Raw genomic sequence first — 121,896 nt, forward strand, 5'->3', positions numbered from 1 at the left:
GGACATGTGTATGGTAAACTCTGCTTCAGACAACATGCATGTTAAAGCCCAGAGGAATAACTTTTGTCAACAGCTTTATTCTGAATTGGCCTGGTTCATTGCAGAAGGTGTGCTGCTGTTATCTACCTCAGCAAAGCAATCTGCTTAAAATACTAGGAAGACATGTGTTCCTGTTTACTAGGGAGATCAGTGGAAGAAAATTATTAAGAGTAAATCTTTTTGTAATCAAGGGCAACTTTTTGTTTGAAACAAAGGTTACACTGCATTCTTATAAGATTATAGTAGAAAATTATTTAATTGATGCAGAAGTACTAAAACTCACAAATTGCAAGAATATTTTAAAATATTGTCAGTTTTTTTTTTTTACCATTTCATTGCATTTCTCTGCGTAGTTATGCCCCAGCTGCCTTTCATTCTGTTGATTGTACTCACCAGATTTTTGCGTTGCCGATTTTATCCTTGCAGTATATAAGTTTCTGGCTTTTTGCTTCCTCATTGCTTACCTCTCCTGTTGCTGTCCTCCAGTGTGTCTGCTCAGTAATAGTAATAGTAACTCTTAAGTATTTTGCTAGAATGAAGAAATATCTATGCACCTCTCTGAGGTGTTTAGTGATCCCTTATGCCTGTGGTGTTAAAATTACTCTCCATCTAAACCTGTACTCAACACCTTACCCCTTTTGAGGGGCGGACTATCCTAAAACTGTCCTTGAAATCTCCCTGTGTCTTTGCCGAGGGTCATCCATGCGTCCTGGCCTGACCTCCAGACCTTCTTTGCCACACACTCGGAATCCTCCTCAGCATTTTATTATATAGTTGGCCCACACTTTGCGGCAAAAACTTTAGCTTTTCTAGAAAACTTTTTTGTTTGCATAGTCAAAGACTGATGCTGAATCAAAGATGCTCTGTCGGATTGAGATCAGGACTAATGCTACGTTCAGACCGCAAGCAGCAAGAGCAGTAAAAACGTGTGTGCTGCTTCATTTTTGATGCTTGTTTAGTTTAGTTCTGACACACCGCATGTATCTTTGCTGCTCCAGTAACACAAATTTTGCTGAAAGGTGGAAAAGTGGGTCTGATGTGTGTTGGGCGAAGCTACCCTATACTTTCTTTGCCTGTGACAATGGCAGCTATATTTGCTATTATAAGTGGGTAAAAAGTAGTTTTAATATCCAGATTACGACCCTGCCTTCAAACATTGTTTTTTGTCGGAGCAGCTCAGACCCCCTCATACTGGTAGATCTCTGTCACTAGGAACCCAGTTCAACAACAGCCTCTGGCCCGGTCGCCTCTTCGTGGTTTTCTGCTTGTATTCACAGCGGGTGGAAGGTGTTTTTCATGTACGTAATCATAACTGCAGGCACCAGAATAAAAAAAATCGGACATCGCTCGCGTCAGATGCTCAGAAGCTCTCGACGGACTGCTTCAGCTTCTCAGACACGCTGCTCCTGCTGCTCCAAATGTGCTGCGGGACCTTTTGCTGTGCCAAGATGTGCGTCAACCATTTACTTTGCATGTAAACTATCTGCTTCTGCTACCTCTGCTGCTTTAGGTGTGAACATAGCATGAGTGCAGCATAGTTGCGTTCCTCAGGGTCAGGGTTTACTGTAGCTAAGCTGCAGATTTATTCCACTGTTATTCTCATACAAAAAAAAAAAATAATAATAATAATTGACTGTGGAATTTAGAGTAGGTAGGACATTTTCCAGCTGGACTCTCTTAACAGGTGACATCCAATTGTAGTTCTCCAACTTAATCGACCAAACTGCATACATAAAGTTCCTCACTGTTTACAGTAGTCCTGCAGCCTTGCAAGCAATTTGAACTTTTCTGAATAAAGATTATTTGTGTGATCAGTCTATAGGAATGCTATAGATCAACATCTAGGGTAAAATCAACTATAAATGTTTTAGATTAATTTTTGATGAAAATTTGAAACAAAGTAGGGTTCAACTTATCTGAGGTCAGACGATAGTATTTATGATTGCTTAAGTCACCCATTTTTACAATTCCGGAAGTATGACAATGTCCCCCTTATTTGGGGGCTACGAGGATTAAAACTCTAAATAAACAACACTGGCAACATGAAAGGCTAACATGAGTTTACATTTTAGTCTTTCCCACTAGGTGGATAGGCCTGTTTCACAATGTGCTTTTACTCAAACCATATCTTGTGTTGCGTGAGAGATTTCCATATCTCACACATTCTTGTAAATCACAATTGAACAGTAGTAACTCAGAGAATGAACTTCAAACATGTCTGTTTTCAATTTGGGACCAGTGGTCCTGCCAAGGCTGGGACTGCCTCAGAGAGACCACCCCCTCAGTGTGAATTTACAGTACTCGTCACCTCTAAAGACTGCACAAGCACCAGCCTCGCGCTCATAAAACTGGGACACATGTCTGACACCTATAGCTGGGTTTGGGTTCGAAGGTTCTTGGAAGTGGCAAGGCTGAATCCCCAAAGATACTCACACACACCTGACACTTCAACACATAAAATTAGCCCAAGGATGAGGACCCTGCATTTGGGTCCTCAACCCACCTCCACCTGGACACTGAGACCCATAAGAGTTTTATTTTATCTTTTCAGCACTTTCCTAAAGCAGTTGGATACAATCACATTCTATATATTGAACACAAGGGTTCCCCATAAGAATGTGTATACAAATCTGTTTCTGAGTTCACACTGCATTTTCGGCTCTCTGGTATCTCACTTTAATTGTGCAAAGGAAGTTTATAACTAGTAACACAAATTTAAGTAGGATTTTAGATAATCTTCACAGCTGCTTAGAAAGCTTATGGGTTTTATTTACTGTCAATTTGTGTTTGTTTAAGCTGTCTGTCACTATATCCCTGATTATGTATATGAAATCTTCAATAATGATGTGTGGTGGTCTATAGCAGTTTTTCTCTCTCTTTCTCTCTCACTCTCTCTTTATCAACCCATAACCGAAGTTATCCCTCTGGGAAGAGTAGTGGGTCCTACACTGTTTGATATCTTTATTAATGACATTTCTTTTGCCACAAACGCTTTACATGTCCAACTACAAGCTGCTGACAAATCTTTCAATACCTGCCGTGTCCTAGTTTAAAAAAAAAAAAAGTTTGGTCCTGATCATTAAAAGTTTTGCATGTTTTAAAACAAGTTATTGAAGGCTCAAAGCAAATCAAGTGGCATGAGTAAAATAAGGAGAAGTGGGCTCCAATATTTGTGATTTGTGGGCCTTAGTGAATATGTAGAATATATGTTTATGACCAAACCCATCAAATAAACATATATATATATATATATATATATATATATATATATATATATATATATGGTGGGATACGTAAATTTAAATATTTACCACCAAAGTGATTTATGAAACTGAACAGGTTTAAGAGGTGCAGTTTCAGAGTCTTTACTCAACAAGGTGCACACTTTTACGCTAAAGTTTCTGTGGTTGTTGTGGCCACAAATGAGGCATCGATTTGATGACTGATAAAGGAGAGACAATCTGTGTGCATGTGAACATAATTGGACTGTCAGAAGTTAAAATAATATAATAAAATATTATTCTGGGGAAAAACTGCGGAAGGGAGCAAACCATCTTAATGTAGTTAAACCACAATATTAAACACCATGCCCAAACTTAAACAATGTGGCATGTTTATAAACATATAAAATTTAACACAGCCATCACAGAAGAAACATCTCCTCATTGGTGCGCTTGCCTGAGTGTGTCTATGGTCCTTGTTAGCGCTATATATAGCATGTTTATGTTAAATTGAATTATTATTGACCTACCTGGTTTGCAATATTTCAGGAAAAGCAGGTGTTGTAAAGGGGTTGGCTATTTAGTGTAGTAAGTCTGACTGTGGCTCCTCCTCTGCTGGAGGATAATGGCAATCAAAGAGCAGATAAAATCTTCTTTTCAATGTGTTTGCAATTTAATCCTATTTAAGTTTGGTTATTTTTACATCTTTTTCTATTTTCTTAGAAATTATATGTGAAATACAATTGAACCAATATATATTTATTATTAAATTACAAACTGAGTTCAAATATCTGAGTAAACTCTAAATTTCAACTCAAAAATATACTACCCACAGATGAAATATGGTGAATCAAACTAAATCTTCCTTCACAGATTAAGTCAAAACAAGTGCTCCTAATCCTTGATTAATGATGCTATTTCCAGTTCAGCCTCAGAAATCTGCAGTGTTGTGCCTGAACGCGTTCATTGAACGAAAGTTCATGAACTCGTTCATATTTTGGGCGAACGTGAACTGAACGTACTGCATTCTTGCCTGATGAACGTTATTGTGAACTCGTTCATTCTGGGGTCTGTGAACGGCACGCTCTCTCAGTTCAGCTCCGTTCAATAGGTTGCCAGATTTCTATAGAGTCCTCCAGGCGAAACTCCGGCTAAATCAAACCGTAAACAGGCCTTAATATGTAGCGGGAAAAACACCCAATCTGGCAACACCAGCTACCAGCGTCGTAGCCTACAGCCGCGTGCGTCATCTAAACAAAATGCCGTGTGGAAGCCACAGCAGCGTAGAGGCGACAAAGCAGCAGTATGATCACTTAAAACAGTTTTATGACCAGGTGGTCGGTGAGGATGATGGCAACAAGTTTGCCCGCCGGCTTTCAGTAACCTTAAATTCCTACCTCAGCCTGGTCCCTCAGTTTGTGTTAGTAAAATCTTCTTGAGCGGAGGTCTTCAACAGGGGATCCGCGACCCCTAGGGGGTCTACGGTGGTACTGCATGAGGGTCTGCATGGTTAGTTGATATTTTTATATTCCCCCCCTGCAATTTTCCCCCCCACTAATTGAAATGTCTTTAAATACTCATTAACATGAAATCAACACACTGTAGTAAACAGATAAATGGAGACAAAAGATGTCTTTCAGTCATCAATGCACACATTCAGCGACACACAGGAGCTCTTTCAAGCTGGACACCGTTTCCTTCACAACAACAAGGAATCAGAATCAGAAAAACTTTAATAATCCCAGGGAGAAATTAATTTCTTTACATAACTCCATCTGTAATAGAGTGACTATAGGACACAATTTCATACAATATATATAGTTAAGGGGTCCCCGCTCCATCTCGCCATCAGTTTGGGGGTTCTTGGTCTGGAAAACATAGAAGACCCCTGTTCTTGAGGGTTTTACTATCCATGTAACTTGTTTGTTAAACCTGCCTGGTATAATTTTCCAGGATTCCAGTATTCCTTTTTAGTATGTATTGAAATGGAATTTCAAATGGAAAAAAATTATTAAAATAAAAAAAAAACATTTGCACCTTAAAGACTACTTTCCTATTTTTCTTTTAATAATTAGTCATAAAAAAGACTATTCAAGCAGCACATTTTTCCTGATGTTTTTGAGAATATACTGTAGGGTGAAAGCTGCAGCTGCTACTAGTGTGAAGTGAATGGACAGCAACAAAGCGTTAAAGCAACAATGAGGAAATCTGTCCCCTCAATGCTAATGTAAACCCTGGTTGGATAAGGATTCAAAACTGGATATGAAGATGAAATCTGACGCACAGTTTCAGAGTTACAACTGATAAAATAATTGCTGTCTGTGGTTCTACAGTAGGCTATGGTGTAATCAAGCAATATATGAAAAAAAAAAAAAAGAACTATGAACTAGTTCATTTTTTGGTTTTGAATTATGAACTATGATCTGAACTAGTTCGTTTTAAAATGTGTGAACTGAACTTTGAACTAGTTCACGTAGAAAGAGAACTTTCCCAACACTGGAAATCTGAATCCAGACAAAATGTTATTTGTCTTGCTCTACACTTTGTTACTTGATTTAACCCTCAGCGCAGTCCTTCCATCCATTTTCTAACACGCTTATCCTTTGTGGGGTCACAAGGGGTGCTGGTGCCTATCTCCAGCAGTCATTGGGCGAGAGGCGGGGTACACCCTGGACAGATCGCCAGTCCATCGCAACTCAGCGCAGTGATTTCTACTATTTGTTGAATTCACATTCTTTCCATACTTGTAAGCAATGCCACTGGTATTTTGTTTTTTTGTTTTTTATGAATGAAACCCTCATCTTTAAGCCCTGGTTATATCTGCAGTCCCTTTTTCACTTTTACAACCTATGCCAAATTCCTTGTCAGGTAGCCTTGTCTACAGCAGACTGATCACAATTTTTTCCATTTTTCTGCTGCAAAGGCTCTAATACTCTGCAAATTCTTTACCTTCCCCTCCTTTAAATACTATACAATCAATAGTACAAGATCATTGTATTGTTTTTAATGTAAGTATTTTACTTATTTAGTTATTTTTATGTTCCTTTTTTTCTGAATTTGGATCCGCCTTGTCCCCTCCCTGGGCTGCCACCTAATTGTGGTGGAGGGGTTTAACCAGTGACCCCAGGAGCTATGCTGTCAGAGGCTGTATGCCCCTAGTAGGGCCACCCAAGGCAGACAGGTCCTAGTTGAGGAACCAGACAAAGAGCAGCCCATAGAACTCTTAAGAAGAATACAATAAATGGACGTAGTGTTCCCTCGCCAGAACATGATCACTGGGGCCTGACTCTGGAGCCAGGCCTGAAGGTGGAGCATGCTGCCAAGAGCCTGGTAGCCGGGTTTTTACTCATGGAGCCCGGCCGGACACAGCATGAAGAGTAAATATGGGTCTCCCTTCCAATGGGTTCACCACTTGTCAGAGGGGCCAAAGGGGTTGGGTGTATTGTGTAATGGTTGGCAAATGTGGAATGTCACCTCTCTGGTGTAGAAGGAACCTGAGCTAGTGCGCAAGGTTGAGAGGTTCCGGCTAGAGATAGTCAGACTTACCTCAGCGCTGACTATGGAACCAGTCTCCTTGAGAGGGCCTGGACATTTTTCCACTCCGGGTGAAAGGTGCCCAGCAGGAGTGGCCCTCCTGGGGACTCTCTGGTTCTTGCGGGGGACTTCAATACTCAGGTGGGCAATGAAAGTGAGATCTGTCGAGGGCATGGTTGGGAGGAATGCACACCTAATCTGAACTTGAGTTGTATTCTGTTGTTGGACTTCTGTGCATGTCATGGATTGTGCATAACTAACACCATGTTCAAGCATAAGTTTTCCATATGTTCTCTTGGCACCAGGGCACCCAAGAGCTTTGAACACATTCGGAGGAAGGTGGGGGACATTGAGTCTGAGTGTACCATGTTCTATGCCGCTATTATTGAAGCAGCTTATAAGAGCAATGGCTGCAAAGTTGTTGGTGCATGTCACAGTGGCAATCCTCAAACACGCTGATGAATACCAGCGGGAAGGGAAGCTGTCAGAAGGAGTCCTACCAGGCTTTATTGGCCTGTAAGACTCCAGAAGCAGCTGATGTGTACCAACAATCAAAGCAGCAGGCAGCTGGGCTTGTTGCTGAGGCAAAAACTTGGGAGTGGGGAGAGTTCGAAGCGGCCATGGAGAAAGACTTCCGTATGGCTTCGAAATGATTCTGGTCCACTGCCCAGCGTCTCAGGAAGGGGAAGCAGTGCATAAACGATACTGTTTAAAGTTGGGGGGATGTGCTGCTCACGTCAACTCGGTACGCCTTGTATCAGTGGATGGAATACTTGAAAAACCCGCTTAATCCCACCAACATGATTTACATTGAGGAAGCAGAGCCTGGGGACTCCAGGTCTGGTTTTCCCCTCTCTGGTACTGAGATCACAGAGATGGTTAAAAAGCTCCTCTGCAGTAAGGCCCTGGGGGTGGATGAGATTTGCCCTGAGTATCTAAAGCAGGCATCCTCAAAGTCGGTCCTTGAGGGCTGCTGTCCTGCAGGTTTTAGAGGTTTCACTGCTTTAGCACAGCTGATTCTGATGATTGCAGTTCAGCAAAAGCTTGTTAATCAGCTTTCAATTAAAATCAGCTGTGCTGAAGCAGGGAAACCTCTAAAATCTGCAGGGCAGCGGCCCTCGAGGACCGACTTTGGGGATGCCTGATCTAAAGGCTCTTGATGTTGTGTTCATGACGGTTATGGACAGAATTTCTAGGTGCAGCCAGAGTGTTGAGGGGATCCGTTTTGGTGGAGTTAGCATCTCGTCTCTGCTATTCGCGGATGACATGGTTTTATTGGCTCTATCAGGCTGTGACCTACAGCTCTCGCTGGAGCAGTTTAAAGTGGAGTGTGAAGTGGCAGTGTTGAGAATTTGTGCCTCCAAATCCAACACCATGGTCTTGAGCTGGAAAAGGGTAGAGGGCCTTCTTGGGGTTGGGGAGGATGTACTATCCCTAATGGAGGAGTTAATGTATTTTGAGGTCTTGTTCAGGGATGAGGGGAAGATCGAGCAGAAGATCGACAGGCAGATTGGTGCGGCGTTTGCTGTGAAGCAGGATCTGTATCAGTCCGTTGAGGTGAAGAGATAGCTGAGCCAAAAGTCAAAGCTCTCGATTTACCAGTCAGTCTATTTTCCTACCCTCATCTATAGTCATGAGCTTTGGGTCATGACCGAGAGAACAAGATGTTGGATACAAGCACCCGAAATGAGTTCTCTCCGTAGTGTGTCTGGGCTCTCCCTTAGTGATGGGTGAGGAGCATTCAATCCTCCGGGGAAGACTCAGAGTAGAGCCGCTGCTCCTCCATGTCGAGAGGAACCAGCTGAGGTGGCTGGGGCAGCTGGTGAGGATTCCCCCTGGATGTCCCCCTGGAGTTCTGAGGACATCCCGCTGGGAGGGGAACCAGAGGGAGACCTAGGACATAATGGAGGGACTTTGATTCTAGGCTGGCCAGGGAAGGCCTTGGGATTCCCTCGGAGGAGCTGGCCCAAGTGGCTGGGAAGTGGGACGTCTAGGCCTACCCACTGAAGCTGCTATCCCCCGTAACCGGACCCCAGATAAGAGGGGTCGGGATGGATGGATGGATGGATGGATGGATGGATGGATGGATGGATGGATGGATGGATGGATGGATGGATGGATGGATGGATGGATGGATCCATCTGCCTTTTAGGCTGCCTCTTGGCCAGGTCATCATTTTAAATGAGAAGAGTTCTAAACTTTTAAAAATGGAACTTGAGTGGCAGGTGAAACAGGAGTTGTAGACACTGTTGAGTTGAATAAGATTGTTTGTGAGTGTGAATATTCATGGAAACAGGGAAGCAGACAGGAATAAGCCATTTTATGAAAATTGTTAAATCATTTCCATTTCCATTTAAAAACATACAGCATTTCAACTACTTAAAAGTGGCAATTTCAGAATAGTCCACTTTTTTATTCTTAGCCATTCTTGTGTGTGTAATTGTGTGTTTTGGTTCACTATAATGTTGTTAGATCCATGACCTGGAACAGAGACCAAGCTATCTGACCTTGGAAAGCATATTTCTCTCTAGAATCTCTGATATCTCTGAAATTCAAGACACCTTGTTTCAGATGAAGCCAAGCAGCCCCAGAAAATAACAAAGCCTCCTCCATGCTTAATAGTAGGGACAGTGTTCTTTTCTTGACATACTTCATTTTTCCATCTGTGAACATAGAGCTGATGGGCCTTGGCAAATAGTTAAATTTTTTGTCTGATCTGTCCATAAGACATTATCCCAAAAGACTTGTGGCTTGTCAATATGTAGTTTGAGAAGAATCCAGTCTAGCTTTTTTCTAATTGTTTTTTTCAACAATGGTGCGATCCTTGGTCGACTCCCGTTAGGTCAAATTTCACTCAAACAGCGACAGATGGTGCAATCTGACACTGATGTTTCTGGGGCTTTAAGTTTACCTTTAATCTCTTTAGACGTTTTTCTGGACTCTTTTTTTTCAGCCATTCATGTTTTTCATCTCTTTGATTTGTCATAAATGTTCCTCCCGCTGCTGTATCCAGGAAGGTGGGCTATAGTTCTGAAGACCTTAAATTTCTGAATAACATGTGCAACTGTAGTCAGAGGAACATCAAGCTACTTGGAGATGGTCTTTTAGCCTTATTTATTTCTTATTTCCTTATTTATTAGCCTAAATTTATTTCTAATGTCCTGAGACAACTCTTTCCAACCCTTCCTCTGGTTCATGTTGAGTGTGGTACACACCATGTTGGGGCCAAACATCATAGTGACTACCTGTAGCCCTTTATATATGGACCATTGAGTAATTACAAGATTGTGGACACCTGTAATGCTGATTAGCAGCCACACAGAAATGTAACATGTTCCTTTAGTCACATTCTTTTTAGCCTTTATAGGGGTATAATAATTTTCCCCCACTTCTATTTAAAAAATCTTTTTTTAATAGCATGGTTGAAAAGCAATGTCTGGCTTTCATTTGTTCATTTTCATTGATTTTTGTTATTTATAGCTTTGTCAGATTTAAGTAATTTCTGTGACAATTGTGGGTTTTTCTTTGATTAAACAGGGGGTACCACCAATTTTTTCCCATGTTATCTCAAGATCTGTAAACTAAAGAGTTGACTTAAAACGAGTATGACACATTTGTCTAAAAGCCATTTGATGTCAACCAAAACTTTGGGGGAAGTTTTCTTCGATTTAGGAGGCAGTTACTTGATCACATTTTAAAATACTGGTCTGAAATCTTAACCTGACAACAGCCAGATGCATGTCTAGCTCCGCCTAGCTCCACTCACATACATCTGGGAACCCGCTCATTGAAAGTGATTTCCCCAACCGAATTTATGGTCTGTCCAATCAGGACGCAGGGCGGGTGTGTCCTGGAGTGGAGAAGCGACCATGAGATTCCAACAACAATGGCGGCTCGCATTGAGGAAGCAAGCGTTGGCATTGATGCTGCTATTTCTTCTGTGTTGTCCAATCTATCTGATATTGTTTCATTAAAAGAACATCAGAGAACGGCTTTGAAGGCTTTTGTTGGTGGAAACGATGTTTTCGCCCTTCTCCCGACCGGATTTGGCAAGAGCTTGATCTACCAAATGGCTCCTCCTCTCACAGCGTCACGGGTTAGCTTTGGTGTGAGTGGTTGAAATAGCACTTCGATAAAGATGACAGACAAGTGGCTTATCCAATCATATGCAAGGAGTTTTGATAAGGCCCAGCCTTCAGTAAAGGCAATTCCTATGGCGGGTTCCCAGATGTATGTGAGTGGAGCTAGGCAGAGCGAGACATGCATCTGGCTGTTGTCAGGTTACTGAAATCTTGCTTTTAATAATAAATAAAAAAATATTTTTTAAAACTGAATTTTGCATTTACCATTCAATAGTTTATCTTAGATCAATACAAAATGCTGTTTCATGATCTGATACATTCAAGTCAACATGTATTAGGGGGCTACTTTTAACAGCATTGTATCTCAGATACCAGCACTGTATCACAGTTACCAGGACCTCACAGGAATGATTTATCCACTTGAGTCACTGTAGTTTACACATCAAATTCTGAAGTGATAAAAGACAAGAGGCCACTATTATAATATTTAATTTCAAATTTCTATGTTCTGGTAGTACCAACAAGGAGAAATTGTGGAGTGGCCAGACAAGTCTTTGGCAGGTCAAAACCAACAATAATTGTATAGGCAGAAAGAAGGGAGGTTGGAAGAGTAAACTTGGCTTTGTAGAACCACACACTGAGATCATGTGGGAAGAACTGAGAGTTTTTAGAGCCACCCAGAATAATTCAGAAGAGAGAGTCAACACCACTGTGTGTATAACATGTATAACTATAGCAACTTCACTTTACAGAAATGGTTCACACATGGCGGTTTTACAGCCGTGCAAGCAAACAGATTTTTGGATCTGTCTAAGACTAATTACCGATCACATTATAGCTGACTGTACAACATAAGGATATTCATTTAAAAACAAACAAACAAAACCTCAGGCTCTTCTTGTAGACATTATTGGGTGGGACTCTCACATGAGAAGGCAGGACTGTGTTTCTAAGACCCTGAATAATTAGTTTACATTGGAGTTAAATAGGAACAGAGGGCGATGGGCTTATGTTTGCTTTCCATTTTCAGCTCTGGCAGCGATTCAGGCCACCTTGAAGAGTCTGAAAACCATTTGAACAGGACAGTTGTTCAAATAGCGCAGACTGTAAAGATATCAAAGTAGTGTGCCTCAAAGTGAGAGAGAGTGATGAAGAGGAAGATAGAAGAGGACGATGGAGGGAAGGGGAGTACCATGGATGATATCGTGGGAGAAGAGTAGAAACTGAGACTAACACAAGTTCAGCGTACCCTCTTCCAGAGAGGTCTCAGTTACAGCCAGCTCATCGTGTCACTCATGCAGATGTGTTTGGTTTCAGGAAAACAAAGGCGTCCTGAGCTAGTGATGTAACTCTGAGAGGCCGTACCTTCACGGCTGTCTGGCACATCACGTTTTGCATGCAACAGCAGATTAGGTAAAGCGAGGCCAGCAGAAAAGGCTTTTTCCTCCATTGTCTCCTCCACACGAACCCTCTAAACATGCATAAAGAGGGGTCACGCATATGAAGACAACATCAATGGCTCTACCGTATGGCTCAGAGTAAAGTGCTGACAGATCCCTTTGAAAACGAAGGAGTTATGAATATAGGTGTTTGTGAGTGGAAGTTTGTGAGTGGGATCTGAAGAGGATTTTTTTGCAGTTCGTTTGCCCTCAACAGCTGTTTGTTTGCCTGAGAGTGTAACTGTATTAGAGAAGCAGTGTTTTTTTAATCCCCTCTTTAAAGTGTGCCTTGAAGGTCAGATTTCTGCACATTACTTGTGCCTTAACATGCTGATTGTTCAGGTGTCTCATGCATGCATGAAGCTAAGAAACACAATGTAACTTTGTTATTAAGTTTCCCCCTTTGCTGAAAATCCTGCAATATATTTGATATATATGACATTGATAAAAGCCCAGAAGTTTTTATGCCATTATCCTATAGGGTTGAACTATTAAACCAGAATCTCAGACATTTGCCATAAATTCTTTTTACTATGTTTTCTTCAGAGCTCATTGTTGTATCCAAGTTTGTCCTGCACACCCCAGGGATTCTTAGATTTACTATGCTGTCTTTTTTATGAAAGGCTCATCTGGAATTTTAAGTCGTTCTTAATGGCAATCTTCTGTTCTCTGTCCTCCAACACTGTGTCAGGATGACCAGCCAGTAGCTACATGTTTTCCTGCAACATGGAGATATCTTATCATCTTGCATTGGTGAATTCAATCTTCTTTTTGTGACCCTTACTGGATAATCATTTATTAGGACACCATATTACTCACTTGGCTTTTCATATCTTTAATTTTGGCAAGTGAGAGAACTGGAAAACCAAATGTCAAAAAGGGATGTCCTGTGATTTAGCACAATATATAAAACATTTCTTAGCATGATGACTTGAGGTACAAGGGCAAGTCAATAAAATCAAGCATTTGTGTGTGTCTAAGTGATGCATTAGTTGATTATTATTACCATAGCCGGGGAATGACCATAGATTACCGTGGTTTAAACCAAAAAGATATATATATATATATATTGTTAAAGATAGGCTCTGTGTATGCACCCTGAGTCACACATCTTCATTGATAATTATCACAAGATAATATAATACATCAGTTAAGCATAAAGAAATCCTGACTTTTTTGCATCTAACAGAATCAAATCCAAAACAGTGTCTTCTTAGACACCAATTAAAGCTATTAAAATCTAGGTGTAATTTTCAAATTCCTCTCTGGACCTCTACTCTTATAAAATCTGTTTTGTTCCTGTTTCTTTCACTTAAAGAACATTTCTAAATGTAACACATGGTCTCCCCAACATCATTAGAAAAATTTATTAAAGCATGTGTTTTATCACGCATACATCTTTTTTCTGAGTTGGATAAATGTTTTCTCTCTCACGCCTCAAAACTGTACAAGATGCTTTATCCAGACTTTTGACTTGTTCCATAAAGCAAGATCACTTCACTCTCATTACATGTTTCTTACTCTTTTGTTGAATATTTATTTTTAGTGTGATTTAAGTACTGTTTTTCATCTTTATTTTCACAATTGCTTATTTTAATTGCTGTATTACTGGTTTTCTGTACAGCGATGTGCAATTCCTTTAACTGTGGAAGTCGCTACTTAAATATGCTTTACTCACGGACTTACAAAAGACAGGCCAATTTTCTCTCACAATGATCATCATTTCTTATGCATTACTTAAATAACAACTAATCAAGTAATGCAGTATTGCAACACATTTAACCAGAGATTAATCCAGATACATATCAAAGAACATATTCGTGTAATCAGTGCTGCAGTTTGTTACATGACACAGACAAATGCAACATCCTGCACTGCTGGACAGCACACCAAAAAACTATTCTATGACACACCACTATAATGTTGCGCCTGAATGATCAAGACACTAAAAAATGCAGTTTGGCCATGGTTTTTCCATAGGAGATATGTCATGGCTTATATTCATGGATGGCTCCAAATCCACCCATGGGTGAGGAAGCATCTCAAATGGTTCTGATGGATAGATAATACAGTATGTCTATATTTGTCTCTGATAGTCAACATATACTTAAACCTGGACAGAAGATACTATCGCTGTACTCTGTCTTTGTACCTATGGCTCCTACTTATCACAATAACTGCATACGGTATATGTATTTGCAATGATGTGCCTGTTTGAAACTTTAAATAAGGATGTAAAAAATGCAATCCCAATCAATTTCATGTTTCATGTTAAAAAATATTTTTGCAGGTGTTGAATGATTACTTTTAAATCTACTCCACCCAGTATTTTGCATGTTCTGATAGTCAGCATATGTTCTGCATATACATGAAACTCAATGAATAACTATTAGCTCATTTGGTTGACAGGTTTTTGGTGAACCAACTGGTATACAGGTAAAAGCCAGTAAATTAGAATATTTTGAAAAACTTGATTTATTTCAGTAATTGCATTCAAAAGGTGTAACTTGTACATTATATTTATTCATTACACACAGACTGATGCATTCAAATGTTTATTTCATTTAATTTTGATGATTTGAGGTGGCAACAAATGAAAATCCAAAATTCTGTGTGTCACAAAATTAGAATACTACTTAAGGCTAATACAAAAAAGGGATTTTTTAGAAATGTTGGCCAACTGAAAAGTATGAAAATTAAAAATATGAGCATGTACAATACTCAATACTTGGTTGGAGCTCCTTTTGCCTCAATTACTGCATTAATGCGGCGTGGCATGGATTCGATGAGTTTCTGGCACTGCTCAGGTGTTATGAGAGCCAAGGTTGCTCTGATAGTGGCCTTCAACTCTTCTGCGTTTTTGGGTCTGGCATTCTGCATCTTCCTTTTCACAATACCCCACAGATTTTCTATGGGGCTAAGGTCAGGGGAGTTGGCTGGCCAATTTAGAACAGAAATACCATGGTCCGTAAACCAGGCACGGGTAGATTTTGCGCTCTGTGCAGGCGCCAAGTCCTTTTGGAACCTGAAATCTCTATCTCCATAGAGCAGGTCATCAGCAGGAAGCATGAAGTACTCTAAAACTTGCTGGTAGACGGCTGCGTTGACCCTGGATCTCAGGAAACAGAGTGGACCGACACCAGCAGATGACATGGCACCCCAAACCATCACTGATGGTGGAAACTTTACACTAGACTTCAGGCAACGTGGATCCTGTGCCTCTCCTGTCTTCCTCCAGACTCTGGGACCTCGATTTCCAAAGGAAATGCAAAATTTGCTTTCGTCAGAAAACATGACTTTGGACCACTCAGCAGCAGTCCAGCTCTTTTTTTCCTTAGCCCAGGTGAGACGCTTTTCGCGCTGTTTCTTGGTCAACAGTGGCTTGACAAGAGGTATGCGGCAATTGAAACCCATGTCTTTCAAGCGATTCTTGGTGGTGGATCTTGAAGCACTGACTCCAGCAGCTGTCCACTCCTTGTGAATCTCCCCCACATTTTTGAATGTTTTTTTTTTCACAATCTTGACTAGGGCGCAGTGATCCCTATCGCTTGTACACTTTTTCTGACCACAGTTTTTCCTTCCCTTTGCCTCTCTATTAATGTGTTTGGACACAGAGCTCTGAGAACAGCCAGCCTCTTCAGCAATAACCTTTTGTGTCTTTCCCTCCTTGTGCAATGTGTCGATGGTCGCCTTTAGGACAGCTATCAAATCTGAAGTCTTCCCCATGTTTGTGTAGGCTTCAGAACTGGACTGAGAGACCATTTAAAGCCCTTTGCAGGTGTTTTGAGTTAATCAGCTGATTAGTTTGTGGCACCAGGTGTCTTCAAAATGTAACCCTTACATAATATTCTAATTTTGTGACACACGGAATTTTGGATTTTAATTTGTTGCCACTTCAAATCATCAAAATTAAATGAAATAAACATTTGAATGCATCAGTCTGTGTGCAATGAATAAATATAATGTACAAGTTACACTTTGTTGTCATGACCGAAAGAACGAGATCGCGGATACAAGCGGCCGAAATGGGTTTCCTCCGTAGGGTGGCTGGGCTCTCCCTTAGAGATAGGGTGAGAAGCTCGGTCATCCGGGAGGGACTCGGAGTAGAGCCGCTGCTCCTCCACGTCGAGAGGAGCCAGTTGAGGTGGCTTGGGCATCTGTTTAGGATGCCTCCTGGACGCCTCCCTGGTGAGGTGTTCCGGGCACGTCCCACCGGGGGGAGGCCCCGGGGAAGACCCAGGACACGCTGGAGAGACTATGTTTCTCGGCTGGCCTGGGAACGCCTTGGGGTTCCTCCTGAAGAGCTGAAAGAAGTGGCTGGGGAGAGGGAAGTCTGAGCCTCCCTTCTTAAGCTGCTGCCCCCGCGACCCGACCCCGGATAAGCGGAGGAAGATGGATGGATGGATGGATGGATGGATGGATGGATGGATGGATGGATGGATGGATGGATGGATGGATGGATGGATGGATGGGTGGGTGGATGGATGGATGGATGGATGGATGGATGGATGGATGGATGGATGGATGGATGGATGGATGGATGGATGGATGGATGGGTTACACCTTTTGAATGCAATTACTGAAATAAATCAAGTTTTTCAAAATATTCTAATTTACTGGCTTTTACCTGTATCTGCTTAGCGTACAACATCAACTTTTTATGTTGATGGTGTACGCTAAGCAGATATACCAGCAAACCTTTACTAGATCACGACCATAATGTTCTGCATGTAGGTCAAAGAAATCTATTTTGTTCTTTCCTGTCTAAAACACCTCCAAAATGTTTGCTTTTTCTTCTTCCTCGCTTTTGACAAACAACAAATTTTTATTGCCTAGCCTAGATTGCTCAGATAAAATCCAAATACAATACATTGCACTTCAAAGAAGAAATCCATAAGAAAACAGAATATATCCTGGTAATTTTCTGCCAGGACCTTGTTTCCTTTTGTTTACAGATTTTTCTGTTAAAAGAAATCTGAAAAATCAGTTAGACATAATGATGCTTTAGTGCTTTAGATGCTTTAGTTAACTCTTTTTACCATAGCCAGTCAATGACCATAGATTAACGTGGCTTAAACTAAAATATATATATATATATATATATATATATATATATATATATATATATATATATATATATATATATATATATATATATATATATATTTTTTTTTTTTTTTTTTTATTCAAGGTTTTTTTTACGGTGCTTGTACAACCTGTCTAATATAAAAATCTCAGGTCACTGCACCTTTGCCAGCTTCGTAAGTGAATTGTAGGGGTTCTACAATTGCCTTTGATTAGAGAGATTTTATCTTTTAATATTTTCTTGAAATTTTTTATCACTGAGTTAAGTTAGTGGGACTTGTCTAAATTTGTTCAGTTCTCTTGGATTGCTAGATTTTAGGACAAGAATTACAGTTGAGGCTTCCCATATTGCCAGAATCTGACCAAGCTAAATACACATCCAAAAAAAGCAGTGAAAACCTCACTGAGTTGGTAAGCACCATGAAAGTCAGACCATTCAAACCATTAGAAGATGGTAAAGTATATAAACTCCACCTAGACATTTTTCTGATATATATCAGTTTCTCTTTTATCCATGCCTCTTTTGACAGTTTATGTGCTGTATAAACCTGACACACCCTCTGTGTTCAATCTCAGGATGAGAACCCAATGAATTTGTAATCTTGGAGGAAAAGAAGAGGACCAAATTAATCATAAAAGGTACATTGCAGTCCAGCTGGACTGTTTGTAATAATTCTTGAAAAAATCGATCATTAAATTAGTTCATCTTAAAAACATCCTGCCTTGACCGCAATTAGTAAGATCCTGAACAGTGTACCTTTAACTCTCACGCTAACACACTGATCTCATATAAAGTCTATCTCACTAACAGAATATGTATGTTATACTTTATTTATATACAGTGAATCTTCAGTGTTTACATCTCTTTAAAATCCTAAGGATTTTTACCATGTTAAAAGTGAGATAATGCTAAATTATTAAAATTTTCCACCTCCAAACATTACAGTACAATGGAAAATCAAGCAAAACCATTAGATAGAAAAAGGTAAACATTTAAAAGCTATGGCAACCCGGTTGAAAAAGTAGCCTCACCTTAAGGTAAATACTGTATTTATGCACATTTTGATCAAGTTTCAATATTTATTATTCCATAAACACCAAACACAAGTATATACAGTCATTTTCCAGCGGCATAAACAGACTTTTATTTCAACATGTATTTATTGTCATCCTTGTTCCTGCTACTATTTTCAGTGAGGTTACAAAGGATTCAATTAGTTTATTGTGCAAAGGTATAAGCCCTGAAAAGAAAACATGTTCACAGCATTCTTTTTACATGCTGCTGAATTTTGAAGTTGGCCATTAATGATTGAAAGCACTATGGAAAAACAGGAACATTACATTTCTAAAAAAGCAGATGAGGACACAAGTGAAAAGCCGGTCAGGGAGACTGCTAAGAGACCTACAGAAACCCTGAAAGCACCACAATAATTTCCAACAGTTACTGGTTGGACTCTATATAGTATGTTAAAGCAATCTTTATTCTTTATATATCGGGATTGAGTAGTGCTATTAGAGACAAAATCCAACCACCCTTAATGAACATAAGAATTATCAGTCCTTTTTTTAATCGAAACTTCTGGGTGTATGCTAGAACACTGAAAATGAAGAGAGATTTAAATTCAACATCACAGGGAGTTCAAGCATACATTTAGATTGATAGAATGGCTGCAAAGGAGGAAAATACATTTAAAAATTTACTAAACAAAGTCCTGAAATAAACATTGTCCTCGCAATCTGATAATGAGTAATTTTGCAAAGAAGCATAAATAATGCCAAGTAGACATGGAAGATGATGGAGACCTCAGGAAAGCCATATTTAAATCAAATAGTTTTAAAGTATTATTTAGAGGTTCAGGCAACTTATGCAACCATGTTTGTGCAGCTTTTTTCCCCCTGTTTATTCAGAATAATTTTTAGGTGGATACTTGAGACATTAAAGTAGAAATGTCTTCATGCTGTAAATTTTCTGTGACAAGCACTGTAATCTGAACAGGGCTGTGTTTTGGTAGCCACTGTAATTACACTGATCCCTTGCAGAAAGAAGGTTCCAGATTCGATTCCCGGCCTTCTGCATGGAGTTGGCATGTTCTCCATGAGCATGCGGGGGTTCTCTCCGGGTACTCCGGCTTACTCCCACAGTCCAAAAAACATGACTGTTACGTTAATTGGTTTCTCTAAATTCTCCTTAGGCGTGAGTGTGTGTGTGAATGTTTTTTTGTCCTGTTTGTCTGTTGTGTTTCCCTTGGATGGGCTGGCAACCTGGAGTGGTGCCTATCTCCCCGCCTCCCTCCCGTAGACAGCTGGATATAGGCACCAGCACTCCTAGCGACCCCGCGAGCGGTGCTGGTTGGAGTCTGTCTGGATGTAATTACATAAAACAATGTCTGGATGTAATTACATAAAACAAAAAGATAATTTTAAAGCACAGATTCAAGTAAAATATTAAATATTTGAAAACTCATAATGTGTATGTGAATAAACTTAAAATCATTCTGAGTTATGATGATTCTCCCTCCTCTCCTGAAAAGCAAGTGCAGAGAAGTCTCCACTTTGTTTTGGTTTGACCACCTGCAACTCACTTGTGTCATACTTGTACCAGTTAAGACATAAATTAAATGAAAGCCAGACCTGAGAGCTGGGGTCTGGAGGGCTGCAAGATGGATGTGTAATGGGAAAGCAGCACACTCCCTCTGCACTGTACACAACAGTCATTAGGAAACCTATCTGTTGAACGCTTGCATGCTAAGCTGTAATTTTCAGACTGGTGTGTGTGTGTGTGTGTGAGGGGGGGTGTGCTTAAGAGACCACTGGAGGCAGACGTGAAGCAGAAAAGCTGTTTTTTTATATGTCTGTGTTGTGTGTGTGTGTTTGCTATTATCTGGATGTCATCACAACCGCAGAAATCAGGGCCTGATAGGATCTTCCCGACTCCCTCCTGCGATCCCCAGCCAGAGTCACGACAGCCAAGGGTCTCTTTTGACCACACACACACTGACACATACATAGACAGGACACCATGCCTCACTTCCACATTTTGTAGGCAAACATCTCAATGTGTGAAGACTAATGCAGTTCCCGCCTCTTTGAGAAATGTGCCCAGAACCATTTGGAACCCCCTGTTTCTGACGCCCGCTAACTCTTTACAGATTGTAGTGCTCAACCCTTCATTCTATGGGTCACAGCAAAGTTAAATAAAAAGTGCAATAGTATTATCTGTCCCACATGTTTCCTTCTTTCTAAAAAACTGGCTGAAACTAATATGGAGCCTGCACTATACTGATGTAGAATGCAGACATTGTTGACAGTTTTTATGTAGACAAGACTGAATAATACAGATTTAAAGTATTGTGCTATAAATGATAAATTAAGCCCTTTTCTTTGGGGAAAAAAAAAGATTTCTCTGTATAAGTAGTAAAGTGTACATCCACACCAAAAAATTGAACAACAGCCACATTTCTTATGGTCATTACTCAACCCAAGCCATATGCCTAATTCAAATAAGTAAACTAAAGTAATAGCAGTAATATTAATTGTCTTCTTGTACAGACAGGCTTTGACATTTTTTTTACTCTACCAGCATTTAAATATCTGCATGTATAGTGCAGTCAATTCTGTCTTAGGTTACACCTACCTTTGTCCAAGTTTCAGTTCATGCGGCTTGCTCTTTTAAAATATAACCACATAAAAGGATGTATATATATATATATATATATATATATATATATATATATATATATATATATATATATATCTATCTATCTATCTATCTATCTATCTATCTATCTATCTATCTATCTATCTATCTATCTATCTATCTATCTATCAGTGACGGCTGGTGAAAAATATTTTTGGTGGGGCTGATATAGCCTAGTGTATGTCTCCAACTAATCCAGAATAAGAAATTCAAATAAACAATTGGACAATAAATACAATTTAACAGTCATGATTTAATTTACTATATAATAACAGTAACAGTGATGGTTTTGGTCACTGTGACGGAGTTCTTTGGCCTCCAAGAATCCAGGCTCAGTCGGGTTACCGGTGTTGGTGATTTATTGTGCTCAATAACTCAAAACAGGGTGCAAAAGAAACTAAACATATACAAGATACTCTGGGCCTCAGCCTCCCTCCAGTTACCAGCAATGTAACAAAGAAACAGAAAACAAAAATGGCCGCATTTCTTCCCACAGCCCTCATTAAATAGTTTAAGCCCCTCCCCTCAGGCTCTCTTATTTCTGATTTCTTCTCATAAATCAGTTCTGTCCATATATTACCTCCACAAACAATTGATATACAAAAACAAATAATTTTTACAACTTAATTCCTTTACACAGATTCATTGACTTATTCAATTACACCAAACTTTTAAACATGAAATAAAAAAAAATAATAATCTGACAAACATTTAGCGAGTCACGTGTTGGTGACGTCACTTACGCATTCCAACAACTCTGGCGTTTTAACCGCTTACTGAGCGTTGCCTCGGGTTTGAACCCAGCAAAGACGCTGCCAGACTGAAGAGGACAAGTCCCCGTAGCATACACACGTACACCCCCCCCACACACACACACGGTTAACCCCACTGAAATATGAAATATTAAGTGTGCACCCTCAATACACCAGCAGGTAACCAGGAACAGCTTGTGTGTTTTAAGTTAATGGACCGCCACTGTAGGGCTCAGTGCGAGTGTATTGGTCCTCACAAGCACAGTATAACAGGAATGTGTGTGTGGCGCGCAAAGTTAGAGAGGCTGTTTTAAGTGACAAGGTGGATTCGTCACAGTCACAATAACCATGACATGAAATTTTCATATCCTACAACAGGGATGTTCTTCTGGCAAACGGGTAGATAAATAAGGATCTCACTGAATTTGGTGGAAGCTCTATCTCGCTCGTTATGTTCGCCATCATCCCTCTAAATGTCTGCACCTGCGCATTGGGTGCAGAAGCCTGTTAAAGGGCAGTATTTTCAGCACCCCAAGACCATAAAATTCTGAGATGCTGATTGGCCATTACATTATTAAACTGATCTAGCAATAGTGCGTGATTGGCAGATTCTCTTCACATGTGGGGCAGTCTGATCAGCGCCCCAAGACAGAGACGATAGGAGTCTGTCTGTGGAAATCCACAAATGGATGACAGTAAGTTGGGAAATGTAGTTTATATAATTTGTTTTGCTTATAGGTACACACTCTAGAGAGTAAAACTGACATTTATGGGTTAATTTGTAAAAATATATTTACGTTTCTCTCTTCTTATCAGGGAGGGCGGTGCCCCAATGCCCCCTATGGGCCGGCCGCCACTGCTATCTATCTATCTATCTATCTATCTATCTATCTATCTATCTATCTATCTATCTATCTATCTATCTATCTATCTATCTATCTATCTATCTATCTATCCATCCATCCATCCATCCATCCATCCATCCATCCATCCATCCATCCATCCATCCATCCATCCAGATTTCTCCCTTTCTCCATATATCTGTCTGTCTGTCTATCTATATCTATATCATCTATCTCTATATCTATATCATCTATCTGTATATCTATATCATCTATCTCTGTCTCTCTTTTTTTATGCTAGATATCTATTATGGTGCCTTCCAAATGTATTAATGTTTATAACATTTTCACCTCCTCCCATGTTTAAACGAGATTATGTTCAGAACTATGTGCATTGTTAGTTTTACCCATTGTGCTTTGCATATAGGAGTTTTGGTTTCACGCAAGCAAAACATATTTTTCGCATTCCTCTACATGGTTTTTGGCAAACTCTTTTTAATGATCTCTTTTAGATTTCTTGCAACAATGGATTTTTCTTTGCCATTAAGCCATGTAAAGCACACAGCTAGTTGTGGGCCTGTCGAAGGATTGTCCCACCTTAGCTGCGGATCTATCCAGCTATCTATCCGTCCCTCTTTAAGTGGACCTCTTCACTGCTTTTACTGTTAATGAAATTCTTTTTCTCTAAGTTTTGTCAGATGGCAATGTCTTGGTATGTTGGTAATTTTTGCAATTTTGCCATGCTCTTTCCATGTTCAGATGATAAATTGAACAGTGTTTCTGTTTGTTCAGTGGTTTCCAACAAATTTCAGATGGCTTTACACAATACTTGCATCTAGAGGTGATTTCTCTATTCATCATCCTGGAGAGAAATCAGCTGTCCTGCTGCCATCAACACCTTTGTTTATAGATGTTGGAGCTTGGCTTGTTTTTGCATGTAGTCCTGTGTCTCTTACTGTGACTTATTGTAGGTGCTCTCTTCATCCTCTGACATGGGAGCTGGCTCAGAGCTCTTCTGCCTGGCTGCGTGTTTCCTGGACAGGTTCTCATGTGGAGCTGGTTGACAGTTGCCGTTTGTATCTCTGCTTCTTTCTTTACATCTGCTTCTGTCTCCTTGAATGCCAGTCGGCCTCGGAAGATGTCCACTCACACTGAGCCTAGTTCTGCTGGAGGTTTCTTCCCCTAAAAGGGCATTTTCCTCTCAACTGTCACTACATGCATGCTCGGTGTGAGGGATCGCCTTCAAGTCAATCAGTCGATGCAATCAACTGGTTTTCTTTAGATGGAAAACTTTGAACCAATCTGATTGTGTGATCTGTTTGTATTGTCTCTGTAAAGTGCCTTGAGGTGACATGTGTTGTGAATTGGTGCTATATAAATAAACTGTACTGAATTGAAGTGAATTAAATTGAATAGAGAAATACCCACAAGTAGAGACCCATTTATTCATCAGGTGGCTTCTGAAAGCACCTTTTCAAGCCAAAGTTTACTGATTTGTAATTGCAAAAAATTCCGTTTCTTTCCCTTTCCAACTTGCTACTGTGCATTAGTCAAACAATTCAAATCCCAATTAAACACATCAATATGTTGTTGTATGGTTAAATTCTTTTGTTTTTTTGTTTTGTTTTTTATGTATGGTTAAATTTAACAATAACTGCAAAGACTATTGATCATTTTGCGCCTCATCGATGTCTCTACAGTGTGGTCTTAAAGTAGTGAACAACTTCTTCATCTTCGTGTATGAATCTACTACAAATGCATACAAATGTGGTGCTTATTTTACAAAGCTTTTTGTTTCATCTCTGATTATGAGAATTAGTGGGATAATTCCCGTGAATTATTTTTTCTCATACAGTAAAGGCCTGAATGTTGACATGTTTGTGTCTCACCTTTGCTAAAGCTTTTTATCTCATCTGTGCAGTGATTTCATCAAGTTTGGGAAATGGAAATTTGCAGCAGATCATCCATCTCATGGGAGGTTGTGTAACAAATAGAAAAAACTAGATCAACACATTGGCTTATTAACAGGCATTTGCGCAACAATGTTTTCCATACACCAAAGGCATTCAAAAAAAGTCACTTGCTTTTTACATATATGTAGAGCTAAATCCAATGATTGACAATTAATCCACGTTATAATCAGTATACATACCTTATATTTAATTGTCTTTCCTACAAATGCAATTTAGCTCCCTTGTAATACTCTAAGGACACAGATAAGCTAATCTCTTAGCAACTACCCAGGTCACATGCAATGGAAACTTACTAATTTTGTTGATGGTGTTTGGAAAACTTAATGTGCCTCCCCCTGACAGTAAATCAACAGTCTCTGCTCATAATACTGACAATGCAGCAGGGTATCAACAAACCAGATACTAACAGATGTGTTTTTGTTAGGTTCAGGAGATTTTCAATTGATTTCAAAAATAGAAATATCTTTTATTGACCCACAGTAGGGGAATTCAGGTATTTAAGTGGCGTAGAAAATCGGCAATTACAGCATACTGGCAGTCTAAAAAAAATGTGAAGAAAAACAAATCCTAAAACTGGCAGTTCCAAAAAAGATTAAAAAAAAATAATAATAAAAAAAACACAAGAAAGAAAACACTGTGGAGCTGTTAAATAAGGGAAATAAAAACAACATTTGGCAGAAGGATTTTCTTTGCAAGTGTTTCTGCCAACATGTCAGACACATACAGTCCTCTACACATTAGAAAATGTTTTTGTTATACCTACAAAACATGTTATCATGTCAATATAGCATTTCTTAAACGGATGAAATCTTTTCTTTTTCTTTAAAGAAAATGTTTGTCCTTTTTTTGGTACTGTTTGGAATATGTTTAGGTCAGTTATATATAAAGAAAAGCTACTTTCTGTGTAATGGAATACTAATCCAGCTTCTGTAAAAGACAGTAGTAGATGTGGTCCCACATAGTCCATTTCATTTTAGTCACATTCGGTTAGTAGAGGCTCATTTCATGAAATAAAAATGGACAAATAAAAATCACATTCTCTAATGAATAACATCTTGGTTACTAAAATCTTAACTAAGCTGTATGAATTATAGCTTTCCTATATAATTTGGATATAAATTATAATAGAAAAGGTGCGCAATGTATCTTGTTTTTGTCACAATGGGGGTGGAGGTTTGACAAGACTCAAATGCAGACAAAAGCTTGAGGTGGCACTTGAATGTTTAATTAACAAAAAGTTCAACAAAAGCAAAAATCCAAAACATAAATCCACAAAAATCCAAAAATGCTCAAAACCAAGAATACTTACAACAAGAAGGGGACAAAGTAATGATGACAAACCAGCAAAGAGTGACTGAACAGGAGGAGAATAAATGGGAGAGAGAAACAAAGACCAGGCTAATTAGCAGATTGGGAGCAGGTGTGAATATAGACAAGAAGGGAAAAGCATCCCTTCTAGGGAAAAGCATACTGACACAAGAGGGCAAACAGGAAATATCCAAGAACTTAAATACAATCAAAAATACCAAGAACACAAGAATCAAAATAACACCAATGAAAACTCAAAATAAAACTTGAACAAAACCATGACAGTTTTTCAGTAGTTGGGTCTAAAGCAGTCTGAATGGCCAATGTGCCGTGTTGTTTCTCTGTTTTGTTTCTACTTTTCTGTTAGAAATATCATATGTGGTTGTTCTTGGTTTATGATGAAATGACATTTTTTTCACTTTGAAATTATGGCTCCAGCAGTACTCAATGAAACATCCCAAGTTCAGTAATGCATTTGCAAGTATTGCCGACTAAAATGATAAACTATCTAACGGAAGGCTTTAAGTCCTGTCCTCACTAAGACTAAGAAAGTAGAGCACATCACCCCAGTTCTAAAGTCCTTACACTGGCTACCTGTATCTCAGAGAATAGACTTTAAAATACTTCTGTTAGTCTATAAATCTCTGAATGGCTTAGCACCTAAATACATCACAGACTTGCTATCAGTGTATCAACCCTCCAGACCCCTCAGGTCTTCTGGCTCCAGCCTGCTCTGCATACCTAGAACCAGAACTACAGGTGCTGGTCATAAAATTAGAATATCATGAAAAAGTAGATTGATTTCAGTAATTCCATTTAAAAAGTGAAACTTGTATATTATATTCATACATTACATACAAACTCATATATTTCAGATGTTTATTTTGTTTAATTTTGATGATTACAAATGACAACAAATGAAAATCTCAAATTCATCATATCAGAAAATTAGAATATTACTGAAGACCAATAAAAACAAAGGATTTATAGAAATGTTGGCCAACTGAAAAGTATGAACATGAAAAGTATGAGCATGTACAGCACTCAGTATTTAGTTGGGCCTCCTTTGGCCTGTATTACTGCAGCAATGCGGCGTGGCATGGAGTCGATCAGTCTGTGGCACTGCTCAGGTGTTATGATAGCCCAGGTTGCTCTAATAGTGGCTTTTAGCTCTTCTGAATTGTTGGGTCTGGTGTATTGCATCTTCTTCTTCACAATACCCCATAGATTTTCTATGGGGTTAAGGTCAGGAGAGTTTGCTGGCCAATTAAGAACAGGGATACCATGGTCCTTCAACCAGGTACTGGTAGCTTTGGCACTGTGTGCAGGTGCCAAGTCCTGTTGGAAAATGAAATCTGCATCTCCAAAAAGTTGGTCAGCTGCAGGAAGCATGAAGTGCTCTAAAACTTCCTGGTATGTGGCTGCGTTGACCCTGGACCTCAGAAAACACAATGGACCAACACCAGCAGATGACATGGCACCCCAAACCATCACTGACTGTGGAAACTTTACACTGGACTTCAAGCAACGTGGATGAAGTGCCTCTCTTCTTTTCCTCCAGACTCTGGGACCTTGATTTCCAAAGGAAATGCAAAATTTACTTTCATCAGAGAACATGACTTTGGACCACTCACCAGCAGTCCAGTCCTGTTTCTCTTTAGCCCAGGCAAGACGCTTCTGACGCTGTCTGTGGTTCAAGAGTGGCTTGACACAAGGAATGCGACAGCAGAAACCCATGTCTTTCATACGTCTGTGTGTGGTGGTTCTTGAAGCACTCACTCCAGCTGCAGTCCACTCTTTGTGAATCTCCCCCACATTTTTGAAGGGGTTTTGTTTCACAATCCTCTCCAGGGTGCGGTTATCTCTCTTGCTTGTACACTTTTTTCGACCACATCTTTTCCTTCCCTTCGCCTCTCTATTAATGTGCTTGGACACTGAGCTCTGTGAACAGCCAGCCTCTTTAGCGATGACCTTTTGTGTCTTGCCCTCCTTGTGCAAGGTGTCGATGGTCGTCTTTTGGACAACTGTCAAGTCAGCAGTCTTCCCCATGATTGTGTAGCCTATAGAACTAGACTGAAAGACCATTTAAAGGCTTTTGCAGGTGGTTTGAGTTAATTAGCTGATTAGAGTGTGGCACCAGGGGCCATCAATTTTGAACCTTTTCACAATATTCTAATTTTCTGATATGATGAATTTGAGATTTTCATTTGTTGTCATTTGTAATCATCAAAATTAAACAAAATAAACATCTGAAATATATGAGTTTGTATGTAATGTATGAATATAATATACAAGTTTCACTTTTTAAATGGAATTACTGAAATCAATCTACTTTTTCATGATATTCTAATTTTATGACCAGCACCTGTAAACATGGAGAAGCAGCATTTAGTTCCTATGATCCACTTATCTGGAACAAACTTCCAGAAAACTGTAAAAGTGCGGAAAGCCTGAGTTCCTTTAAATCAAGACTAAAAACACATTTGTTTAGGATTGCCATCGACTGTTCTGGTTAAACAGTTCAACTAAAACATATTTTCTTTAGTCCAACTGTTTTTAATATTCTTTTTTGTTTCTGCATTTTTTATTTTATTTTTCATTTTTTTCCTACTTGCTTTGATTCTGTTTTATCTTCCTGCATTTTAATCATGTAAAGCACTTTGCATTGTTTTTTGCTGAATTGTGCTATACAAATAAATTTGCCTTGCCTTGCCTTGCCTTGCCTTGCCTTGCCTTGCCTTGCCTTAAGCCAAACACTACAAAAATGATCTAGAAATAAGTAAAGAATTCTTAAATTAAGTGATTTACCCTTAATTTCAATAAGTAAATAAGATGAAATTTGAAATTTGCCAATGCAATAAGTCTCTGTCCTCTTAAAATAAGATAATTAGATATTATGGACTTGAAATAAGAAAATGCCATTTTTTTCTTATTCTTATTATTCTATGTAAATTGTCTTGCTCCACTTGCAAAGTGTCTCACTTATCTCCTCAATTAAAGAAAAATGCACCTATTTTAAGAAAAAATTAATACTTAGATTTTAATTTTTTGCAATGTATTTGCACATTGCTCTATTGTTTGTTTTTTAACTGTGGGAGTTAAGACTAAAAGAAAATGCCTGATTATCAAAAGCTTTGCCTCTACATGTAAACACACAGTCTCACGGTATAGTGCTTTTATTGTGAATTTAGAATCTATGTCATTAAGAGCTTGAACACTTTCAGAATAATAAGAATATTTAATAATTGTGTTTGTTTAATTTAAGACAGAAACTCTTTTTTCTACTTTGGTATTCTACAGTTAAAGATATTTTGCTTTAGTCACACAAAATTTAAGACCAACAGACAATTGAGCGAAATAATTTTTAATAGTTTTCAACTTTGTTTTATTGGACAAAAACTGCTCTGAAAACATTTCCATAGAAAGCTTAGACCACCAATTTTAAACTGATAAAGATACAAAATGTAAAGAGAATATCATATTCATGATTTTCTTAGATTACTAAAATAATTCTTCAGCAAAGATAATCTGCAATTTTCCAGTCAGTTTTGCCTAGCAAAACTTGCGTCATTGTTGTATCAAGCTACATGAAGAGATTTCCGTGAAGTACAAAAAAAAAAAAAAAACTGGGAGGAAAACGATAATCTAATGATAACATGTGTGCTTCCTGTGAAAATGTATGAGCTTTATATAACTGTGGTATGGATAAAGGCACGCAAGCATTTCAGAAATGAAAAGAAATGGCAAGCAGTCGACATTTCATTTTTCCACTTTGTCAAGTGCTCTCGCATGGGTGGCTCATCTTGGCTATAAATCACTACCTACTCTGTGAGGTCAGCTGCATGATAATGGTAGGTGGATTTACTGGCATGGGCTCCATCGGTTCACACCAGCAGTTGCCTTGCTTAAAGATTTCCCTGGGGGAAAGCACCAGGCCAGATCCTCAAATCTCTACAGCTGGTCCAATTATTTTCCTATGTATCACATTTCATGAGAAAAAATACCATGTATGAAACAAACAATTTTATTGCCTTGGTTTTAGGGCTGTAAAGACAGACCAGGTATTTCCCAGGGATAAACATGTTGATGCACAAAAGTTAAAGAAAAAATACATTTGTTTCTCTAGTTTGCTCTCCAAATGAGGTTTTTATTATTTATATGCATAATCCAGTAAATTTTGTTTTGGCTATAGTGTGAGTATGAAAACATTGGTTTGTAATTGGAGTCCTGAAGTTTTCTATTTTCAGCTTTGGATTTAATGCTAAATTAAAGGTATATTTAGAAAATTCTGTACTACATTGGATCCTTTTAAGAGGATAGTCTAAAATATTCAAATAAATCAAACCAGACCTGGATAATTCTACAGTCAGTGTTGTGCCAGTTCATCCTGGTTAAACTGAGTTAATGGTAAATCATGGTTGTTTTTAACTGTACTCACTTATCCTTGTAGGATAAGAAAAAGGTGGGTGCCTTTTTCAAGTAGTAATTGGACAAAAGCAGTGTTTCCCCGGGACAAGTAGCCAGTCAATTACAGGGCAACATACTTGCACACTCCTACCCAGGGTCAATATGGAGCAAGCCATTGATCTAATAGCCATGTTTTAGACAGCACAAAGGAGCCCCAAGGGAAAAAAACAACAGAGGGATAAAGAGAACTACAGCCTCCATGCAGAAAGACTAGGCTGGCATTTGAACTCAGAACCTTTTTGCTACAAAGCCACAGTGTCAGGGCTCCAGTTTGTGTGTTTGTTTTTGTGTGTGTCCTTTCCTGCATCTCTTCTGCTTAACAATAGATCTGTCTCCTTATCAGCTCTGATAAATTCTGGCTGTGAACAGAATCAAATTGACTCTGTTTTTGCTCAACAGATGAGAATAGAGCTTATTCCTCTACAGACCCCTCTTCATGTTTTTGCCTTGGATGGCAGAGATCTGCCTCAAATAACCCAACAGACTACTCTTCTACAACTAACCGTTTTTGGCAACCACATCGAAAACATCTCTTTCTTTGTTTTCCTGATAGCTAACTCAGCTTTAACTTTGGGTTTCAAATGGCTCCAGGCTCATAATCCCACTATTAATTGGATCAGCAGACATGTGGACTCATGGTCTGTTTGTCACTCACACTGTCTCAGATCAGCTGTTCCCCCAGGTTTCCAGGTTCAGGACTCTAGTGAGTCAGACGCCATTGATCTCTCTTTCGTCCCTGCTGACTACCACGACCTCTCCCAGGTATTTAATAAATCCAAAGCCTGTTCTCTGCCTCCCCACAGACCATACGGAACCATCTCGGAACGTCAATAAGGACGCCCTTTCTAGGCATTTTTCCCCAAACGAATCTGAGGAGTCGGCTGCTCCCATCCTGCCTCCTAGCTGCTCCGTTGCCGCAGTCACCTGGGAGATTGAGGATGTTGTCAAACAGGCCCAACAGACTGAACCTGATCCTGGAATTGGGCCACCTAACAAAATCTACGTACCATCCTCCATCCGAGCTTTTGTTATTAACTGGGTTCATTCTTCTAAATTGTCTGCCCATCCAGGGATCAGTCGAACGGTAGCCCACGTAAGTCGGCGTTTTTGGCAGCCCTCCTTGCTGAAGGATGTCAGGAGTTCGTTTTGCCTGCCCGACCTGCGACCTTTACCCATCCCCAAGCGACCCTGGTCTCACATTGCCATCAACTTTATCACTGGACTCCCCACCTCCAAAGGTATGACAACCATCTTCACCATCATTGATCGTTTCTCCAAGGCCTGTCATCTAGTCCCTCTGAGAAAGCTCCCTACAGCTCTGCAAACAGCCCAGCTTCTTGTCAAGCATGTCTTCCGCCTTCATGGTATTACCCTGGACATTCTGTCTGACCGCGGCCCGCAGTTCATCTACCAGGTGTGGAGAGGTTTTTGCTCTGCACTTGGGGCCAAGGTCTCTCTCACTTCCGGTTACCTCCCCCAATCTAATGGTCAAGTTGAAAGAATGAACCAGGAATTGGAAACCAGCCTCAGATGCCTCACTGAATCAGACCCAACAAACTGGAGTCAACTCCTGCCCTGGGCTGAGTATGCCCATAACTCTAGTGTCTCCGCAGCTACTGGTCTTTCTCCATTTGAGATCTCCCTAGGTTACCAGCCACCCCTTTTTCTCTCTGAAGAGACAGACATCGCCGTACCCTCCGTCCAGCAACACATCCGCCGCTGCCGGAACCTTATGGAACCGGGCCAGGATGGCCCTGGGAAGGACCTCCCAGCAGAATCAAAAATGGGCCAATCGCAGGAGGAGGGCTGCCCGTTGCTATCGCCCGGGCCAGAAGGTCTGGCTCTCCACCCGTGACATCCCCCTCAAGGCGATGTCACGCAAACTATCTCCAAAATTCATTGGACCCTACGAAGTGAAGAAAACCGTTGGAGAATCTGCAGTCCGCCTCCGTTTACCATCCTCCCTTCGTATACACACCACTTTCCATGTCTCCCAGGTCAAGCCAGTGTCATCCAGCCCTATGTGCCCACCCGCTGAGCCCCCTCCCCCTTTGAACATTGATGGCCACCCCGCCTACACGGTTCCACGCATCGTCGATGCCTGTCCCCGTGGGCGTGGGTGGCAGTATTTAGTAGATTGGGAGGGCTACAGTCCCGAGGATCGCTCCTGGGTTCCGGGATCGTACATCCTTGACCCCTCCCTCATTAGGGATTTCCGCCTCTCTCAACCGTCCTCTTGACCGCCGGGTGGCGGTCATTGATGGGGGGGTACTGTCAGGACTCCAGTTTGTGTGTTTGTTTTTGTGTGTGTCTCCCTTCCACCAGCAGGAGATGCCTGGTTCTGGTCCGCCTCCTCACACACCTGATGATGGTTACCTCATTAACGGAGTGCTCTTAAGCTGCTGATTGCCACTACCTTGATGCCAGAGTGTTTGCCAGTTTTGGGTACTCTAGCCAAGCTGAGTTTTTACTGAGTAAGACTGAGTTCTTGACTACCTGAGTTTTAACTTAGTTTTTTGTCTTTGCCTCTCGGCAGGAAGTCTTGCTGCAAACTGGATCTTTTCGGACCTTCACTCCCTAAAGGAATCAACTGAGCCTCAAACCGAGCTGGGGATTCAAACAGGAGGTTTGGATCCTTCTTTATTGAAGAGGACGTTGAGTTAACTCTCTGAGCAAGGGAATCATCTTCATCACAACCTGTTCAAGTACAGCAGGAAATCTGAGTGGCAGTCAGTTTCTCCGTTCACCAAAAACCAACCGAGTTCTGGGTAAACCCTGTTCCGCCCTCCACCGAATCAGAATACGGTGGAAACCAGCACACAGATTGGAGTCAAAGATCCTACAACTTCTCTGTAAACGTGAGTCAACCACCAGATCCTCTTCTCCATATCCTCGAATGAAATTTCCCACTGAGCCTGAACTAATCGTTTGTCTTCCCTTAACCTTCCAGTTACAGCTGAGCAGAGTTCAGAGCAACACTGCACCGTTCTTAATCTCTTCAATAAAACCTGTTAAACCTTTCCCCTGGTCTCTATGAATTGGTTTCTCTGCATGTGGGTCCGAGCTTTAGATGAAATCATGACACACAGTGCTACCAACTGGGCTACATTTATCGGGCACCCTATTTTATCCCAGCTGTATAATAGTATAATACAAACATTATTGCTGTCGTTACTTGTGATTATACATGCTTTCTGTTGAACAACAGATGAGTGTCTTAAAGTTACAGTTTGTAATTCTCAGTGACATCTAATAGACAGACTGCAGCAACATGAACCACTCCCCCCCATTGCTTCTCCTCCTCCAGCAATGGTAGAAACAAAAGTGATGAGTTTTTTTTTACATAGATAATACTATGTATTTTACCAGTCTGTGTAGGATATAGATTTTCTATATGCCAAAGATAGAGAATATACCAGTTATTTGTTCCACATCATCGTCATGTTTTAATGAGCTGCTCATCATAGTGATATAAACAGACTAACTAATTGTAGTCGCTGAGTTTGATAGCGAGATTGTGTTGGTTGGAAGCATATACATTCCCTTCCTACATAGTTCAGATCTTGACTGTGGCATAGGGGTTATCAGACAAGAAAAAGGGCAAAGAGGCAGCAATGGATGTGGCACCAGGGCGAGGTGAGGCAGAGGTGCTAGCAGGATGACTGAAGTAAAGGTGCAAGATTTGAAGCCCTTCAAAGGAGCCAAAGAGAAAAAACCGAGGTATGTATCCAGAAAATTATTTGGTTTAGATATTATGTTATATTTTGATGTATACCTGTAATCCCAGTTTATAGCCATTAATGCAAATTTTGATGAATTTCCTTATTGATAGATATTCTGTGTTATTTTGGCTAACATCAGAAAAAAAAAATACTTTTGTGCTCACAGATGCATTGTTGAATTAATGTTGAAATATAATTGACTTCAATTCTTGCTTACATACAGATTGTTGGATCAATAAACCATTTATCTCAGTCTTTCACTTTCAGGAGAGTTTTTGCTTTGCTAAAAGAAAACAAATAAAAGAAACAATTTTGTTTCCAGCCATCATAATTAATGTGCTTGCCAAGAAATTGTCCAATTTTGATATTATTTATTTTCATGACTGAACAAATTAAACTGATATAAGCTTTCACATCCAGATGACCTCAGTCCAGGTCAGTCCATGTCAAACTTTATTTAGTTATGCTCTTTTATCTCGCTGATGTTTGCACTAGATTGTCTCGGGTACATTGTTGTATCATGAACCTATTCCAAGCTACAACAAAAGTGTTCACTGGATTGTAATTCGGGACTCTGTAAATTTATATCACGGAGAATCCCCAGATATCCCTGCAAACATTGCATACCCTGTTTAATTCACATACCAAAATATGCTTGCGTGTGATGCAGCGGGAGTGTGTGTGGGCGGCCAAAGCAACTATTACAGCCCTTGGAAGTTGGACTTAATTTTCAGCCCCACATCAAGGAGGTTGTTGCATTAAATTGAGACACGCTTCAACATACCTTGTAAAAAGTAAAACAGCAACAGAAAAATAGAAAGAGAAAAAACAACCCGGCTAGTCACGCATATTGCATTAGTGGAAAAGTGAAAGCAGCCATGATGGCCTAAGGGAGGGCTGTGCAAGGTTGCCAACTTTGCAGGTTGTTTGATTGTGTGTGTATTTCTGTTCATGTATGAGTAATGACCTACAAGTGAGTTGGCAGTAGAAGGACTAAGGTTATCAAAGCGGTGTAAGAGCATGAAAGTAAGAGGAGATATTAATATTATGGAATAGACATTTGAGGGATAAAAAGTCAAAATCCCCTAAATAAATTAGTTGAACTAGTTTAAAAAATGAATATCTCTGGTTAGTTTCTTTTAAATTCGACCTAACTGATAACATCAACATCATCAAGTGGCTTGAGAAAATGCGAGGTGGTCTAATTTAAGACAAAAAATCTCAGAGAAACATAATTCAAAATCTCTATAAATATAGGAACAGGACACTTAAATAAAATCACCACTACAATATGCAATGGTTACAACAGTGGGAGTCAAAAACATAAGCTTTTCTAACAAGTTTGACAATAGTAGTTGTGCTGTAGCTTAACTAGTCAAAGCTGTCAAATGTTAACAATATATCAAGATATAAGTTCTTGTTTTTGCTCTAAAAATAAAGCACAAGATGTACATATATCAATGTACACTTTGGCTATCATTTACCAAACTAAACATTCTTTGCATATTTAATGTTTTTATTGCACTATATGTTAACATTGATTCATAAATACTATTGAAATAGACGAAGCAGTCTTTTTAATGAGGCATCAATTGTACCAATTTATTTAAACAAAATTTGAATCTGGAACTGTCATGATCTTAGCACTGATGCCTGGTCTGATCACTCATTTCACACACCTGCTTAACTCCGCCAAGTTCTCATTACTCACTCAACCGATCCACCTGCATTAGCCAATATACAACCAGCCTTCAGAGCATACATCAGTGCCAGATTATTTCAAGCAATTGGTGAGGCTTATTCAAGCGTTCTTTGTTTTGACATCCTGATCCTGACATGTCTTCCTCTCGACCTCTGAGCTTGTCTGTTCCCATCGGATTCTGATTGCTTGACTTGTCTTCCTGCTTCCACCTGACCTGACTACCTGCCTGATCTCTGCCTGTTGTGTAGCAACTGGATTGATCTTTTGACTACCGAGCCTGATCTCCTGGCTCCAACCATCAATCTCGTTCCTGACCTTTTCTTTGGCTTCGTTCTTAGGCTCATCCTCCTCACATTCATTTTCACGCTTCTGAACGAACTCCCACCATCTGGGGGCCTCTGAGTGGCAACCGCCACACGTGGTTGGCAGCCCACCAGCTGGGATCTACCTCTAATCCTGGACCAGAACTGGACATTAAGACCAGGTTAGTGACCCACACATTTGTGGGCAATCACTTTCAACTAAATAAGGTCGCTAACCTGTTGTCTCCTCCTGCAGAGGTTTCCGCTGTGGACGCTGATGGCGCACGGTCAGTTTCTGCTCTTGATAAACTGTTAAACCTAAACTGTTTGTCTGCCTCAAATACTGGGTACACCTGTTCTGAGCTCTACAAAAATAATCTGTCCAAACTTTTGAAACGTATCCTGGAAAAGAACAGAGTGTACCGTCTCCATCTGTCTTTTGACTGCTGATTAATTGTGATGCTCTATGACGACGGTTCCTGCCACCTTGGAGCACACCTCTTATGTGCCCCTAACTCTCCTATACTTCTGTACCAAGAGGAGCTAATGCGCATGTACAACTTTTAACAAGAGTCTGTTGCAAATGATTTTTGCACCATAGGGCGAAAATACATCACCAATCCGACCTAAAATGAAAACAGCTTTACTCATCATTAAAGGGGTCATAGAATGATTATATAGGGTATTTGGTGCTGGCATATTTGCTTTTCTATGGGCCCTAATTCAAGCCTGGTTAAAAGGCTAAGAATGAAACCATAGGTTTTCTTCCTTTTATGGTATGCTCATGCATATTTAGATGAGCTGTGCGCTGATTGGTTGGTTTACAACATGCAAAGCTGCAGAGCAAAGACGTATCATAGCAACAAGCACTCACTCGCTGAAACATCGAAAGTATTGATATGCTAGGGTGACCAGACGTCCTCATTTCCCAGACATGTCCTACTTTTCATACCTAAAAATATGTCTGGGGGGAATTTAAAAATCGTCCAGGATTTTGGTCGACTACAGTGCAGCACGTAGTTGAAACACACTAGTCATGCGAACCGAGCCATCAGCTCCGGGGCTGGTCCGGGGAACCACAGCAGACGGGGGCAGGAAGCCAGTGGTTGTGATGGCCTTATGGTCGGAACTAGAGTCCTGCACGGGTCGAGTTTTACCAACCCGCACCCGCCCGAACCCGTTAGGATGACTACCGAACCCGACCCGTCACCCGCGGATATCTTCAATTCAAATCCGAACCCGACGCGACCCGTTAATATTTAACCCGCAACCCGACCCGTTAACACATCAAGTAATGGGCTATAGTACGCTGCGCTGCAGAACAGCGCCATTAACACTGCAGCAGACGTGTATGCACTGACTGTGGCCTTTTTGGAGGGAAGCCCACACTGCCGGCAGGGCTTTAAACTACAACAAGGGTTACCACAGTGCCTGATTAATATAACATTTCTGATATCCATAACAGCACACACGCATAAAAAAAAAAATCACCGACTACCCGCCCGCACTAAAAAAATATCCGCCCGACCCCTGACCCGTTTATTTTTATTTATGTATTTTTCACCCGCAAAAGAGCATTTTAGCAGGTGACCCGACGGGTACCCGCGGGTTCCCGACCCGTTGCAGGACTCTAGTCGGAACAGCCCCTCATTTCAGTAAAAGAAGTTTAGCAAATCCTGCTTTTAACTTTCCAAGATTTTGAAAGTTGTCTTTGGAAAATGCTTAGAGCAAATGATCAGCTGAGCATTAAACTTTGCACAGATCTTCTGATAGGCAAAAATAATCCATGCCTGTCGAGTCTTCAGATTTTTGGGAAGACTGTGAAAAATTTCCCCTTTATCCATGCAGCCTGAAACCCTGCATTTATGTCAATGGCCCTGGCTCATTTCAATTCAGAAACCTGCCTGCTTTGCAATTCTTGTAGAAATAAACCCAACTGTAGGCTAAACAGCTAAACTAGTGTCTTACATCTTTGCAACCTCTGTTCATGTTCTTGGGTAAACCAGTGGGCTGGACTGTATATAAATTTCGGGGAGTGACAAAAGTACATGCCAGAACCAGATAAGGTACCATTCCCGAGTTGACATCAACTCGGGGCTTTGTTTGGATTTGCCTGTTTTATGGTGGAAGTTTGGAATTCTGAGATTTGCATAGAGAGGAGGTGTAGATGGGGTTTGAACATATCTGTACATCCATTTCACCCACTGAACTATCGTTATTCATCGATGACAATGTAAACTCGGTTTTGCATTCTATGAACCCCTTAAAGACAAAATATTTATCTTGCACATCAAAAAATTATATTAATAATAATATATATATTATACAGTATATATATATATATATATATATATATATATATATATATATATATATATATATATATATATATATATATATATATATATATATATATATTTCTTTTTTTATAGTAAAATTTTTATTCTTTTTTTTATGTCTTATGTCAAAGTCATTGGTTGCCACTGCCTCTGACCACTGTTGTGATTCTATAGCTGAATTCTATTCCCAGCCCGCTGGGAATTTATGTTTCTGATACTTTAAGATGTTTATTGCCCTTCCCTGTAGGGCTGGTAAAATATCTTATTTAATCAGATATTATTTCAGCTGTTATATACTGTTTATGACACACAGTCCTACTAACTGTGTGTTAGAACAATAAATGAAAGAGTGATTCGAGCACTAATCATGGTCAAACAGTTATTTCTACACATACATGGAATAAATTCACCACAACTTCTGTTCAAAATATAAGATTTTATTAACAAAAATCATTCATCTCCAAGTCAAACGTACTTCAGTTTAACACTCTCAACTAAGACTAGTAAAACTCAACTAGACTATACTAACTACTATGTACAAAGAGGAAGGGGAAAACGGTTGAAAACATATTACATTTTAAGATGGATTCTGTGTTTGAAACCAAAGTTTATCTGGAAGAATTTGGGATATGATCAAATTAGCTTTTCACTAATTTTAAAGAAATTGGAATGTTTTCAGACCAATTCAAAATGCAAACCCATGAGGTGAATAAAACATTATTTGGCCAAATAATTTTTTATTAAATGATTTGCTTAATCAGGAACCAGTAACCTTTAGTCAAATGATTTAAATGATTCTTCACCGTCTTTGAAATAGCTAGCAGCGGATTCCATTAAATGACTCTTGGTCATACTTGATCATCGAAATGTAATGAGCATCTTAGGAACACATGAACACTAATGTTATATCAGTGTTTAAACCCTTAGTGAAATAAAGCTTGTCCAAGCTGCAACAACAGCTCAAAACATATTACTGTAGCATAGTCGAGCATGTGATTCCATCCTGTTGGCTTTGTCTTTACCCATCAGTAAACACATGAAATGTTCAAAATGATCAGAAGACATATTGTTTGTTTTGTCCCTAATTGTGCCAGACCTGCAAACCTTTTGTCCATGTCTGTTTGGAAAGCTTGAGTTTTCATCCAGCAGAAGCATAGCAGGCAGGCTCACAGCAACACAGGGGATTTCTTGTCCATGTGGCTCACACCAAGGGATCTTCAGGAGAAGATCCCTTGGTGTGAGCCACATGGACAAGAAATATGAAGTTTGGCTCTGGAAGTTCTGAAGCTCTAGAGAAATGTGTTGCAAAAGGTCTGTTTTGCAGCAGTTTGGCTCTGATAAGTCAGCCATCATGACAAAACCAAGATCATGGCACATGGCACAACACGACTCAGCTGTTTCTTTCAATACAAACCATACAAGTTTTGCGAAGGGGCTTTTGTGAATATTTCTGGCAACATCCAAACCTGGTGAGTGTGCACACAGAGGGGGAGGAACAGAGATGATGGCATCTGATTGTATTTTTTCCATTCAGACCGAATGCCAGGGATTGGCCAGAGTTTTTACAGGCTTGCTGCTCCGATGTTACGTTCACACCAGACCCACTTTGGGCAGCAAAAAAGCGCCTGCTGCTTCTTTTTTGATGCTTGTGCACATTAAGGTGCATCAAGAGCATCTTTGATGCTGCTGAAGCACGTCCAGTAAAGTGTGTCGAGATGATTCTGATGCTCCTGCTGCTCCTGTGTTCAATGGCAGATAGCGGCTTTGTTATATTTGCTGTGATAAGCTGGTAAAAAGTGGTACACTATTTTGCTGTTGGAACCACACAGACTGCCACATACCAGTGGTGCGCTGTCACTGGGAATCCAGCAGCAGCTGCCTCAGGCCCGGTCGCCTCTTTGGGGTTTGCCCCTACTGTTCGTGGCGACTAGAAGAAGATGTTAGTGTTTTTCAGGTATGTGGTACAAACTGCAGGCACCAGAATAATAAAAGCGAACATATTTTGCAGCCAATTTCGACATTTTTAGTTATTTTAAGTGTTAATAAACTGTTTCAGAGGAGTGATCGTAGTGCTCTGCATCAGCAGTGCTGTGTCTGTCTTCCTGCCAGCCTCAGATCAGCTTCTCTGATTATCTGATGTGGTACATCAAGCAGCAAAAGTTCAATTTTTCCAACTCCAGCAGCCGCTGCTTGTGCCGCCCGTCACGCTCCTTGTATGCTCAGAAGCTCATGAGGTGCTGCTTCAGCTGCTCAGATGTGTTAAAATGCGCCTCTCCTGCTGCTCTAGATGCGATGCAGGGCCTTTGGATGCACCTTGATGCCTGTCAACAAGTGTGAACATAGCATTACACACATGTGATTTTTCCCGTTCCTTTTTCTGAATACACAAGGTATTGACAACTCTAAGGATCAAATTACTATTTCACTCAATATAACAAAAAAGGTTTCTGAACAGGATTACTAACTCTAACTTTATTTTATTTTTTTTTAAGTGTTTGTTAAAGTGTTTATTCCGAGTGATCTTTTCTCAGGAAAGAATCGGGCAGAGAAAGCTTAAAGATGTAAACACAGAGCTTTTCATTTCAGAACTTGAAAATGTTATGCTTGCTGAATGTGTGGGAATCATGGTATTTGAGATATAGGCTTGGGTAGATCACCCTTTTCCATAAGGGTTAAAACATTTCACTGTCTAGACATGTAAGCCTAATTATACATTTTATAGATCTGTGTTGGCATTGTGATCATAAAACGAAGTACATGAATGCCCATATGGCTTCCCTTCAGACTCAATGCTTTTGCGGCATCAGTGCTCAGTGTTCTGTGTTGACACTAAGCTGTGCAATTAATGAAACGCTGACAGACAGAGCACACGCCACCATTGTTCAACTCAAGCCTCTCACGCAGTCAGCCAATGGGTGCGAACAGACTGTATCATGTCAGTGAGGGAGCACACACCAGCTTTGCACAGGAATTCCAGTTTTCTTATCTCCATGTGAACCAGGCACATAACCATAATGTTCTGTAAAATGTGCACTAATTCTGTCTGGGGAAACACAAAGGATGATATGCCTAAAGACAGCGCTATAAGACCCATTAATAAACACAATCACACAACTCCGATTTCTCAAGACTTTGAATTTAGTGGATTTATGGATTTGAGTCTGGAGTTTGTACATTTTATGACCAAGATGACTGCATCAGATCAGAGCTTGAGTTTTTCACCAGCACTCACCATTTCTTTTTCTCCTAAAATTTATAAAACACATGTCGATTACATGAAAGAAGATTGCACAAAGTTTCTGTTGAGAAACTCCGAGTCTCTAAATAAAATAATCTTTCACACTGTTTAATGTGTAATGAACCCCGCAATGAGGTGGGGAGGTGGTCAAATGCAATGCTGCCAACGGTCTCTCTGTGTGGCAGCCAGAACAGTTGAGTAGTCACGAAATCCATTGGACAAGAAACTGATTAATGGGGCTGACTAAAATCTGACACGCACATCTGGAATTTTAAGGATATTTACAGTGACGGGAATTACAAGCCTCTACACATCTAATGCAGTATCTTTGAAGTTAATGATTAATTATGCCTAACTCATTTTCTTCTGATTTTATTCAGTAGCCCTATGGCATGCTAAAATTATTGGAGCAAAGAAACCAGACAAACAATTTCCATCTGGGCTGTTGTAGAGCACAGAAATAATCTGGCATTCGTCTGGTAAAAACTATTTCTAAATGAATAACATAACTTTGTCTCATCAAATTAATTTGAGCTAATTTACTTAATTTTCACATACACACAATACATTCACAGCTTTGAATGTTGTGCCTTTTAGTAAAAAAAAAAAGCAATAAAAAATTAATCTACAATTACTTAGTGGCAAATGTCTTTGATTGAACTGATATATAAGCCATCCAAAAAATTATTTGATTATTGGATGATTTAAATAAATCATTGGTTACATACATTAAATTCATAAATATTAATTCAAATACATGTTGATTCTAAAAATGTTGGTCCTGTGTTTTGAGCAAAATATTTGGAGGTTTAAATTTCATGGTCTGCCACTAAGCCACCTCTGGGATCACTTGTTCCCAAGGGTGATGGGCTAAAGTGCAGAATTTTATATACATAGTATTCACAATTAAAAACAAATATGACATAAAGTTCGATGGGTAAAACATTCTCTAACAGTTGAATTATTAAATTCTAAGCCATATTCGATGCTTCATTATTAATCAACTGTGAATTATAATTATTGTTAATTATATTTTAATTAAATTATATTATAAATTATATTGTGAAATTTAAAATAATATTTTCATTAACAATTATTATATAAAGTTATAAAATAATAATTTTCATAATTATATATATATATTATTGATTGTTAAAAAAAAAAAATAATGATTATTAATTACTTTGATATCATATAGCTAATGCAGTACATTGTAGTTATTTAACTTGTTACCTAAACCTATCAGAGTGAGCTGGTGACACTCACATGGAAAAAGTGATTGGTCTGCTGCCGTGATTAAACAACCAGACATCAGGGTTTAGACTTCAGACTTAGACAGACTTTATTCTCATTTTGTATACACAGAGTGTATACAAAACGAAATTTTAAAGCATTCAGCTTTTCAGCAGTGAATGAGCAGCTTGCAACAGTGAAACGAGCATTTCCATTTAATAAGTGCAGCAGTGATCAGAATGTAAACAGTGGAGAGAAGGAAAACCAGTTTAACATGGTGCAAAACGCATTGATATGGAAAGGTTCCGAGCAGTCAAATAAGTAAATAAATAAATATGGTGCAAGATGCAGTAGAACATTGAGTTGAGTTCTATTTAAAGAGATTTTGAAAATTTGCCATTTAGTGCAAGTATGATGCATATATCAGGGTTTATTTATTTAAGTTGCAGCAGTGGTTTATTTAATCATGGAGTAAAAACACAATAATTATGAAATAATTCATGTATTTTGAAAAGTAATCTGGGCATTAATTTACTGTAAAATTAACTTTTATTAATAACATATGTCATTATTTAGCCTATATTGAATAATAAAAAAAAAAACCTCACAAATACTGCTTCTCAAAGCAATTTTTTTTTTCTAATGACAAGTTTATTCCTTTTTAAAATATCACATGCATACAGATTTAGCAAATACTGAATCACATCGAATTACTTAGCGTTTAAAACCTAAAAGTATATGAATGTACTAAAGACGGTGCAATAGCACCATCTATAGGAGAAAATGTGTCACTGCTTCTTACCGCACCTATTCACCACTTCTCTGCAAAAACATACTGCAGACCCGTGCTGCTGGCTTTAATTGAAAAAGGACAAGTAACCCCATTAAAATGTCGGACATGGAGGATGATTTCATGTGCGATGATGAGGAGGATTACGACCTGGTACTTAAAATTATTATCACCTTTTCGACGCTTGAATTTTCACAGTTTCTTTCCGCTGGGAGCTAATAGTGAAGTCACGTTAGCGTGGAGCTAGTTAGCTTTAGCTTTTTGCTAACATGAATCTGTCATTGCATTAATAACGTGGCTCCCTTGTTTACGTAGCGATTATTGTTATTAAATGAGGTCAAAAGACATTGGCATTGATCGATAGAGGTGTTTAAGTAAGATTGTCGCTTTGCTATGATATCAATGATCAAGTTACAAAGTCATGTTGTCAGCTAACTGCATGCTAGCTCCTGAATCTGACATGCTTACATCTGAATTATGCAGCAAAGAATCTGAAACCCTGATGGATATTCTTTTCATATATTCCTATTTTTGAATTTAGGAATATTCAGAGGATAGTAATTCCGAGCCAAATGTGGACCTGGAGAACCAGTACTACAACTCCAAAGCCTTGAAGGAGGACGATCCCAAAGCAGCACTTAGCAGTTTCCAAAAGGTGCAGTTATATTTCTTTTAATCGCCTTATTATCTGAATGTTTACCGAAAGCAAAACTTCATATTTGTTCTAAACAGGTATTGGAACTAGAGGGAGAAAAGGGGGAATGGGGGTTCAAAGCACTGAAGCAGATGATAAAAATCAACTTCAAATTGGTAAGTCATGTAACATACACTTAAGTTTTTTTGTTTGTTTTTTCGTTTTAGTCTTATTCAAAATCAGGATTAAACTGTTTATTGAATTGTTTATCTTGTCACCATAGACCAACTTCCCAGAAATGATGAACAGGTACAAGCAGCTCCTTACATACATCCGAAGTGCTGTTACCAGGAATTATTCAGAAAAGTCCATCAACTCAATTCTGGATTACATATCTACCTCTAAACAGGTAAACTTTTAAGTACTGTTATAGTTCCTTCAAATAACTTTATTATTATTCTATTAATATTAATATCCCTCTTCCAAAAGAAAATACAAATATTTAAATCTCTGTAGGCAAAGATGCACATTTTTTATCCATCAATGGTCTCTGCAGACCTCTAACATTGCACCCTGTATATATTTACTAGTGTTGCACCGATACCGGATATGAGGATCAGTGCCTCTAAATCAGAGACCATGATCTTGAGCTGGAATAGGGTAGAGTACCTTCTCTGGGTTGGGGAGGATGTACTGTCCCTAGTGGAGGAGTTAAAGTTTCTTGGGGTCTTGTTCACGAATGAGGGAAGATGGAGGGGTAGATCGATAGGCGGATTGGTGCGGCGTCTGCTGTGAAGCGTGCACTGTACCGGTCTGTTATGGTAAAGAGAGAGCTGAGCCAAAAAGTTAAACTCGATTTACCGACCGATCTACGTTCCAACTCTCATCTATGGTCATGAGCTTTGGGTCATGACCAAAAGAATGAGATCCTGTACACAAGCGGCTGAAATTAGTTTTCTCCGTAGTGTGTCTGGGCTCTCCCTTAGAGATAGGGTGAGGAGCTCAGTCTTCCTGGGAGGACTGAGAGTAGAGCCTCTGCTCCTCCACATCGAGAGGAGCCAGTTGAGGTGGCTCGGGCATCTGGTTAGGATGCCTCCTGGACTAGGGGTGTAAATCACTCCCATCATGGCGATTCGATTCAGTATCAAATTTCCTGAGCCAACATTTTGATTATATTCGATACTCAAGTATCAGCCATGTCTGTCTTGCCAACTGTTTACGCGAGTGTGTGTGTGCAGGTGGAAAGAGGGTAGTGGCAGAAGGAAGGACTTCAAAATCGGTAAAGCGCCACTGCAGCACCGGAGTCAGTATTACATCCAGGAGCAAATTGATACTCTTGCTGACGTGTTGATGCATCGGTACAATCGATACAAAACAATTATTATTTACAACCATATCTTGGGCGTCTCCCTGGTGAGGTGTTCCTGGCAAGTTACACTGGGATGAAGCCTAGGGGGAGACCCAGGACACGCTGGAGGGACTATGTTTCTCTGCTGGCCTGGGAGCACCTTGGGATTCCCCTGAAGGAGCTGGCCCAAGTGGCTGGAGAGAGGGAAGTCTGGGCCTCCCTACTGAAGCTGCTACCCCCGCGACCCGACACCGGATAAACAGAAGAAGATGGATGGAACCGATACTGCACTAAAATAGTGGTATCGGTATCGGCGAGTACCAGCAAATAGGGCACCGATACCATTTTGAGAGCCAGAAGTTTAGGGAGGCAATAAAAAGTTCTACTGGATTCACTTTGTATTAGTCTTTTTCCTGCTTCACAAAGGTAGGCAGCAGCTTGACAAAGCCATGATGGCAATTATTTCATATCCAAGTAGTATGTGGTTCTTCGTATATACACACACATCTGTTTTAAACAGATGGTATCGGCCGATACTGCACAGACAGTGTTGTGTATTAATCTGCACTAATCATAAGATAAAATAAAGTTAATGTTTTATAAGTTTAAAGTTGTTTTCCCAAATACTGTTATAAGAGCAATTCAAGGCCAAAAAGGAAAAGGAAAAAAACAGAGCAATGAATGGAGCCATTCAAGGCCAGAGAGGAGAAAAGCAGAGCAGTGAGTATGTGTAACTATTGCACCTGGCCCCAATAGGAGTGAAGTCTGCAGGACAACGCAGGGTTGAGGCCCCTTAGTGATAAGAAAGCACACTCAATAAAAATGAAATATTTGACATCTCAAGGTTGCCCAGCTCAGCAAAATTTGGCCATACAAAAAGAGTTGTTATTTTCAAGGCACACAGAGCGGTAATGGTCCCAGAAAGGGTGATGCTTTGACTAAGATACGAGGGGGGAGCAGTAGGCCAGACTGACATGGCTTGAAGCAAGGGAAAGATGTGTTCTGACATGTTTGTGACTAAACCGTCATAAGTTTCTGATTTGAATGCACCAGATGTTTTCATGGCCTGAGAGATTGCTCTCACAAGAATGAGATGTGTCTATGAATGTCACCGTGTTTTGCAGATAAATATCAATGTGACCTTTACCAAAGACTGAAATATGTTCTGAAGGGGGTTTTCCACCGATAAGAAATGTATAAAAGGGAGCTGGCTTCACCATTTGTTCAGCTTCGGCTCACCGGTGACCAGCTCAGTGTGAATGTGTTGTGTTTAGCAATAAACACACTTGACCCGGACTCAGCTGCCTCTGCCTAAATTTTTTGATCTTTGTTTGAGACTTTTTCTGCTTTTTAAGAACTTTGAATTTTTATAAAACTTAGCTTCAATTTTAAGTCGTCAAGAAGAGAATTATAGACGACAACAGGTATCAGTATCGTGGCGAAAAAATGGCATCGGTGCAACACTAATATTTACACTGTATTTTAAGACTTGTAATCTTAGATTGCTTTCCTATTCACTCTTGTTCTTGCTGTCTGCAGTGCAGCATGTCTTAAATTGTTGTTTTTCTGGAAACAGATGGACTTGCTGCAGGAGTTTTATGAAACCACATTGGAGGCTTTGAAAGATGCAAAAAATGATAGATTGTGGTTTAAAACCAACACCAAGGTACGTTGGAATCTCTCCTTAGTCTTAGGTAAGCTTACAAAGTTGTTTACTACTTTGATGCACACCATATTTGCTTTTTGTTTTTTGGTTTTTTTAAGTTGGGAAAGCTTTACTTGGAGAGAGAAGAATATGGGAAACTTCAGAAGATACTCCGACAACTTCACCAGTCATGTCAGGTATTAAATCCAGATAGATAATTTACCATGAATTGACATTTCTGTGGGCGTTCTATGAAATGATAGCAATCAAAGATAAGTGTAATGCAATTGTGACCAATACGTGGACAGTTTTCACATTCATTCATTATTCCATCATTTTTTCATTTAACCCCAGACAGATGATGGAGAAGATGACTTGAAGAAAGGCACGCAGCTGCTGGAGATCTACGCTTTGGAAATCCAGATGTACACTGCACAGAAAAACAACAAGAAACTAAAAGCTTTGTATGAGCAGTCGCTTCACATTAAATCCGCCATCCCTCACCCCCTCATAATGGGAGTCATTAGAGGTTTGTTAACTTACCATTCATCAGAGCCACCGATGCTGTCACATGTCGTGATCCTAAAGCTGTTGGCTGAATGCATCATCTTATATTCCTCCCTGACAGAGTGTGGTGGCAAGATGCATCTGAGAGAGGGCGAGTTTGAGAAAGCACACACAGATTTCTTTGAAGCCTTTAAAAACTATGATGAGTCTGGCAGCCCAAGGAGGACAACATGCCTGAAGTACCTGGTCTTGGCAAACATGCTGATGAAGTCAGGAATTAACCCTTTCGATTCTCAAGAGGTAGGTAAACAGCTGTTTTTGGTGTATTTAACTCCACTTAATTTATATTGTGCTGTAGGAAAAATGGAAACTAAGTTAAATGATTCCAGCTAATTTGTAGATTTAATAAAACAGCAGAGAAAAATTGGAGAAATAATGTTTGAATAAAATTTTTTCTATACTTTAACCTATGTTTTTCACCCCAAAGGCCAAACCATACAAAAATGACCCAGAAATCCTAGCTATGACAAACTTAGTAAGGTAAGTGTCAATCTACAAATGTTGTTCACACTATAGAGTAATTTTAGCAGATGTCACAATTTCACAACCGTTTTTATCTGTGATCCTGTTTGAATTGATAAGAGACTATATTGTGGGAGGAGTGGCTCAATTTTGTCACAGGACAATGACCCTAAACATTCAAGCTGTGCTCAAAATATTTTTATATGTTAGAATAGCTCGGTTAAAGTCCAGGCCTAAATCCTTCTGAGTGAATTGCTTTAACTGCTGTTAAACTGCTGTTAAAGTCAAATTTGCTGATCACAGATGCTCTTTATAGAATGTAACTGTTAACTGTAGACATGTAATAAAGGAGGGTTGAAGTAAACACACATACACACCTCCCTTATTAATATCATAATGAAAAATATACATATTTTCCCCTCTAATCTCATTATTGGCTTCTCTACATTGGTATATCAGAACAGATGTTCAGTTGTTCAGGTTTGAAGCAATAATAAGAAAATGTGAAGACCTTTAAGGCATGTCTATATTCCTACAAGCTACAATACAACAAATGTCAGAACTTCACTTCTGTTTGTGATAATCATCATTGAAATAGGAAAAGCTAGGTCTTTTCATGGTAGTTGTATAAATCACAGTTAGGCTTTTACAGGCGTTTCCTTGTTTGCTAGCTTTTGTTCCGGTGTTTACACTGAATAAGATACTGACTGTTAAGCCACGTTTCTCAGGCTCATATTTAAGATTTGATTAAATAAACAAGAAGCCAAGAGTGGACACCTAAAGCTAATATAAGAATAGGGTTTAGAAGAAAGTTGGATGTTTTGCAATATGTTCGATGACCCCTCAGGGCGGATTTTGTCATGCAGTTTCAAAAGACATTGAAATTATTAAAAGAAGTGAAAATGTTTTCCTTTTTCAGCGCCTACCAGAACAATGACATCACCGAGTTTGAGAAAATCTTGAAAGCAAACCACAGTAACATAATGGACGACCCCTTCATTAGAGAGCACATAGAGGGTGAGTGGAGTCTGTGACTCGAGTCGACGTGCCTGAGCAGTGGTTTGGAAAAATTGACTGATTTTATGATGTGACGTTTCAGAGCTCCTGCGTAACATTAGAACTCAAGTCCTTATTAAACTCATCAAACCATACACAAGAATACACATCCCTTTCATTTCTAAGGTGAGTCGGAACAATATTAGACCTTTTCATTGCACCATTGCTTTTAGATGTTGATAGATGATCAGATAAACACTGATGGCCCTGTCACTATCTGTAAGTGTAAGCCATTATTGTTTTTAGCAGGACATCTTACCAAATCCTTTCCTGTATATGCCTGTTTTTATGCTTATCAATTCTAATCTATCTGCCTATAATAAATATTGTATATTGTTACTAATAGAAGGATGCAGATACTAGGTACCCATATGTTAATATATTCATGATTTGTTTACCCCCCCCCATCTTTGTCATTTTAAAGTACTTAGAATAATGTCCCACTAATGCATTGCATTATGTGCCTCTTGTTTTTTTTCTCTTTTAGATGTAATAACATTCCTGTGTTTTTTTTGTTTGTTTTTTTTTTCCTGTCTGTGTTTCAGGAGTTAAACATTGACGTGTGTGACGTGGAGAGTTTGCTGGTGCAGTGCATACTGGATAAGTAAGCTTGTCCTTCTTTGTTTTGTGTGCACAGAAAAAGAAAAAAAAACACCTGAGTTCTTATTAATAGCATTTCCTCATAGTTTGGATGCCTTGACATGTATAAAGTCAGTGTGTCGAAGCTTCAGCTGTCATTAAGGTCTATTTGTTGGTTGGACTTGTAAACCTTAGACAACCCAAAGAATATATTACATTGGTAAGGGACAAGAAGTCTAAGTTATGTTTTATTTGTAGCTTTGTGACAAATGTTTTAGAGGTACAAAAACTAAACCCGGGTAAGAATCTTGATTGAGTTTGATTAGATATGTGGGTAAGAGCTTTCCCAGATGTTCTAAGTTTAGTTTTAGTATCTATCAAAACCGGGCCAAAGAAGGACCAGTGGTTCACCAACACGTTTCATTTAGACATGGGGAAAGCAAAAGCTTGGCTTAAGGTTCATGTTTAACAAAGGAGTTATTGTTGCTTAAATAGCTGAACAAAATCAATACTTTATCTGATTGAAATGTTTCACTTTTTTTTTTTTTTTCTCACTTGAACGCCCATAATTAGTGTAGAAAGTGCTAAAAGTAAACTTGTGAGCTTCAGAACAGGCACAGAGAGCAATGGCAGACAGTGGTCTGCTCTGATACATCAGGTTTTTAGTGTGTGTCAGTGTAAGTGTTTGTCACTTAGTTGGATGACACACAGCAAAAGGATGCACCGTGGGAGGAAAGAGGTAGGTGTGTTTCCATCAGCTTTTCTTGATGTGCAGTATTAGAAAAGCTGATGGAAATGACAAAATTTGAAAAAACTCCCTCAAAAAAAGTACATTGCTGGAAGCAACATCGCTATTGCTGGCTGACATGTTAACGCTAGAACAACTTGCCCTAATAGCAACACATTCATTAAAACTGTCCTCCATTACTGATCTATGGTGAGTGCTAGATTGCAGCCTCTACTTCCTGTCCACTACAGCCATGCACGACGACATAATGTGCGCGACTGTGACAACACCACACTTTGCGTCGCTTGGTTAATTTGCTTCAAACCAAATGGAATAAGTGCAAATTCACATTTCCTTTTTTGTTTAGAAAATGTAAAAGTTATCTTAAAATTTGCATTTCAGTTGGATGGAAACATGGCTAATTAGGGTTGTCCTACAGATAGGATTGTAACGATGTTAAAATTTCAAACTCGATACCGATACCCAGGTTTATATTTGTTGGAGGATTATACACATGAAAAATTTACCTTTTTCAATCTCAACAGAATGATTCAGGGTTTGTTAAGGTACATAACATCAAGTATGAGTTGTATAGCAGCTTAAACAATTGCAGGTGAGATGGGCATAACTAGCCTGATTTATGCACGCCCCACCTTGACGGCTTCTATGACTTAAGATTTGTTTTATGACTTTAGATTTGTTTTGCTAGATAAAAAAAACACAAAATTTAAGCAGTTGAATGAAGTTCATTTTCAATGGGTCATGGCACCTCTGGCATCAAATGTGCAACCCAAACAGGAGTAAAATATTTCGCTTGGTTGGTGAATGTCCTCCTTAGACATCCATAAAAAAACGTTCAACTGCAACAGTGATCTGCTGCACAAAGCATCAGATCCCAGCTGAATTGTTTCACCAGTACAAGTGAATAATTTAATAATAAAAGGTTTCTAATTAAGCCTGCTTTTAATTTGTAATTTGTTGTGATCTAGTAAAATTTATGTCCCTTATTAAAATTTAATTTTCAAAACATTTTTTCATTTGTTACAGCACAATCCACGGACGAATTGACCAAGTCAACCAGCTTCTAGAATTGGACTACCAGAAAAGAGGAGGCGCTCGCTACACAGCATTAGACAAATGGACAAATCAGCTTAACTCCTTGAACCAAGCCATTGTTAGCAAGCTCACATGATGACATATCCAATGAGAAGACAAAGGAATTGGCATGTTTAAATACATCCATAAAGTATGCTTCTTTGCTTCTGCCAGTATTCTCCTGCTCAGACAAGAAACACGGCTCGGGTTTTTGAGAATGCATCCGTTTCACAGACTCCATGAATCCCAGGAACGTTTTTCTTTGTTCTGATGGGAGGACTCCTGATTTTTTATTTTTTTTTTGTCTTTTTATGTTGATTGGCAGTGTCTTTCATGTGCACAAGACAAATATCTTGGTTGTATAAAAATGTTTGAACCCGTATTAAAGTCTGTATACATTTTAATGTATACTGTTGCCTGTGAATAAACTGATTTCCCTTACCACCATACCAGGTCTGAGCTGCTTTCAAATAACTATCGGGTTTTAAATATGTCCTTGGATGAATATATGCTATTGATGAGTTTTTTTTTTTTTTTTTTATCTTTATAAAACTTTAGAGTTTTGATTTTAGATATCTAGTTCTATCTTAAATTACAGAAGACAATCCTGGAGTTAATGTTGGCTGTTAACTTCGCAGCTACACAAATTTTAGATTGAATAGATTAATAATAGAAAAATCATAAATATTGGTCAGCATTTCTCGCTATCAAATGCCATTGCTAACTAATGCCTGTCTTTACATACTGTTAGATTAGAAAAACTTTGGTAGCATGCATATGTGCAGTGCATTAGTCAAACTTGATTTTTTTTTTTTTTCTTTTACACATATTTGTGTGTATATCAAGTTTTATAAATGTAAGATTTGTCCTATACACATCAAAATTTAGGTTAATTCATAAAGTATGTTTACAGCATATAAAATATCTATATATATATATAACATTTTTGTTGTTCTGTTATGTTGTACATTTTTACAGTCATGTTTGACAGCTTCCGTTGCAGCTGACTGGGTCTGCTCCTTTGAAGTCAGACGGTGAGTAATCCAGGTAGAAGCAGCGACGATGTATGGGTGACGTGCGAGGGGGTTTAGTTTTGAAAAGAGAAAACAATCTACTGTGTCCCACAAAGAGTTACTACGTAAGAGGATTAGGGCCACTGAAAAAATAAAAAGTTGACTTATTTTTAAATATTTCAGTTTAATATGGGAAAAATGTCAGAATGCTGACTTTAATCTCACTTTGTTCTCATAATATTCTGAAATAAAATGTAAAAGTTAACTTTTTTGTTTTTTCAATTGCCCTAATCCTCTTCTGTAAATTACGTCAAATCATACCCGATCAGACAGTGAGATTTTAGCTCTTCACGTGAGAGACTTAAGTGGTTTTTGCAAAAATAGGATTTCGGTAATCCAGTTTATCAAATTTTTGAATTCGGGAAATGTTTGCTATAAATCGTTACCCAACAGTGTTATATTTATGCGTCAGAGGTGCGGAAAATCCTGCTGAATGTCAGCAATAGGCAGGTTCATGCGCAATTTAAAATAAGACGCTAACACCTCCTATCCCGGCTGACCCGCCGGCTGGGAAATGAGGCCGATCCCCTCCCATTTCCTCACCGACAGCAGTTTTCCCTTTGTAGCCAGCCAGCGCTACATGCTCGCAGCTGACGCAGCAGCAACAGTTAACGGTGGAGCTCCCGTGAAAAGCGAGTCGCGTTCGGTTCTATCGGTTGATATTATTCATAATGAAGAAAGTAAAATGGGCTCCGTCCTGACAGTTTCTGGGTTGTGATCAATGACGGTCTGCGGTGGAGTCGGTGACTGACATGGACGCTGGTGACATTAAGGTAGGGTTTAATTTGCTCTGTTTTCCCTTGGTTCAGCTAACGCTTTAGCCCGTGGAAAGAAACGGGATAGCGTCAGCCTGGGGTAACTGACTCCTAAACGTTGACATTTTCAGCTTCCCTGAGGTAACCACTCTATTATTCTTAATACAAATGGCGTCTTGACTTTTTGTAGCGTCCAAAGGCTCACTTTAATCTACTAACCAAGCTAATGGTTATGTTGTTTTCTGACATAGGCGACAGCTAAACAAGCTAACATACAAAGAGCCAAAACTAAATACTTCATAACGCCATTATTATTTTTTTCTTTTTGAGCGAAATTGTTTTTAAGTTATTTTACGTAATAATCAGCGATTGTTGTGACCGCATTCCTTCGCCTTTCGTTCATTCTCGATTGCTTGTTAGCATCGTTGGCTAGCAGAAGCTAACTCAATCAGCTGTCATAGGACGCGAGTGCTTCTGTGTTCAATTAGTAACAAAAAATAAGTGTTTCGTCCTATTTTATTGAACTTTTGTGGCAATAATTGGCTAAAGAGGGAACAGAATTGATGGGTTTCAGTCGGACAGGAATGTATGCATGAGTGTTTTTGTCATGAGAGGCGGAGACGTTTCATGCGTGGAGCATCAAGAAGAGGAATGTCTGGTTCTTCTGCGTGTCTGTCATTCCTTTACAGATCTCAGCTATGCAGAGAGTCCACTTTGGTTGCGATTGGATTTTTCCTTCCGTTTTAAACTAACCAGTAGAGCTTAAATCTTCCATAGCAGTGTTACGTGACTTCACAATAGACACAGAAGAAAGGAAGTCGGTTCATATTTACTTCAAATATTTCACATTGTATGTTGGATGTTAACTTGGTTGGAATAAAAGTTAATTGATTAACATAACTTCTACATTGAAAATTGAAAAGCTTAGATTTACTGGAATAACAAAGAGTCTGAATGCGTGCAAAATGGTCTAAGGAAGCAACCTGGATTTCCAGAAGGCAACAGGTCCTAGATAATGTGGCAGTAGTTAATAAAACACTTAAGTAATCTACTTTATTTTTGTATTCAAGATTCCCTGTAATAATAATAAACACCAAGCCCAGCTACTCTAGAAATGTGCTGAGCTGCAGAGCATTAGCTGTTCTTTCCTCTATAAAGGCCACCCTGCTCTCAGTGCAGAATCAAATGTCTTTTTTTTTTTTTTTTTGCTTTTTAAGCCCTGGTTTGTAAACAAATGCTTGGATAAATAGGCACAGAAACCCAGCTATTTTAGCTTGGTTCTGCCAGCCCCGTCGGATGAACATCTGGCTGTGATCTCATTGTCCTTTTAACAATCACAGCTTTTCTCAGTGACCCTCTCACTAACACAAATGCACTCATGGTTTAATGGAAAGATGAATCCTTGGACCGCCTCTGCCTTTTCTCCACATCTGTCAATGGTCAGATTTTTCCACCCCTGCGCGCTTTTCAGAATTAACATAAGGAGTCTGTGACGGCCTATTGGATAATTAGCTTATCTTGTGGTGCTGTGCCATCCTTATCCTCTCAAACCTAATCCTATAACAGCAAACTATCAAGAACAGTGTAAGAGTGTAAAAGTCTAGAGCTTTAGTACTGGTGAGCCCTATTGCCGTATCGCTTTGGATTTGAAGACTACCATCTGTATGTTGGGTTTGGGAGGTTTGAAGAAATCTCAGTTCTTAAATCTAGTTTTGGCGTCTTGATGGATCTGGCAGAACAGGTTCCATTTTTATCTTCACTGCAATGTAAGAGAGTCACCTAAGGGAAAGTGAAAAAACCACCCAGTAACAGTGGGAGACAATAGCTGTCTGTGCAACATCCAGTGGCTGCACTGATACTCTATTCATCCAAGCCAACCACGGTTTCAGAGAGAGGGGACATCTTTGTACACTGAACCCTTTCACCTCCTCTATCTCTGTAAAATGAAAAATTTCAGTGGTAGCATCATCTAGAGAGAAAAGCTTTAGGAAATGTTATGCTCTTAGAGTTTTGGTCATTTCTCAAATTTGGTAAATAATTTGTAATGTATGTTAATTACAGTCTTTTCTTTAATTACATTGCTCTGAAATAAAACATCCTAAAGATAAAAACAGTTGTTCACAATAAGTAAAAAGAATAAATCCTGCCCATCAATTTCAATAAAATCTGGTTTGATCTGCTTTTTCTTTTAACATCTCTGGTGACGTTCATGATTAGTATGAGTAGAGTATCTAACTAAAGTGAGTACAGCCCTCATGTTTTCGGGATAAAACTAAACATAGGAAACTTTAATACAACATAAAATAGTTTTTGCATAGCTTATGAAACTGTTCAAATTTACCGTCCTCTTTAAATAACCTGACATACAACCATTAATTTTCAAATTGGGCCCTAAGTGTCAGTATTTCCCAAAGCTCCCATTATTTTCCTGGACTGGCTTAACTTTTCTCAGTATGGAGTTCTGTAGAGCATCACAGTTTCCCCTTGGAATCGTTGTGCTCCCAAACCTTCTGTCTGGGGAGGTTTTACAAGTTTGCCAGTTCTGCACCCTTTCTCTCAGTTTCTTTAGCAAGTCAGTGATCATCTTGGAGGTGTTTTCTGAGGAAGGCGGTAATGCTCTTATTCAGTGCAAATTGACATTCATGATTTCCTCAAACAATTTAGCTCATGACATCACCACCGCCATGAAGGACTGTAGACTAGACAAACCGTTCTTAGCAATACAAGCTTGACGCCATCAGAACCAGATAAGTTAATCTTGTCTCATCAAACCACAGGAGTTGGTTCCAGTAATTGCTGGTCTTCAGGAAACCGTTTGCGGGTTTTCTAGTGACCTGTCTTTAGAAGAGGTTTCATTCTTGAACAAAGGCCATCCACACCAATTTGATGCATTATGCGGGCCTTATTTTGAACAGACATCTAATTTGCAACTCTTTGTACACAGACTTTACTTGGTATAAAAATATCATCTTCAGTTTTGTCCCATTAAAAATGTATAATGAAATATATTTAAACATTTTAGGAGTTTACTTACTTTTAAGACAAGTTTTATTTTAGCTGTCAATGCAACAGTTTTGCCTGTAACTGATTCTATTGTTTCATAAATGAAGAACTATAGTCGAAGAGTTATTTCTTGCCTTTTCCTGTGGGCCATCATTATTTACTGCAGAGATAATGTCATGTGGTTTGTTAGTTGGCCATCAGGCTAAAACAGGGTTTTTCTGTTTTACATTCGCAGAGTTGACATTTGCAGGGGTCTTGACATTTTTTTAGCAGATAAAACAGCTAGCATTATTAAGCAGCAGTCCACCTGTGTTTATTGACATGTAGATCCTTACCTGACTACGATATCTATTAAAAGCTCAAACATTTCTCCTGTTATCTGGGGAAAGCCACAGTCATCGGTTATGTTTTTATTTTATTTATTTTCTGCACATCTTTTTATTGATTGCAGACGGGCTACAATTTTTCTTCAAATTTTCAACTCTGCTTAGGTATTTAGTTTTCCTCGTGTCAAAGTTTTTTTATTTTGTTATTTATTGTACTAAATTTTGGCAGCTATGCGTCATGGGAAAAAAAAACAGATGTTCAGTCCTAGTAGAAGAAACGTAAAACAATGTTTTTTTTATTGTCCTGTTACGTAAGTTTTTATGATTATAGCGTAAGTGGTTCTAGCTGACACTAAAGTTATAAACTGAAAGGTCTTGGCACAGAATGTCTTAAACACCTCTTCTCTTATGCTACGTGATACTGTAACAAATGTTTTCCTACCTTTTTTTTATAACTGTGAAATTGAAAACTTAAATGCAGATAGAGTATAGATTATTTTAGAATATTTTATTTTGATATTTTAGGTTGTCTATCTCCAGTGATGTTTTTTCAGCATTCTAAAATGCTTTTAGATCGTTCCTTTAGGTATTGCTTTGCAGTATATATTTTTACACAGACTTTTATACAGAGAGCAGTCCTTGAAGCATTTAAATGCAAAAAAAAAAGACTACACTAAGCAACGTTGAAAGTTCAGCAGAAAGTCTGGGTTTCAAACGTTTAAAGGATTATATTTTAATCAGTTTCCTTAGGTGCAAAATATTTTGAATTGAAGAATAGCTGAAGACTTTTGGTCGGTGCAGCAGATATGATATTCATGTTTTGTTATTTTGTCATATTTGCCCATCAACTGTTTGGTGACGCTTAAAAAAGGCACTGTACTATAAGCAGGCTGGCAATGTAGTAATCTGTCAGCAAATTGACAAACCAAGCTCTGCTCATTTCAAACAAAAAAAAAAAGCCTTATTTCTTTCTCATATGATAAATGCGTGACTGTGATGATTTAACAGCAACAGCTGCATATTTGTGTCTGTGCAGGATGTGAAGCTTTCACCTGAAGTGGAACCGTTTATCCCACAGAAGAAAGGTTTTGAAGGATCACTGGTCAGCATGAGTCTCTCCGGCGAAGCGGGAGGAGGAGGAGGGGGTGTCGGTATAGGAGGCGGCAGCGGAGGGGTGGAAACCGCACCCATACCCAGCTACCTCATCACCTGCTACCCTTTCGTCCAGGAAAACCAACCCAACAGGTACTGTTCAGCTGTCACTGTGGGGGACAGGACATTGAATGAAACCTCTACACAGAGTCAAACATGTGCTGAAAGCACCAGAGCATTTTCATTCAGGGTTATATATAGTTTCAACTCTCTAAGTCCTGAAAGGGCTGACCTTAGAGCTCTTTATTAACGATGCTTCGAAAATGTTCTCACAGACTTGTTTTGCTGCTATTAAAACAACATTGTGTCCTGGTGGTCTTTTCAGAATAAGATTTTGATTAGATTGTTCAAACATTAAATGAAGTCAAAAACTTTGAATTCCTCCGTTCTCCAAGATAGCTGTAATTAAAACTGGAAACCTCACTAGTTTTGTTTATTTTGAACCAAAATAAACTGTAATGTTTCCAGCAGCTCTTTCTTTGTCCCCAGTGATGGTCTAGATCCTGCACACATCCGTTTCTTTGTTTCCTTCCCCACTATTTGAATTCAAGGAAATGCCCACTATAGTAGTCTTTGACTGTGGAAATGTCATGTGGATTCTTATCAGCATTTGCATGTACTATGTACTCAGCTGTAACAAACCAAGCAGAGGAACTGTATGGATGTTGACCACTGCAGTCAAAGGAATCTGAGCCTTGCTTATCCTGGACTTGTGTTGATTCCGAAAGTTCCATGTCTTTAGAGAAATGGCTATAATTTCAACATTTGTTTCTTAATCAGTAGCCAAATACTGAATACTTGTCTGTTTTCCCCCATCCATGAAAACCATAAAAAACTAAACACTCCTAAATAGTTTCACCCTGTTGATCCATCAGCCAACCAACAGTCTGTATTTTGATTCACTTTCTGAGTTGAATTTAAAATAAAGGTGAGGGCTATATGCTTTGATCCCTAAAGGGACTTCCCGTTGGACTGAAATGTATCTGAGTGAAGGACTCTGTGTGTTGTAACCCGAATGGGGAATTTAACAACTTAAAGACTACCAGGAACAGCCGTCTAGGAAAAGCATCTCTACCCTGTGGTATATTAAATGTCTAAATTAGGGGGGGGGGGGGGGGGGGGGGGGGGGGGGCTTGTCTGGTAACTGGGTATATAGTTTTTTGTTTGTTTTATTTTATACAAAATACATTTTTATTCCATCTATATCCTTAAAAGTGCATAGCACAAGTTTCAGAGTTTTTGCAAAAGTTTGCCCCCCTCTGCTTATAAATATAAACATTGTTTTGAATGGAGCACATCTGAGCTCCCTCCTTGTTGAAAGCTTTTCCATTATTTAATCTTCCTTCACCAGCAGACTCCAGTTTTGCCATTTTTATCACAATGACCAACATTTTTTTGTTTTTTTTTTCTTTTGTGTGGAGTCTGTGATGAATTTAAAGTGTACTTGATTTTTTTTGTGGTCCATCTTTACAAGCGTCACTCTCATGAGCTGACAAACAGAGCCTTAAGAATCAACTGTGTTGAATAGAGAAAGGAAAATGTTATAGTGTCAGGAAATTATAAAGACATGCTTGGGGTATTAGAAATATTTCTTTTACGCTTGTGCAATCAACCTTTAATAAATACATGTTGTAATTTTTAATATACTAGAAACAACCAAACAGAATAAATGTTTTCCTCTCTACAGGCAGCATCCTTTGTACAACGGAGGGGAGCTGCGCTGGCCGCAGCCCAACCCCAGCCCCGGAGGTCCATACCTGGCCTACCCCATCTTGTCTTCCCCACAGCCACCTGTCTCTAATGACTACGCTTACTACCAGATCATGCCTGCTCCATGTCCTCCTGTGATGGGTTTTTACCAGCCCTTCCCTGGGACATATCCAAGTCCAGTTCAAGCTGGAGTGGTCAGCCCCGTGTCCGCGGATGTCGGGGAAAGGCCTCTGCCACTGGGGCCTACCTATGGTATGGCCAGCCAGAGAGGAAGAGGCATGCCTCGATCTAATGTTCTTACCAAGGTAGACGAGTTCAATTGTTTTTCTGTCTCTGGTTACAGCACAGAGGTTCTTTTAGCTCTGCTAAGGAAACTGTCTCTATTTTTTACTTTTTCTAGCAGCCACATTTAGGTATCTGCCAGCCTTCAAGAGGTCGCCGGCTTCCTGCTAGAAACATAGCTGTGCAAAAAGAGGTGTGCACATTAACGCCTGATGGTCGGACCAAGACCGTTATGTTGGTGGATGCAGCACAACAGACTGGTAAGACTGTAGGCTGACGACCCAAATACCTATAAAAGCACTCGGAGAGCGCCGACGTTCACCAAGCAGCAAAGTGTGACTTAGACCTATAGCTAAAACATGCATATGATCTGGATCATTACAACATTTTAATGAATTTGTACTTAACAGGAGGTGCACCTCTTGTAAAAAAAATATAAAAAAAAATGCAATTGATCCTGGAACAGCGTCCCTTTTTCTTTTGTTTTTGTCTTCAGTAACAGTACCAGTCCGTTGCTGAAGCTGTCATTATTCACTGCTGCCTCCCTTTGGTTTAGGGAGAAGCTGCTTGTTAAGCCAAATCTCCCTATTTCACAATATTAGAGAAACTTTTAAAACATCCCTCTATCCAGATTATGATGTGGATCATTGCCAGAATGTCATGGATTTTTTACTTTCGTTAAGCATTTCATTAAAATCCATTCATAACTTTTAAGTTATCCTGTACACAGACAGACAAACAAACAAAAACTGTCCTTAAAACACAACCTCCTTGTTGGAGGTAATAACGCAGGTTTCAAAGGCTTATGTAACTCAGACACAAGCAGAATGGCAAAGTGGTTAAATTCAATCAAATAAGTGGCTTCAGTTGGAAATATGCTTGCATTTCTGAATTTTTAATCAATTGAATCGTTTGCATACATGTTCTGTTTTGAAATTAAAAATTTCTACTTTGAAATTGGTTGTATTTTTACTGGAGTTTATCATGATGTGAGAATCTCTTTGTTAGTCCCTTTGCTGATCAGAGCATGAGGTGACAAGATTCCAGAGTTATTTAAAGATAAAGATAGCTGCATGGAGTCTTCCATGCCAGTAAAATGGTGTCTGACGCTGCTCTTACTGGTATCGATGATGTTGACAATGCCTCTGCTTAAGCTTTAGAAAAACTGGATTGCTGACATTCCAGTCTGAGAACTGAACCTGTGTGCCACTCAAGAGGATGCAAAAAGTTCAGCAACTTATTTGGGGTTTTCTAATCATGTGTCATTATTAGTCAGTAGAGATGGATCAAATCTTCATAGCTGTGCTTCGATGAAAAATAGTCTCATTTTATTTAAAGGTTCTCTGTGATGTATGTGTGAATATTATTATTATTTTTTTTTTTTATTCCCATGACCTTTTCTTCAGATTTCCCAGGTGAGGTGTCGGGGCGTTGTGCTGCTGAGCGCATTAGCCCACAAATGTGGAACAACCGCACGAAGAGAAGACGACCTTCCCACCCAGCAGAAGGCTACAACGAGCAGGGTGCCAGTGAGGCTGATATAGACAGCGACAGTGGCTACTGCAGTCCCAAACACAATCAGGCGACCGGAGGGACACAGCGAACTCCAGAGAATGCAGTTGCACCGATGGTAGATTTGATTATTATTAATGTTTAAGACATTAAATCGAGCTGTAAAAGAAATGAGAATTTATTACAAAACTGATGTCACATTTTTTCACCTAATCTTTAATAATTTCATAATTTTTGTTTCATAATTTTTGTTAACCTTGATTCTAATACTTTGGGTTAACATTGTAATGTTTTCTGTTTTTATAGGGAGTTGACACAGGTGTCATAAAGGGTAATTTTAATACCTGCTATTTTTAATAAGAGCTGTAGTTATAAATAGAGGCTTTTCTTTAATTTTTATATTTCATTTTCTTGCCAGCAGGTGCCTGGGTAAATGTAGCATCACAGGCTACTCCAAAGCACTGGAGGGAGAGAAATGGCCAGTACCACCGAGCCGATCAGAGGAAGATTAGTGAACAAAGAAATTTGTTGCAGGTAAAAGTTCTAGAGGGCATATAAACAAAGGAAAAAAGAAGTAAACAGATTTTTAAATAGTTTCTTAATCGCTTTTCATCTTATCATCTCCGAGCCTGAGTAGGTACACAGATAGAGATGGCTAAACTTTTTGTTTCCTTGAATTTGTGCTCTTCTTCCAGGACTTCCACAATGGCTACTCAGGACGCATGAAGTCAAACCAGTCCGAACAAAGAGTTCAGCCGGTAGTGGTCACTGGTGCAGATCTTACTCCAGAGCCACTTTACTTTGAGGTTAGAGAAGCCATTTACTGTTTCTGTCGAGTTACACTTATTTCCGAAAGAACGGTATGCAGCACTAAAACGATTTCTATGTATTTTGCAGGATGAGGACGAGTTTCCAGATCTTGCAGCTGGAGGGTCTGTCCTACGCAACAACAAACATGAACCTGCACCTGCTCAGACACACACTCAACCTAAACTGCCTAAAAATCTGGTGAGGGAAAGATCTTGCGAAAATCCTCTAGGTTTCCAGCTGTGTGTTGGGTACACCTAAGCGTTCAAGCATCTTTTTATCATGTTGGACAAGCACTGGAGGAGATAAGATCTTGCTTTTAAATTGTTTTCAAACTTAAAACTCTGAGTTTACAGTGATGCACGACCCAAATGAAAACAGAACAAATTAATTGTAAGTCAGAAAAGAGTTGGATTTGATTTATAGATTTATTTATTCAAATTAACTTATGCATAAATTTGGTTTAAGTCACATTGCTCTAAATTGTATGCCATGAAAATCCATTCTTCATTTCCTGTAGGATGTTTTAATCAGTCTTAATTTGGTAGGAAAAGGTACACCTCTGGCAAGTATCTTTGAAAGATCATTACATCACTCCGCCGGACTTGGTGTGTCTAGCATCTCTGCTCAATAACATAATATTCTGCTCAATAACAAAAGTCTGTATGATTCTGTGCTGCAGCTGGATGGCCTACCAGAAAACTCTCCAATCAACATTGTGCAGACACCCATTCCCATTACTACCTCCGTTCCCAAGAGGGCTAAGAGCCAAAGGAAGAAGGCTCTGGCAGCTGCCCTGGCCACGGCGCAGGAGTATTCAGAAATCAGCATGGAGCAGAAGAAATTACAGGTACGCACATAACCATCTGATTTTAGTCCCTGCATGTGCTCTGATATTTTTGTTCCTCTGTGGCCTCTAATTGGTTTCGCATGCTCTCTTCTAGGAAGCGTTCACCAAAGCAGCAGGGAAGAAGAGTAAAACGCCAGTCGAGCTCGACTTGGGAGATATGCTGGCTGCTTTAGAAAAGCAGCAGCAGGCTATGAAGGCCAGGCAGCTCACAAATACTAAACCACTATCATTTACAGGTATTCATTCATTCATTTATAGGTTTGAAATACTTAAATGATATAAATCAAACAAACAATGGAAAGTCTGCATTTTAATCTTGGAATCGTTCAGCTAATTTCCTCATAGTAGTTTAACATTTGGAGTCTTTTTTTATTCTTTCCTCTCTCAGTTGGAACGACCAGCCCTTTCCAAAGCTCAAGCTCCACCAATGTGCCATCCATGCTGAGGGGTCATCAACAAGCCCTCTCAGCCCCACACAACGCTCTGGATTCCACTGCACCACGAGTGAAAAGGGGGAAGGAGAGAGAGATTCCCAAAGTCAAACGCCCTACAGCCCTTAAGAAGGTTTTGAAAATTAAACTAAATAACTTAATAGTTGGTTTGACAGCACTTTCCTTTTTGGACGTATCTAAAACATTGTTTTGGTATTTCTAGATTATCCTAAAGGAACGTGAGGGGAAGAAAGGGAAGTCTTGCATGGAACAAGAGTCTGCAGGCCATGACGAGCATGGAGATGAGTGTCTCCAGTTTACAAATGATCTTTCGCGTGAACCTGCCTCCCAGGAAGGTGAGCCCAGTTCCTTCCAGGGGAGCTCGTCCTTCCCCTCAACACTAGAAACATTAATGCATCAATTGGAAAGAACTAGGGCTGCAACAACGAATCGATAAAAATCGACTTTTAAAAGCGTTGGCAACGAATTTAATCATCGATTAGTTGTGCGCGCGATTAATGCGTCATCCGCCGCCGCCGTCATCCGGGGGAAGAAAAAAAAATATGGCGGAGCGAGTCAGCGCCGCAGTTGCAGTGTTGTCAACTCAGCGACTTTTCAGACCCCTCCAGCGACTATTTTTCAAAAAAGCGACTAGCGACAAATCTGGCGACTTTTTGCGGTGTCACTGGCGGCTTTTGCCTGCCGTGGGGCGCCTCCCCCATCCCAACGCCTTTCTCCCTCTCCCACAGGAATCCCTCTCAGCACGGCAGTCAGAGCCGCAGGATTTTAGTGAGGAGTTTACCCTCAGCGCCCAGACTGCAAATGAAGCGCGCATGCGCCGGGATTGACGGCGCAAATTGATCACAATAATTAAAATAGCCTGCGCTTTGTAAAGTGAAAAAAGTCGTAACATGCAACTTTTGTAAAAACAAATGAACATGGCGCGGAAGCACCACTGTTATGACGCAGCACCTGAAAAGAAAACACGTTGGAGCCTTCTATGGCAGTGAAGAGAGCTGATCAGCAGGATGAGTAACCATGTTTGTTTCATTTTAAAGTGGGGAAACGTAAGTTAGTTTCTCAGGTAGCTCATCTGATGCTTTCCTTACCTTGTTAGTAGGTTACAGACAGTGATAAGGTTGGCTACTTATTTTACTTTTAATTTCATTTAAATTTGTTTAAGCAGCGTTTATATTTTCTTTATAAATAAATTAACTTGCAAATTATGAGGGCAAGGCTTTTAAAGTTTAAATCTTCTGGCAAAGATAAAGAAAAGAAGATCCTGCAATTTATGGTTAAGTAAAGCAGAACAAAATCCAGCAAGATCAGTAATATGTCAATTAATTATCTGCCACATTTCCATGTAAATATCTGTCTTTGGAGGATGTGTTTTTTAGCACCCCTAGTTCTCTCATTTTTATTCCAAATACAATTTATAATTTGAATCACAGGGCTATTTTTATCTCTATGGTTCAGTATTTTCTCAAGCAGCAACTTTAACTGCTATACTTTCCTGTCTTAAAGGTACACTATGCAACCGGTGTTGATTTTCCAGCGAGACTCCCCCCAGAGGGCGAAAGTAAAAGTGCACTGTCGTAAATATGCACAGCTGTTCTCCTGGTTTCTCCGTCAAGCCAGGCGCGGTTGTTTTGAGCTTAGCAGACAGGCTAATGCTGCGTTCACACCGGGGGCAGCAAAAGCAGCAAAATCGCGTCTGCTGCTTCATTTTTGCTGCTTGTACCAGTAACGAATGACTAATGCTGCGTTCACACCGCAGCTGGCGCGACAGAAGCAGCGAGTTTACATGCAAAGTCAATGGTTGACGCGCGTCAAGGAGCAGCAGGCCCAGCGCGTCTGAGCAGCTGAAGCAGGGAGAGAGACACAGCGCTGATGATCAGAGGCTATGATCTCTCCTCTTAAACAGTTTATTGACGCCTAAATTAACTTAAAATGCAGAAATCTGCCGGCAGAATATGCAGTTTGGATTATTTAGATGAAAAACACCTACCAGCTGCCGCGGTGAACCGCTGCTGATGAAGGGATCCATACTGTTGGCGCCCCGCTGGTATGTGGGGGTCTGAGCGGCTCCGACAGAAAAAATATTGAAGGCAGGATAATAATCTGAATGAACTGACTGCACTGATTACGTTTTCAGGTGTATTTTCTCATTTAAACACATATTAAAACTACTTTATTCCAAATGATCACAGCAAATATAGCTGCAAGGCAGAGAAAGGATAGTGAAGCTCCGCCCAACGCGCGTCAGACACACTTTTGCACCGCACAGCCAGAGCGTCAGAACTAACTGGTTCAAGCAGCAAAAATGAAGCAGCAGACACGATTTTGCTGCTTTTGCTGCGTGAACGTAGCATAACTGCACAAGGATCGCCACTGTGCTAGCAACGAGAATGCTTTTAACTGGGGGGTTTAGCAGTTCTCGGCCGTAAAGCAAGACTGACTCTCACGAGACTTCTGAGCCTGTGGGTGCGGGTCGGTGCTCCTGCAATTGCAAGTGCAGTATTTCCCCCACAGACCACCAGGGCGGCCGAGAATACCTTTGTTCAACCTGAAATGACTCATTTAATCATCCAAAACGTTATGGAACACATTAATTAACTGAAAAATGTTGCATAGTGTCCCTTTAAAAGGCAGAACTCTTCTAGTCTAAAAAAAACTCATTTGTTGAAATGGGGGGACCTATTGTTTGAACCCCTTAGGGGCTTTGAAAAACAAAAATGCCTGTCTCTTTTTGCGCTTTATGAAACAAAGTAGCCTATATTTTGTGGATGTACAGCTACATTTCTCATGTAAGTTTGCGTAGTTTTTACACAAACATTTATTTTTCATATTGCACCAGTAAAGTAAATGAGCAACCTGTACTTGTGTGCTTGTTTGTTCTGTCTTAAATTTTTATTTCGGAATAAAGAGGTTAATATAAAAAATTTTTTTTGTCCGATTCATCGATTAATCGAAAAAATAATCGCCCGAATCATCGATTTTTAAAATAATCGTTAGTTGCAGCCCTAGAAAGAACTAAATTAAGTGACACAAGAAATGTTATGTTTGTGAATTGCGAATGAATATATTGTTGATGCGCATCAATACAGAAAACGGCTTGAGCGTGCCCAGCGATGCGTCCCTCTCCCCGGCCAGCCAGAACTCCCCATACAGCATCACCCCGGTGTCACAGGGTTCTCCTGCCAGTTCTGGAATCGGCAGTCCGATGGCTTCAAATGCCGTCACCAAGATCCACAGCCGGCGTTTCAGAGAGTAAGTCCTGCACAGCGCTTTGCTCAACCATGTGAAGTTTTTTTTTTTTTTTTAAAGAGCTGTAGACATAAATGTGGTTTTTATATGGATATCTGGAAATAATGACTGTGCAGCAACATCTTTTTGTTGGTTTAGCAAATTAGTGTCCTACTCTGCAAACACCTTGGCAGTGGGAAGCAGTGGGTGACTCTAATGGAGGAACAGTACAATAAAGAATTGAATGGAGTATGGCAAACTGGATGCTTGCCGTCTCAAACACAGCTTTGTTCCCTCCATACTTTCAGTTAAAGGCCCATTGTCCCAGCCCACCCCTTTCTGTGTTTTTTTTCTCTTTAAAAATCTCCAAAAGGCCACTGTAGCTTAAGCTCCTCCTCTAAGATCTAGCTGCCAGGACACTGGTTCCTCACATCACACCATCTTTAGCTTTGAATCTATTGTGTTTCAGCATTATTTTTTTGCTATGTTCGGCACTTTGTTTTCAGCTATTTTAAAGCTCTCTACAAATAAAGTTCATGATGATGATGAAAATAAAGCTGATGATCTGCAATTTAAAATTGAAAAAACCCATAAGCGTTCAGAATATAAATTTAAAAAGCAGGCCTCGTTTCTGCAGCTCTAAAGGAAAATAAACTCCACTACAGCCATGAGATATTTCCATGTGACTTCCAAAAAAGGATTTGTATTTATACACTTTATTTACTTTTTGACCCTATCAAAATTATATTTACATATATATTGACATTTCCCTCACACTTCAGTGTAATTTAGAAATAAAATAACTGCTGGCTACAGAGTCTACAGATAATCACACACAGATCCAGAGTTAAGCTTGTTACATAGTCCAGCTTTTTTCTCGCTCTCAAAGCTGCAAAAACAATTATCTTTTATTTTATTTTTTTCTTGCAGCCCTCTTGGAGGTTCCTGCCATATGGGCAGGATCTTTTTTTCTTTTTTGTATTATCTTACAGCATGTCAAAGAACAGTTGTGTGATTAGTCAGGATTTGGATGGGCGTTGCTAAGGCGACAATAAGTTTTGACCCAAGCAGCAGCTAAATTTATCGTATCTTAAATTATTTTTGCTTCTTGCGCTTCTTGTGACAGTCACCTATGTAACTTGTGAGGGTCGGATCTGTCACTGAATGAGTCATGTGACCCAGAGCACCACTTTAAGGCAATCTGAGCTCCTTTTAAACACGAGCTAACTAAGTAAAAAGCTGTTAGGAATCAAAACAGACCTGACGCCTGATCAGAAATATTTTTTTGGTTCTCTGTTGTAGGATTTAATCTAGAGGGTTGAATGTGGACTTTCTTTACAAGTAACTTCATGACAGTGATCTGTTATATAATGGATAGTCTGCGGATTAGCTGGCAGAGGTGCTGAGAAAATAGTAACTTTTGTTTCATGCCACCTCTTATTAATAAAAACATGTATAATGCTCTTCCTTATCAATCTAAACTCTGCCACTGTGATGCTTTTTTGTAAAATTTTCTCATTTCAAAGTGAGCTTTAATCAGTTAGAAGTGGAATAGACTGCTTCCACAAATGTGTATTCTTGTAGAGCAGATCAGACTCTTGGTTTAAGTTAAGGTTTAATCTAAAGAAAAAGATGGAAGAGATCATAGATACCATCATGAACAAAGATGACTAATTGCAGCACCTCTCCCTACTATCAACATGGCAAGAACTTTTTTTTTTTCTTCCTCTGCAGGTACTGTAACCAGGTCCTGAGTAAGGAGATCGATGAGAGCGTGACTCTGCTGCTGCAGGAGCTGGTTCGCTTCCAGGAGCGGGTTTACCAGAAGGATCCCACCAAAGCCAAATCTAAACGCCGGCTGGTCATGGGTCTCAGAGAGGTGACCAAGCACATGAAGCTGCAGAAGATAAAGTGTGTCATCATTTCTCCTAACTGTGAGAAGATCCAAGCCAAAGGTGAGTGTCTACATAGACAAAAGGGTTAAACTGTGTTTGACGGAATAATAATAATTTCCAGGTTTTATCTTGTCAGTGGAGTATCGGATATTTTTTTTGTTTTGTTTTTACCCTGTATGCTTTTGTGTCATTTAAATGTGACTGCATGTCAACTAAACTAAGCCAAAGCTAATGAGATAAAATCCCCTCTTTGCAAAAATTGTGACTCCAAAAGTCATGAGTTGATTTTAACACCAGCTGTGTAAATAATCAGTGCAAACCCAGCGGTTTAATGGGGGAACTTAATGCTCCTAAGCCAAATTACCTTGTTTTTGCAACCTGTTGTTGAGATGACTTGACTTTCCAACTGTTTTATGCGTTGCAGGTGGTTTGGATGAAGCTTTGTATAATGTGATTGCCATGGCAAGAGAGCAGGAGATCCCGTTTGTGTTTGCCTTGGGCAGAAAAGCTCTTGGACGGTGCGTCAACAAGCTGGTGCCTGTTAGTGTTGTAGGGATTTTCAACTACTCTGGTGCTGAGGTAGGGCATTGCTATCCTCCTCAAAACTTCTAAAACCCCTTAAAAGTTATCTGTGTTTTAATTAGCTTTTCTTTATATTATTTACTTGTCTTTTTTTCTTAGGGTCTCTTTGACCAATTAGTGTCCCTGACAGAGGAGGCGAGGAAGGCCTACAAGGACATGGTGTCTGCTCTGGAGCAGGAGCAGGCAGAGGAGGCTCTGAAAAATGACAAGAAGGTCCCACATCACATGGGCCACTCACGCAACCACTCGGCTGCTTCAGCCATCTCATTCTGCTCCATTTTCTCTGAGCCCATCTCAGAGGTTAATGAAAAGGAGTATGGTGAGCTCATTTTGAATTTTATACAGAACCTGAAGATGAAAACTTCTTTAAAAAATGCTTATATTGGCTATTTTCTTTGAACTTTAACCATATTTTGTCGACTTATTGATGATGACTTGCATTCATGTAGAGATTGATTCTTAATTAGTTCTTCTTTTTTTTTTTTTTTCAATTTTGCTGGAAATCTGAATCTTTACCAGATCACAAGAGAGAAAAGAAGCTTCAAATTTCTCTAACAGAAACATTGAGGGCCACGCTAAAACTTGAGAAAATTGTTCTTGCATTGAATGTTGAAAAAACAGTAAGGGGAGGAAAAACATGCTTTCCAAGATGATGATGCTCTATTTGCGCCTCATTTTTAATAAAAAAAAATAAAACAAAAAAAACTTTCTCAAATTTAAACTTATTTTAATTATAAGCAAACGTAATACTAAAACTACTGATTTTTTATTTATTTTATTTTTTTCATTTTTCTGCCTTGCACTGATTTTGTATATAATATGCAGCAACAGACTCACCGCCACTCTGAGGCCCCCACATTATGAAGAAAAACATGCAAATTGCTCTTTGCATAATGAACAATCTGTATTCGATGCTAGTGTGTAATAATTAAAGGGATTTTGACAGAAATGTAATATATTATATAGTACATATGAATTTTATCACCTATGAACTGAAAGTCTCAAACTTTGTTTATGTCGCCTTAACAATTGCTATTTATAATTATTAAGAGCAGCTGTCACATTTGCGAAGGCAGATATCTGTGCCCTACGGTAGCTAAGAGATGCCAAACTAGTGACCGTAGAGATTGCAGATACCCTCTAATGTGACGGTGACAGTTAGGGCAATATATAATCTATAACCTACACAAACTGATAAAAACAATTTATAAAATTATCTATGTAAACAAAAACCTCGTCAACACTTGATAAGACGGGTGATGCAGATGTTGCAGAAGCCATTTCCTACCATCATGGCCTCCATATTGTTGGAGGTGGAGAAGCAGTGGGGGAGAGGTTCAATTCTCTGCAGTCTGACTATTAGATGTCTCTGAAAATAACACACTGCAGCTTTAAGACTCATTTGTTAAAGGTCAGTAAGATATATACATAATCTGAAGATTGCAGACTTTATGCAAAGTTTTGGAAGTTTTGTTGCTTGTCAACTATCGCTATCATCTACTGAATTTTATATTATCAGCAATCATTATGTCAACTTTTTCGCCACCTCCTGGTGTACCAATTATTACAGACTTTAATCAGATGTTAAAGCAGCTTTTAATTCATTTATTACAGATGAATTAAAAACTATACCTTCATCTTGAAATGTCAAGTGGAGAATGCATCTTAAACCTTTTTCTTTTTTTAGAAACATTATTTTGTCAGCATGTTAACAATTTCTAATGAGAGTAGAGCGCTCCTGTTCAGTTATAAATGTTGAACTAATAGATCCTGTTTTTGCTTGTTCTTCTAGAGACTAACTGGAGGAGTATGATGGAATCCTCAGATGCGTTGGAGCCTCTAGAGACGGAGGCAAGTCGCCCTGCCGCCTCCACAACCTCCCAGAGTAATAATAGTGAAACACCAGCAGCAAGCAGCAGCAGTAGCAGCGTCCCTGCCAGCTCCACAGCTACCCAGAGCAGGACAGGCCCCCCAATGCAGGGTACCACGGACAGAGAGGAGGTCCGGGCTGACGACCGACTCGAGCTTGCTTCTCAAAGCACAGAGACGGGCTCGTTGGATGGAAGCTGCAGGGGGCCGTTGACCTCCTCTATCACGTCCACCACTTCCACCCTGGTCCCTGGGATGTTGGAGGAGGCGGAGGAGGAGGATGAGGAGGAGGAAGACTACACTCCTGAACCTATTTCTGTAGAAGTGCCCACTCTGAGCAGTCGCATTGATTCTTGGGTGTCGAAAACCCTTGAAAACCTGCACCTGGGAAAAAGCCAAGAGAGTACAGAGGAAGAGGAGGAGGAGGAGGATGAAGAAGAAGACAAGGGGCCGAGTGGGGATGAAGACGATCTGGACTCAACAGACCTCACAGAGCCAAATGTGGAGGACAAAGAAAAGGCGGAAGCTAAGAAAGCCACAGTCTGAAGCTTCTCCGCTGGTTTTCTCTCTACATGCACTGAATATTTCTGTCCTTTGTGGCTCTCACTCACCCCTCTACATCCCTCTCTATCCTTTGTGTCTGACCCCTGACACCAGGCATTATCTCAGGAATCAACCAATTGACCAACATTCACACACACTTGGGGGGAAAAAAAAGATCTGACCAGCTTACAGACCAAACGACTCCTAACACTACAACAAGGATGCTCTCACTTCAGCCCAGAACCTGCAACACTTGAATCCAGAGGGGTAACTTGATTTTTTTTTTTTTTTTTTTCTCCACCTCTGAAGCTGAACTCTTTTTAGAGACATTTTCTGGGAGTAAGTGATGAAAGTGATGCTGAGTTTGGGAATATATTTTCATCCAGAGCTCTACAGGTTTACAGCTCTTTGTATTCATCCGTGTGTTTGTGTGTGTGCTTTACAGACTCATGCTTTAGATTTACGTAGCTGTTTATTGGTTTTATCTTAAACTATGTATATACATATACATACCTTTTTTGTTTGTTCATTTATTTTTGTTTAACGAGGGAGGGAGATCATGCATTTATTAATTAATTATTGAGTTTTGTCATTTGCTTTAAAGTGTCAGGGGTTCCATGTTTGAACCAAAACAGCTCCCACCCATCGGTCTCCGCAGTGTTTTAATGTCTGAACAACCAGTGTCTCATCCTGTGTCTAGATGATTTAAATAACTTTACTTCTAAGAAGCTAAGGAAAATTTGTGAATATAACCCTGTGTTTCTGGTTCTCTAAAGCATTTAATGGTTTGTCTTATTGATCTTGCCTTTCGTTGAAAGTATTAGAGGTTTTCCAATCGATTGGAAATGTAAACTCTTTGATTTCCATAAAGAAAAACAAAAAAGTGTTCCTTATTTGTTTTCTTTTTCAACACATCTCTTCTATCATATACACACTGAGATTTCAGGATTCATTTTACATGTTTTTAGGGTAAATATAAACTTTACCTTCTATATATTTAAAAGATCTTTGGTTCAGAGGAACAGGCTAATGCTTACCGGCAACCCTGAGGTTTAATAATTCTCTAAATACACCTTTAAGTTGCTAAGACCTGAAACGGGCTCTTCAATATTGGATTAGCAGGGTGTTGTTTTTGTTTTGTTTTTTATAACGCCCAACAATGACCGCCAGTGAGGAGGTTACCAGTCTAACACAAACTCTTGGACATGTTTCTGTAAATACAAGTTTAAATGGAGAGGAAAGAAAAAAGATTTAGAGTTGTATTTAAAACAAAAAACAATCATTCTGTTTTTAAAGCCATTTAATACTATAGACACGTGAACAGTTCGAATCCAATTTAGTAAAGACTTTTGCAGATGTAAATGCAGTGTGTTAAGGCCATATTCTGAGGGATATCTGTGCATTTCACACTTTGAATTAATGAAAGTATTTCTTGTTTAATTAAAGGTACGCTGAATGAGTGTGTGTGTGACTTCCATCAAAGTGTTTGTTAATCGAAAGGTAATGTGTGAGGGTTTTCTTTTTTTTCTTTTGCACTATGTAAATACAGTACTGGTAAAAGTCTTGTAACTATTGTGAACAACAAAAAATGAAGGAGATAAAAAAAAAAATATGGTTCGATGAAGTAAATCTATTTTGACTGTGTTGTCTTTCTATGGATATTTAAGACCGTGTCCCTCTGACTGTACTTCATCTGTAACATTGTTGGAGGCTGTTTCTCATAATCATGTTAACACTCTTAACCTATATGGACCGATGATTAACATTAAAATATTGTTTAAGTAAATTGAGTAGCTCTAATGTTTCATGATGTTGCCTACAGATTCTACATAAACACTACAGCCATGATGGGAGCATCTCAGTGCTCCCAAAAACTTACTGGGGATGTGTAAAAGATTATCAGTGGGATTAAGACTTAGACAAATTTGTATTGTCCTTTTGTATAAAGAGTTTACAAAACAAAATTTTGTTTGGTGGAGCTTTCAGACAGTAATCATGCAGTGTTTTTGGTGTTATCAGTCTGATGCATAGTCTGTGACATGATTTTGAGATTTTTTTCAGCAGTCTGACGGCGGTGGGAAAGAAGCTGTTGCGGCTGGACCTGTATTGAATGCTGTGAAGCCTCTTCCCAGAGGGCAGCAGGGAGAACAGTCCATGGTAGGGGGGGTGAGGGGTCACTGATAATGTTAAGGGCTCGGGACACGCAGCGCTGGGGTGAAATGTCTTTAATGTAGCCCCGCTGATCCTCTGCTGTTCTCAAGACTCTTCTCATCTTCTTTCAGCCTGAGGCGCTGAAGCCTCCTTACCACACAGTGAGACAGCTGGTCAGAACGCTATCTTTGGTGCTTCTGTAGAAGGTGGTGAGGATGGGTGGGGGCAGGTGGGCTCTCCTCATCCTCAGCAGAAGTACATGCACTTTGGTGCTGTTGATTTAGCAGTGGAGCGTGGTTAGGACTTGTGTCACTGATACCAGCATCAGGCAGGGCCTGATCCAGCACTAAAAGGTTGGTATTAGTATGGGTGAGTACCAACAAATAGGGCACCGATATCATTTTGAGAGCCAAAACTTTATTCAACTATTGTCACCCATTCCATGTAGGCAATAAAATCTTCTACTGGATTCACTTTGTATTAGTCTTTTTCCTGCTTCACAAAGGTAGGCAGCAGCTTGACAAAGCCATGATGGCAATTATTTTACATCCAAGTAGTATGCAGTTCTTCATATATAAACGCACACGTCAAATTAAAACAGATGTTACCAGTATGGAATCAGTATCGGACAATACTGCACAGGCAGGTATCGGTATCTGGGTTAAAAGGTGGCATCGGTGCAACCCTAGTTAGGATGGTTCTTCCTGAAGTCGAAGATGATCTCCTTCATCTTCTTCATGTTCAGGATCAGGCTGTTATATTAAGGTTTAATCTCTGGTGAGTGCTCTGTTTTGAACTGAGTTTGAATCAGAATCAGATAGTTTTTTATTTATACTACAAGTCAGTTTATTTAGTTTCAATTTGATCTCATCTGGCTAGAACGCCTTTCTCCATGTATGTGTTTTCCCTCTGTCCGTTAGAACTCTGCATTCTTTTTCCCCCTTTTCCCCGTAATATTTCTGACCATATGGCTCTGAACCCAAGAGATACCTTTGGACTCTTGGGTAATGCTATGATTGATGCCTTCCTTGCTAACAGTGACTTTTTCTATACTCTCAGTTTTCAGACTATGGTTTAGGTAGCACTCATAGATCTTCCTAGGCTGGGATATTAACTCATAACCTTAACCTGCTTTAAAAATCATAATGGTCTCCTTACCTGTCTGCTGTGTTTCTTGGTTTAAGTGATGCTGTTTGATCACTAACGTTCAATATTGACCCTCTAAGGGTGTTTAAACTTGTTTAAACTTAGATCCAATAATACAACAGTGTTTACTAAAAAGGTGGCTTCTGTAGACCATTTGGAGTTTATTGAGGACTGGGTTGCCAGAGTCTGCGACATTATCTTATTTTACATCATACACGTTAGCAAATGATTAGACCTCCATGGCTCCAGCCTTATCAAAATATGACACTTTGTTCTTAGCTGAAGGACACCGCTCTCAATCCTTTGCCACGTACAAAATTAAGATTACAACTGTATATCCAAACAGAGGAACTTTCCTGTTTAGATTAAAACCTCAGTTGTGACACACAACAGGCAGTCAATACCAAGGTGTAATAAACTCACACATCTTCAATGATAATTATCCTAACAATAATGAGTGAAAGGACAAGATAATGATTACAAGTGGCCGAAATGATTTTCCTTTGCAGGGTGGCTGGGCGCACCCTTCGAGATCTTGTGAGGAGCTCAGTTATCCGACAGAAACTCAGAGGAGAGTCATTGCTCCTCCACATGGAAAGGAGCCAGCTGAAGTGGCTGGGCATCTGTTTCGGATGCCTCCTGGTTGCCTCCCTCGGAAGGTGTTCCAGGCATATCCCATTAACCTTTGTGTCCTGGGCCTTCCACAAGGACATGCTGGAGGGACTATGTCTCTGAGCTGGCCTGGTGTTGCCTCAGGGTCCCCCCAGAGCAGCTGGAAGTCTGGGCATCTCTGCTTAGACTGCTGCCTCTGCGACCCAGCCCCAGATAAGCAGAAGTGGATGCAAGGATGGATGGATGGATGGACGGACGGACAACAAAAACATGCACTTCTAAAAAGGTTACTTTAATTAGTACCTGCCAGAAAATAAGCTTAATTTTACATAATAACAGTTTATAGAATCTGAAATTAAGTTTTTAGAAGAGCAGATCGAGGTAAACTCTGATAGTAGAAAACGGCCAGCAGGTGGAGACAAAGCTCTGCCAGGGCTCCACACTTCAGACACATTCTATATAGACTTTGAGGTTTGCTCCTTAGATGACACATCTCTTATGGTGTTATAGTCAAAAGCTGCCTTTACTGAAAAATGTGATGACAGGTTTCCAATAGTTGATACATTTCTTGGTTGCATAAACTAGATGTGCTCTTAAGATATCCTCCTTTGTTGTAGTAATTAACAACTATTTCCTAAATAGTTACTTTACTTTTAAGGTGTAAATGACATTCGTGCATCTCTGTCCTTTGGTGTTGGAATCCAGCATTCCTAAATTTAAAATATCAAACATAATAATAGAAAGCATTTCACAAATGTTCTTTATGCATTCTCCCTTTAGCTAGTAGCAGCATAGTTCCAATAGTGTCTGGGAAGGTTTGTGGTACAAAAAGCATATGAATGGGATATTTGTACCTGTTTTATCAGGATTTTATTGAATTGAAGGTATAGCAGACTGCATCACATTCAGGCTAAAAAAAAAAAATATATATATAAAAACAACTATCACTAATTGAATATCTTTAAGGATTATGGAGGACCTGAACTGCCAACATTAGAAATTAAAATAGACAAAAAAATAAAAATTTTTAAGTACCAATAAATGCAAAAAAAAGGCAATCTGTCCAACTGTTTTCATTTTTAAGTCTTAGTTATCATTATGTGTTATTTTTTTCAAATGTCAAATTTTGCATTTTTGTATTATGTATTAATAATATCTGTATTTTTTCCCCCTCAGTTGTTAATTTTTGTCATTTTATTTATTGACACTATTCTGTTTTCCAAGTCTTAAAAGAGGATCAGAGAGGGATATTCCTTATTAGAATTAGCATGGTGTTTAACAAGTAAATATATATTTTTGGCGTATACCTACTGAACGTATAAAGAAGAATGCTTAGACTTTTTATTCTGTGCGGAAACCATTATAATTTGTTCTAAAAGGTTAAGCGAACATTTAGAAGCAAAAAAATAAATCCTTAATAAAAGCCAAGTATGTCTAATGTAAGATCATTAACATTGTGAGTGCTTCATGATGTTTAGTGATTTCTTTTCTGATCATAGCAGATAGTTGTCACAACCCTAACAGAATATGACATAGAACACAAAAATCCAAATGAAGTATTACCTATTAATAATAACTAATAATTTACCTCTGCATTTTACCTATCCTCTTGGGGAGCAGTGGGCTGCCATTGCATGGCACCCAGGGAGCAGTGTGAGGTTAAGGGTCTTGCTCAGAGAGCCACAGTGTGGGAATGGGGTTCAAACTCAGAACCTCAGGATTCCAAGCTCTATTCCCTAACCTTTAGCCCACCATTGCCCATTATCATGTGTATTTTAAAGTCACAAATTTTTATATACTGCATCAAAAGTCATACTGAGTCAAAATCCTTGAATATTTTTTTTTTTTTGTAATATCAATAGAGGTATGCTAAATACTCTCTTTTATAAACACATAAAATGTAATAAAAACAGTTTAAAAATAGAAGAAGGATGATCTTTTAATCAGTAGCAAATGTTGTATGTAAAATACTCTCCCACTGACGCCTGGTATATTATACTGATCTAAATCACACGGAAATGCAAATGGTTCATTTTTTCCTCTTCTGCTTGTGTGTTCATACAGGTCATTTGAATAATACGTTCATTTGATACACTGGGAAATTGCTTTTTATCAAGTAGATCAAGTCAGCCGGGCATTTTCTGCAAAACAGATGGTAAAACTTCCTTTTATTTAGAAATTAGATGGAAAAATTTCAGTGGAGGAAGCCAAGCTAATAATACATTAATAATGCACCTTAAAAGCATCTCCAAGGTACAAGTGATGTTAACAGAGAGGGACAAAGCACTCTATTGGCTCTGCTTCAGTGTATAACTGTAGGTCCATGTAATGTGTGTCTCTGTGTTAGTGTGTGTGTGCAGAGCATGAGTCACCCTGCCTTACTCTGATTGGATGGTAGTTTATGGGTGAGGGAGGGGCAACAGTGCTTTAGGGTCTGTCTGTCAATCTATCCTCTGGTTCATTCATACATTCATCTGCATGCACCATCATAGAGCGAGACAGAGGAAGTGAGCCAGAACCTTTCATTCATAAAATAAAATAAGTTCATTCATAAAAGCTGCACAGTTCTCCCAGAGCACAGACAGAAAGCACTGGTGTGGTGGAGCAGAGCAGAGCTGGAAGCTGGGTATCTGACCGGGAAAGTGTTCAGGTCAGTCAGGAGGTTTGAGACTTTACTCGGCATGACTGGAGCACAGCCGGCAGGACTCTGAGCTACACAGGACGGCCCCGGTCCCATTCGGGTGAGTTGAATTTGCTGTAATGTCCACTGAGAATCACATCTGCTGATCTAAGCACTGTTTTATGAACATAAGGGTTTATTTGTAAAAAAGCAAGTGGTTGGTAAAAAAACAGTTTTTTTCTGTAAAGTTTTGTTGTTGTTTTTTTGTAATTTCTTTGTCAGTAGTGAAACCAGGTCTCGTTTTTATCCCCTTTTCCCCCTTTTTAGTACTCTGATTATGAGAGAGCAAACCTTACTCTCTTTCAAGTCACAGACAGTACTCCTACCAGGTGGGTTCCTAATAAAGGTAGTTAACAAAAAAAAAAAAAAAACTTTTTCTGACTAAATTACAATATGTTTTCTTTATCATCTGTAGGTATGCTGAAACGCACCAAATACAGCCGACTGCACAACGACTCCTTGACACCTTCGGAAGATCACCCTGATAGAATGCTGCCCTCCAAGAGGGACCTCTGCTTAGACTCTGATTTTGCTCAGGTTGATCCAGGGACACCATCTCACCAGGGATCTTCCAGCCTGAGGAGCTTCATCCCCCGAGTGGCCAACATCTGCCTACAAAGTCCAAATTGCATGCGAAAAGGCCAGAGGGGTCAAGCGAACACAAAGATGGATAGAACTGTCAGTAAAAGGGACAATAGACCTCTGTCCAGAACAGACTGTGCATCTTTCCTCGGTGTGTCCTTCTCCAGTGGACCAAATGTGATCCCCCCAGCTCTCCTCTCCACAAAGCATCCCATCACACTGCGCCGGATGCCAAGCCTTCCCTGCACTCTGTGCTCACAGCAAGACGACAGACTTTGCTGCTTGAAGGCTGTAGATGACTGTGCAGTGGTGAGGACCTCAAATAGAGCGGTTCACCATCACGTAAAGGTAACTGACCACTCATTATACCCGAGCACACGAAACCCAGCAATCACTAATAATCTTTCCATGCCTTTCATTGTGTTTAAGCATCACTACATAACCTTTTCACAAAACAAAATGTAGTTTTCCACCTGAACGCCTGTGTCCCTGCATAGGGCCGGGATTACTATCTTTAATTCTTCCGCTGGCAAAACAAACAGACAAAGAAAACAGACAGTCCCTCATCTTTCTTTGCTCTTTCCACACCATCACGCTCACTTTCATACGTTCACCCACCTTTCACACATACAGCTTCCTGTGTAGGCAGTAGTGACTCATCCTGGCTCTCTGCTCCTCTCTAGATCAACTCTGCTTGCTGGTGTGTGTGTTTGTGTGTGTGTGTCCGGCATTAGCAGGGCTCATGCTGTCCCATAACTGGAGGTGTGTTCACAAGGGAGATTAGGATTGGGACTTGTGAGTTGACCGGCAATGGAAAAGAGAATGGACTGCCTGAATGTCCTCTATAAAGAGGCAGACACGCATATCACACTTCCGCCCACAAACCCCATTCACATCTACACTTATTGATTTGAGCCGGGTTCACATCAATTGATTTACTCATCCTGACTCCAGCCTATCAGGCCTGTTTAACTCAAACTCGTGACCTATGGGAGAGGGGCTGCACAATAAGGGAGGAAATGTTGCCTGGTTTCGTCAGTGTCTGTATTATCCTTTCCATGAATTTGCTATTGAGTGTCTTGTGGTTGTTTTAACTCTCTGTAGTTGTTTCGTAAATGGTGTTTTTGTTTTGTTTGTGTTTTTCAAGTACATGGGTAGCATGGAAGTGATCCAATCCATGAGGACACTCGACTTTGATACAAGAATGCAAGTCACACGGTATGACACAGACAGACAAGTCACACAGACACGCATGCTTACCAAGTTTCTGCTAGGGATCATTGAGCATGAGGAGAAAACTCACCTACTTGAGGTGTGTAGTCAAAGATGAGGTATACTTCTCTAAATTCTGTAAGGTTTAAAAACAGCCTGGTTGAAATGCTTACATGCTCTCATCATAGGCATGAATGCAATGTAGATTTTTGAGTTTTGGTGATCCATCTGTGCCGTCCTTTATCTTGGATTAATTCACTGTTCAGCAGTTCAATTAAAATACGTTGTGAATTTTCTCTAGTCTACGTGGGATCCAAGTGTCACATGCTCAAGAATTTCTTTGGCTATCTCTCACCTTAAGAAAACAAACTTATGGCTGTGCTTCGGTGGCGCAGTGGTTGGCGCGCACAACCCATTTACAGACTCCTTAGGCCTCGACGCAGCCGACCTGGGTTTGAATCTAACCTGTAGTCCTTTGCTGAATGTCTCTCTCCCTTTCTTATACCCCCTTTTCCTGTCAGCCTACTGTCAATAAAACAAGACACTATTCTAGACATTTGCTAGGGGTGATGAATTGTGTGTATATATATATATATATATATATATATATATATATATATATATATATATATATATATATATATAATTTATTTATTTATTTTTTTTGGAAAAGACACCTTTTTTAAGATTTTGCACAAATACAAGTACACTTATGTCTTTATCAATCTTCTTTATCTATTTAAACAAACCATTTTCTTCTGCAATCATTTATCTTAGATTCATGTCTATTTGGCTTAACTGTTGTGCAGGAACATCCCGCTCTAACTGTAAAGCTGCTGATTTTAAAACCATTTTATAAAAACCGTCCATCTTTGTTATCAAATTCACCTTATTCAGTGTACCACAGCAATTCGTGACAAAACATTTTCATAGCATGATGCTACCTCCACCATGCTTTGCATTGGTATATTCTACATCTCCAGGTGCTTCTAAGAATAGGGAGACTTCCCTACATGGGCCTGTAGTTGATTTGATCAGAACAGCTCCTGCATTGGATGCGGCCTGTTAGAGGGAGGCGTTCACTAGTATGCCATTACATTAAAACTAGATGTTAAATTGGCTTTAATGTGCACTGGAGCACACACTTAATAGAACAGACTACAATATTAACGTCACTGAAGCTGGTTTTGGATTGCCTGGACTGCCTTCTGGCCCTGACGTACAAAACATGTATTGAACAAGCTGAAAACTGACTAATTTAACTGAGTATATTTAAAATAATCCATAATGGATTCAAACTTGACAAACAGGTCTTGTTATTGAAATCATTAGAGTTTTATTGTTACTTGTTCATTTGACCATGAAAGAAGAAGCGTTTAAATGCATTCTTAAAGGCTGAAAATGGATTTTAAATTCAAGAGGATAATAAATCTATGTAAACTTTTCTCTTAATGTCTTCAGCAATTTTTCATCTGTACAATTGTGCAAGTAAAGAACAGATGTGCTGTTTCAAACAACTGTCAATGGTTATGGAGATTTGCTTTTATTATGTAGTAAAGAACAGTTAACCCTTTCATGCATAGTGATCACTACAGTGTACAGATGTTTAAAAGTGTTATATATATATATATACATATATATATATATATATATATATACATATATATAATCTTCAATTTTCAATGGTCAGTGAAACCAAGTTGGCAGACATAGAGGGGAGCAGACTGAACACCTCAAATACTTTGGTTTTTACAGGGGAATCGATGAACCACCAACAGAATACCATATTACAACTATATCTATGCAACTACTTTCTTAGTATATAGCTTTTCCTACAGTATAAAATACATAAAGTACCCTTTATTGGACAGATCAATATTTCTTTGTAGAAAAACGAAAAAATGTAAAAACTTGTTTTACATTCCTAAGGATGTATAAAAACATCCAAACTTTATTATTAATATCCATAAAGTTGGAAAAGCTTAAAGTAGAAAATATGTTTTCTATGTCAGTAATGTGATTAGGAAATGTTCGCATAGAGGGACAGAAAAAGGTCATCCCGAGGTCTGGAAGTACAAGGAAACACTCACAGAAAAAAATAATGGAAACATCCAAAAGGTTAAATTGTATATGGAAAATATTGGGGAAATTTAGCAGATGTTTTCTGCATCTAAAGATTAAAGCTATCAAATTACGAGAGTCATATTTTCACAAATCAGACTGATCAAGTCAGACTCAAGTATTTTAGAAACAAGTCCCACAGAAAGACAAAGTTGATGCATTTTCACAAAAATATGTAGAAAAAGCAGTTTTTCAAACTTTGAGGCAATGGGTGAAACAAGTTTATTGAGAGAAAAAGTAAAAAAAAAAATCTATTTGATCAAGAGACTTTGAGCTAAATTTGACTTTGCTTTTTTCTGGCAAAAATAAAGACTTAAAAAAAAGAAAAATCAGAATAAAGATAAAGAGGGTAAAATTTTATGCACATAGAATGCATTATTCATATCTGTGAACACATAGCATTGAAAAACTGATGTTTTGCACGTGCTTAAAGGAGTATCAACATATCTTAACTCATATTCCACTTAACATATATGTACCAAAGCGGGCATGTGTAGCTTATTCAGTTTCAAAGAGGGGAAATCAAATTAAATGTATAATGTTTTATAAACCGGGGCATTCTCATCATCATTTGATATTGACATCCTAGTGCAGAATGCCAACACACGGCAACCACTGTTAACAACAGTGCTGCTGAGTGATGGGCCAGAAAATCCAATTAGATGAATTTCCTCCTAATGAGCTCTCATAGTCTTATTAAAAAGCGAGCCAGTGAGGGAGAACACATCCATTACATAAAATGTTTTTTCAAGTAGGAGAAATTTTTTTTCCAGGAAATCCGCCATGTTGCACACATACTTTTCTGTGTTTTTATGTTTTCACCTCTCTGACCCAAACCTCCTCTTAGAAATCCTTAGGGGAATTTAAAGTTTTTCATCTTTTTCTGAGGATAAAATATTGCTTCACTAGACAAGCTCCTCAGTCATATGTGATCCTTCTCAACCAAGTAAGATTCAGACTTTATACTCTAACCAAAATGGCCTGTCAAATAAAATACATTTGAAATGTAGGGTTTAAAGAATCCTTATATAATGAAACCCCTGGTAGCTTTTTCAGATCTCTTCTGATATCACCAGTTAACCTTAAAGGCAGCAGCCATGTTGGATTTGAAGTCAAGGTTGTAGAGGAACTATAGAAACTGAAAGTCCTGTCAGTCAATTTATATCATCATCATCATCATCATCATCATCATCATCATCATCATCATCATTTATTTATTTATAATGAGCTTTAAAAGCCTAAATGCCAATATGTTGTTGGGTTAGATAGATACAAACTAAAATTAAGATGATAATAATATTAATAATACAAATCATAATACAAAGTCAATAATAAAAATAGAAGGTTGACAGTATAAGCATAAACAAGCAAATCAAGCAAAGAAGGCTGTTCTAAAAGTCGTGCTTTCTGGAATTTATAGCCTGTTTATTAAAAGTAATGTGTCATTATCATCTGTAGAATCTTCTGGAAGTAGTTTGTAATGCATTCTTTTTAACAGATGTATCAAGATGCATTATTTTATCAGATGAAATGTGGACTTAAAAGGTAAACGTTCAATAACAATAATGATATTTTTCTTGTGTTAACAGACTGAAAAGACAAGTTGCTTTAGCTCTGAAAGCTGGTTAGGCTTCCCATTCCTTCATGTTCTCCATGTGGGACGGTTCTGGCCACCTTAGGGCCTGTATGGTGATGTTGAAGCAAGCAAGATCATTACTTTTTCTGAAAAACAGCTTAATACCTGTATAATAATTGTTTGTCCAGAGATATTTTTCTGCTTCTTCAGCTCACGAGAACCATCGATTTGAATAATTAGGCTTGAATATGGTTTTGTTTGACCATAAGGAAAGTTAAGGCCACTTCAGTAGGCCCAGATGCCTTACTGACAGAATCCAGTCTTTTGTAACAAGATTTCTCCTGCATTCTTCAAATTCTTTAATGTTTGCTGTTGCCAATTTGTTAGCAAATAATTCAGTTAGTCTCAATAACTCAGTATTTTATGTATGAATATGAGTGTCTTTGCACTAAAGTGCAGATGTGTTTACACTACATAGATTTGACATTTCTTCACTGGTCATTTTTACTCCTTTTAACACACTGTTGTGATCTAAATCATTTTTTAAATCATCACTTTTATCCATCTATATTTACGGTTTATATTGATCATAAATTGCTATTATAGTAACTAAAGCCAAAGTTCTTCATAAAGACCCAAAACAAGTCATGTTCAAATCAAAGCCAGACTTTTGAGCTCCACCTGCACATAAATGGTTTTATCACTCGTTAGGGAAGAACTAGTGTGTCTTTAGTTATTGCATCAACAAAGTATAGAATGTGAAGTTGTTTTTAAAAAAAAACACAATTTCGAATTTTTTGATTCTTCGTTATCTATGTTACTTTAAGGAACAACTGCTCCAACCTTGTTTACTTTACAGTAGCTGCTTGTGTTGTGGTTTTTCTCCTTTTTCACATGCAAGTCACAGGATGCACCAAATCACATATTTACAAAAGTATCTCTGTGCTCCTGTATTTGACTGTGTACATGTTTATGATCAATGTTTGTGCGCAGGGAGGCAATTAGCAGACTGTGTGAGAGGACTTCAGTGAAATCCTTGCTTAAAAGCAAGAGGGTAAGAAAGGCACAAACAAACAGCAGTCAGATGACAGATCAGTAGAGTAACTGGGCTTTTTTTCGTCATCAGTCTCTGTGCAAAGGAGTGTCTGCTGTTTTGGGTCAGATCAACATGCAGTTTTCTGGGAGCAGAGCCATCCTCACGGTCTCCACAGACAGTCTGACTCTGATCACGGCCTCCACTTTACAGGTAACACTTCAGGCAAGGTTGTACCTTCCTCACATTTAGAGTTTTGAGCAAAAAATCATGCAAACATTTCACTTCTCTTGCCTTCCACAGAGGATTGTCTACTATCCCGTGCAGGCCATTTCATTTGCCTCTGGAGGAGACCCAGTACGTTCTTATCCTCATATATTCTGTATGATTAAATATTTAAAAATTTTTACAGAGAGAAAAGAATTTAAATATGCAGTAAAATGTACGGTATTGTTTATTCTATGCTTTCAAAAGGTAGAACGAGTTCAGTGCTTGAAAAAAAATTACTCCTCTAAATAGAAAAATTCTTAAAAAGCTGCAAAGGCTTTTAAGGATCCTAGGAATTATCCATAATAATAATAATCTGTGTTTAAAAGAATCCAAAGCACAACTTGATGCAATCCTAATTTGTTGATTCACCACATTATAATATGAGGTGCCCCCAGGGACATAAATCAGAATTAACTTGCATATACACATATTAAATTACACTCTTCCATATAATATACTGAAAACCTCACACAAACACTAGTAAAAAGCTCTCACATAAACTAGTGAAAACATTTACCTCTTATATAATCTACTCAAAAGCTCTCATACAAAGTAGTGAGAACTGTTCATATAAACTGGTGAAAAGCTTTACCTTTCATACACACTACTAGAAAGCTTTCATATACACTATTAAAAAGCTCTCATATACACTACTAGAACGCTCTCATATATACTACTAGAACGCTCTCATATACACTATTAGAAAGCTCTCATATACACTATTAGAAAGCTCTCATTTACACTATTAGAACGCTCTCATATATACTACTAGAACGCTCTCATATATACTACTAGAACGCTCTCATATACACTATTAGAAAGCTCTCATATACACTATTAGAAAGCTCTCATATACACTACTAGAAAGCTCTCATATACACTATTAGAACGCTCTCATATACACTATTAGAAAGCTCTCATATACACTACTAGAACGCTCTCATATACACTATTAGAAAGCTCTCATATACACTACTAGAAAGCTCTCATATACACTATTAGAACGCTCTCATATATACACTATTAGAACGCTCTCATATACACTATTAGAATGCTCTCATACATGCTACTAGAAAGCTCTCATACATGCTACTAGAAAGCTCTCATATACACTATTAGAACGCTCTCATACACGCTACTAGAAAGCTCTCATACATGCTACTAAAAAGCTCTCATATACACTATTAGAACGCTCTCATACACGCTACTAGAAAGCTCTCATACATGCTACTAAAAAGCTCTCATATACACTACTAGAAGGCTCTCATACACGCTACTAGAAAGCTCTCATACATGCTACTAAAAAGCTCTCATATACATAACTAGAAGGCTCTCATACACGCTACTAGAAAGCTCTCATATATACACTATTAGAACGCTCTCATATACACTATTAGAATGCTCTCATACATGCTACTAGAAAGCTCTCATACATGCTACTAGAAAGCTCTCATATACACTATTAGAACGCTCTCATACACGCTACTAGAAAGCTCTCATACATGCTACTAAAAAGCTCTCATATACACTACTAGAAGGCTCTCATACACGCTACTAGAAAGCTCTCATACACACTACTGAAAAGCTATTAGCGGATTTCAGTTGAAACGGAAGGTGTTTCAGTGAAACAGGAAGGACCGTCATTACACCGGAAGTTGTTTTAAACGGAGGTCATTCTGGCTAGCTCCGTACATTTTATGCTATCTCCGGCCGAAATTGTATCAAATAAAATTATTGATTCATGCTCAGCTATCCGCTAAACAACTCACAGAAGCATGGGCATTACTCGACTTTATTTTTTATGTTTATGCTTCAACAGAGATCCTTTTCCGGTGTTGTGCGAAATTCTGTTCCCATGTGAAAATCTGTTCCACCTGTGTCGGGAGCGCGCCGCGCATTGCAGCCACATAAGCGGATCTGATCATTTCCCAGGCCTTTCGGATCATTTCTTGGTTAAATAAAAAGTCGTAAAATTATACAAGGTTGAGACATTTAATTTAATCAGCCGCTGTTGTTTACAAAATTGTAAAATAAAAAATAAAAAATGCGGTTTTCTTATGCTGTTTTGTGTTGTTATTTTAAACGCCAAGAGAATCAGTCTCTTTCCAAGTTTTTTCACTTCAGCCTGACAGAAATAAAAGTCAAGTCACCAAATACCAAATTTGTATTTATAATTTTTTATTACTGATATAAGATGATGGGAAGTGCCTGATAGCAGTTCCATAATATGGAAACAAATTAATTTAGCTGCAAATCTTAAACTGTGTTTATTCCTCTCTTCATCAACAACAAACCATCTGGATTCGGTGATATTTGAGCAATGTTTGCCTAAATTAAAGGAGGGGGACCATATATTTTAGCTTTCTAATAGTGTGTATGAAAGCTTTCCAGTAGTGTGTTTGAGAGCTTTCTAGTAGCGTGTATGAGAGCGTTCTAATAGTGTATATGAGAGCATTCTAGTAGTGTATATGAGAGCGTTCTAATAGTGTATATGAGAGCGTTCTAATAGTGTATATGAGAGCATTCTAATAGTGTATATGAGAGCGTTCTAATAGTGTATATGAGAGCATTCTAATAGTGTATATGAGAGCGTTCTAATAGTGTATATGAGAGCGTTCTAATAGTGTATATGAGAGCATTCTAATAGTGTATATGAGAGCGTTCTAATAGTGTATATGAGAGCGTTCTAATAGTGTATATGAGAGCGTTCTAATAGTGTATATGAGAGCATTCTAATAGTGTATATGAGAGCGTTCTAATAGTGTATATGAGAGCGTTCTAATAGTGTATATGAGAGCATTCTAATAGTGTATATGAGAGCGTTCTAATAGTGTATATGAGAGCGTTCTAATAGTGTATATGAGAGCGTTCTAATAGTGTATATGAGAGCGTTCTAATAGTGTATATGAGAGCGTTCTAATAGTGTATATGAGAGCGTTCTAATAGTGTATATGAGAGCATTCTAATAGTGTATATGAGAGCGTTCTAATAGTGTATATGAGAGCGTTCTAATAGTGTATATGAGAGCATTCTAATAGTGTATATGTTAAAGTGAGAAGGATTTGTCCCCTTCAAAGTAAAGGCTGTAACGCCCCGGGGCCTCCTCACACGGTTCTTTTCCTGGGAGCAAGTTATTTACTACTCTTAACTCAAACTCGGTAAAACCATATGAAAAAGGACTATAAAAACAGGAGTAAAAAAGTAACAGAGTTTATTCCAGATCAGGTCGTTACAAGACAGAGAAAAATGCTTAGAGCTATGCACAGCTGTGGTCTCAAAAATCACGTCCGCAAGCGTCCGGCAAAGTTTGAGCCCCGAACAACGTCATCACCTGCTTCTTATACCTTCTGAGTCTGTGTCACATCACGTGGATGCTTAGCTGTCCGTATCAGAAACTGACACGCCATCCATGTCTTGAACTCCATGCAGGTTGCCTCTCTGTCTCAGGGTTACAGATACAGCCGCTTCTCCTATCAGACCGGCTCCAAGATGTGCCCATATCCTTTGTGCTCTTAGAGACACAAAGGCTGTCTTGATTAGATGACCTCCGTACACACCGTGATATCCACAATGTGAAGGAAGGCCTTCTGCTCTGTCTAATCTGACAAATTAACAGTGCACATGATGTATAAATAATAAACCCTAACAACTCCCCCTGATAAGTTACCGTTTTTACAGGTAACTTAAAAAACACAGGAAGCGGCACATCTTCGAAGGACCGGGTGACCCAGAGAGCATCTATAATTAGTCAAGTATCATTAAATAGGAATCAAAAGTAACCACAATCAAAGCTTCACAGACCAAATGTTCTCACTCAAGACCACAGTTTCAGCATTTAACTACAATTTGGGTGTCATCTAATTAAAGGAAAGCTGTTTTAGTTTCCTACGCGCACATTATTTTAAGTTACCTTAGACTAGATAACCTAAGCCTATAAATCCAATAAGGCCAAATTCATCTACTCTCACTCCCACCTGGAGGCCTCCTAAATGTGACCGCTCCTCATGGATAAACCATCTATTCAACTTTACCAATCATTCAGTCACAGTAGGGGACGTCACAGGACAGGTTGGGCCGTTCTCCACCGGAAAACGCTACCCTCTCTAAAAGGCAGTAAAAACCGGGGTGACCCCGGGGAAATCCCACTCTCGGCCAATTTGAGCAAGAAAACCCCGTTTTGAATCTGATAATTATCATTACCAACTACTTAAAGAACCTGTAAGGTTCAGAGTCTCTCTACATCAAAGAAAAATGTGGCATAAAACGTGATCTTGGTGGGTCTGGAGCAAAATGTCTCCATGATTTTCATCAAAACCAAATCAAAATAAATCAAAACATATACATCACAATTAGGTTAAATCAAGAATTATCCTGGTCCGAGTTAAAAACAAATGGTGAATATCACTGATGATGATGAATTCTTTCAGTGTCTCTATCACACATCAATCAAATTAATCAATCAGAGTCTCGTATGGCCTCCTCCACAGCCACTTTGGTCTCCATGCAGTCCAATGGCAGATAGATGCTGAATCCATGTGGTGGTTCTCATGGGCTGTTCTCATCACAGTTCATCAATCCTTTCCGGGATCCTTCGACACACAGAGAGTGCAGTCAGTGTTCTTATCAGATAAACAATGTCTTCAATGAGCAATTCTTTATTCACTCAAAATCTAAGTGCAGTCACAACCAGATATTCTTATCCACAATTACTTTCCCTTATCCCTTAAATCACCATTAACCTACATTTAAATTAATTTTCCATGGACTCTGTGTTTTTTCAGCAGATTATTTCAGTGTCTATTCAAAAAACAAAAAATAAAAATGAATAAAAAGAAATCCCCAAAAACATCATATAAGCCCAAAATCACTGCAACTAATATAATCTAATTCAAGGAACCTGTAAATATTTAGAAAACATTTAACCCTTTTTTACACATTGTAACACTCAATTCATGGATTAAATAAATGAATTTTAAAACCATTTCTACATCATAGCATATTAAGTTTTAGTCTCGTCTAAACTTGTAACTGCATTTTAGTTTACTGCTACACCCTCCCCAGAAAATTATTAGAAGTTCTTTAATCTCTAAGGAAAAAACCCAGCTTGGCGCAGATTCCCCCTATTAAAAACTCCCCCACCAGACCTTGTATCCGTGAATGTTAGTGCATGAAAGAAAACCTCATTCCCATGTGGACCCTTGTGTGTTCTTCCAGTCGTTAACCGTGTGTGGGCGTGTTGTTATGTGACAGTATGTGTGTGTGTCTATGTGAGTGGATCTATACGTGGGAAACTGGTCAGGAGCCATCCCGCTACTGGTTTGGAAGAAAAAGTGTTTCTTGGAGCAGTGACCCTCTCCAACATGCAAAAAGTTCGATGTTCGGACAAGTCCATCAGGTTTCCCTCTGTTACCACAGCAGCTTTGAACCATAAGAGTCTTGGGGCCATGTGTCCCCACACCCCCTGAAGGATAAGTCTTTACCTGTGTCATCAGCAGTATCACATAGAGGTAGAAGGAAACAGAGCGTTAAAGATGTTCCTCCCTTCAAGAGGAAATGTCATATTGAATTGTTCATCTGCTCAGAGCACCGGATTGTACTCTGACTTGCTGCTGCGTTCCCAAAACTCAGCAGTACACAGTTCCTGAAGGTGTTGAATTCGACTGCACCCCCTCTATGCAAAGTGTCCAGCTATAGTCCATTTAAAATATTCTCCAAAAAGCAGTGCTCCGATGAGAAAAAACAAACAAAACAAAAACAAAGAACAAAATAAAAACAAACGAAAAAAAATCTGTTCCAACATCCCCAGAACCAGTAAATAGTTGTCATATCTGGACCCCTGACCAGATCCAAAAAATGTGCAGGAAACATAATCTCTTCTTATATGTGTTATCTCAAATAAACTAAACACTAAAGTGTGCATCTCCTCTAAAGTATTAATTGCAGCTCTAGTGAAGTAAAGTCAGGTGTTCTTATTGCTTCATGCATAAAAAGTATGGTTAACCATCCCCCAAATTGTATATAGCCCCTCAAATGCTATTTATAACTCTGCTCGCAGTAAAAAAAACAAAACAAGCAAAAAACATTTAAAATTTATCAAAACAAATAAAAATAAAATAAAAAGATAAAATAAATGGTGAAGTTTTAGTCCCTGGGCCTGATATTGAATCCCCATAAGCTCATTAACTCATTAAGTCTTCATCGTTATTGCTTATTTTGAAAAGAAACCATCATTTGCTTTAAACATTTGCTCCTAAAATGTTATAATTTCCCCTAAATTGCATTCTGTTGATGCAACTTTACCATTCCCAAAAGTTAAAGTTTCAACTTGTTGTCCCTTTAATAATATTATGCTAATTAACAACTGACCAAACTATTTATCAAAAAACCCAGTCTAATTTATCACATAGTAAAACATCTCTAAATCCTCTTTTTTATTCCTCTATGTAAGAATACTCCACCCCCTGATGATATAGAGAAAATTTAGCAGACCATTTAAAACCTGTCTGTAAAGTTACTCCTATAATTTATACTCTATGTTGTTGCCATCGCTTCTGATATTTCTCTTCAAGAAAATAAACAAATAAAGCAATAATACTAATAATCCCCAAACTCCTGCCGCGTTGTTTAGAAAGATATTACATCTACCTGTTGATCCCCGTAAAGCAAAAATATTATTCATAGATCTGTATTAATAAACCGGTTTAAAATAAGTTGCCCATAATTTTTCATTGTGAATAAGAAATCTGGTGTGTCAGTTCACTTATCTTTTTTCTCATCCGTCTTGTCCGATGATCCCATGACCTTCCATCAACCCATCACTGCCAGTGTTCTTTTCTCGTCCAAAGCAGTGGGCATCCAGCCATTTCCTTAATGTTCGCATCTCAGCAGCTGCAAACCATCCCTCCTTCTGAAGTTTAGGAGCAAAGTTTGTCTCTGTGCGCCTTGTAGGTTAATCCATCCTGTGACTCAAGAAAGAAAGTGTCCAATGTCTCTTCAAACAAAGATCCATTGTTCATTTTGAAACATTCCCATCCGTAGTGTAGTCAAAACTATTCAAAAAATTTTTACATGCGTGCCACGTCTTTTTTTTTTTTTTTTTTTCATAAAGTCTAAGATGTTAGTAAACAAACAAAAAACAGAAAACAAACAAACATACAGACACAAACAACGACAAACATGTAAGACAACAAAAAAACCCCAGTGGTGCCTCCGACTCCTCCAAATAGTTGTTGGTTCATCTTGTCATTCTTTAAATGCCTCTGTCAGCATGACTGCTCTTAATGTTCCACCCCAACAAAAGTCTGTGAGCCTCAAAACACCACATCAATCTGTACCTCATAGCTCATATCAGAACCAGAGAGGAATTAAAACAAACTCAGAGCTCACCAGAATGGCCTTCCGCCGGGAACAAAACATGCAGCCACAATCTCTACACCCTGTCTCTGGCATGCTGCATTCTCACACCACCTCTCTCATGTCCTGATCCATGGTTCCGATCCAGTCCAGTTGCTAACCAAGTCAGTCCAGTCAGTCAGAACCTATTCAAATCCTCCTATCAAAAAGTTTTCAACTATCTGAACCCCCCTCTCTCTCTTGCTCTAGTCACTCTCAGCCAAGTTGTCCATTTCACATGCCAGAACTTCTGCAGCTGTTGGGAAAATAAGGGTTAATGCACATCTTAAACAAAACACAATGAAGGATGAGACTTTTGTCAGCCTGTCCTGGAAGAAAAAATGTTAACATTTAAGGATTGTTACAAACACAGCCTGAAAAAGAAAAATAAAGGAACATGTTTAAGAAAAACGATCTCCTGATCCTCCTTAAATGGGCCTCTGAATAATCCTGCCTGCTCCCTGACAGCCGCACTGTCACTCTCTACAAGCAGGGAAAAAGTAAATTACCCCTCTGGTTTGTTACCAGGAAAAAGCAATCAAAAAGTTCATCAATTAGTCAATAGTTAAGCACTTAATTCACAGAAATTTGTAAAGTTAGTAGAATCTAACACGTCATGCAAAGAAAGTAAGGCCCAGATGAACAGTGAAAAGATAAGTGTTAGTAATGATTAGAGATTCAAATTAATCAGTTCGTGCCTAGGCAGTTTCCAAACGGCATTATACACAGATAAAAATAATTATGGATAAAAACTGAAGGCTGAAAAAACCCAGGGTCAGGTCACACCGAAATCGTTCTTAACTCTCCAGCCTTGTTTATAAAAGTTGACCCCGCTAATCTGCTGAGCTCCTGCGGGTATCTTGGCCATATGCTGTGTCCAGTTCCAGCTCGAAGTGTGATTTAACCTGTTCCTAATCAAACTCTAATAAAGTCCTAATGAGAGAAAAATGAAACTAATCAATCTCTAATGCAATTCTAATGATTGAAAATGAAACCACCTTTAAATTAAAATCATGTAATGCCCCCGTCTGAGATTTTAGTTTCCCAAAAAGTAAAAACACCCATTCTGCTTCTTTCTGGATAATTACTTAAATATTTAATTATTTTTCTAATCTATAATCTACTAATCTACAGTATCTCAGCTGCACTCCACACCCAAAAATTACCTCACACCTTACAACAGCAACCTGCTCTGGCCTTGTCACGGCCTCTCATAGGTGGGGCCCCTGAGCAACATGTTTGAAACGATTACCCTTCTGTTACGCCCCCAGTGCTCCTTCTCAATCCTGTAAAAATGCAAATCATGTTAATGTCACATCAAAAAATATTCTTAATCATTCCCAACTCCACCACACACATTCTACCTCACATGCATTCCACATTTAGGACAGACAGACAGACATTGGCCACATAAAGTTTGTTTAATCCATCAGTATCAATGTAGATTTATCTTCTTAGAGGATTTTTTCCCAATTTAAACAAAAAGTCATAATCTTTTCACCAGTCCGGTCTTAAGACCTCTGCACCAGTGCTTTTCAGCCTCATTTTAGGATCCTTGTTAAACTATATGTGCACATTTATGGAAACCTAAGATTTATTTGCTCACGTTAGACACCAAAATAAGTTTTCACACCCAATGATTTTTTAATTCTAAGCGTCCCCCAAAAATGACATGTTTGAATTTTCAACTATGAGAACACCTCTAAGGGGTTCTGAAAAAGTGGTATGTTTTGTTTTTCTCCTGAAAATCCCATTACCTGTGTAGTTTTTTGGCAGGGGGCACATAAAGATTCAGGGTGCTGTATCTGGCCCCCGTATCAACGATAAAAGGACAGTTGCTGCCCTCAATCAAAATAACTATCACTCCTGCTGGAAATTTCTCAAAAACTACCTCCATAACTAAACAAATAGTGGGATCCCGGCCTCCCTAGTGTTGCTGCATTGACTTCCTTTCTCTAATTCTTACTGAACCCGCACTTCGATCTTCTTTGCCCATTTCTCCCCTTCTCTATCCAACTCACCCTCCATTTCATCTACTGCTGTCTGCCTCTCTTTTATCCACTGAACTCAACCGTCCTAATTTATCTATTTGATGTAACCCACTCTATTCTGAACAGTTGACTGAGTAAAGATCCATTTAATCCACCTTAGAGTATCCTCAGTGATCAGTGTCTAATTTATATTCACTTTGCTACAGTATGACAAACTTAGCTTGTGTGGTCTAACATTTTCAAATATAAGCTCCTGAATCAGTCACTCTACATGCAGATTACAATACCATTCTAGTGTAGTAATTGGTAGATGTCTTTAAGGTAAAAACTGCTTCTAGACTCCTGGGCCCTGCCTTTGCTGTGACCGGCCCTGTGTGCACTCAGTCTCTCTGTGTCTTCTCTTTTTTTTTTTTTTTTTTTTTTCTCCTGCCTCTAAGTGAACGGCTGCTCTGTGTGATCCACCTTCTGGAGCTCAATGTTGGGCCGGGGTTGGGGTTTACAGCACTGAAAATTTACTAATTGATCTTCTTACCTTTAAAATGTTAATTTCAAGACATCGTAAATTGTAAATATATCAACCTTTTATATTTTAAGCTTTCCTTTCCAAGGTTCACCTCCAAAAATCACAGAAACATCGACATTTTCATAACAATAGCGAACTGAAATGCTGAAATGCTTTATTTACCGCCTCCTCTATTAAATCTTGCATCTGAAACTCTTTTCGTACCTCTTGTCCCAATTCTTCCTCTGTAGGCCTTATTTCACAATTTATCTGACCCTCACGCAACTCCATAACAGGCATCTGCACACATGGGTTTGATGGAAACATTGCATCACCAGCCTTACGAAACATTTCTCTGACACCTTGGTGTGGACTGGGGTCCATAATAGGCTCTGTTTCTGCAATATTAGATGTACTCATGAAAGGTTTTTCTTACCCTCTGAAGTGTCGAGTGCCTGCTCACCTCCCTGAGCCCCGTTTTGCTCCTTCTGTTCCTGTTCAGGGTCCTTGTCAGAAAAATAGTTACTAAAATTGAACTTGGTTTGTCTAATCAAATCCAAAAGTTTTGTTTCTTCCTTCTGGTGTTTGTCTCGTCCGAACACACCAGCACCAGCCATTTTTTCACGAGCTTGTGACAATCTAATTTTTAGTGTATCCAAATAAAAACCACGTTGTGAAGTGTTTGGAGGGGGCCCCTCTAATTCCCCAAACATTCCATCTTCTCTCATTTTTTCAACCCATTCATCAATTTTTCTAATGTGGTGTTCTGCATCCTTCAATGGATAACTCGCCATGATCATATTTCTCCCTTTATCCAGACTCGCTTTTAACGAGGTGTTTCTGGATTCAATTTCTAGTCCACATGCATCCATCTTTCACACCTTCCGTTCACACAGTGTATAAAATCAGACCTCGACGTCTTACGTGAGATCCCTCTGGGCTTTAAACCTTTTCCCTACAACCTTCAGTGAGCCGCTCTTCTGCTAAGGAAGCGCGTCCGTCAACAACTGTGTCCGTCAAGGAAGTGTGTCCGTCAAAAAATGCGTCCGTCAGTGAAAAGGAAAAAAGAAAGGAAATTTAGAGAAAAGAAAAGATTTAGATATAGTTCCGCCTAGTTCACTCCACCACTTATGGAATTAGACAAACAAGTTGCCTAATTCGGGCCTCGGCCTAATATGTTTTATGGGGATTATTTTATCGTTTCTCTCTTTCCTTTATAAGAGAAGAGAAGGAAAGAGAAAAAATGCCCCCAACGGTCCGTTTCACCCGGATCCCCCCCACCAGTCTCAGTTTTTCGTAAATGTCCTTATGGGAGGTATACTGGCAAACTCTAGCCGGCTATGTGACTGGGTCTGTGCGTCTGTTTTCAGAAGTGCATCTTTCGTGTCTGCAGGCAGACCGGGAATAAAATCACCGTCCCTTTCTGCATGCAGAAACCGTTGGGCTTCCAACCAACTTTATCCTAGTGAGTAGTATAATTCTTGAAGACGTTTGCGCAGTCGCCTTCAGTCGGACTTTCAACCGCTACCCACAGCAGAACGCACGACTTTTTTCTCTCTCTCTCTTTTTTTTTTTTTTTTTTTTTTTTATGTGTAGACGTTCGCAATGTAAAAGAAAAAGAAACCCAACTAATACAACCAAACAAAAACCGCAAAAACAAAAACTAAAATCACTCTGAGCAATTTCTCTGTCCTCTTTTGCATAAAAAACTTCAGCTCACTTCAGAAAATCACAACACAGCCAAAGTGTTTTAACAGTAAAAACACTGGAGATATTTTGTAATAAGGAATCTCCTCACCTTATCAGTTGTTTCGGCCGCAGGCTGTGGAGCTTTTTCCGTCGGTGGCTCTGTTGTCCTGCTTCCAGGTCACGGGCGGAAACACCAATTTGTTAAAGTGAGAAGGATTTGTCCCCTTCAAAGTAAAGGCTGTAACGCCCCGGGGCCTCCTCACACGGTTCTTTTCCTGGGAGCAAGTTATTTACTACTCTTAACTCAAACTCGGTAAAACCATATGAAAAAGGACTATAAAAACAGGAGTAAAAAAGTAACAGAGTTTATTCCAGATCAGGTCGTTACAAGACAGAGAAAAATGCTTAGAGCTATGCACAGCTGTGGTCTCAAAAATCACGTCCGCAAGCGTCCGGCAAAGTTTGAGCCCCGAACAACGTCATCACCTGCTTCTTATACCTTCTGAGTCTGTGTCACATCACGTGGATGCTTAGCTGTCCGTATCAGAAACTGACACGCCATCCATGTCTTGAACTCCATGCAGGTTGCCTCTCTGTCTCAGGGTTACAGATACAGCCGCTTCTCCTATCAGACCGGCTCCAAGATGTGCCCATATCCTTTGTGCTCTTAGAGACACAAAGGCTGTCTTGATTAGATGACCTCCGTACACACCGTGATATCCACAATGTGAAGGAAGGCCTTCTGCTCTGTCTAATCTGACAAATTAACAGTGCACATGATGTATAAATAATAAACCCTAACATATATGAGAGCTTTCTAGTAGTGTATATGAGAGCTTTCTAATAGTGTATATGAGAGCTTTCTAATAGTGTATATGAGAGCGTTCTAGTAGTGTATATGAGAGCGTTCTAGTAGTGTATATGAGAGCTTTTTAATAGTGTATATGAAAGCTTTCTAGTAGTGTGTATGAAAGGTAAAGCTTTTCACCAGTTTATATGAACAGTTCTCACTACTTTGTATGAGAGCTTTTGAGTAGATTATATAAGAGGTAAATGTTTTCACTAGTTTATGTGAGAGCTTTTACTAGTGTTTGTGTGAGGTTTTCAGTATATTATATGGAAGAGTGTAATTTAATATGTGTATATGCAAGTTAATTCTGATTTATGTCCCTGGGGGCACCTCATATTATAATGTCAACTATTAAAAACAATTATTTTAGCTTACTCATCGGATTTAATTCAAGGCCGTGTCTTCTCACTAGTTAAAAGTCTTCCCTTTCCAACACAATTATGAAGAAGTAACTAAATAAAGTAAAATGAAATTATATGTAGGCTATAGGCTTTTGATCTTGTTTTTTTTCTCTTGACTTATTTCCCGCTGCAATGAATCACATGCTTTACATGAGTGCAGGAATCCTGAAGCATCTGCCTTTGGACACAGTCGTAGAAAAAAATAAACCTTTGGTCAGAACAATGGTATAAACATGATTTTAAAGAATATGAGACTGCCTCTGCTTTTTTTCCACATTTTGACATTTTAGATAATTAAACATTAGGTAAAAACAGTGTTCAGTGTTCAGTTTCCTTAATTTATCCTTACTGAATCCTATATGTGAGCATGGAGGGCTTATTAAAGATCAAGCCAAACCAGCCTACAGTAACAACATTTATGTCCAGATCCACCTTTCCATCCAAGGACTTACTGATATGCTTTAGATTCATTTTCTACTATGGAAACTAATTATACTTGTGCTTTTTGCTTCAAATTGGTAGACATACATTTTCCTTTAAAAAAGAAAAAACAGAAAAAAAACATTTTCCTTTGCAGTATTCGAGATGACAGTAGAACCTAGGGTTACATCCATCACAGCAAGTCATCCAGGATCTGTAGAAATTGAGTTTTTTTGGGGTTGCATATCTCTAGGGAAAGTGAGGTAGGCTGGTTCTTTAGCAATTATTGCAGTTTTTGTTGTGTCTTACTCTCTAAACGAGTCATCAAAAATACCACTGGAGTAATTTTATGTTTTTTTCATTTATGCAGAATTTCTCTCTGTAGGGATAATGGAGTGCTTCAGAAATTGCTTTATGATCCTTTCCAGTGTGAATGTTAGTGACTTTCACTATCATGTTTTGAGCATCTTATATGATGTGTTCTTTTAGACTGCTTTATGTTGTCGTACATGTTCTATTTAATTGATTTCTTGACTTTGTGGCAGAAATCTTGCAGGAATGTGCCAGGTGAAAAGAAAAAGGTGGAATTACTTTTTCCCTTTGGACAAAGTTGTTCTAGCTTTTTTCATTTCATAGATGAACTCATTACTTAAAAGTTGTTTTGTATTTACACAGGTTATCTTTTTCTGGTCTTAAAATTAATATGATTAGCTGAAACATTTAAATCTAACAAAAAAAAAGAGCCAGTATATTTTCTTTACCCTATAATTAGGTAATAATTTAATCCTTCACCCTTTATTATCTGGTTTCGCTATCTTAACATTTCAACAGTTTATTTTCAATGAATCCTTTTTATCTTTTAATCCCCCTTTATTCCCCCTGTGGCCATATTAGCTTATTCATGAAGAGTCAAACTTCTCCCATCTAAAAAGCTCTTAATATAGCATATTAAATGAAATGAAATAATGTTGAAAAATCATATGAGTATAGATCAATCTCTAAGCAATAGGACAGCATCTATGGAGTAATTATAGTTGACGGTGAGCTGCTCACTGCTTTATGAGTTAGCTCAAATAAACCAGAAGTAAAACTCATTTTTGGCAAATGAGCTCAGTGGATTACTTTTTTTCTTGCAACCTTGATGAAAAGATTGTTTCCTGCTGACACTGCTCTTAAATCAGTATTAGACAGATGGCAAGAGATCGGTCCAACACAGAGGAGCATATTTAGCATGAATTGTCCTATCCCTGTTCTGTATTAGCCCTGAGGTTCAGAGATTTGGGAAGATAAAAGGCATAAAGTCCAGAACGCCCTATCATTGTTTTCCTACATGTTTAACATTTTAGCATTCATTGTGTAGAAACATTCTGGTAAATAAACAGGAAACTAAGCGATTTGTTAAATGTTGCTATGCATCACCGCTAATAGGAATAAAAAAAAAAAAAACTATATAAAACGATATATAGATAGATGGATAGATGGATGGATAGATGGATAGATGTGCGACTGAATCCTGTCCTTATTTATCCAGCACTCAAATTAGTGCCACTTCCAGGACTCTATGACTCAGAATTTGTTAACCTAGTGCACACACGGAACTACCACTGGGGAGTGCTCTACCTCTGACTTGTATACTGCGCCAATTAACTGCATGAACTAAATAATATGATGAACAAATCTTTTGAAGGAATCATTTTATACAACCAATTCTAGGGATAATAAAAAGTATTGCTCTTCCCATCACTATACTCCATCTATCTGGTACACTGGTTTAAAAAGATGCAGTAAAAAGTGCAAGTAAATAATGTTGCACTGGCAACCCTTACTCATTACAGCAAAGTTTGAACATAAAATACTACTAATATTCGACTACATAAAAAATGTTAATCAAATAACTTTATTGAGCACAACAAAACTTTAATTAGCTAAAAATAAATATCTTGACCTAAATCCTACTTTCCAGACACGTTACTTTTGTCTACATTTATTAGACTTTGTTTTGACTCACTCTGCATCTTGTTATAACTCTAATTTCATGTTTGTTTGAAAATATTTACAGGACATGGCAGATTATGTTGCCTACGTTGCAAAGGACTTCATTAATAAAAGAGGTGGGGGCTCAGTTTTAGATCACACCAAACTCCAAATATATGAATTATGGGAATAACATGTTTCCTTGTCACTCTGGGCAGCCTGCCACATCATGGAGTGTCCCCAGGGTCAAGCCGCTGAGGTTATCAGCACCATCGGGCAGGCCTTTGAGACTCGTTTCCGGCAGCTCCTCAGCCAGACATCAACAGTTCTCTCCCCAAGGTTGTAAAATGATTAGTGTGACTCAGCATGGTGAGTTCACACGCAACAACATCTAAACATCAGGGATGTTGTTTTTATTCAGGTCTATGGTTAGGATCTGTCCCAAATGGAGTCCCAAAGAGACATCAATGGACCAAAAGAGCAAGCAGGAGGATGAGGTCACTAAGCAACCAGAGTATTATAATGTCATCACAGGAGAAACCTTTTTTCCACTGGTTGGGAGGAAAGGGGGCAAGCAGAACATAAATGAAGAGAAGAAACTGGAGCCAGATGTTCAGGAGGTAAGAAATCCTCCCTCTCAACAACACAATTGTTGTTCAGTTGTTAGTGAAAAAAAAAAAATCTATGAACCAGTTAGTGAAAATTAAGATCAAAGATTTAACATCAGTTCACATATAACTTTTATGTATAATTAACCACAAACAATTTAGTCTGGTACAATGAAAGTAAATTTTTATTAAACTTAACCCTTTATAGAGCAAGATACCGTCTTTGATCCCTTGCAAACCCTTACAAATGGAGTCCCCTACGTCCCTCAGTGAGGTCTAGAAGCACAAGATCTATATCCAGCAATTCAGCAAAGATACTGCTAAATCGCTGTACATATTATTTTGGTATTTGAATAATTAGATGAGCCCTTGAATGATATATTACCTACTGTAAATTAAGTTGGAAAACAACAAAGTTAACAAGTCAAGAAAAAAAGCTAAAAAGCTAATTGAAAACTTCAAAAAAGTAAGATAAAAAATGCAAAAACTTAATAAGCCTCGTTAACAATTATATTTAGATTTATAAACTGAAAAACGTAAGTTGCAGTATCAGCATTAATGCCTAAAAGGTTTGTACAAAAAAAGTGCTTCTATTTAATGAATTTCTTATAGAAGCACTTTTGTTATTTTTCTTAACCCTCTCAGGCTCAAATTAAGTTGTAGTTGCAGGAAAAGTCTAATATTTGGAGAAAATTATCATATAGGGTAGTAATATATAATTCAGACTTTTTTTTTTTAGAGAGACCTTCACATGCACTGAATTCTGGGATGTTGCAGATTTGCAACAGTGGCCCGGAGTGGTAAATTAACACTGAAGACTGAATCTGATATGAACGTTAACTTTATTTGAATGTCACAAACAAAAAATTAACAAAACAAAATTCAAAAAAAAAAAAAAATCTCTCACAAAATTAGAGACACCTTTTTCTCAGACTTTTTCTCCACTGACAAACCTCTTGAGAAGGCCATTTCTGTTAAACTGTTGCTCAAAATATAGGCAAACTAGTAGATAAAGCATGTAGCATCCATTGGTACCTCTTTAGGCACACGTTGCGAATCCACAGCATTGAAATCGAGTTGCCTCTGGTGAAAAACCCAGAGGAGATAAAATCTACTATTTGGCATATGTCATATCTATACATATTCATGATTCATCTTATGTAGTATTGATTTCAAAATAATGGAAATTGGTAGTGATACTTACATGAAATTGGTGCTTAGAAAATCTGTTTCAGTGACACCAAGGACTCAGCCATGTTGAAAGTGAGTCAGCAGATCTGGTGAGCTGGAGAGAACCTGTTTGTTGCAAATGCACAACTAAGTCCTTCTGTTGTACTTCTGAGTAACAAAAGCTCTTAAAATATGGATGTGGAGTAATTAGCCAAGTGACATTTAGCTGTTGCAAATCTGCAACATCTGCCTGAAGAGGGTTAATATATTTGGGCAAGTTGGTGTTTCTGGTTATTACACTGAAATAAATTTTTGCCATCAAAATATCCATTTTTTTTAATGTTACAAAGGTAATAAGGTCTTGTCCAGGATTCCAATAACACCATTGGCTTGAAATTTTGATTTTCAAAGTTTTTCACTGAGAACCCTATAAAGGGTTAACAAATGACCACCAAATAAAACCAGACATAACTTCAAAATCAAATGTATTAACCCTGCATACACATATATATAAAAATAAAATAAAATTAAGCAAATACGTGAATAAAGTCCATAAAGAAACTTGTAGGATGTAGCTGAAAGCCTTAGACTACTTTTATTGTAATGTTGTATATGCAGAGTGTATACAAAACAAAATTTCATTTAGCGCAGCTTTATCACAGTAAATGAACATTTCCATTCCATAAAATGCAGCAGTGATCAAATGTTAGGGAGGGAGCCTGAGGTTAGTTTGACCAAATCCTGCTAATTAGATGACTAAATAGAAAAGTTTTGCTATTGAATGTTAGTGATGGATTTTGATATTTGAAATATGATTACATTTAAGAAAATTACATTAAGAAAAAATACATAAATAAATGAAACAAATCAGTTCTATCTTTTTATTGTTTGGAATTAGTTCATCGAAGCCAATCAGTTATACAAGTAGACCTCAGGGGGTCCCTGTAAAGCATAACTTCATCTGAGAGTCACTAGGGAGAATCAATTGAACAGGAAATGCCTTTCTCAGTAGTTTATAATAGAGGATGCTCTTCAGCAGTGCTCAGTCACTTCCCAGAACCGTTGTGAGAATTGAATCAGTGACTTTCTTGTCACGACCTCACATCTCTAACCTTCAGGCCATCGCTCCCATTATATGCACACACACGCACATATTTCATGCACACAGATAATAGTCACGTTTGGTTTGTATGACTCATCTGTTGCAGGTCTGTTTTTCTCCGCCTGTTTCACTGTATGAGAACTACTCTGTCAGAGAAGAAACACCAGCTCCATCTGCAGGTGACTGTCAGCATTATTGTGGTAGAAGAAAGAGTAGTTATTTCACGTGTTTCTCAGTAAAGATTTTTTTTTTAGCATGGAGACATTAGTAACTCCATTATCTATTTTAAACTGCCTAAAGATTTTCATTGATATTTTGAGGAGGAATCTTTTGCATAGCCTACTTCACTTAATGACCCTTTAAAATCACATTGATCCACTTAGAAAACTATGATTTGTCAGTATATTGTGTTCAAATATAAATTATACACATCTGTATAATGTCAGTGATCAAAATTTTTAACATAGTCCAATTAATTCAATTTAAAATACTAAGTAACAAAAGAAAATACTAAATTATGGCTTTTTCTTTCTTATTGCAAGCAATATGAATTCCCTCTGTATTTTGTCTCTATCTGATCCAGCGTCAGTTGAGGATGCTGATGAACAACGCTTTAACGGAACCCCTGTTCAGAACCTAATTCACCAGGAGGGGTGGTTTCACGGCAGGTGGGGAATCATCAAATCAACTATTTGCTTATTTCAGGGTTTGTACATACAGGCATAATTCAAAGCAGATTTTTGACCCTCTTTCTTAGGCTGGGTAGAGAGCAGGCAGAGTCTCTCCTTACCTGCAGTGGGGATTTCCTGATCAGAGAGAGCAGCTCAGCCTCTGGTCAGTATGTGCTTAGTGGGATGGAGGGGCCAACTGTGCGACATCTACTTCTGGTTGATCCACACGGGCAGGTAGTGTGCTGTTACCATGCCTTTCAAAATTATTCATTTCCCTTAGCTTATCCTTATTCTGTCATGAAATAGCTACTAATGTCTTTTACCTGGATTAAATGTGACATGTTAGGATATTTATCATTGATGATGTGTGAGTTTATTACACCTTAATACTACCTGCCTGTTGCATGTCAGAACTGATGTTTTCCCCAGAAGTTTATCTAATTAGGCCAGTGCCTCGGTTTGGCTATATACAGTTATAATCTTCATTCTGTATGTGGGATTTGGGAATGGAATGAGATCAGAGTCCTAAAAACAAAATGTAATATTTTGCTAAGGCTGGAGCCATGGATGTCTCCTCATTTGCAAACATGTATGATGTAATGATGTAGTGATGTGATGACGTGGCATACTGAAGTATAAAATACTGCTCTACCTGTTTATCTGGGCAACTTCATGAGAAGCGAACCCTTCTGTAACCCTAAGCAACCTCTCAGATCTGAGTTACATTACAATTTCTATCAAAATCTGTTGTCATGTCTCATGGTTTTTTTTAATACATATACAATATTAAGCGTTATTTAAAGAGTTTGTCCCAAGTGATCTCTTTTCAGGAAAAAGAACCGGAGAGAGAAAGCTTCAAGGTGTAAACACAGAGCTTTCCTTTAAGAGACACATATAAGGCATAATTATGAAATGAAGAAAACTTCAAATAGGCAGTGATGTACAATTTGAAAAGCATTGCACGGCCCAAAAGGTGCTCACAACTGCCTTCATATGTCAAATAATTAGTAAGTTATTAGTGACAGAACACTGCACTCTAGCTCCACAAAGGAGTGTTATCACATATCCTTCCTTCCGTTAGCTGTTAGACTTTATAGCCGTGTCAACAAACTCATTAAGGCTATATCTACACAAAGACAAAGAACTCATAAATTCAGAAACATTACTTGTTAGAACAAAGCCAGCTCAAAAAGTGTGTACCTGCAGATGATAGTGCTCAATATGCTTGAAAACACAATAAAATTATGTCAGACCTTGGGCACCGGCAGTGATGCAAAGGTTGAGGGCACAACCCATGTTCAGAGGCTTTGGTCTTCAACCTGGCTGAAGTCTCAGCCTGTTAACCTAAGCATGTCTTCCCCGTCTCTCTAATCCCATTTCCTGTTTGCCTACTTCAAAAAAAAAAAAGAAAAAAAGAGAAGAAGAAATAAAAAAAACACCACTAGGGCCTAAAAAATATTTGAAAAATAAAATCTATTTTAGATCTGTTGGTGGTGCTTTGACATAATGATGGGAACAGGCTGGTGTCATGCCAAGGTAGTTATCACCGCCACAATTTGTATCCCCTTGCCGAGAGCATGGTTGGAGTAGGAGCTGATCGAGTTCACTCCGCCTCAATTCCATCAGAGTAGTACAACATACAGAAATTTTAAGTCAATATAAAACACAAATATAGATTCAAGCCAGATATGACATAGGATAAAGTAATATTGCTACTGGGTGCAGCCTATACTATGTACACTTACACTCAGTTTACTGTTTTATTTTGTGTTTTTTATCAATATCACTGGCGATAATCTGTTATAACATGTGAATGAAGAATAAAATAACAAAGCTCATCTTTCATAAAGATAACAAATCTCAAGTTTTATGTATAGTAGGTTGGAATTGAGAGGAGAGGAGATACAAATTCTGGCAGGGATAACTACCTTGGCACAACACCAGGAAAGGAACTGGGCATGCGCACAGCACTACGTGCCATTGTTTTCATTTTCTGAGTGTGGCACATGCATGTTTGTCTAGAGGTGAGTCAATGCGTCTCATATAAAATTATGGAGAGACACTATCCACAGTATCGCATAAACAGAGTTTTGAAATACTTTCCTTCTCAAACCAACACTAAGTAACTTTTCAACCTTCATAAAATGTGTTCATTGCTTTTGTGATTATAGATCGACTTAAAACTAGTTGAATGACACCTCTGTATGTGTATGTATCTATACGTATGTACAGTAGCTGCAGGCAACCGGGAGATCAGTATAAGTGGACAGCTTTTGTCCACTGCTTTGCTTCTATCGATTTCTACTCTTTTTTTTACATCTGTGTTTAGTCTAATAATAGTATTGATTAACTAATACTATAATGAAGATCACAGATTACTGAAGACAGGTCAGAGGGAAGGGTTTGATGATGCCTGAAGCGAGAAACCACAGTACAATACCACAGACTAGAGTTGTCAATCATAGAAATGTAGGACGTTCCTGAAAGAAGAAAAAAACAACTTGATCAAAAGTCATGAGACTGGAGCAGAGGTTCCAACAGGTGCCAAATCTTGAACCTAAAAACAAACAATCTAAACCATTCTGTTGTATCTCTGGTTTATATAAACTCAAGATGAACACATATTCATGTGTTCAAGTGGTCTAGATATGTTAAAACGTGAATCTGTCACTATGCATGTAGTTCAAAAAGTGGTTTTCAAAAGTTTTTAAATTTTAAATACATATGTTCACTGGACTTATCGGTTATTTGAAAAATATTTTAAATAAGTAAAGCAACTATTATACCAGATGTGTATATTAGTTTCAGGTCGTTCTTGTTTTTCTTGACCAAATTTAGAAACAGATGTTCAAGTGGCTTAAATATATTTGTTAAGGCTCTGTATATGTGGATATTCAAGCGTGAGGCTCTTAGTTTTGTTCTGTTTTTGTCATCAGGTGCGAACGAGGGACCAAGTATTTAAAAGCGTTGGTCACCTGGTGCGATTCCACATGGAGAAGCAGATGCCTATCTTCTCTGGAAACAGCAAGCTGTGTTTGAAACAGCCCATCCTACAATCACAGTAACATCCAGAGACTTTTAACTTTAAAGACAAGTTCTGAGCCCAACAATGTAATACTATCAGCATTTTTTGCAGCCTGATAAAATCAAAACATCTTGTGAACACACTTGATCTGATTTACAATTAGGTGTAATTAGTTGTATGCCTTTTGGGGATGTTATAGTAATATCTGCATATTTTAGTGTACAAACTGTTGATAAAATGTTTTGCTATTTGTTTTTATTTCCCATATGGTAATTGTAAGCTTGTCTGTCCCACATTAAGAACAGGTGCTGGCCTGAGATCATCCGGTGTCCTTCAAGTAAACTTTGATGGCGGGTATTTACTCAAAGTGTAAGCACAATCTCTGCACTCTGGAGGAAACTAACCGAATGCTTAATGACAATTTTTTTTTCGTTTTTTTGCTGTCCTAATATCACGTCTCTGTTTCTTATACTTAACCTTAAAATTATGTTTATGTTGAGGGGGAAAATGCATATTTAGTTTGTATCAGCTAATTAGATGACAAATGTAATATTACTCGGTTTTCACTAAAGCAAAAATAAATCTATAGTTTTTTTCCATAACATGCTTACAGTTGCTGTATTTTCCAACCTACAGCTAAGATTTCACAAAGAGACAGCTCTCTTGGTACATCACAATACCATGTTTATATCTTCCATTCACCCATCAGTCCATACATCTACGTATGTATCCAGTTACCAACATATCAATCCATTAATTATTTGGCCTTCCCAGGTCTATACAGTAGCCCTTTCACAACCTCAGAGTTTGCTTTGGGGTCTTTCCTCAGACAAATGTGCCTGAAAAATATTTTAGAACAATAATCCAGTATGCATTAATCTTGAAAGCTTAACACCTTCAGCTCAATCCTCCAACAATCTGCAATGTTTCACAAAATGGATTAAGGCTTAATTTTAATATTCTTTTTACTATCAATATTGATATTATTATAAAAATGTTCTTATACTAATACACATGTTATACTGCAACTGATCCCATCATCTAACCGCTAATTTCAGCAGCAGGAGTTTGCATCAACTACTGCTTAAAATATGTCTGTTAATATTTTAGTGGTACTTTAAACTAAAACTTTGAAATAAAATATTGACCTATTTATTTCTTTTTTTACATTTTTGTGGAACTAGTGGACATTATCAATCGTGTTTCAGACAAGAAATGAGCAGGAAAAACATGGGCGGGATTATATGCAGCAGGAATGAAAACCCGGGATAGTTTGGTCAATGACTAATATAATAGCCTTAGAGTACAGGGCACTAAAACCAGGCCACAGTATTTTTGTGGGGAGCTATTATTCTTTTGGGTTTACTAATTAAATCACTTCTGGATTACACAACATAAAATGGTACATTGGAAAACTAAGCAGGGAAACTGTTCAGAGTAATAACAGAAAAATATATTGAAATAATGTTTTGGTGAAATAAATAATCTTTTAGAAAATGGATCAAAATGTGGGGGTTTCACACTCGTATTGTTTCTTGTATGTCTGTTTTTTCATGTAGTTTATAGTGTTGTTGTTTGTTTGATTTTTATAAACATTAATTTCTGCATTGTTTTACTTCTCTTGTGTTTATCTAATATATGTCACCTCAGGGCAATTTACTAAGAAACTTTAATTAAAACATATGGACAGATTGGTTAATAGTTTTCTATCTGAGGAAACTCAGCAGTCACTCACTTTTCAGAATTAAGCCCTTATGTATAATCATAACACCGGATATTGGCTTGCATTGTGTTGTTAGCCGTGCAGAAGCCTCTAAAAACAGGCATACATGCCGTCACAGTGGAGAGGAAAAGCTACCCTTTAGCAGGAAGAAACCTCCTGCAGAACCAAGCTCAGTTTGAGCGACCATCTGCAGAGGTGGACAGGGGATAAAGGACAGAAACAGAAATACAAGAAGAATATACTGTAGAAGCCCTCTTCCATAAATACTTCCTATGGTAAAATATGTAACAGTAAACTGGCTATAGAGGCAGTTCTGTCTAAGTACAAAACAGTTAAGAAGATCAGTTCTAAGTCAGTTTCAAGTCAATAGGATGAATTACAACCAATACACTTAAAGGTAAAGGGCTGAACCCATAGCTACGTGTGCAGTGTGAGAGAAACAGGCCCAACTCTATCATCTAAGTTGTTGACAGCACCACCCCAGAAAATGCTTCCCATAGGATGCTTTCGTGGCTAAACCCCAGGCCAGATGAAGCTACAATGATGATAAAAAGCAAAGAGAGTTGAACTTACAATAATGTAAAATTGGAGAAGTAGAATGTAGCTGAGTAAGGAAAAGTGTTCCCTATGTCCTCCAGCAACCTAAGCCTATAGCAGCATAACCGTAGAGTTATCTCGGTTTAAGCTGATCCACACTAACTATAAGCTTTGTCAAAAGCAAACATTTCAAGGCTAGTCTTCGATGTAAACAGGGTATCTGCCTCACAGATAAAAATCGGTTGTTTGTTTCACAGGAGAATCAGCTGATAAATAAAACATCTGCCTTCCTTTCTACTTTTAGAGAGAGAACAGCTTATCTCACATGGTAAATGACAGTAATGCATTCATTAGAACATTACATACATTAAGATACATTTGATCACAGCTGAACTTTAAGAAAATGGAAATGTAATGAGAGTTGTACAAAAAGAAATTTTGTTTTGTATATTCACTCTGGGTATACACAATGAGGATAAAGTTTGTCTAGGTCTAAAAAGATATTGCCATGTCAATATTTATTTTTGTGCTTCTCTGAAGGACAAACTCCATAGAGCTCATACCACATTTCCATTTAAGTATATGACTCTGTTGTTGTTAAAATAATAATAATAATAATAATACTATTATTATTACCATTATTACTTATGCTTTAGAGAGGAAGCGTGCTTATAAAGTCACACGGTGCCATAAGATGGCGCCGTGTGACTTTATAAGGACTCTTCAGTCTGAAGGTATGAAATATGTCCTGTTGATTGGTCAAATGGCCTTGTGAAGGACTGGCAGCCTGTTGGTAGTTTATCTCCCACCTGATGACAGCTTGGGTAGACTTTGGCCTCTAAATGACCTTGGATTGAAAAAGTGGGTGCAAAAGGAATGGATACATGTAGTATATCCTGCTCAGGTTTCTTAAGCTACCGTATATGTTTTAGCTCCTGTGTATACATTTTAACAATGAAAAGTAGCAAATGGAATATTACATACACAAATAAGAACAAGCCCACGGCTTTTCTATAGCGTATTTGACAGCCTGAAGCAGATGTGTGTGTAAGATGGAGAGTGAAAACAGCTGGTTATAAACAGCCAATAATAAGCTTCTTTTTCAGTTTTCATCACCCTGTTATGTGTACACTTTAGAGCAGTAAAAGATGCAATGTGCTGAAAATGTGAATTTAACAGCTTTCAGATGGCTGAGAGAAGCCTGGAAAGTCTCACCTATCCTCATCACCATGGGTCGAGCTTGTAAGTATAAAACAAAGGAAGAACCATCAGATAATAGAGAGAAAAAGCCTAACAGGGTGTCTCAGAAAATAAAATAAAAACCTATCAAGCCTCTCTGTTCGGGATAATCTTAAAATAATTTAATCAGTGCATTTCCATACCTCTGAACTTCAAACATACTAAATGCATTAAAATAGGCAGGGAAACCAAACAGCTTGAAATGTTATCTCCTTTGTTTCCTGGGCACTTAAATTGACTAATTTTAATTATAATTGTAACATTTGCATTATTTAAAATGTTCAGTTCACAGAACTGACATTACAGATGTATCAAGCTAAATCAGAAGTTACACACAAATACAAGCTAAAGAATTAAAGTGAAGCAGAAATCTGTTTCACTTCTCTGCTCGCAGATTTTCTGAGTCACAGGCACCTCCCAGAAAGAGTCACCAAGAACAATAATGATCTCTGTGATGTCATTTTGTCAACTTGGAGGGGCCTGCTGACTGTCACACCTTGTCAAAGCTGTGAGCTCATAGTTTAACCTCTAACCCCTCATTAATATCAGAACACAGTAGGACGTTATAGACCTTTGGCTTAGGGTTGTGAAAATAATTTGTTTGTTTTTATGTGAATTTCTGTTAAAAAAAAAAAAACAGTTTTTTCCCCTCATCAATTACATTTTCTTGGAGCTGAACTCTGTCAGCATCCCTTTAAATACCTAAAGAGAACAGCTACAGTTTTATTTCTTATCTTTTTTAACAGAAAGTATAATGCAGCACTAATTGCTGTTTGTTCTACTGAAATAAGTGAAGCCAATACTGATGCAATGCAGAAAAAATGTATTCCTTTAAATATATGTCCCTTTCATTTTCATTTTTGGCATAACAAACAATAAACATTTTAAACTAATGCAAGTCTGTTGCCTTTATTACCCAAATTGTATTTTTTTAAATGATTTGAGGATTGTCACTGTTGATTTTTCTGGATAAAAAACTGATGATACAATAAACTACCCTTATTTTAAAGATCTGAATATTATGACACACTATGAGCCATGGTTACTGACTATGTATTAGACTATGAGATAAGTGTCTTTGTGTTGTTTATTCACAGATCATTTAAAAAATACCACAGCTTTAAAATAATAAAATTTTGGTTCAATATTTCCACATAATATTCTTTCCTGTAGATGCCATTAATCCTGTGAAGTGCACCAGCTCCCAACAGTGAAACACCGAAACAACGTACTTCAGGAAAAAGAACGTACTTCAAAGGCAGGATGGTATTTTAGAGTCCCCAAGTCTCTACAAATATACAAACAGTCATGATGACCGGTCGGAGCAACCTTAATGCTGGCTTGGTTTCAGAATACTTTGAAAGTTTTTTTGCATTAGTGCATCCTTCCATTCATGTTCCATAAGTTAATTCTGTTGAATGTTTTGGAGCATGTGTTCCCATTCTGTCAGTAACAAAAGAGGTAGAGGTACCAACACGGAGACGAATGAGACAAAAAGCAGCTATTTGTGCACTTCACAGTATCCTCTATTTAAAGAAAAACAGCAAACAGTTAAATCTGTAAGCGGTTTTATAATAAGCTAATTGGAAATATAAAGAACCACATTAATAAACTCAAGCTTGGGGATGTTCTGGAACAAGTGTGAGAATAAGTATGTCAGTAGTGACCTCAAGTTTGGTATCCACACTGTGTCCACTTGTTAATATGAGTAATTTATTTATACCCCATTTGAGACATGACAGTCTAAGAAACAGGAAATGATAACCATTCAGGATAATCTCCACATTCTGTGGCTTTGGTTGGGATCCAAAAAGTAACAGAGCTTCAACTCTGAATTCCTTTGCAGTATCAGCTGAAGGGCTGATGAGCCTGAGCACATTAACTCAAAACACACAAACATTTCACAAACCATTCCCAGACCCCTAAGCGCCTTAATGGAACAGTTGAAGCCATAAAAAGTGCCCCAAGTACAAGAGCATGAAATTGTTTTGTCGATTCAATGTTATCAGAGTCACACAGAGTTCAGATCTGGAAGGAAACTAAAAGAAACTTGGCTGTGTTGCAGCAGTCACTGCATCGCTCCACATGTATGCACCTCTAGAGGCACAATGAGTCATGTGAGGCTAGCAAACAAATACACACTAGTAAAATAAAAAGTAAAAATAAAAGTCTAAAAGTGTCTTGCCCCTGGTTTTGTTTCCTGTTTACAAAAGCTTGAATCCAACAAGGACATGCTGTAAAACAAAGCACCAACAGTGTATGTCAAACATGTAAACAGTACATTGCTTTTGGACAGAATAAATTTGTGTCTGTATGTGTAAAGATCATCTCTTTGTTTAGTAAGGGTTCAACTTGGGCTGCCAATTTGCTTTGCTCTCAGGCTTCAGCAAAGTATCCTATCTTGGAAGCTACCATGGATGTGTGAAACACATTCAGGCAGAGCATTGCACATTCAGCTTGCTACACGTGTCAAGGCTCAGAACTGAGGAACCAGAATTTGAAGCAGACGGATTAGTGTTATTCACAATTCAACAACAAAGGCCGAAATCCCTGTAGAGGGAAAACTCTGGTCAGCGACCACTTAAATCGGACAGAGGACTATTGAGAGCATTTGAGTCACTAACCTGGTTTTATAATTCAGGAGTAGAATCCAGCTGGATGGCTAACAACAGCACGCGGCGAACACCGTCCAGAGAGTTCCAGGAGCCGGAGCTTGAAGACTGCAGAACTGGCTGACGAGCAGACCCAAGCGGAAGAAGGAAGGTAGGAGTTTCCTGAAGAAGAAAGCCAAGCCGGTATCGTAGAGATTAACAGGAGTCCAGACCAGAAGTTAAAAGATCCGAAGAGGTTCCGAGGGGAAATCCAATTCAAAGTCAGGAGGTAAATCCAGGTTCAGTCCACAAGCATACACCAGCAGGAGTCCGAACACAGGTCAGGCAAACAAATCCGAAACAGAAACAGGCAGGATCAAAGGTCCGGAGTCTGAACTGGTCATGATTAAGCGCGTAGAATAAAAAACAGGGTATGCTAGACATAAATCACCAAAGGCTCGAATAATCTGGCACTGATTTCTGGGAGCAAGCATTTTAACCAGTCATCAGTGCCAAGATCATGACATGTACTGAGTACCATGTGTAGACTCCCATTTAATTCCATGGATTTTCAGTCCTTTTTAAAGTTTCTATGCCGTAACCCTGACAATAAAACTAAGCCCAACTTTTATCGTAGCATACTTCACCTTAACCTTAGCTAAACTCAATTCACACTTTAGCTCTAAACCTTGCAAAATAACGCGAGGAAAATGTAAAGGAAAATGTCCTCCCTTTGCATGACGTTGAAATCAGAAATATGGTCCTCATTCTGATGCACTATTACACACAATTCTTAAAGCTGGGATAAGCTGGGAACTAATGACATAAATCAGAGTGGCCTCTGTATAAAGAGACAGTAATAAATAAGGTGTGCAAAGATTATGATTTGATGGAATGAGAAAAACTCCTGGTCATGTAGTGTTTGAAGATAACTGTGTTTTCCATGTGTGTTTAGGTAGGGTTTACAGTATTTGGTTTCAGTTATCCACCATGCTCATCTGCCACTTGTTTTATGAATTTCCTGGAAACCTGACGTGTTTCTTCCATTTTTGTTTCTGATTATTTAAAGTTGTGTTCCTGTTTTTGGAATCATTATCATGACCTACTTCTTCAGGACCAGATGCTTACTATTGGACTGGGAGCAGTCCTAATGAATGATACTACTCAGTTTTGACATATACATTATTTGAGGGTCAAGGTTATGAAGTACACATTGAATAATAAGAAGAATAGCTACATGAGGTTGTGAGTGTATGTGTGTAATACTGTCTTGATGAGGGGGTGGGGGATTCCAGGATTCTTGCATGAGGCAGCAGACAGATGTGGGAGACTAAAATCTAAACTGCGCTGTTGGCAAACATCAAAAGGAGCCTTTTACTCCAGTCTTGCTTTCAGTTCTCGTACTCTGGCCAGCAGCTCCGACGTCTCTCTTTGACTCCTTCTGTGTGGTTTAGATTGCACCAAATAGTGAGAGAATTTTTTCACAAGGATAAATGTCACTTTATGAATGTAGAGATACATTTCTGGAGCTCAGCATATCTTTTAAAATCAATCTGTTTTCTCTCAAAGATATGTGTTATTTGATAGATCAACACATGTATTTGCTTTTCAAAAGAAGACAATTCTAAAAACATCTTTAAAATGGGATTGAAATAATATATTCTGCTTAAAGATTAAAACAATCTTTTTAATGTATATTTTAAAGCCAAGTTAATGCCTTGAAGAATAGGTGACTGAGCAAATTGTTTTCATAAACTGTGGACCAAACATAGCTAAGTATAATTAGCATAACAATGGGATTTCATCCTGATAATTCTACCTGGTGTCTGTCTGTCTGTCTATGATATGGATGACATTTCCTTACAAATTTTGTTGGTGCTTTATTGTAGAATACTAATTTGTTTTAGAAATGAAATGCAGCTATGAGAATATAGACATTTTGTGATATATTCTGAACGTTTTCACCCATGGTCAATATCACTATAAATCACAGAAACTTGCATTGCATTAATGCAGTTATTTTATTGCAAAGTTCTTTTATTTTCTTTACTGCAAAGCTTCTCAGCTCTGTTTAATTTTTCAGAAAATAAATGCATTTTTTTTATTAATGATAATAATAATGATGCAGCTGTATGAAAGTAAAAAGCATCTTAATTTCTATGCTATGAGTTTTTGTGGTCTATCTCTATTTCTTGAACTGTCTTAAAGATGGTAACTATTAAGAGTTTGCAGGGAATTAAGCAGAGAATGCTTTCCATACCTAAAATGGTCAGATTTGTGTAGGGGCACAGACCGGGGGGCTGAGGGTTGGGGAATTGGAACATCCTGGATGCTATCCAGAACCTTGATTAATTTAGACAGTGTGTGGACAGCACATTAATACTTGATATTATATTGCACTGTGATGTTATAAACTGAACTTTTGCTTTCTAAATCGATGAATAATATGTTCATTTCAATACATTGAAAGCTCTTGGGCTTAGTTAACAAAACACCTCCTTTGTATTGATAAATGAGCTTCTAGATCTTGCTGAGGGATTTTACATGTTTTTAGGTGTTTTTTAGGTTTCATTTTGTGTCTTTCCTCATGGTAATTCATTTAATTGCTGCCATTTAGTTCATTCATAGTTAATAAAATTCTAAGTTACTGTCTTTTTGATTGCATTATTAAGTTTTCCTCTGTCTGCTAATGTTAATTTGTTCTCTCTCCTTCAGCTCCTTACCTTATCCTTGTTTTTCCTCATTCTTACCATTCCTTCATTTACAGGTGCTGGTCATAAAATTAGAATATCATGAAAAAGTAGATTGATTTCAGTAATTCCATTTAAAAAGTGAAACTTGTATATTATATTCATACATTACATACAAACTCATATATTTCAGATGTTTATTTTGTTTAATTTTGATGATTACAAATGACAACAAATGAAAATCTCAAATTCATCATATCAGAAAATTAGAATATTACTGAAGACCAATAAAAACAAAGGATTTATAGAAATGTTGGCCAACTGAAAAGTATGAACATGAAAAGTATGAGCATGTACAGCACTCAGTATTTAGTTGGGCCTCCTTTGGCCTGTATTACTGCAGCAATGCGGCGTGGCATGGAGTCGATCAGTCTGTGGCACTGCTCAGGTGTTATGATAGCCCAGGTTGCTCTAATAGTGGCTTTTAGCTCTTCTGAATTGTTGGGTCTGGTGTATTGCATCTTCTTCTTCACAATACCCCATAGATTTTCTATGGGGTTAAGGTCAGGAGAGTTTGCTGGCCAATTAAGAACAGGGATACCATGGTCCTTCAACCAGGTACTGGTAGCTTTGGCACTGTGTGCAGGTGCCAAGTCCTGTTGGAAAATGAAATCTGCATCTCCAAAAAGTTGGTCAGCTGCAGGAAGCATGAAGTGCTCTAAAACTTCCTGGTATGTGGCTGCGTTGACCCTGGACCTCAGAAAACACAATGGACCAACACCAGCAGATGACATGGCACCCCAAACCATCACTGACTGTGGAAACTTTACACTGGACTTAAAGCAACGTGGATGAAGTGCCTCTCTTCTTTTCCTCCAGACTCTGGGACCTTGATTTCCAAAGGAAATGCAAAATTTACTTTCATCAGAGAACATGACTTTGGACCACTCACCAGCAGTCCAGTCCTGTTTCTCTTTAGCCCAGGCAAGACGCTTCTGACGCTGTCTGTGGTTCAAGAGTGGCTTGACACAAGGAATGCGACAGCAGAAACCCATGTCTTTCATACGTCTGTGTGTGGTGGTTCTTGAAGCACTCACTCCAGCTGCAGTCCACTCTTTGTGAATCTCCCCCACATTTTTGAATGGGTTTTGTTTCACAATCCTCTCCAGGGTGCGGTTATCTCTCTTGCTTGTACACTTTTTTCGACCACATCTTTTCCTTCCCTTCGCCTCTCTATTAATGTGCTTGGACACTGAGCTCTGTGAACAGCCAGCCTCTTTAGCGATGACCTTTTGTGTCTTGCCCTCCTTGTGCAAGGTGTCGATGGTCGTCTTTTGGACAACTGTCAAGTCAGCAGTCTTCCCCATGATTGTGTAGCCTATAGAACTAGACTGAAAGACCATTTAAAGGCTTTTGCAGGTGGTTTGAGATAATTAGCTGATTAGAGTGTGGCACCAGGGGCCATCAATTTTGAACCTTTTCACAATATTCTAATTTTCTGATATGATGAATTTGAGATTTTCATTTGTTGTCATTTGTAATCATCAAAATTAAACAAAATAAACATCTGAAATATATGAGTTTGTATGTAATGTATGAATATAATATACAAGTTTCACTTTTTAAATGGAATTACTGAAATCAATCTACTTTTTCATGATATTCTAATTTTATGACCAGCACCTGTATTTCAGTTTAAACCAGTCTTTGATAAGTCACCTACAAACCATACAGAATACTGCCACCCATGTCAAAAAAAATTTAGAAAGGTGATATTTAAATCTCTTTGCTAGCTTTTCATTCAGTCGAGGATTCATTTTGAGTTTTAAATGCTTGCTTCTCTTAATGTTTCAGCTAGAATGTATTTGTGTGATTTTTTTTTAACTGTTCCTGTGCATGACTGAGTTTTCAGTACCTTAAATCACAGCCAGTTGTAAGAGCCCAGGTCTAAATATAAGCATTGGGGTGATTGAGTGTTTTTTGTAGCAGCTTCGGAAGAAAAACTCAGCTGAATAAAGACTTATTCCTGACCTTGCCCTCTTTGGGCCGGATCTATCAAAGGTTTGCGTGTATAAAAACGTGAGCTATTTCACTGCGCACGCTAAAAAATGTACAAACTGATCTATCAACAGCGTGCTAAAAGGATTTGGTCTTTAAAACGTGCTAAATAGCACCTCTTATCCATTTAGTACTTTTTCTGCAATGAATATGCAATATGGGGCGTTTACACGCAAAAGTGCGTCTTGTGGGAGGAGAACATGTAAATATATTAATTTAGCACTCGCAAAGTGATTTATTAAACCTGAAAGCAATTTTGCCAACGGTATCTGACTCTATATTTAACACGTTTCAAAAGAAGGTGCAAATGGTCTGTATGCGTAATTGCGCACACATGGCAGCGGTTATTGTCGCAAGAAGGAGACATCGAAATGAAGCAAGGAGACGCAGAGAACGCATTTTTTCCCTCCGTGTGAATATTTTTGCAATGAACGAGGAAACGATCATCAAAACATATCGTTTATCCAGCATTGCCATTTTGGAGCTGTTGGGGGAACTCCGAATGGATTTGGAGCCAGCCACAAGGAGGACCCACTCAATACCAGATATCACACAACTCCTTGCAACATTTGCAACATTGGATCTCCCAATTTAGTGTTTCAGAAGTGCTGTCTGACGTTCTAAATGCCATGTCGCCCTGACGCCCTAACGGAGAACCCCTACCTCCTCCTTGCGCCTGTGGGGCAACATGCCAATGCTGCGGGGATGCGTAGGCACAGTCATCTTATCCACAGTCACTTCTTGTGAGCCATTTGGTATGTGCATTTTTCTACAGGCCAATACAAAACACCTGTTTTTTTTGTGTGTTTTTTTTTACTGCAGTGAAGTAGAAATTCAGCCACATACCACCTTAGGGAATAAAGGTTGCCAAAGTTTATTTATTTATTTATTTATTTATTTATTATATATATATATATATATATATATATATATATATATATATATATATATATATATATATATATATATATATATATATATATATATATGGGGGTGTCACTGTAAGATTAAAATTTCTTAATGCACTAGTTTGCACAAACTACTTTGCCGCAAACCACAAAACGCGCAAAACCATCATTTAAATAGGGCGTCTCAAACAGTTTTGCACCTGCCACCAGTTACGCAATCGCTCTTGTTAAATCACCCGCAATCCATGGTTCAGCCCCTCGCGCAAAATTCCAGTTGCGAGCGCAAATTACTGCACGCAAAATTGGATCTTGATAAATCCGGCCCTTTGTGTCAAGACTTAAAACATTTACATTTTGGATGTTTGTTTTTTTTACCAAGTCATGTAACACCACTTTTCAGACATTTTTATACTATTTGTTATGTTTTTTAGCTTAACACTGTTTTATGTCTTGCCATAAATGTGTCTATAGTGTAATCTAGTCACTATAAAGCACTATAGATAACTGAGTAGTTTGTGAAAGGCTACACAAATACATTTCATTTAAATGTATTTTGTAATTGTAAATTATAATAAGTGGAGCTCTCATTGTCACCTGCGGTTGGATTTCTGGGAAGGTGGACGTCAGACATTGAGGTTTTGGAGTTTGGGATTTAATCATTTGTGCTGGAATAATTCATTGTTAACGTGTTAAGGTCGTTAGTTTTTTTATTTGTCAGTGCAAGTGTATTTTTGCTTTCAGCTGCATTAGAATATCCATCCAGAGGGGATTTTAGGATAAGTATTTAATGGTTTCTGGGAAGTTGTGATTCTAGAAATAGGTCAGTTTTCTCTCATTTTGTTACACATTAATCATCTCAAAATTACCACAGTTTTATGGGATCATAGAAGTGTGTTTCCAGCTCCCAAAACCCAGAAAGCTTCCAAAACTATGCTGCATTTTCCCTCATTTAGGACTACTTGTTTTCCATTTCAGTTTTGTTATTATTAAAAATATACTCTCTGACTTTGATCATGTGTTGGCTGGTCAGAGTATTTCAGGAACTGTTAATCTACAGGGATTTTAACAAATAATCATCTTTTTAGTTTACAGAGAATATTCAAAAAGGAAAGACTGGTTTTAAATGATTGAATGGCAACAGTCTATTAAATAAACAACCATAGAAAGAGGAATACTGTCTCCCAGGCTACAGCACGTCAAACTTCTAGAAAAATGGGTATCAGCAGCAGACAGAAATTTGACAATGCAGGTTGCCAGATGTCCTCCCTGTTTCCACCCAGTCTTAGCAGGGATTCCTAAACATGTGGCCATTGAGAAGCTGTCAACAATAGTTTCACTAGGAGTGCACCGATTGCAGGTTCCTGGTCAGTCTGTCCTGAATACAGGACTGTGGTGGGCAACTTTGTGACTTGGAGTGAGCTGAACCACCTACAGCTCAACATGACAAAGACTAAGGAGCTAATAGTGGATCTGAGGAGGACAAAAACACCTGTGACCCCTGTTTCCATCCAGGGGGTTCCTGTTGACACTGTGGAGGAGTATAAGTACCTGGGAGTGTACTTTAACAATAAGTTGGACTGGATTAGAAACACCGAGGCGGTCTACAAAAAGGGCCAAAGCCGACTATTCTTCCTGAGGAGGCTGAAGTCCTTTAACATCTGTGGGGCGATACTGAGGATGTTTTATGAGTCTGTTGTTGCCAACACGCTCTTCTTTGGTGTCACATGCTGGGGCAGTGGGTTGAGGGTTGCTGAAAACAACAGACTGAACAAACTGATCAGGAGGGCCGGTGATGTTGTGGGGGAGCAACTGGAAACTCTGACCACCGTGGCAGAGAGGAGGATGCTGTTCAGGTTTCAGTCCATCTTAGTCAATGACTCACATCATCTCCATGACACACTGGTCCAGCAGACAAGCTCCTTCAGCAGAAGACTCCTCTTACCCAGATGCATCACAGAGCGCCACAGAAAATCACTCCTACCTGTGGTCATCAACCTATATAACGCCTCCCTCAAGTGATTCAGACCCCCCCTCTGTTATTGACATTTATGCACTATTATTGCACGCCACGTATCACTTTACTTGGATTTATCACTTTACTTGGATTTTCACTTTACTTGGATTTAGTTTTTACATATGCATATAGATATACATACATATATATATATATATATAAATATATACAGAATAGCTATATGTGCATATATTTTATCTCTTTTTTATTTTTATTTTTAACTTTATCTTGTGTAGTTGGATGTGTGTATATATATATATATAAAGCTGTAACTGGAGCGTGTAACAAAAGTAATTTCCCTCTGGGATTATTAAAGTATTTCTGATTCTGATCTGATTCTGATTTTTGATCTTTAAAAAGACTGACATGCAGATTGCAATCTTGTTCAATACTGATTTTTTTTTTTATAACTGACACTGTCAGCTATTATAATATCACAAACCCCTTAAACATTTCAATCTTATCTTATTGAAAGTCATCAACCAGTACCCATGAAACAATCAAAACTTATTAAAATACTGCTGCAAAAAAAAAAAATCAAAATTTAGAGCATTGATTGAGGTAGATAAGATCTTTGAAAAACATTGGTTTCACATCTAATTATCGACCGATCTCCGATCTCCCACAATTAAGGAAATTCAGGCTGATAAATCAGCCGGTCAATCCATCATTTATCATTTTACATTTAATTTGATTTCTAAAGATTATGTCAAGTTTAAAGTGTCATGACCCACAATTTAGTACATTTTCTGACTTTGGGAACCACAATCAGAGTAATTAGGATATGCAAAACAAGTCCCACTTCCATCAAATATAGGAGTACCATGCAAAATGATTTCACCATTGCTACTCCTACCTCTAGGCCAGGGGTGCTCAAGTCCAGTCCTGAAGAGCTACTATCCTGCAACTTTTTGACGCAACCATTTTTAACACACCTGAATCAAATAAGTGGCTCGTTACCACGCCTCTGCTGAGCTCAATGAGGGGATTGAGGCTTTTGATTCAGGTGTGCTAGAGAAGAGATGCATCAAAAAGTTACAGGAT

The 121,896-nt window shown here is 38.6% G+C and overlaps 3 protein-coding genes across 6 annotated transcripts; all 3 read left to right on the forward strand.

Annotated features, from left to right (window-relative positions):
• Positions 1–43,763: 43,763 nt before the first annotated feature.
• On the forward strand, positions 43,764–52,327 carry cops2 (COP9 signalosome subunit 2). Its single transcript, XM_038283416.1, has 13 exons — positions 43,764–43,918; positions 44,307–44,420; positions 44,498–44,575; positions 44,683–44,808; positions 47,324–47,413; positions 47,512–47,589; positions 47,747–47,921; positions 48,021–48,199; positions 48,387–48,439; positions 49,341–49,438; positions 49,521–49,603; positions 50,023–50,081; positions 51,831–52,327. The coding sequence occupies exons 1-13, from the start codon at positions 43,865–43,867 to the stop codon at positions 51,973–51,975; spliced, it is 1,332 nt and encodes a 443-aa protein (XP_038139344.1). The 5' UTR covers positions 43,764–43,864; the 3' UTR covers positions 51,976–52,327.
• Positions 52,328–53,497: 1,170 nt separating this feature from the next.
• secisbp2l (SECIS binding protein 2-like) lies at positions 53,498–72,860 on the forward strand. Of its 4 annotated transcripts, none has more exons than XM_038283405.1 (18): positions 53,498–53,724; positions 58,072–58,280; positions 59,875–60,202; positions 60,301–60,439; positions 61,586–61,809; positions 61,998–62,022; positions 62,110–62,225; positions 62,387–62,497; positions 62,589–62,699; positions 63,181–63,348; positions 63,443–63,584; positions 63,737–63,912; positions 64,003–64,135; positions 66,887–67,049; positions 68,760–68,980; positions 69,345–69,499; positions 69,602–69,821; positions 71,295–72,860. In XM_038283405.1, the coding sequence occupies exons 1-18, from the start codon at positions 53,704–53,706 to the stop codon at positions 71,915–71,917; spliced, it is 3,285 nt and encodes a 1,094-aa protein (XP_038139333.1). In that variant the 5' UTR covers positions 53,498–53,703; the 3' UTR covers positions 71,918–72,860. The 4 variants fall into 4 exon arrangements, with proteins under 4 accessions (XP_038139333.1, XP_038139334.1, XP_038139330.1 ...); XM_038283406.1 differs by having other exon boundaries at positions 62,113–62,225; XM_038283402.1 differs by having other exon boundaries at positions 53,499–53,724; positions 60,298–60,439.
• A 5,440-nt stretch (positions 72,861–78,300) lies between these two features.
• On the forward strand, positions 78,301–109,040 carry LOC119782435 (SHC-transforming protein 4-like). Its single transcript, XM_038283407.1, is given in 14 exon segments — positions 78,301–78,564; positions 78,771–78,832; positions 78,919–79,433; positions 80,233–80,303; positions 84,988–85,048; positions 85,121–85,240; positions 85,331–85,384; positions 100,602–100,653; positions 100,735–100,855; positions 100,938–101,136; positions 103,503–103,581; positions 103,980–104,064; positions 104,154–104,317; positions 107,001–109,040. Coding segments are annotated over 13 exon segments (1,722 nt in total). The 5' UTR covers positions 78,301–78,564; positions 78,771–78,780; the 3' UTR covers positions 107,150–109,040.
• The last annotated feature ends 12,856 nt before the right edge of the window (positions 109,041–121,896 follow it).

The sequence above is a fragment of the Cyprinodon tularosa genome, unplaced genomic scaffold (genome assembly GCF_016077235.1).
Source record: "Cyprinodon tularosa strain WSP-4 unplaced genomic scaffold, ASM1607723v1 ctg193, whole genome shotgun sequence".
NCBI classification, from domain to species: Eukaryota; Metazoa; Chordata; class Actinopteri; order Cyprinodontiformes; family Cyprinodontidae; genus Cyprinodon; species Cyprinodon tularosa.

What these genes read in the sequence shown, in the direction of transcription:
- cops2 (XM_038283416.1), top strand. Translation starts at nt 43,865, where the DNA reads ATGTCGGACATGGAGGATGATTTCATGTGCGATGATGAGGAGGATTAC. An exon ending in AACTTCACCAGTCATGTCAG is followed by an intron (nt 47,590 to 47,746) that starts GTATTAAATCCA and finishes ATTTAACCCCAG; the next exon opens with ACAGATGATGGAGAAGATGA. An exon ending in CATAATGGGAGTCATTAGAG is followed by an intron (nt 47,922 to 48,020) that starts GTTTGTTAACTT and finishes CCTCCCTGACAG; the next exon opens with AGTGTGGTGGCAAGATGCAT.
- secisbp2l (XM_038283402.1), top strand. Translation starts at nt 53,704, where the DNA reads ATGGACGCTGGTGACATTAAG. An exon ending in GGATGCAGCACAACAGACTG is followed by an intron (nt 60,440 to 61,585) that starts GTAAGACTGTAG and finishes CCTTTTCTTCAG; the next exon opens with ATTTCCCAGGTGAGGTGTCG. An exon ending in GCCCTACAGCCCTTAAGAAG is followed by an intron (nt 63,913 to 64,002) that starts GTTTTGAAAATT and finishes TGGTATTTCTAG; the next exon opens with ATTATCCTAAAGGAACGTGA.